Source organism: Moschus berezovskii, chromosome 22, assembly GCF_049115385.1.
Source record: "Moschus berezovskii isolate FMDL1 chromosome 22, NW_MosBer_1.0, whole genome shotgun sequence".
In the NCBI taxonomy this organism is placed as follows: Eukaryota; Metazoa; Chordata; class Mammalia; order Artiodactyla; family Moschidae; genus Moschus; species Moschus berezovskii.
The window spans coordinates 39,816,368-39,950,477 of record NC_142481.1 but is presented as its reverse complement, the minus strand read 5'-3'; the positions used below and the strand labels follow the sequence as shown (position 1 = coordinate 39,950,477).

General features: G+C 43.1%; 3 protein-coding genes and 1 long non-coding RNA gene across 4 annotated transcripts; 3 read left to right on the top strand and 1 right to left on the bottom strand.

Annotated features, from left to right (window-relative positions):
- Positions 1-11,525: 11,525 nt before the first annotated feature.
- LOC129547099 (uncharacterized) lies at positions 11,526-20,983 on the bottom strand. Its single transcript, XR_008684011.1, has 3 exons — positions 20,889-20,983; positions 15,301-15,435; positions 11,526-11,647 (listed from the first exon to the last, which is right to left on the bottom strand). It is a non-coding gene; the product is annotated as an uncharacterized LOC129547099 (long non-coding RNA).
- Positions 20,984-21,818: 835 nt separating this feature from the next.
- Positions 21,819-48,848, top strand: MMP2 (matrix metallopeptidase 2). The gene is made up of 13 exons (XM_055412752.2): positions 21,819-22,288; positions 25,318-25,544; positions 26,518-26,666; positions 27,747-27,875; positions 28,066-28,239; positions 30,807-30,980; positions 31,853-32,026; positions 34,298-34,453; positions 35,695-35,830; positions 39,823-39,959; positions 41,409-41,568; positions 46,059-46,168; positions 47,934-48,848. The coding sequence occupies exons 1-13, from the start codon at positions 22,133-22,135 to the stop codon at positions 48,035-48,037; spliced, it is 1,986 nt and encodes a 661-aa protein (XP_055268727.1). The 5' UTR covers positions 21,819-22,132; the 3' UTR covers positions 48,038-48,848.
- A 6,450-nt stretch (positions 48,849-55,298) lies between these two features.
- On the top strand, positions 55,299-133,309 carry LPCAT2 (lysophosphatidylcholine acyltransferase 2). The gene is made up of 14 exons (XM_055412750.2): positions 55,299-55,585; positions 65,738-65,877; positions 67,620-67,837; positions 69,717-69,829; positions 71,846-71,906; positions 72,767-72,825; positions 74,276-74,310; positions 77,246-77,300; positions 89,929-90,011; positions 93,256-93,381; positions 95,251-95,404; positions 118,722-118,820; positions 125,847-125,982; positions 129,540-133,309. Exons 1-14 carry the CDS (start codon positions 55,415-55,417, stop codon positions 129,722-129,724), a joined length of 1,635 nt encoding a protein of 544 aa, XP_055268725.1. The 5' UTR covers positions 55,299-55,414; the 3' UTR covers positions 129,725-133,309.
- On the top strand, positions 95,268-112,685 carry CAPNS2 (calpain small subunit 2). Its single transcript, XM_088830155.1, has 2 exons — positions 95,268-95,404; positions 106,592-112,685. The coding sequence occupies exon 2, from the start codon at positions 110,627-110,629 to the stop codon at positions 111,365-111,367; it is 741 nt and encodes a 246-aa protein (XP_088686281.1). The 5' UTR covers positions 95,268-95,404; positions 106,592-110,626; the 3' UTR covers positions 111,368-112,685.
- Positions 133,310-134,110: the final 801 nt, after the last annotated feature.

Below are 134,110 nucleotides of genomic sequence, written 5' to 3'. Positions count from 1 at the left end.
CAACCCCTCAGGGTTGGTCACTGATAGGGGAAGGCCAGTGACCACTGAGAAAGTTCCAGACTTGGAGCCTGGTTTGGGCATCACAGCCGGGACCCCAGCCGGCAATGGGAGTTTGCAGGTCTCTGGGCTTTACAGCTGGGAGGCAGCAGTCGAAAGCCAAGCTGTGGATTTTCCTCTTTGAAGGTTTCACCGACCTGAGGGGGAAGGATAAGGTGGTACTTTCAGGAAAGGGGATTGACTGGATTCTTAGAAAAACAATAGCCAAGAGCTTATAGCTGGGGCAAGAGGATTGGGGTCACCAGCTGGCTGTTTGATACAGAGATTGGTTCCTGATGCTTTGGAATTCAAGGGCAGGAGGCATTCTGAGGCCTCAACTAAGCCTCGGGCTCCCCGGCCCCTGCCCGAGCCCCCTCCCTGCATCCTACAATATGTAGGGGGTTCTGATTGTCCATTTCTCCTTCCTCCTCACTTGACTTATTTTTTTTCCACTGGCAAGTGACTGGGATAAAGTCTTCCAGGCGTTCATCTGAGTCATGGAGGGACCTTATGGGAGTGCACAGGAAACAGATCAACTCAAGCTCAAAGCCAGTGACTTTCTGTTCCTTGCCTGGGGGCAGTTGCTTGCTAATTATAGAGATGGGTAGAGGCCTGGCTTAGGTGAGGAAGGGAGATATTCTGGACAAGGGACAGGCAGGTGAAAGGTCATCCTTGCAGGTAAAAAGGCACCTACACAGAATCAAGAGATCTCGGGAGGGCAGTGCCAGAAGAATCCACGGGTTCCCGTTGTCATTAGAACACTATCCAACTCCTTAGCCTGGCCTAACAGCGTGATCTGGCCCCAACTTCATCTTCCTTTATTTCTGCTCTGCATCACTAGGGTTACTGGGTGCAAGCAACAGAAATCAATTTTGGCTAACTTAAAACAAAGTGAAAGTGCTAGTTGCTCAGTCGTGTCTGACTCATTGAGACCCCAAGGAATCTGCCAGGCTCCTCTGTCCATGGAATTCTGCAGGCAAGAATACTGGTATGGGTAGCCATTTCCTTCTCCAGGGGATCTTCCCAATCCAGGGATTGAACCTCGGTCTCTCACACTGTGGACAGATTCTTTAGAGTCTATGAACCACCAGGGAAGCCCAACTTAAATGGGCATTAATTGGAATGACAACACAGGTATGGAGGCAAAAGTTAGACAGCTAGGGCAGGTGCCAGGATGGGAACACCAGGTCCATGGGACCCCAGAACTGGCATGCTTGGGCTCCCAGTGTTCTGTATATACTTATTTTGTTCATGATTTTCTGGAGGTCCCATTGGCTAAACCCAGATCACAAGCCCACCCTGGCAGGATACCCAGAGGAAGATCCTGGCCCGTAAAGGCACCAAGGACCCACATGGCTTCTGAAGAGGGAAGGCAGGATCTTCTGTCTTCTCAGCAAAAGAGAAGTTCCCAGCAGCACCGTCTTTGTGGAAGGAGAGAAGTGCCCCCCAAGGAAGGAGGGCAGATGCTTGGGGACCAAACACACAAATGTCCTGCGTGTCCATCCCTCACTCCACTCCAGTCACAGTGGCCCTTTTGTTCTTCAAATACAATAAGCCTGCTCCCACCACAGGGCCTTTGCACCTGCCATCCTCTCTGCCTGGAACACTCTGCCCCTGGTTCTGCACATGTCTGGTTCCTTTACCTCCTTCAGGACTCAGATCTTACATCAGCATCTCTGAAAAGCCCCTCCCTGACCACCCATTCTCAGGTTTCCCCATCAGATCATCTTGATCCCAGCTTCACATGTCTTCCAAACACCAGACATGACCTTGATTATTAGTTTATTCATGTATCTACTTTCTATTGTCTATGAGCACCATGAGAGCAATGACTGTAGTTAGTTACTGCTGTATATCCAGCGTCCAGCGCAGGGCTTTAATAAATGTTTACCAGGGAAACAAACAAGTAGAGACAAAGGGATCCAAACAGAGAAGGTGGCTTGGCCAAAGATGATCAGAGAGAAGACAGTGATGTCAAGGATGCAGAAGCCAAACCTTACCTGCTCCTGGGCACTGGGTAGCCACTGGTTAAAAACATGGGCCCAGAGCAGATTGCCCAAGGCAATGCTTGCTAACTGTGCTAGGTATCCTCTTTGCACGGGGATCTTCCTTTGAGTAAAGGAATAACCATAGCAATAAATTCCCAGGAGCTTGTTTGTAAGATCAGATGAACTCATACATAGAAAGTGCTTAGGACAGAGACTAAAGATATCATAATCCAGGTTGTTACGACTCTAGACCTTCTATGTCCTTATTATTGATTGACAAATCAGTGTCCAATCCCACCCTTATGGCAACCAGGATGAAGAACAGACAAGCAAGACAGATATAGTAATGATCAGACAGACAAACACACTGCAGCTCACAGGACCAGAGGCCAGGAGATCCTGCCACAGCACTCCAGCTCACCTGTGCAGAGCCTTTCATGCAAAGTGCAGGTAACAAGTCACGTGCTTTCCTCCTGCTCACCCATGGGCCCTAGAGCTGGGAGGGAAGTTGTCTGCTGGCTCACTGGGTAGTCGTGGATAAGTGACTGCTACTTTCTGGACCTCAGTTTTCTCCCCCTTTAAACACAAAAATGAGATTCTCAGATGTGGAGTGGATTGATGATTTTATTCCTGAACAAGGGGGAGCAGGTACAAATACATCAGTAGACGTCGCTTTGCAGTCCTGCTTCTCAAATCCTTGAGTTTAGAATCACCTAGGAATCCTGCCTAAAATGCAGGTTCTTAGCATGCACTCCACCCCCAGAATCTGGCTCATTAGTTCTACAGTGGAGTCCTAGAACGTTTAACGAACCTCCTCAGGTGATTCTGGGGCTTCCTAGGGCTAGTGGTAAAGAATCTGCCTGCCAATGCAGGAGACATAATGAGACCGCGGTTTCGATCCCTGGGTCGGGAAGACCTCCTGGAGAAGGGCATGGCAACCCATTCCAGTGTTCTTGCCGAGAGAATTCCATCGACAGAGGAGCGTGGCGGATTACAATCCATAAGGTCAGATCGTAGAGTCGGACACGACCGAAACACACAGGCGATTCTGAGGATGAAGCTGAGTGTGATTGTACATTAAAGCCACTAGACGGAGCCACAAGCCCAGATAATGGTCTGACTCATCGGGCTCCGAGCCTGCGGCTGCTTCACCAAGAGTAGTCACCAGATGGCGCAGCCTGTCTACAGAAGGAGCAGCTCCTCCGAACCGTGGGGTTGAGTGAAGGGTAACCTGGCCTTTACAACACAGTGGCCTGAGGGGTACAGATATGCTTCCCTGCTGAGGTGGGTTTTAGCCTCAAGAAGAAGGTCTGAGGCCAGCGGAGACCTAGTTCTATTTCAGGGCGATGGGCTTCCAACCCCTTGTTTCATCAGAAAACTCCATCTGCACAAAATCACTGCAGACGTTGATTGCAGCCGTGAAATTAAAAGACGCTTCCTCCTTGGAAGGAAAGTTATGACCAACCTAGATAGCATATTAAAAAGCAGAGACTTTACTTTGCCAACAAAGGTCGTCTAGTCAAGGCTATGATTTTTCCAATGGTCATGTATGGATGTGAGAGTTGGACTATAAAGAAAGCTGAGCGCCGAAGAATTGATGCTTTTGAACTGTGGTGTTGAAGAAGACTCTTGAGAGTCCCTTGGACTGCAAGAAGATCCAACCAATCCATCCTAAAGGAGATCAGTCCTGGGTGTTCATTGGAAGGATTGATGTTGAAGCTGAAAATCCAATACTTTGACTACCTGATGCGGAGAGCTGACTCATTGGAAAAGACCCTAATGCTGGGAAAGATTGAGGGCAGGAGAAGGGGATGACAAAGGATGAGATGGTTGGATGGCATCACCAACTCAATGGACATGGGTTTGGGTAGACTCCAGGAGTTGGTGATGGACAGGGAGGCCTGGCATGCTGCGGTTCATGGGGTTGCAAAGAATCGGACAAAACTGAGCGACTGAACTGAACTGAACTGAAAGGACTTGCTCAGTAGGTGCTCAACAAAGACTTTTAATCACTTGAACAGATACACACACACACACCTACTTGATGAGCCCTGCTGCTAAGTCGCTTCAGTCGTGTCCGACTCTGTGCGACCCCATAGACAGCAGCCCACCAGGCTCCCCCATCCCTGGGATTCTCCAGGCAAGAACACTGGAATGGGTTGCCATTTCCTTCTCCAGTGCATGAAAGTGAAAATTGAAAGTGAAGTCGCTCAGTCATGTCCAACCCTCAGCGACCCCATGGACTGCAGCCTACCAGGCTCCTCCGTCCATGGGAGTTTCCAGGCAAGAGTATTGGAGTGGGGTGCCATTGCCTTCTCCGGATGAGCCCTGCAGGGAACACAATTATTATAGAAAGTGCTCGATTATTAAGTACCTACTGCATGCATGCCACACACTGTGTTAAGTGTTTCATAAACACTAACATACCCTCAACCCAGTCCTGAGAGATGACTGTTATGAATACCGGGCAAATAAAGAGAATGTGCCTCTCTGAGGTGAAGACACCGAGAGTCACACAGTCAGTAAGGCATAGTCAGCACTGGACTGTGGTTACAGGGCAAGGACTCTGAGTCAAGGAGAGCTTCCTGGGGGTGAGCTCTACAAGTACAGTCATGGAGTGAGGGCATTTGGAAGACCCCTGAGCAAGGGTGAAACCAGTGAGCTGAGGGTAGCAGCGGGCAGGGGGAGGTATGGCCAAGAGGTGCTGGGAGGGGTGGAAGACTGTGGGGTTGGTTGGACTGCTGAGCTGACGGAGGAGCAACTGCTGCAGGGGAAAGAATAACGGACTCAGGTTCCAGCCTTACACTTACATGCTGTGTGTCCTTGGCCAAGTTACTTACCTTCTCTGGGCTCACTTATGCCCACATGCCAGCATGCATGCTAAGTTGCTTCAGTCATGTCCAACTGCTTGCAACCTGATAGACTGTAGCCCACCAGGTTTCTCTGTCCATGGCATTCTGCAGGCAAGAATACTGGAATGGGTTACCATGCCCTCCTCCAGGGGATTTTTCAGATTGGAGGGATTGAACCTACGTTTCCTGTAGCTCCCGCATTACAAGTGGAATTCTTTACCGCTGAGCCACCGGAGAAGCCCCTTTCTCCTCATATTCGTAGGCTAGTCTCGAGTTCAATGAGAGGACTAAGCACAGTGACCTCTGAGAAGGTACTTGCCTCAGTCCTTGGATCATATTCAGCCCCTGCAGGTGGCTCATTTCCCTTCCCTGTGTGACCCTGGCAAACCTGCCCATGTGCCTCAGTTTCCCCATCTCTCCAAGGCGTCTGTGTGGCAAGCTGGTTGAGTGCAAGGGCTCTGGTGTCAGGGGCCCCCGATGGGTATCCCAGTGTGGTACTGCGCGCAATGACCTTAGCATCACCCATCTGTCTCTGCTTCACATCCTCAACTATAAATCAGAGATGCTGAGCACATGACTTGCATCAGAGGAGCACCATGAAAATTCAACATTCATAAAAGACCTGGCCCAGTGCCTGAGGCTCCTTTCCAGAGATGACTTCCATTAAACTGAGAGGTGTAATCGGACCCTCTCTAGGATCCATCCAGATCTGACATGCTGGTTCATCTTTAGTTACCAGCCTCTTACTTCTTTTCTCTTTTTTTCCCCTTGACTACACCTGCCTCTCATCTGTGGGGCCCAGCGTGCCCGGGTAAGCCCCATAACCTCAGACTATGTGCTCCAATCTGCCCCTTCCCCAGAGCAGTGTGCCCTTCCACCCTATAAGACTGCCAGCTTGGAAAGGTGGCTCATGACAAACGACTGGACAGCTCAAATGCATAAACATCACTGCGTTCACAGCAGAGGTCTCACTCAAGCGTCCTCTCTGCGACCTCTCTGATGGGGGAATGGGGGGTGGGGGGCAGCCTGTCTGAACACATTCAATGACAGGGAGCTCACTTCCTGGTTTCCATCTACCTTCCCACCATGACCGTGCTTCTCAGAGCCATTCAAGCAGCAGCAGGAATGCAGGCCCTTCCTCACAGATGCCCTGGAGCTCACAGGCAGGATCTGCATTCCCCCATCTCTTCCACAACATGGTGCCTGCACAGGAAGATCTGATCCCCGGGAACTGAGGAAGGCGGATTCTCTGCCTGGCTTAGTGACATGCAAACAGACAAACTGATGCTGTCACAGTCTCACCCACATGCTTACCCTTGTGGCTGCCATCCTGGCGGCAGAAGCACCTCAGTGGTGAGCCTTGTCCAGAAACCAGGTGGATTCACCTGCACACTTTTAGGTATAGTGATGGAACTGCTACCCAAATCGGATGAAGTCTAAAAGTGTTCCTCAAGCAGAAAGACCAGGCAAGATGGTTTCAGGTAAAGCTGGATCCAGGGTCTCAAATACTGTTCCCTCATCCATCTTCTGCCCCTGCCTCCACTGTGAGACCAGTTTTACCCCTTGGGCAGAAACCAGCAAGTGGCTCCTGTATCCTAAGGGCTGGATGCTCCGACTGGCCAGGCCTGGGCCATGTGGGAGAAAGGTGTAGTTTCCCAAGGAGAACCCAGTGTACTGTTAACAAGAATGGAGAAAGGGGGTGGGGCAGGCACAAACAAGGGCTGTGCCAGTACTGCATTCTATCCTGATGATCACGGCCAGTAGCCACATATCTGGACAAAAACAAACGTGGCGGTGCGGGGAGGAGGGAGTGGGCGGGGGCACAACCTCAGGGCAGGCAGTGACCCAGGGGCTCAGAGACCCCATGTGGATGTGATGGAGAGGAAATGGAGGGCTGGTGGGCAAGATGGGGATGGCAAGGAAGGAAGCCAATAGCCCACTTGTCCTTCCCAGCCTAGTCAGGGTCATTTTGCTCTCTGAAGGTTTTTGCATCCACTCAACTAGTCCAGGCGAGGCAAAAGAGGGTTTCACCTGTCCTCTGTCTCCCTGAGGTCCCTTAGAGAAGCCACTGTCTCAGCCTAATCTGTGGACCCTTTAAGGCCTGATTCCTTTGAGGCACTCTCGGGAAGTCCTACCTGAAGTCTACCCTGAGTTTCTCCTGCTGTTTAACAACTCTGCCCTGAGCCTCTCCAAAAGCCATCTGTTCCCACCTGACCTCCACATGGCAGAAAAGGGAAGACCTAGGGTGGTGCCTGTGCCTTTACAGCACAAGAGAAGCCCCAGAGCTTTGAGTCATCCAAAATGACTCCTAGTTAACCCAGCTCAGAGTTCCTGGGTGCTCATTCTGGCCTTTCCTTATACTCCGGGGACCACTGCAGCATTCCCACCTTTGCTTACTTAGCCTACCCTGCCATCTCCCTGCATCTAGAGACAGACATTAATTTATGAATTGAGTACCTCCTATACGCAAAGGCTGTTCCGCTGTTTGAGTACTGGGGCCATAGCTGACATTACAGTGCAGGAGTCAAAAATGAATCAAGAAATGAACATTAACAAGATGGTTTCAAGACAGCTGTAGCTGCCAGGAAGGAAATAACACAGGGAGGTGGATCCTTTCCAGGCATGGTCAGTCAAGGAAGGCATCCTGGGGGAGTCAACATTTGAGCTGAGAGCTAATGGATGAGATTGGTGCAGGCCAAGAGGACAGGCATGTTTCAGCTGGGTCCTCCGGGGAATACGTCCTGGGATGGGGAGTCCAAGGAGTTTGGAAAGATAAGGCCAGAGAAACAAAAAGAGTGGGGAAGCAGGATGGGCCAGAGAGTCTCAGCTTCCACGGCAGCTCCTCCGAAAAGGTCAGCTGGCCCCAGCTGGGAGCTCTGAAGACCAGGTACCCTGTGTGCTCGGGGACCCTCTGAGGCTTGACTGAATGAGCACGGCGTAGGCTCAAAGCTGAGGCTGATTCCAGCTGCTGTAGGCGGTCAGCTCCGTGCACTCTTTGCCACTGAACAGCGTGTTCTCTCTTGAAAGAAGATCTACGGCCGCCACCAGGGGGTTGCCAATCTTTCAGGAACTGAGAGAAAGCCAGCGTGGCTGCAGACGCAGCAGGGGCAGCAGGAGACGGCGGGCGGCCAGCCTCCCGTTTGCGGCTCCAGGTGGCGCTCCATCTCCCGCCTGGGCCGGCTCCCCACCACCCGCGCCTGGGGAGCCCAGCAAAGACGAGGAAGGAGGAGGACAAAGGAGGGTGTTTATTCCAGGATCCCTTCCGGGATTTTTTTCTTTTCTCAGGGGAGGGGGTGGGGGGACTGTCCTTTCGTTGAAGGCACCTGCTCTCCCGCAACTGCACCATTCTGTCAACCCTCTGGGCCCGATTGATCCCAGTCTTGCTTCCGGCCCACTGCCCCCCTCCCCACACTCCACCCACGAGCTCTGTATTTAAAGCCTTCCTCGCTAAGCTCTCCTTGAATTATCCTCCTCCGAGAGTGCCAGCTGCTCCCTCCTGGGCTCCTGACTGTGTGGAGAGGACGTGGCCTGGAATCTCTAGACCTGGCCTGTGGTTGGGGTCCCAGCAGGAAACCTCAAAGGGTTTCCCTGGCCCCAGGGAACGGCCACTATGCTCCTCTAGGACTGACTGTTGGCACACTCCTGTTTTTGCACGTCTGCTTCTCAGATGTCTCCGGGACCAGAGGCGGAGACACAGTGAGGGAGGTCTGTGACCGCAGGTGGAGGATCTGACTTCTCAGCTAAGTCTCACTATCAGTCAGGAATCTCAGATTGCAAGTGACAGAAACCCAGCCCACACAGGCTTCAGCAAAGTAACAAGCCACATGCAAATTTAGGAGCTGGGGGCAGTGGGGTAGGATATATTGATTCACAAGTGCAAAAGCTTGGGATCCTCAGGCTTCAGGCAGGGCAGGGTCCAGGAGTTCTGCGGATGCCCCCAGGCGCTCAGCATCACCGTGTCTGCTCTCGTTGGTGTAGCTTCAGCCTTAGGAAGCCTCCGTCCTTGAGGGCATCTCGCTGTTGCATCACACAAGAAGTGTAGCTGCATCCCAAGTACCTCCAGTGAAAGTCCTGGAAATAATTTTCATGGGCTCCAGTGGACTCATAAGCCTCCCTCTGAATCATCACCTAACCAGTAATACTCAGTTCACTTTTTATCCAGGCCTGGGTCACATGGAGTCAGGAACCAGGAAGCAGGTCACATCCACTGAACCTCATAGACTGAGAACTGGGGAGAGGAAGTTCCCCAAAGGAAAATGAAGGGGAGGGGCAGCTACCAAAAGCAGGAGGACAGGGTCTTGGGAAGGAATAAACAGCACATGGCCACGACCTCCCCCAGGTCCAGTCTTCTTTTGTTAAATATCTCACATCCTTGTTTTCCCTCTTCAGTGATACAAACTTCATCTCAGTGCTGCCATACTCCAGCACCTAAAACAGTGCTCATTAAAGTTTTCCTGAATGAATGAATGGCAGAAATCGATGCCATTGTTACCTAATCATTGTTGTTTAGTCACTAAGTCATGTCCGACTCTTTGCAACTCCATAAACTGTAGCCCACTAGGCTCCTCTGTCCATGAGATTTCCCAGGCAAGAATACTGGAGTGGGTTGTCTTCAGGGGATCTTCCTGACTCAGGGATCAAACCTGCATTTCCTGCATTGGTAGGCAGATTCTTTACAGCTGAGCCACTAGGGAAGCCTGTCACCTAACTGAGACCTGTATAAATTTCCCAATGCTTTTGTAACGAAGTAGCATAAACTGAATGGTTTAAAACACCAGAAATCGGGACTTCTCTGGTGGCCAGTGGCTAAGACTCTGTGCTCCAGTGCAGGGGGCCGGGGTCAAGCCCTGGTCAGGGAACTAGATCCCACCTGCTGCAGCTCAGACCTGGCACAGCCAAATAAATTTAAAAAAAAATTTTTTTAATCAGAAATTTATTCTATCATAATTCTAGATAATAGAAATATCTATTCTATTACAGGCTAGAAGTTCACAATCAGGGTGTTGCCAGAACCATGCCCTCTGCAAAGGCTCTAGAGAAAAATGTTTCCTCCTGTCAGTCTTTGGGATTCTTGGTCTTCCAGCTGTGTCACTTTAAATTGCACCTCCATGGTCACATGTGTGTTTCTGTGTGCAAATTTCTGCTGAGAACACCAGTCATTGGATTACGGCCCACCTTAATCCAGTATGACCCCATCTAAACTTGGTGATTTCTACAAAGACTCTCTTTCCAAGTGAAGGTACATTGTCAGGTACTGGAGATTAGGAGTAGAACACATCTTTTGAGGGGAACATAATTTTTTAAGGGCTTATTTATTTATTTGGCTGTGCCTGTTCTTCGCACACAGGATTTTCAATCTTCATTGCAGCTTGCATTCTCTTAGTTGCAGCATGTAAGATCTAGTTCCCTGACCAGGGATCAAACCCAGGACCCCTGCCCTAGAAGCATGGAGTCTTAGTCACTGGACCACCAGGGAAGTCCCAGGGGGGACACCATTTATACATATTAAGATTGGCTAAAAGATGTTGCAGTAACAACCGTATCCCCAGATCTCAGTGGTTTTTTATGTCAAAGTTTGTTTTTCCACTTACCAAGTCTGCAGTCTAAGTGGGATTGGTTGCTTTCATTTTGTGGTTCTGCCACATCACCATGGGGCTCTCAGGGTTACCACAGCTCCCAGGGTGATCACAGCAAGTCGCCAAGGCAGAGACAGCTAAACGGATGCACAGGGGTCCTGGAATGTATGGCATGTGCTCACCAACAAGTTCATTACCACTAGATATTTCCTATGCACTGCCACGGCTCTGCTAGTCACCATGAACACCTGCTTCTGCAGCTTTCAACGTCTCTAAATGGTGTTAGGGAAATTAAAGTGGAGGAAGTCTTGTTCAGACTTCAGAAGCAGGAGAGCAGTCCTCTGACCTGCCTGGACACTCCCAGGATCCTGTGCCTGCCCACAAGCACAGGAAGTCAGGCAGCACTTTAGATAAGGAAGAGAATGAGTCTTGGAATCCTTGAGCCCCTGAGGGTCTGGCCAAACCTCTGGGGTCTAATGAAATCCTCTGACTCACAAGGTAAAAGAAATAGCATTGTGAAACCGTGGAAGTCAAACCAGAGCTGCATTTGGGGGCACAAACTGATATCAGTTTGTGGCCTGATATTATAAGTGGAAACCTCCAAAACAGCAATCTGAAGTCTCACCTATGGAGTAGACACACTGCTCGGGACCTTTTCCCATTTGGGACTCCAGATTGCTATTATTCAGGACTTCCTAGCATGCTATTTAAGTCTGGATGTTGGTTGGCCCAATTTGTTGATGTATATGCTGTTACTCTTCTCTGTTGTTTCCATTTCTCCTTTCCTTTAATGATTGTATATTGAAATTAAGTTAAAGAATCCTCTATTAAATATTGAAGTTGTGTGTAATAAGTGGTTTCTTTTGTTAACGAATCCTTTGAAACTGAAACAAAAGAAAAACTTTTAGCAAAATATAAATTGGCGACATGAGCAGGATTTGTGAAACAAAATGCCACTCTTTAAGAAAAAAGAGGTTAAGATTAATGAAGATTTTATTCCTGTATAGGAAGATTTACCTTATTGCTCGTTAGCTACTAAATGGGGCATATCCACTGGATTGTGTGAGAATGGAGACCCAAATTTAAGCAGACTGAAGCTTTAGAACTTATTGATTGTTTGTTCCTCATGCCAACTGAGAAAGGACAAGAATGTATGGTGCTGAGTCGGAGATGCTGGATCCTCCTCTCTGCCTACCTGTAAGGTACAGGAAGCCAAATTAAAACTGGTTGAAGAGAAACTAAAATCGGATAAAGAGTTATGCAATTTACAAGGACAACTCTCCATGTTACTTGTCAAAGTTACATTTTAGCTGACCAAGTCTCCACTTTCTAGTTGGTAGCCAGAAAAGCTGCTGTAAAGGTTGCATAAGTTAAATAGTAAAAGCAGCACTTTCAATATTGGCAGATGAACAAAAGGAAAGTTCATCTGGCGATCGCTAAAACAGGAAGAGACTAGGACCCTGGTGCTTGGGATGGGAGATGAATCCCTCCAAAATTCAAGGACCTGCTTAGACTGTAAAGTTTTTAGGAATACGATGGGCTAAAGGACATAGAATTTGCGTGAGTGCTAAGTTGCTTCAGTCGTGTCCAACTCTGCCACCCCACGGTCTGCAGCCCACCAGGCCCTTCTGTCCACGGGGATTCTCCAGGCAAAAATACTGGAATGGGTTGCCATGCCATTCTCCAGGGGATCTTCCCTACCCAGGGACTGAACCCACGTCTCTTACGTCTCCTGCATTGGCAGGTGGGTTCTTTACCACTAGCACCACCTGGGAAGCCCTAGAGAGGTTTTACCTAAAGCTAAACAAAAGATTATGGAATTTTAAAACCCCCCAGGCAAAAAGGAGACTCAAAAAATATATAAAGTTATTTGGTTTCTGGAGACAACATATTCCACATTTGAATCAGATATTGAGTCCACTTTACAAAGTAGTTCAATGTGATGGAAGTTTATTAAATAACTAGGCCATTTCCAAATAAAATAAGATGCTAAAACTTTAATTACTAAACACTGGCTTCCACCTACAGAGAAACTAATGATATTTTGGACTATTAATTGTCAACTAAAAAAAATGCACAAAGTGAGAGTTCTGAGTTAAGTTTCATTGGGGGCAATATGAAGACTGCAGCCAGGGAGACAGAACCCCAGATAGCTCTGAGGAACTGTTTCAAAGAGGTAGGGGGAAAGGACAGTGTATATGTGATTTTGGTAAAGGGGGGAGTACAAGCATTCAGGCACATATTTTTTGTAGAAAGTTTCTGCTGGTCTCATGAAGCTTCTGCTACTCATGAGAAACAATCATTACCATGAACAATTTTAATGCTTTTCTAGATGTGAGGAGATAGAAGAGTTGAGCTCATAAAATTAGCCCCTGAGACTATCTAACTGACTAAAGACCTGTCCTACCAGTTTTCCCAGAGCACAGAGTGCCTCATTTCTGCTCTCCACCTTGAACTCCTTCTGGGAGTGTTGAATGTCAGCAGCTGCAGTGGCACTTGATTTACTCCTTGTAGAGGTAGAAATCCTTGTAGAGGTAGATGGCAAGCCACCATGGCACGTGCCAATTTGTGGTTGACATAATGAATATGTTAGGTACCATCCTGAGATCTTCTCTATAAGCAAGTAAATTTTTTTTTTTTTTAGAAATTAGCACTGGTATTTATGTTCACCAACCTATAGAATGCTAACATAAAGGACAGTTCATGGTTGCTTAAGGAAAGTAGAATGTGTGTTTTTAGTAAAGAAGGTATGAGGAATGGAACTGCATTTTGTTAAGGGACAAGAAAGTAGGTGAGACTTACAGGTGTCTGTTTTTGAATGGGAAAATGCGGTTATGGATACAGAAAGTGGTAAGAAAGTTTTGTGTGTGTAAAGCGGACCCCGAGAAAAGAGTTCTAGGCATGGTACAAGTATTCTTGGGATGTTGAACTGCCTTTGATAACATACTTTATGTTTCTTTTCCTCTTAAGTGATCTGTTCTATATTTACTTTTGAAATCTTTTATTGTTACTTTGGCTGAATGAATAACTATTGTTTCATAGTGACCTATGATTTTATCTAACTGAGTAATCTAAACCCTTTGGAATTTTTGACAGAACTTATTAAAATCTAATTCTAATGAAGCTCTTTTGTCTGTTTGCCTGCTTAGTCACTCAATCGTGTTCAACTCTTGGCGACCCCACGGACTGTAGCCTGCCAGGCTCCTCTATTCATGGATTCTCCAGGCAAGAATACTGGAGTGGGCGGCCATTTCCTTCTCCAGGGGATCTTCTCAGCCCAGGGATCAAATCAGCATCTCCTGCACTGCAGGCAGATTCTTTACTGTCTCAGCCACCAGGGAAGCCCTGAAGCCCTTTTGACCTCTAAGTAATTTTGAGGGTGCTTCAGAGGGCCCTGCTGCTGCTGCTGCTGCTGCTAAGTCGCTTCAGTCGTGTCCGACTCTGTGCGACCCCATAGACAGCAGCCCACCAGGCTCCCCCGTCCCTGGGATTCTCCAGGCAAGAACACTGGAGTGGGTTGCCATTTCCTTCTCCAATGCGTGAAAGTGAAAAGTGAAAGTGAGGTCGCTCAGTTGTGTCCGACTGAGTGACCCCATGGACTGCAGCCTACCGGGCTCCTCCATCCATGGGATTTTCTAGGCAAGAGTACTGGAGTGGCTTGCCATTGCCTTCTCCGTCAGAGAGCCCTGAGGCATCCCAAAGAAAGATATTAAACTAACTAGGTTCATTTGGTGTGTTAAAAGTACACGGAAAAGAAGTCAAGGTGTGGCCAGTTGTGCCTGATCCTCTGCAACCCCATGGATTCTAGCTCCCCAGGTTCCTCTATCCATGCAATTCTCCAGTCAAGAATACTGGTGTGAGTAGCTATTCCCTTCTCCAGGGGCTCTTCCTGACTCATTGGTTGAACCTGGGTTTCCTGCTTGGCAGCAGATTCTTTGCCATCAGAACTAGCAGGGAAGCTCAAAGGTACATAGGAAATACTGTCGAATAAGTAATAAATCTCCGCACGTTATATTGTATGGCAAATATTACTAATACAGCTATTTTAGAAATTAAATAGAACTCATAAGGCTCTGACATGTCCTGACAAAATGTTATCAGTCATAATTCTAGTTACTATCTTAAAGTGTTACATGTATTGACTTAAAAAATGCTCACAACCTAAAAGATGAAAGTTATGTTTTATTGGGTGGGAACTTTTAGGACTTCAAGCCAAGAGACAGGATCTCCAGTAATCCTTAGAGAACTGCTCCCAGGAAGTGAGGGGAAGAGCCAGGATATACAGAAGTTTTCCAACAAAGGGTATGTAGTCTGAGCATCAAAAGATGATTGTTAATTAAAGAAAATCAGATTTGAAAAATTTAGCTCTTTCCTATACATGGGAAGATGCAAGAGTCTGGGCTCACTGAATTTATTCCTTTCATATGTATTTCAGCTATCAGGGCCAGAATCCTGTGTTTTCCCATCCTGAGCTTCTTTTCCTCAGGGATCACCATAGGGAATGGCTGTAGTCTGATAGTTGCTAAAAACTTAAATTGTTAGTCTATCAGTCATGTCCAGCTCTTTGTGACCCCATGAGCTGTAGCCCGTCAGGCTCCTCTGTCTATGAGATTTCCCAGTCAAGAATACTGGAGAGAGTTGCCATTTCCTTCTGCAGGGGATTTTGCCAACCCAGGGATTGAATCTAGGTCTCCTGCACTGCAGGCAGATTATTTACCAGCTGAACCACCAGGGAAGCCCCTGATGGTTTTTAGATAGCAGGTATTCTCCTTCCTGTGCTCCCTTAGGGCTCACAGGCTCACATTCAGTTAAGTTCAGTTCAGTCGCTCAGTCATGTCCGACTCTTACCACATGGACTGCAGCACGCCAGGCCTCCCTGTCCATCGCCAACTCCCGGAGTGTACTCAAACTCATGTCCATTGAGTCAGTGATGCCATGCAACCATCTCATCCTCTGTCGTCCCCTTCTTCTCTCGCCTTCAATCTGTTAGGTAGGTAGAATAGGGAAAAGGAGTCCAAAATGGCGGTGGCCAAAAGACAAGGAAGGGAAAAACCCACAAAAATAGAACAAAGGAAGGTCCGAGGACCGGAGTGAGGACCTCAGGTAAATCAAACAACACTCCTGGCTGGCCCAATTTACATAGGGCAGGCCCAGGAGGAAAAAAAAGCATATAAATAGAGGAGCCAAAGCTAGCTCTCTCTCTCTCTCCCGCGTGCTGGGCTGCTCTTCTCTTTGTGTCTTTGGACCGATGTGCCCTCACACCTCGAAGATGAATTTTCCTGCTATCTTCAAAATAAAATAGAGCTGTAACACTGAGTTGTAACACTGATTTGTCTAAGAGCTATAACACGGTCCATTCGAGACCTGAGAGCTATAATACAGCCTGTCCAAGACCCAAGAGCTGTGACACGCTGACGGGGCTTTAATGTCCGTCACTCCAAATTTTTGTTGTAACGAGACAAAGAACCGAGGAACATACACACGAGTGACAAATCTTTCCCATTGGACGGCTGTAATTGCTGATGCCTATGACATTCTAGTTTACTGATATGGCAGGAAATATTTACTCCATTTCTCAACACAATATTCCATTCACAACAAACTGTGGAACGTTCTTGGAGAGATGGGAATACCAGACCACCTTACCTGTCTCCTGAGAAACCTGTATGCAGGTCAAGAAACAACAGTTACAACCAGACATGGAACAACAGGCTGGTTCAAAATTTGGAAAGAATGACAAGGCTGTACATTGCCACCTTGCTTATTTAATTTCTATGGGAAATTATGGGAAATACAGGGCTGGATGAATCACAAGCTGAATCAAGATTGGCAGGAAAAGTATCAACAAACTCATATACGCAGGTGATACCACTGTAATGGCAGAAGGTGGGAGGTAACTAAAGGGGGTCTTGATGAAGGTGAAAGGAGAGTGAAAAAGCTGGCTTAAAATTCAACATTCAAAAAACTCAGATCACGGCATCCGGTCCCATCACTAATGACAAATAGAAGAGGGAAAAGTGGAAACAGTGACAGATTTTCTTTTCTTGGGCTCCAAAATCACTGCGGACAGTGACCACAGCCATGAAGTTAAAAGACGTTTGCTCCTTGGAAGAAAAGCTATGACAGGTTACACTCCCTTTGAAAAACTGTTGTTGGCTTCTAACTGGGCTTTGATTGATACGAAACAATTGACTATAGATCATACTGTAATATCAAAACCTCAAGTGCCAATCATTCAATGAGTACAAAGTTCACCCCAAACCCACAGGATTGGGCAAGCCCAAGAGTCCAGCATAATAAAATGGAAATGATACATTCAGGACCAAGCGAAACCTAGGCCACATGGGTTCACGGCATTAGATGAAAGAATTTCTGAAAGTCTTACAAAAGGGCTCAACCAACAGGCTCTAAATAAGCCTGAGATAACTGAGTTACTTGTAAAATGGAGAATGCCCTTTGACTCTAACTGTGCAAGAAAAACAGCATGCGTGGTTTAGTGATGGATCAGCTAAATATATAGGATCCACTCGCTATTGGAAAGTGGTGGCATATAATCTGGTCACTACTAAATCACTGACAACTACTGGGGAAGGTAAAAGTAGCCAATTTGCCAAGTTATATGCTGTTTATCAGGTATTAAAGCAAGAAAATCTAACTGGATGCCATATATACACAGATTATCGGTCGGTAGCCAGTGGATGGGCCACCTGGCTTCCTCTGTAGGTAGAGTAACTGACTCCAAAGCTGTGAGGAGAGTTATGGTCTGACATTTGGGAAACTGTTAAAACTACTAACGTTTCATTCAGTCTTTCATGTAGATGCTCACAGAGTTCCAAATTCTACGGGACGATGGTATAACTCTATTAGAGATGAACAAGCCTGAATCCAAGCAGCAGAAGTCTATCCAGATTCCAGTGACTTAAAAGGTTTGACTCTGTGGGCACACCAGAAATGTGGCCATCTGGGAGAAAAAGCAACATACAGACTATTCTTCAACTAAGGCTGTAATGAGGATTGTCATTCACGCCTCAACCTTCAAGGATAGGCTACAATTAAAAGAAAACTATGAAGGAAGCTATTGGGGAATCTTGAGGCTGGATAAACATGAGCCAGACCCGAACTCAGGATAACTTCTCCCACCCTGCCAACAAGGTCTGTCCTTTCTTAACTTTGACTGTCTATGGACAAAATTTACCTGTTTTCTAGATTACACAGCACCACTAAAGATATAGCTCAAGCCTTGAATACAAGTATTATGTGCCAATTTCATGTGCACCCATTTACTGATAGACTGTGAAAAGCTACCTAGGGGCTGCTATGTGGCCCAACTTCTCACATTTGAGGAACCATATTTATTGGAGGACTCCACCAACTATTGTGAATGGACTATCTTCCCTAAATCCTTTAATGTGTTTTTCTTAAATAGCCCCTCAGTTTATATGTATTGTAACCAATGATGTAGAAACTACTTCTATGTATCAGTTAGGAATCCCTTTTTTCAGAAGTCTAACAATACTTTGGCCACCTCATGTGACGAGTTGACTCACTGGAAAAGAGTCTGATGCTAGGAGGGATTAGGGGTGGGAGGAGACGGGGACGACAGAGAATGAGATGGCTGGATGGCATCACCGACTCGATGGCCATGAGTTTGAGTGAACTCTGGGAGTTGGTGATGGACAGGGAGGCCTGGCGTGCTGTGATTCATGGGGTCGCAAAGAGTCGGACACGACTGAGCGACTGAACTGAACTGAACTGAACTGAACACATGTTGATCATTTATATTGAAAAGGGACCACCTATTATTTTCCTCATATGAGAACTTTTTATTAAGGACTCAGGTGTTATTTCCTACTTTGTCTACTCCTAATATTAGATTTTCCATAGAACCTTTATGTAAAATTTTGCAAGGAACCAAAGAGTTACAAAATTTCACAGATAACTGTAACTGTGCCTTGATAGAACATTCTATCGTTACCACTATTGCTGCCAATAAGATAATGGAAGTAACAGTCGATGTATGAAAGCATACTTCTCATTTATGTTGAAACTTTTTCTTTACTGAATCCTCTACTGCTCAAAAATTGTTCTCTGCATTGTTTAACTCATCACTTGTGTCTTTGGTCACTTTATTTCTGTTGACTATCTGCAATTGTTACGTGACTTATAGAATGAAGAAGACTGCTCGTATTATTTTGCCTTATTCCTATGCTCTTCAACCTAAATAATCCCAAGGTCGACTTTTAGGGAAATTAAAATGGAACAAGTCTTGTTCAGGCTTCAGAAGCAGGAGAACAAGCCCCTGACCTTGTTTCTGACCTGCCTGGACACTGCCCAGATTCTGTACCTTCCCTCAAGCACAGGAAGTCAGGCAGCACTTTAAATAAGAAAGAGAGTAGATCTTGGAATCCTTGAGCCCCTGAGAGGATGGCCAAACCTCTGAGGTCTAACGAAATCCTATGACTCACAAGGTGAAACAAACAGCATTGTAAAAAGATGAAAGTCAAACCAGAGCTGCATCTGGGGACACAAACCAATAATATCAGTTTGAGGCCTGGGATTTTTAAGCAGGAACCCCCAAAATAACAATTTGAAGTCTCACCTTTGGAATGGACACACTGCCTGAGACCTTTTCCCATCTTGGACTCCAGATTGCAGTTACTCAGGACTTCCCAGCACACTGTTTAAGTCTGGGTGTTGGTTGGCCCAGTTTGTTGATGTATATGTATTGTTTCTATTTCTCTTTTCTTTTAATGATTACATATTGAAATTAAGTTAAAGAATCCGCTAATAAATATTGAAATAGTTTATTGTGTGTGACAAGTGGTTTCTTTTGTTAATGAATCCTTTAAGCCTGAAACGAAAGGAAAACTTTCTACAAAACAAATGGGTACCAAGCACATACACTGGGCATTTGAAAAGCCAAAACTGCACAGGTTGTGAAGAGGTGTAGTCAAAGCTGCCCTATGCCAGTGAAGGAGGAAACAGACAGAACAGGTTCCATCTTGAAAGCAGGACTTCAGCTTGGGCCGGACTGTGGACTTGGAGCTATATGCCCAGTATCTATGGAAATGACATACCAACTGGAAAACCAGGCCCCCTGGATGGAAGAACCCTAGGGCTCATACCTAGACTCTCCATTGCCTAAAAGAATACCCTAATTATCTGCGTAAACAAACAGAATCATAAATTCTATTATGCTTATTGGGGTATGACCACAGGCCTATTGATAAATGTCCACTGTTAACTACCTAGGCTTAAGGCATATGAATTACGTGTTAACTTTGACTGTATCTTTCTCTTCCTTTGTTCAGACTAGTTTCAGGGAATTTGGGGAGGTGGGTTTGGGCACGTACACTTAGGGCATATAAGGTTTTCACAAAAACTGGTTGGGGTCCTTGGCTAAGAGGAGACTCTGCCTTGGGCCCGCCAGTGTAATAAACTGCACTCCACTATCTGCACTGTCCTTCTGAGTGAGTTTGTTTCCCAGAACGCGTGACTACAACACCAGAAGTACGCAATGTCTTATTAAGGTTTTTGGGGAAAACATTAAACCTCACACGGGGCAAGTGATGTAAATGAGCAAGACTTGGCTGAGTCACATGTGAGGCAACAGAGAATGGTAGGGACTGTGGCAAACCAAAGCCACATCTCATCTAACGAAGGCAGCCGCTGTTTGGCTTCAACTATCATTCCTATGTGGAAACTGGCACCTAGTATTGCCAGGTTTGGGGGAATTTCTGAAAGAAAACCAGAAAGTCAGATTTTTACATGAAGCTTCCCAAGTTTCAAAATTCTGTTCAGGCGGGATTCAGCCCACAGGCCACGAGTTTGTAAGACCTGCTTTAGTGAGACAACTTTTTCCATTTTCACTCCCAACTCTCTGCTCTCCAACTTGGCTCTCTGGTAATCCAGAGGATGTGGACCTGAGCCATATGGGGCTAAGCCAGGAGGCAATCCCCCTCCCCCGCTGACCTCAGACTCACCCTCCCCAAAACAGGCAAGGCTTCTCTCTGGGTCAGGAAGATGGGCCAGGTTCCCTCCCATGGGGTGAAGTCCCTCCCAAGGGGTTCCTTACAGACTGACTTCTGACCAGCCAGCAGGGCATGCCTGTCAGACAAGCCTGTACTTGTCTGAAACCCACTGAGACCCAAGCTGCAGAGGCTTTTCTGGATCTTTCAATAAAGACCAGATTCATCACCCTGACTTCCGACACCCTCACAGGCAGATTGTCACTGACCCTTTCAGCCCACGATGTTGCTCCTCACATTGGTCCCTGCTGCCCCTCAGTCCCATCTCCTCCCCCTCCCCCACTTCACCCCCAATTTTCAGACAGAGGGAACTTGCTGTCCTTCATCTCTGGACCTTTGTAAATGATGTTCCCTAGACCATGAAGATCTCCTGGAGAAGGGCATGGCAACCCACTCCAGTTTTCTTACCTGGAGGATCCCCATGGACAGATGAGCCTGGCAGGTTACAGTCCATGGGGTGGAAAAGAGTCGGACAGGACTGAGCGACTAAGCACAGCACAGACCATCCCCGCACCATCCCTCCCACCCCCAAGCCCCACCTAACACTTCCGTGTCTTCAGATCCCAGCCCAGAAGTCACTTCTTCCAGGAAGCCTCCCCTGACCACCCATACTAGTTTAGGGACTGAGGTCAGTCCCTAACAGGTATTCCCACACCTGCTGGGGATTCCCATCACAGCTTAGCACGTAGTGAATTCTTCCTGAGAGAGGAAGGGAACGTTCCTCAGGGACAGGGACCAGGACTGCTGGGTTTCCGAGTGGATAACTAGCGCCTAGCATTATGCCTGAGGCCAAGTAAATGCTTAAACATTCACAGAAGGAAGGAAAGGAGGGGAAGAGAGAAGGAAGGGGGGGGAGGCGAGAAGGAAGGAAAGGAGGGAAGGAGGGCAGGAGGAGGGACCCTTCACTTTGTTTCCGTCTCTGTGCCTTTCCATCTCTCTCATCTCTCCCCTTCCATCTCTAATGATCTAAATGCTCTTTCTCTGATGATCTGTAGGTAAGCTGATCATCTCTTTTTGACCGTTCTTCCCCATCTCTGACCCACGCCCCTGGAGTGCAGGCCGTCCTGCTCCCCAGGACGTCGAGAGTCTAGAGTGGTCGCGCCGGATGTTTCTCCGCGGGGGTTCTTAGGTTTTGCGCCCCCATGGGGAGTATAGAGGTTGGGAGGTCGCGCACTGATGGTGCTCACAGAGGCCCAAAGCAGCTAGCTGAGGGGGAGGAGGCAGAGGAAGGGAAAGAAAGGAGAGAAGAGGAGGGCAACAGGGGGAATGGGGCGGAGAGGGGCGGGCCCGAGCGCCCCCCCACCCCACCCGCCGCAGCCCTGCCAGCGCCCTCCCAGCCCAGCCGGCCACATCTGGCGGCTGCCCTCCCTTGTTTCCGCTGCATCCAGACTTCCTCCGGCGGTGGCTGGAGGCTACGCATCTGGAGCTTTAAACATAAAAAGGCTTTGCCAGGACCGGGCGAGAGCAGGCGGCGGCGGAGCGGGCTGGGGGCCGGGCCATGCGCTGCTGAGCCGGGCAAAGCCGAGGAGACCGAGTCGAATAGCCCCTCGGAGCGCCGCGCCGCGCGGGGGAGCAGGCGCCAGCCAGGCGGCGACGCGGCCACACGCACCGAGCCAGCCACCCCCGGGCGACGCGCGGAGCCCGGGAGCGCAATGACCGAGGCGCGAGTGTCCCGGGGCGCGCTGGCCGCCCCTCTGCGGGCGCTCTGCGTCCTGGGCTGCCTGCTGGGCCGCGCCGCCGCCGCGCCGTCGCCCATCATCAAATTTCCTGGCGATGTGGCCCCCAAAACGGACAAAGAGTTGGCTGTGGTGAGTTGCGACGCTAGCCTCATCCAACCAAGTTTAGAGAAACTTTGGAGCGGGAGGAAGGGCCACCCCTCCCCCCAGCCCACGGTGGGCTTACGGCGTGGGGGAGGGGCTTCAGTAAACCGCGCGGGGTGGTCTCTGGACCGCCGAAGGAGGGGGCGGTGGGGCTGCGGTAAGAGGAGAAGGCCTTTGATAAACAGCTTGGCAACTTTCAGGACCCAGAGCGGGGGCGCGCCACCAGCAGGGTCGGGAACCGAGGTCCTATGGCAAACCTCTGGAATGGGCGCCTTTTGCAAATAACAAGGACATTGTCCAGGATCTGGGATTTGGCAACAGGGGGGCGGCTTTGTAAACAGCTCTTGGACACATCTTGGAGGTTGGCTGACAAAGCCAGTTGGCCAGCGTCCTGGGAGGACTTTGGCAAAAAGCCTGAAGGGGTCTCTTTTGCAAACAGTGGAGGATCCTTGAAACCCCTGGTTAGGGGTCCCCTCTTAGGAAAGAGGGCGTCTTTGATACACAATCTGGATAAAACTTTGCACACGTGAGGGTGGGAGCTCTGGGCAAAGCAGAACTTTGGCCAATGACTGGGAACATTCTGCACACATCTGGAGAGGGTCCCTTGGACCAACCTCTCGGGGGTCCTTTTGGCAAGTATTTGGGGCCGATGGGAAACGACCAGCGCATCTTTTCTCAGTGGCTCAATGAACAAGTTGGTCAACGAGGGTCAAGGGTTGGACCTCAGAAAGTTTCCTCGAACTTCTCCAAAGGAGTCCGACGACGGAGGGAGAGAACTGGCCAGCAGGGCGGAGGGAGGGGCAGCACGAGGGCCCCGGCGCGTGGGGCGGGGGCGGACTGAGCCCGGCTCAGGGTGGGAGAGCAGCCAGGGAGCCCTCCCTCCTGGCGGGGTTCCGAGCTACGGCTCAGATGTTTTGAGAGCAAGCGAGCGCGCGGACCTGGCGCTAGGGGCATCCCCGCCAAGAGGTTGCACAAGCAGGGGTGGGGGCAGCGGCAGGGCACTCCCCCTCCCCCTGCAAGCACCCCGGGCTGGGTCTGCACCCCTCAACACGTTCCTTCCAGCGCACATCTGCCCTGTTAATTGCTTCAACCACCCTTTGCTGTTGTCGTTTAGTCGCTAAGTCAACCGCCTTAGAAGGCCCTCATTCTCCCCAAACTGTCCAGGACAGGATCGTCACGCCCTTGGTCACCGGATCACCCGGGGAACTCCTTCTCAAGCTATGACACCACCCCTGTCCCTTTTCCAGCATCCAGGTCTCTGCCTTTTTTGGACAAATGGAGCTGGTCTGCATAATGATGGGGCTGTGGTTGAGGGTGAAGGTGGAGCTTTGGAGCATCAGTCACAAAGCTACCTGGGTCCCCACACCTTCTACAACGTATGGAGGTCCATGTTGCCCAGAGATGCACAGTGGGGGACTTGAAAAACTGAACTTTGAACTTAGACCTCCTGAGTTCAAATCAGGGGGGTGCAGTAACCAACTGGCCTAGTAAATCTTGGGCAAGTGACTTCTCTCTGAGCTTCTCCTGCAAACTGAGGGTAATAAGGGTACCTCTCTTGGGGTTAAAGGAGAGATAATCTTAGGAAATTCCCTAGTGGTTCAGTGATTAGGACTTTATACTTACACTGCAGAGGGCACCGTTGGATCCCAGGTGGAAGAACTAAGATCCTGTGTGCCTCGTGGCATGACCACAAAAAATAAATAAAGGAAAATAAAGGAGAGGTAATCTTAGACACTTTGAAGGGTACCTGGGACATAGAAAGCACTCAATAAGTGTTAGTCATTGTATGTTATTATTATCATTTATTATTAATATTATTATTATACCCTTTCTTTCCTCTTTCTTAACTACCTTCCTAAACAAGGTTCAGTTCAGTCGCTCAGCCGTGTCCGACTCTTTGCGACCCCATGAATCACAGCACGCCAGGCCTCCCTGTCCATCACCAACTCCCAGAGTTCACTCAAACCCACCTCCATCGAGTCGAGGGCCCCATTAATAAGGTCTCCTGGCTCTCCCCACCATTCCTATCACATATTTAATTTTTCACTTATTTGTGATCCGTCAGCCTCCCTATACTGGGCTTAGAACCCTAGAGACTGAGATTAGAAACATCTGTCATGCTCACCACTTGACCTTCAGCCCTAACACTGGGCTTGGCACCTGGTAGGTATCAAAAAGTATTTGTGAAATAAATGGATGAACTGATTGGTCTCTGACCCCCTGCAAGGGACTGTTTGGTTTTGGCCTCCATTTGGGCTGAGCCAGCTGCACAGTCCCTGAGGGACAGGGCTGTTTTCTTTGGGAAAATGGCAGATTCAGGATTTGAACCCAGGTCTGTCTCTTGATGGAGCCCATGGTACCCAGCCCTTATAAGAAAAGTGAGGGAAATAATCCCTATGTCATCAGCGTTTTGGTGGATTAAAAGAGATAATGGAGGTAAAGAGAGGTGGTAGAGAGGTAACAGTTCTAAGCCTGGGCTCTGGAGCCAGTTACTTGGGTCCCAATTCAGTTCTGCCATTTAAGAGCTGGTGATCTTAGGCAAGTTTCTTAACCTCTCTGTGCTTTCGTTTCTTCTTCTGTATGATGGAGATACTCATAATGTCTACATGATAGAGGCTATGAGCAGTTTTGTTTTGTTTTGCCACACTGCGCAGCATTGGGGGGATCTTAGTTCCTGGACCAGGGATCAAGCCCATGCCCCCTGTAGTGGAAGCAAAGAGTCTTATCCATTGGGCCACCAGGGAAGTCCCTGCAGTGAGCATCAAATGAGTTGACATGCTGACATCAGTACCTGGGCATATAGTGGGCACCCAACATGTACTCCCAAACCACATTATCTACAGTTTGTATATCACTCAGCTAATGGGAGTGTGGGGCCATCTGGGAGTGTGTATGTCACTTAGCTAGTGGTTTGGGAACCTGGGACGCTACCCAGTGCCCTGGGGTTGCTGATTCCTTTGGCTAGTACTATACCATCCTAACATGGCTGTTTGTGCCGGGGTCCTTATTTCTTCCAGCAATACCTAAACACCTTCTACGGCTGCCCCAAGGAGAGCTGTAACTTGTTTGTGCTGAAGGACACCCTGAAGAAGATGCAGAAGTTCTTCGGGTTACCCCAGACAGGTGAACTGGACCAGAGCACCATTGAGACCATGCGGAAGCCACGCTGCGGCAACCCTGACGTGGCCAACTACAACTTCTTCCCCCGAAAGCCCAAGTGGGACAAGAATCAGATCACATACAGGTGCCAAGGCTGGGCTGTGGGAGGCAGGGCGGGCCCTGGTCCAAGGGACACTGTGTCTCATTGGGCGTTGTCTTCTCCCCTCTCCGGGGACCCAGGAGGGATCTTGAGAGGACTTGGCATCCTAAGGAGTTTGCGTTCAAAGTTCTTAGGAATGGAGTCAAACGGACCAAGATTTGAATCTCACCCTTCCTGGCTGTGGGGCATTGAACTACATCCTTTTCAGTGCCGACCCTTGGCTTTCCACTCTACAAAACAGAATTAAAACTGAACCTTACTTATGGGTTGGTTGGGAAGTCAATCGTGTATATAAAGGGGTTTCACAGCATCCAGCACATAGTGAGAGGGGGTAACCATTCCCTTCTCTAGAGGATCTTCCCACACTAGGGCTCAAACTCGGGTCTCTTGCATTACAGGCAGATTCTTTACCATCTGAGCCACCACAGAAGCCCATAATCAATGCTAGTCATTGTCATTATTAAATGAGGTTATTGAGTGGGTAATGAGGACTTGATGATTGGTTGCTATTGATAATTGGGTTTTATGGTATAGAGTTGTTGTAATTGGTTGTTAATTGGGCTGAGAGCTCTGTTCTGTAGGGCTCATGCTGCACTCCAGGGATGACATCTCTGCTGGGTTCTGGAATGCACTGTTTACATTCCTATCCATATGGGTTGATCTAAGGCTCCGCAGGACTTCAAGGAGCTCTGGTGGGCTCTTCTCCTAGGAAGCTCTACTTAACATGTACACACATGCCTGCGTGTGCATCCAAACTCATGCACACACTCATGCAGACACATATCTGTCACATGTATGCACACATTCACACACCTGTGCACACGCACCCACCGTTGCACACTCACACACAATCACATATACACACCCTTGCACACATACATGCACACTTGTACGCCTAGGCATACTCACATGCCTTTGCACACCTGCACACACTCACATGCACTTTTGTTACCTCCAGGATCATTGGCTACACGCCTGATCTGGACCCGCAGACAGTGGATGATGCCTTCGCTCGTGCCTTCCGAGTCTGGAGCGATGTGACCCCGCTACGGTTTTCTCGGATCCATGATGGAGAGGCTGACATCATGATCAACTTCGGCCGCTGGGGTAGGCAGAAGAGCTGCGGAGGGGGGGTCAGTGTAGAGACAAAGGGCATATCTGGATATTAGAGAGGCACAGGGGTGGGGGGGGTCTCCTTTCCAGCTTAGCTAGGAGGGCAGAAGATGCAGACACTAGAGTGGTATGGACTGGAGCAGACATTGGAAAGGCACGTTGATAAGAAGTGGATGATCTGACTCCCTGGAGGTGGTGTGAAACCAAAAGCAGATGGTCTCCCCACACTGTCCAGTATGAAAGCCCCTGGATCGTCAAGGCTACTTACTCTTAAATTAGTTACAACTAATAAAATTTAAAATTCAGTTTCTTGGTCATACTAGTCAAATTCCAAGTGCCCTGTAGTCACATAAGGCTAATAAGTTGGACAAAGAACATTCCATCACAGCAAGGAGTTCTGTTGGATGACACTCGTAGACGCTGAGGAACTCTTAATATGAAAGTGGGTCAGATACAATGGACCAGGGTAGACCTGAGAGTGAGCAGAATGGACGCTGGGGTCTAGGGCACCATGTGGGTTGGGGATGGGAACGCGGTAGACATGAAGGTAAGCAGTGTAGACACTGTGAGTGGAATGTGATGAGGGGAAGTAGCACAGGAGACAGTGCAGGTATGTGGGAAGATGGTATGGCCCTGGGTGGCAAAGTGGTTATGAGTGTTAGCGTTGTGGCCGTTGGGAACAATATGACTTGAAGGGAGGTGATACGGCTAAGAGAGGATGTGAAGGTAGTTGGTATAGACCCTGGGGACAACGAGGGTGGTGGCTAGGAGACTGGTGTGGCAGTGTAGGTGTGTGGGTAGGTATAGTGTCATCAGCAGTAGTGTAGACAATGAAGGTTGGTGGTAGAGATTCTGAGGGCTGTGTAGACTTGAGGGAGTAGTGTAGATCATAGGATGCTGACAGTCAAGTCAGCAACAGTCTACTGGCTCACTGTGTCCTCAGTCCTGGGTAACCCAACAGGGCGAGGGAAGGGGTCAGAGGGTAGATGGGCTGAAGGGCCCCGACCATGGATGAGATATGGCTGGTTCAGCCCCCAGTGGGGTAGCTAGAAGCTGAGATCCAGTGTGTTTCAGAGCATGGAGATGGGTACCCTTTTGATGGCAAAGATGGGCTCCTGGCTCATGCCTTCGCCCCGGGCCCTGGAGTTGGGGGAGATTCCCACTTCGACGACGATGAGCTGTGGACCCTGGGAGAAGGACAAGGTAAGAATATGACCATCTACATGCCTGAGCCTCCTCGCCGATTTTCTGCATGCCTCCCTGTCACCTAGCAACAAAGATTGTGGCTTCCCTGGCAACTGTAGACCCCTCCATATGCTCAGATGGGAGGGTGCGGGAGGTCACATACCCCAATGAGTCACAATCCTGGTCTCCACCCTGTGTGGCTCCTCAGTGGTCCGTGTGAAGTATGGGAATGCTGATGGGGAATATTGCAAGTTCCCCTTCCTGTTCAACGGCAAGGAGTATACCAGCTGCACAGACACAGGCCGCAGCGATGGCTTCCTCTGGTGTTCCACCACGTACAACTTTGACAAGGACGGCAAGTATGGCTTCTGCCCCCACGAAGGTGAGTGTCCTCCTGGCTTCGGGCCTTGACCTTCCCGACCTCCACACTCCCCAGGCCTGGCACTGCCAATCAGCCAGTGTCCCCTCCACTTCCTTCAGCCCCCACATCCCTGTTTGAGCCATCACTGTGCTCTTCTCATCTGTTCCATTATTCACTTAATACTTTCATTAAATTGATTCCTCTTTTAAGCTTCACCATTAGCAATATTTTTGAACTCATTCGTTTGATGTGCTAATTATTTTTTTCAACATACATTAAAATGAACTTAGAATGATTAAAATGCCCAATGGGTCTCTTGAGAACTACTTTCTACCCTCTAGCAGAATTGGAGGTTCAAAGGTTGAGGAGAACCTTGGGATGAATCAGAAGCCTAATAGGATTGGTACTGAGGCCAATACCCAACCTGGCTTGGGGACACCGACCTGGGGGATTTCAGACATTGCTTCTGGTTCTGATGCTGACTCTGTGTGACTGTCTGGGGGCTGTTTCATCTGCCTTTATTGGTCTCCATCTGTCTTTGCTTGTGGCTGCATCTCTGAGTCTTGGCAAAGGCATCAAGTTTGACCTAGTATTTATGTGTGTGTTTTTGTCAGTGCTTGAGACATAAGCTCTAGATATTTTGAAACAGTGTAGAGGGAAATTTTTTTTAAAAGGGTAAGGGTATTGACATATACACTCAATTCTTTTTAATTTATCCTTGACATACTTCATAATCAGAAATCATGAAAGGACAGCATATATAACCTTATAATCTTATCAAGTCATCATGTTTAATTATTCAGGAGGTTGAAAACTGAGGAGATGTGGAGAAAATGTGAAAAAGTCCAAAACCTTTTAAAATACTTTTTTCTTTACTAGTCCATAAAGACTCCTTGATCTATAGATACCTCTGTCTTCTTAGCTGTAATTTTACACGTTTGTGAATCTTTCTGACTTTATTGCAACTGAACCCTAAGTACCAGCCCTGTTGACAGAAGGAAAGAAACAAAGAGCTAGTTAATGCTTTTAGTACCCAAAACTCATGCAATACTTTTTATTAAGTAAAGTTCAAGGCATCGGCCATTAATAAGTCAGAAATATTTAGAACCAAAAATATTTAACGTATCTTGCATTTCCCAGTAGGGATTTGGATGGTGTTAACCTTCCATGTGTCAACCCCTGTGTTTAGAACAGAATGTCTTGATAATAGAAGGGAAACAGCTGTAATTCATAAGTTGAGGAAGGGCTTTTCCCTGTTCTGGACATTAACCACTGACTCGGTCCTTAGCCAGATGTAAGCACGCACGACATGCACGTGTTTGGGTCTTGGGGCAGAGGTTCTGGTTACTCAGCCCCTCCTGACTGCTGAGTCAGTGTCTGCTTCTCTCCATCCCTTTGGGGGCAGGATCTGGGAGGAGATGGGGGCTTCCTGGGTGGTAGAAAAGCTGCTGATGGGAGGCCAAAGGTGGAGACTGGTCTCCATCGAGGTTAACACTTCGCCTTTCCCATTTCAAGGCCACCAAGGCAACTTGTCTTCTCCATCAGCCCCTTTGTTTCTGGCGTTCCAGGAGAAGGTCACCGGGTTGGGGAGAGGGGAGCAGTGAGGGGAAGGGGCCCTGAGACTTGTCGGGGTGGCCAGGGACTGGCCTTGATTCTGGCCATGGTGGAGTTAACGGGGGCTGGTGAGGTCACCTCTGGCGCCGTCGTTCACAGATGGTCCTTGTTACGCACTTGTGGTTTTGCTAGTTGGCAAATCCAAAGGCACACCATTCTGTAGCTTCGGGTGATGAGGGTGCGGGGCAGCAGGGGGAGAACCCAAGACAGACAAGCCCAGACTCTTAATCCCACTGTCTCCCCTGAACCCTCCAGTCATGGCCCATGTCTTGGGGCGGTCAGAGTGGGAGCCTGGAGTGTGTATTAAAGGTTCGGAAAGATACCACCTCCCCCTCCCGCGCTCCCTCTCCTCTCCCTCCTGCAGGGACCACAGCATCTGGGAAAACGCCTGGGGTTGAAAGGAGGTGCAGTTTTCTCTGTGTGCGCAAGCGTGAATGACAGAGAGGAAGGGAGAGATGGAGATCAGTGTGTTTCATAGTTCTCAGTTACAACCCTCATCCATCTAGGTGACCATGAGTAGTTCTGCAGCCAGCTTTCTTCAAACCTCAGTTTCCCTCTCTGTCAAACGGAGAGATATTGCCATCCTGCCCACCTTGGATGATATATTTAGCAATCTGCAGGGATGCGGGCATCAATCAGGCAGAGTAGACGGTGACCCTGGGGCTGGGGTAGGGCTCTGGAGGCCCCCACTGTGTGCAGGGGTTAACTGTTTTATTGCTGGGGCAAAGGGGTGCGATCCATAAGGTCCAAGGAAAAGGATGGGGCTGGCAAGGGAGGAAGGAGTATTTACCCCCAGAAGTTCAGAGAAGCAACAGTTTACCAACCAGTATAGTTTTGTTTAGTTTTTTTTTAATATTTTACCAATGCTATGACTTCCCTGGTGTGAGTGGGCAGGTGGGCAGCCCGCTCTGAACCCACACAGGTGCCCAGTGGATGCTCATATTCGCACCCTCCCCCTCTCTCCTGCACTCCAGCCCTGTTCACCATGGGTGGCAACGCCGACGGACAACCCTGCAAGTTCCCGTTCCGCTTCCAGGGCACGTCTTACGACAGCTGCACCACGGAGGGCCGAACGGACGGCTACCGCTGGTGTGGCACCACGGAGGACTACGACCGCGACAAGAAGTACGGCTTCTGCCCGGAGACTGGTGGGTGTCGTGCCTCTCCCCACCCTCCGATGGCAGACCCACGGGAGCGCCCTCCCCACCCCGTTTCCCCAGGACAAGGGCTGCTAATCAGGACACTCAGCGGCTGGCCCAGCACGGACACCACAGTCAGGACAGACGTTGGGCACCCAGGGCCAGTTCAGCTGAATTGGCTGGTGATGCCTAAGTTCAGGCCCGCCCAGGACTCCCTCAGAGTGATCTGCACTCTCCCAGCCTCCCTGGTCTTTGTTTCTTCCTCCCCCTCATCCCAGAGTCTCTCTTCCCTGCCTCTGTTTGTCTTAGCCTGTATCTCCTTTGATCTTTGTTTTTCAATAAGAACTCCTTCCCTCCTTCCTTCCCTTCCTTCCTCCCACCCTTCCTTCCTTCCTTCAACAGATATTTGCCAAGTCCCTGCTCTCTGCAGAGGACACAAGTAAGCCTCCCACTGGCCCATGTGTGATGGAGCTCCCGGTCTTGGAAGGGGTGTAGGCACTCTCAGCTCTGCCCAGCTCCCTCTGCCCGCCCCCCATACGGCCCCACCCATGGAAAGCTAATTTAAAAAGCTCTGGAGTCTGGCTGCCTGGGTCTGCATCCCAGCCCTGCCACTTCTTAGCAGCACTGCCTAGGCAAGTTTCTTAATCTCTCTGAGCTCCAGTCTTCCCATCTATGCAACAGGAGGTAATCCAGGGTTCCTACCACACAGGGTTGTTTAAGGGGGGCCAGGATGTGAGATGTGTATAAAGCCCCTGACCCAGTGGCCCGGACTGAGCGAGCACTGAGTAAGTCTGGCTTGTTAACGTCCACGTCCTGTCGTTGCTCCTGGTGGTGGCCTCAGAGCCCCTGCTTCCCGCTGACCCGTGTCCCTGATCCCACAGCCATGTCCACTGTGGGCGGGAACTCGGAAGGTGCGCCATGTGTCTTTCCCTTCACCTTCCTGGGCAACAAGCACGAGAGCTGCACCAGCGCTGGCCGCAGTGATGGGAAGCTGTGGTGTGCGACCACCTCCAACTACGATGATGACCGCAAGTGGGGCTTCTGCCCGGACCAAGGTATGAGGAGCCCTGGCTTGAGGTCAGAGAAGCCGCACATCCGGCCCCGCCCTCGAAACCGTCCAGAGTCCCCACCCACCTCAGCCATAGGCACCGCCTCCTAGACACCCGCCTACCGTGATATAAGTAGGTGCCTATGCCACCTACTGGCATCTCGGCATCTCTACTGCGGACTCTCCCACTCAGCAGTAACGCTGCCCCTTCCTGGTGCGGACCGCTTGCCTGCTTAGCCCCGCTTTTCTGGGCAAAGAGGTGGCCTCCAAAATAAGACCCGATCCATCCCAGTTCCTGGGTGGGAGTCAGTTTTCCCCAGAAGATGCTGCTTTCCCCTCCCACCTCTTTACACCTCCATGTGGGTCTGTCACACCCCCAAACATCTCAGGGCTGCGTGCAGGGAACCCTGCTCCAGAGAGATGATTCTCCTGCGAGACATTCCCACTCCAGCAGAGAGCTGCCTTCAGGGGGTTGGGTGGGCAGAAGAGAGGAATACAGTAGGCGCCTCATCCTTGCTCTCCCCACCCTCCATGCAGAATGGGGAAGCCCTCACGGCCCTCCCTGCCCCCATGGGCACCATCCTTTGCCAGGTTGTGAATGGAGGGGTCCTTGTCAGTATTGGGTGCTGAAAACACAGCTGCCAGGGACAGCTTTGCCCTCCAGGGCTCACAGGCTTGAGGGAGGGAGTGACTAGGAGACAGACTGTGACCTTACTGTGTGGTCACTGCAGTGAACAGGATCCTTGGGGACACCGGGGAGTCACTCTAGGCTGCAGGGCCCAGTGTCACTGGGTTCAAGGCCCCAGGTGACCAGGTAAGAATACTGGGCTTGGGCCAGCCAGTATTAGGGCAGCCTCTTTTTAAGCTTCTTTTCTTTTTTACTCTTACTGAGATGAAACTTGGAGAATGCCAGCTGACAGAGGCTGGCCAAGGGAGTTTTTTTATCCTCCCCCAAGTGCCATGCTAAGACGTACCCTGATTTTACCTGCTCTGCTCCAGCCTCTATCTAAAAGTGGGGTTTTCCACCTGCCGGAGTGGTTTAAGGATCCAGAGCACGTATAGTGTACTTGGTTGGGGGAGGGGGCAGTGTATTAGTGTCCTATTGCTGTTGTGCAGTCGCTAAGTTGTGTCCGACTCTTTTGTGACCCCATGAACTGTAGCCCGCCAGGCTCCTCTGTCCATGGGATTTCCCAGGCATTCCCTTCTCCAGGGGATCTTCCCCACCCAGGGATCAAACCTGCATCTCCCGAATTGACAGATGGATTCTTTACCACTGAGCCACCAGGGAAGCCTGTATTAGTGTCCTTGGGCCGCCATAACCAGATGGCTTAAAACAACAGACATTTATTCCTGTGTACTTCTGGAGTCATCTGGAAGTCTAAAATCAAGGTGTGGGTTAGGCCACATTTTCATTAGAGACTGTATCACTCCAATATCTGCCTCTGTTGTTATTTGGCCATGTACGTCTGGATGTATCTTCTAAGGACATGGGTCACACTAGATTAAGGGGCCACCCTCCTGCAGTATGGCTTCATTTTAACTTATAGCTTAATTTATCTGCAAAGACAATATTTCCAAATAAAGTCACAGCCACAGGTATGTGAGGTTAGGACCTGAACGTGTCTTTGCAGGGACACAGTTCAACACACAATCGAGTGCAGCGATCGGGTTTGCCCACTGTCTGCCTTGAGCCTGGGCAACCACTCCAAGTGAGCATCTTTTTACTGCTTCCCCTGGGGAAGAAATGGTGGACCCAGGGGTTTCCTCTTTGGAGACTCTGCAGAGCAGGTTTTGCCCTTGTTCTTTATAGAGAAAACGAAGAGCCAGGAAATGGGATTTTTAAGCAAATGGGCCTTTAAGTAAAGGATTTGCAATGCTGCGTGCTCCTTTCTATAGCACATGTGCAGTCCACTTGGAAAGGGCTGAGAGGACCTGGGTTGACTCTAATTGAAAGTAAAAGGTATGGTCTGCTAACCCCAGAATTCTCGGAAGAAGAAAACATCAATATGTGCCACTTCTATGCTCTGAACCCTACCATGGAGACGTCCTCAAATGTCACCATTGTCGGAACCAGGCCTGACTACTACTACTTTTTTTTTTTGGCTACACCGAGTCACATGTAGTATTTTAGTTCCCCAATCAGGGATCAAACCCCTGCCCCCCATGTTGGAAGCCCAGAGTCTTAACCACTGGACCACCAGGGAAATCCCCTGGTCTGACTTTCTCTCTTATCTCTCTCCCTGTCCTTCTGCCCCACTCCCCTCCCTATGGCCCTCAGGGTACAGCCTGTTCCTGGTGGCAGCCCATGAGTTTGGCCATGCAATGGGGCTGGAGCACTCGCAGGACCCTGGGGCCCTGATGGCACCCATTTATACCTATACTAAGAACTTCCGCCTGTCCCATGATGACATCCAGGGCATCCAAGAACTCTACGGTAAGCCTCAGTTTGAGGTCCCTGGGGCAGGGGCTTGGGGAGGTCATGTCACTGAGGGTAGGGTACCAGGGGGTGGAACCAACCAGATCTGGGACTGCAGGAGACAAGGGCAGGAGTGTTGACCTGGTCTGGGGATATTGGAGCATCACTCCAAGTGGGCCCTCGAACAGCCCTTTCCTTTCCAAATAACACCAGTGTCTGAGCCTCGCTTGGCTCCCTAGAGCCACGCCGCGAGGCGGGTGGGGCAGAAATGGGCTCTCCGTTTTCTAGGTAAGTCAGCTGAGGGAGGTCTGAGAAAGGTAACCTTCTGGCCCCAAGGTCAATGAGGTTTACACATCCAAGTGAAGTTTAGAATCCAGGAGAAGTATTAATAGCTAAATACAGGGTAGAAATTCCCCACCTGGAGTGACCTTAATGATATAGGAGTACAAATCTTCTAGTTCTCCAAACAATTATTTTATTCTAACTTGTAATAGGATCAGTACAGCTAGTACCTGGAACCACTGACTTATGTATATTAATGCTTACAATGAGGACAGAGTTTACAAAGAGACTCCATTTTTTAAAATAAATCAACATATAATAGTACTGGTGGTACTTAGACAAGGCTGAAATCGTGAAAATGGTTCTGGAGTGACAAAGTGTGGGGAGCACAGGACTTGGGAAAGAACTGCAGTAGAGTGAGTGGCTCTGGGTTCGAGCGTCGCCTCTGCCACCCACCAGCTTCAAGGGATGGAGCCGTCTTTATCTCTCTGGACTCAGTTTCCTCACCTCTAAACTGCAGCTGGTTAGCCTTAGGAGTGAAGGAGGTGCCTGCCACACCCCCAGTGCTGGCCACACGGGCTCCCCTCTGACACTCTGACTCTCTTGTGGGCTCAGAAACCTGGGCTTTGGGTTTAAATTCTTGGGCAGGTCATTTACAAAACTTGTCTGGGTCTCAATTTCCTCATCTGTAAAATGGGAGTAAAGACGATGCCTATCTCTTAGGGATAGAAGGGACTGATTCAGAGGATGTCAGGGAAGAACGTTTATACAAGGTGAAGGACCACAAGCTTCTGGTTTCTGTTCAGTCTCCTTTCCAAGTCCAGGCCTCATCCCCCTGTCTTCCCTGGGCTGACACCTGAGGCCAGAATACTATTCTTCTGACCATTAGCAGGTTGGGTGGGCCGATCTCGGGGCTCAGCCTGTCGGGGAGATCCCCTGGGGCTGGGGAGAGTCTGAGGTTGGGTGTCTTCCCCCAGGGGCCTCCCCTGACATTGATACTGGCACCGGCCCCACCCCAACCCTGGGCCCCGTCACTCCTGAGCTCTGCAAACAGGATATCGTCTTCGACGGCATCTCTCAGATCCGTGGGGAGATCTTCTTCTTCAAGGACCGGTGAGTGTCGGAACTGGCTTCCTTGCCCTCCGCCCTGTCTCCCTTATTCTCGTGCTGCCATCTCTTGCTCAGGGACCCCATTGGGGGCTTCACAGAATGGCCGGTATGAAACCTATTTTTGCTGCATGTCCGACAGATTTTGGTGCTACCACAACAGGCACTTCCTGTGCTGTCTGCTAGCCTGTGGGTCTCCTCGGTGTCTTGGCTTCGGGCTGCAGTATGCAGGGATGGTCTGCGTGTCACTCCTTCTCCTGGGGTTAGCGGCTACTCGTTAAAGATGGCAGGAGCACAAGAGGCCAGATCAGACCACACAAATACATTTAAGGCCTCCACTCTGAGCATATTTGAGAATACTTCAGTGAAGTATTCTCAGTGACGAGAATCACGTGGCCAAGCCCAGTACACACTCTAGGGGATGGTACTGCATAATCATGTGACATCATGCATGGATGTAGATTTCTAAAACAGGGATGGAGGGAAGAATTAGGAGCAGTGATTCCATCTACTATAGACCTTCTCCTGGAATGGCCTTGACCTCAAATGTTCTATGTACGGGGAACAAGTCACCACAGGCAGAGAGGTTGTGCCCTTCAGGCTATAAATAAAGGCCCCCACTCAATCCACCAGGGCTGTGATTCACCTAGCAGTCCTAGAGGCAGGCAACAAATCTACAACTACATTAAAGCCATCATCCATCCATCCTTCCATTCTTCTACCTCTCCATCACGCATCTATCATCCAGTATCCACCCATCCATCCATTGTCTGTCCATCCATCATCGTTATGTATTCATGTGCGTCATCAAGTCATTCATCATCTGTCCATCCATAGAGCATAATAGTTGAGAGAATGGTTCTGGAGCCAGATTGCTTAGGTTAGAATCCTGGACCTGCTACTAACCTGGTGCATGATTATAGGCAAGTTAATTGTGTATGTTTTTACCTCAAATTACTCATCTCTAAAATGGGATTAATATTCCCACCTATCTCATAGGGCTGTTTAAGGATTAGATGAGCTTAGTGCTTAGAACAATGCCTGACACAGACTAAGTGTGTTCAATCATACTAGCTGTTCTTATTGATAAATAATTACTTGGCTTCTACTTTGCCAAATCCTTTGCTAAGCTTTGGGATCTGGGGGTGAGGTGTTTTCTGCTGTGGGCAGCGGGGCTGCTTAATGCCTGGATTGTTGTTTAGTCACTAAGTCATGTCTGATTCTTTTGCTACCCCATGGACCATAACTCACCAGGTTCCTCTGTCCATGGCATGTCCAAGGCAAGAATACTACAGTGGGTTGCCATTTCCTTCTCCAGGGGATCTGCCCCACCCAGGGATTGAACCCATGTCCCCTGCATTGGCAGGTGGGTTCTTTACTGCTGAGCCACCAGGAAAGCCCAATACCTAGATTAGTGTTCTCAAAAAAAGGTCAATGAATCTCCCCAACAAAAATCACTTAGAGTGTGAGGGTTAAAAGTTTCTGCCCCTACCCTCAGGCTCTCTGACTGAAATCTCTGGGAATGGGTCCCAGGCATGTGCATTTAAAAAAATTTCCCCATGAGAATTCCCTGGTTATCCAATGGTTAGAACTCTGTGCTTTCACTGCCAACGGTGAAGTTCACCCCCTTGTCAGGGAACTAAGATCCCACAAGCTGCAAGGCACAGCCAAAAAGAGGGAAAAAAAAATTTCCCCAATGATTCTGATGCACATTAAAGTTTGAGCGCCTCTCGTCTGGTTTAGGGAACAGAGGCAGAGAGGACCATCATGGCAGGATGAAAGAGATGTGACTGCAGAGATATTAGCACAACACTGTGTGGACACATCTGAGTCCAGGAAGGCTCCACGGTGAAGTGGTACCCAAGCGGGAACATTAGAGGAGAAGCAGATGCAGGTGGACATGATGGGGCTGGCAGGGCGAGAGCGTGGTTGAGACAAGGGAATTGCGAGAGCAAGGCTGGAGAGATGCGAAAGTTACTGGCTTATCCCAGGAGAGCCTGGTGAGGCTGAAGATGTTCCAAAAACTCTTGTGAAGAGGGCCTCTGCTCCAGGCACTGGGCTAGGTACTGGATGGGGGATGGGAGGAGTGGGGCAGATGCCAGAGAGGGATGAGACCCATAATGCAAAGAGAAGTCAGGTCCATCAGTCCACGAATGCCCAAACCAGGACATGTAACAACAGATCTCAGTATGTCCTGCAGCGCTCATTTCAGGGTTGAGGAAGAGGTGAGCCCAGGGAACCCACGCTCCAGCACCACCCTTGATCTGCTGCACTTCTCCCTAAGGAGACCTTGACCGCACTGGTGGGCCTGAGTACAGAGCTGGGAAAGGGTGTGGTGCCTAGACCCAGGTCGGAGCCATCCCTGGTCTGACACATCCCACTTCCTTTCAAAAGGAAGTTGATGAGTGTTTAATGGGCTCCTTGAATTGATCAGTAAGTATTTAAACACTGACCATATGCAGAAATTGGTGCTGGACATTGTGGGGGACTAGAAAGGCAGTATTGAAGGATAATTCAACTCCAACTTTGGAGTCAGATCAAGATTTGAATCCTGGCAATTCGACCATCTCTCTGAGCGTCATTTGCCAAGTAAGGATCGTGGTGTTTTCCTGTATCAGGATGTTTTGGTCGCAAGTAACAAAGAATCCCAACTCAAACCAACTTGAACAATGGAAAGAAATTATTCCCACGTGGTACAAAGTCCAGGGGTAGGGCTGCCTCCGGGGGCAGAAAGAGGGTCACGGATTTAGTGATTTCTTTGTCCACTACCATCCTTGGCAGTGACTTCGTCCTAAGGCTGAGTCCCTTGGGGTCACACGATGACTACCAATGGCAACTGGGGCTATAAACGTCCTTGCCCACATGCAGCAGAAGAGAGACTGAGAGAGAGAGAGATCTCCAGATGTGAAATACAAGTGTATGTCTTCAGTCTTATTGTGCCAACATAGGACATACGGCCACTGCTGAATCTATAATAGTTGCCGAGGAATGCTAAACTCTGATAGGGTTAGATCAGTGGTCCTCAAACTTTGGCACACATTAGAATCAGCTGGAAGGATTCTTAAGTCACAGATTACCGGGCCCCAAGCCCAGAGGGTATGATTCATGGGTCCTAAGTGGAGCCCAATAATTTGCATTTCAAATGAGTCCCACGTGTTGGTCTGGCGATCTCGCTTTGAGAATGGGTAGCTTAAACTCATCAGAATGGGGACTGGATCCATCTATAGGAAAGGAGGGACCATAAGTATGGGGATTTTGTGAGGAAAGATTATAGGGAAATAAATAATAGGTGTTGGGTAGACCACCAAGACTGCATATTATTTTATAATATTGTAAGGTTGACATTTTACAAGCCACATGAAGTGCTTGGCACTTAATAGGCCCTTAATAAATGATGGCTCTTTATTACTCCTGGAGGAGGAAATGGCAACCTGCTCCAGTATTCTTGCCTGGAAAATTCCATGGACAGAAGTGCCTGGCAGGCTACAGTCCATGGGCTTGCAAAGAGTCAGATATGACTGAGCAACTGAGCATGCACACACACTTTTATTACTCCTGCCAAAGTGCGTGAATCCATCATTTCAATTCGGGAAATGCTTTTGAGTGCCATCAGCTCCTGCCTCAATTGACTTCTGATCTGGCAGGAAAGATAAAACACTTAAAAAAAACCCAAACAATCAAACTACTGTAACAGGCACTTGGTGTTGCCAGTTTTGAGAGACTCAGAGGTGGGAGAGCATAGTATGGAGAGAGAGGTAGTTAGGGAAGGCTTCCTGGAGGAGGGAGCAGGAGGGGGAGCAAAGTGGTTGCTTCTCTGCTCTGGCGTCTTGCTGAAGGGATTCTGCTCATTCTCCAGTCATTCTCTACCCTTCCTTTGATCTTGCCTCCCCACTACCCAGCCAAGGAATTATCCTGGGATGTTTGAGTGGGCTGGGGGAGGCATGTGTGGTTACAGCTACAGAGGGACTGAAGGTGTGGTTTCCCCTTCCCCCACCCAGGTTCATCTGGCGAACAGTGACACCACGTGACAAGCCCACAGGGCCCCTGCTGGTAGCCACATTCTGGCCTGAGCTACCAGAAAAGATAGATGCTGTGTACGAAGACCCACAGGAGGAGAAGGCTGTGTTCTTTGCAGGTCTGTGGGAGGGGACTTTCTTGGCCCTCGGCTCCAGGGGGCACTGTACCACGATTCCGGTACACTGGTGGGTGCTCCCTCTTAGTTACAGATCCACTCTTTCAACCATCGTCTGGGAGATTGGTTCAGACATCCAGCATCAACCAGCATTGGCTCACAGAATGAATATTTCAGTAACCTTTTACATATTTTTCAATCTTTCTGATTCCTTTTCCAGAGGAAAATGACACTTCAGTGCTGCTGTCTTTAATATCTTCGTAATGCTAGTGCCTTCGGCAGATGACAGTTTTAGTTAGAATTTTTTAAACACTGATTTGTTTTTATTTTTAATGTTCACACTTATTTCTATAGACTTCAAAATGAATTCCTTGAAAGCAGAATGTTGAGTTAAGTAATAGTACTGGGAGACTCTTGTTTAGTTGGTAAGTTCTATCTGACCCTTTCCAACCCCATGGACTGTAGCCTGCCAGGCTTCTCTGTCTATGGGATTTCCCAAGCAAGAGTGAATTGCCATTTCCTTCTCCAGGGGATCTTGCCAACCCAGGGATCAAATCTGCGTCTCCTGCATTGCATTGGCAGACATATTCTTTACTACTGAGCTACCAGGGAGGCCCATGAAGAGTCTCTATAAGTGGTAAAAATCATCAAGGTAGAGTCATATGGGCTTCCCAGGTGGCTCAGTGGTAAAGAATCCACCTGCAGATTCTGGGTCGAGAAGATATCCTGGAGAAAGAAATGGCAACCCACTCCAGTATTCTTGCTGGGAAATCCTATGGACAGATCAGCCTGGCGGGCTACAGTCCATGAGGTCGCAAAAGATTGGATGTGACTTAGCAGCTGAACAACAGCAGGGCCATATGGGTAACATTTGGGAAACCTTGCTCCTTTACTCTTTATTCGAGCACCTCCCATGTGCCAGGGCTGCAATCCCTGCTCTCAGGGAGCTCACAAGCCAGGAGGGGAGACAGAAAAACAGGCTGTTAGGAGGGGATGCAGGAAGAGCTGTGGTGGTTAGGGGGGTGAAGGCTGAGATGGGGACATAGGGACAGCTTCCTTGACGCTGAAGGCTCAGACAACACTGTGAGTGCGTGCTCACCAGTGGACTCCCGAGCTCCTCCATCCCAGAGTGACCAGGGCAGCTGCTGGCTCACAGGGGACCTTTGTGCAGATTAGAAAAAGGTGCCTCTTCATGGCAATCACGGCACTTAGAATCTCTGACTTGATGAGTGAAGCCAGGGTGGGACTCACTCCCGCTCACCTTGGCCAGGGACCTTCCATAACCAATTTGCGAAGCCTTACATAGAGGCCCCGATTCTGGGCACTGAATCCAGAAGTGAGCAGAACTCGTGTACCCGTTGAGAAAGGCCACAGTGGGGTCGCTGGCAGATTGGTGTTGGGAGGAACAGCCTTGAGCACTTGCCGCGAACGCACCCTCTTCTTCTACCCCAGGGAACGAATACTGGGTCTATTCAGCCAGTACCCTGGAGCGAGGGTACCCCAAGCCACTGACCAGTCTGGGGCTCCCCCCTGATGTCCAGAAAGTGGATGCTGCCTTTAACTGGAGCAAGAACAAGAAAACGTACATCTTCGCTGGAGACAAGTTCTGGAGGTAAGGGAGGGTGGTGCGAAGGAGAGCTGAGCTGCCAGCCGTGTCAACAGAGAGAAGACACTGGCCTTGAGCCTCTTGGGTTGAGTTCAGAGGCTGGTGCGCTGTGGACGCTCCCTCTCTGGTCTCTAATCCGCCAGGGCTATGGGCCCTCTGAGCAGTCACCAAAGGGCAAACCATTCTTGGGCACATTACTGGTACAGTTCAGGTTAGGGCCTCCTTTCCCTGCTCAGTAGTCTTTGGATTGGGCTCATGACTGTCTGGTCTGGAGCCTTGTATTTTAAGGTGACTCACTGAAGAAGGGGGTAATAAAAATAATAGCTGCTACTCTGATCCTATGTGTGAGGTGGGTATTATTATTCTTCCCATTTTACAGGTGAGGATATGGGTTCAGAGAGTTTAAGTGTCTGGCTTAATGTCACACAGCCAAGTAGTGGCAGACTGAGATTTGAACCCTGGAATTCTGGCTCCCAGAGAACATGCTATTCTCCACTTTTCTACACTGTACCTGAGGTAGTGGGGTCCCAAGAGATGGGAGTGGTGAAGGCAGGGATGGCAGAGGGCAAACAGAGGATGAAAACTGAGATGGGTACCCACAGGAGCTAGCATCCAAATCTGGCCTCATTGGAAGCAGCGGCACCCTCTGGCCCAGCTTCCACAGGTCCCCTGGCTGTGGGTGCAGGCTGGCAGGAGGCCAGTTTGGAAGTGTGTAGCTCTCTGCCCCAGCTCATCTAAGGGAACGGTCTAGGGACTTCCCTGGTGAGTCCAGTGGCTAAGACCCTGTGCTTCCAATGCAGGGGCCCCAGGTTCAATCCCTGGTCAGGGAACTAGATCCCACAGCCACGACTAAGAGTTCAAATGTTGCAACTAAAGATCTAGCCTGCTGAGACTGAAAAAGATCCTGCATGCTGTGACTAAGACCCAATGCAGCCAAATAAATAAATATTTTAAAAAATAATTTTAAAAGTAAAGGGAAGGGTCTGATTCTAAGAGACCACGGTCAGGGCTGAGGGCCAGGGAGTCAAATATCCAGGAAGGGTTAGTGAGAGGCAGCCTGGATCTCAGGAGTTTCATTATAAATCTTCCCATTTCCTAGATGAAGAAACTGAGGTCCAAAGAGGTGAACTAACTTGTATAAGTTATTTATAGGCAAGTGTGTTGGCCACTGATTATGCAGATTATAGAATTTTAACTGCTTCTTTTGCCATCTAACCCTGGGCTGCCGGCACTGTACCCTCAGGGTTATTGGGTCGGTGGAGAAGGAGTGGTCTTCCTCTTTGCCTCCTAGCATTCTCACGCTCCTCCTGTGTCTGCATCTGAACCTTTGCCACTCCTGGAACAGTTCTGCTTCCCTCTGGAGTCCACCATCCTTCCCCCTCCGCCCCCAGTTGCCCTGCATTCAGAAGCTGTTTATGTCCCCGGCTGCCGTGTCAGGGTGGAATTCCAGACATATTGCTAAGATACTTAGCAACTTAAGCTGATTGATATCTCAAGCCTCAGGAAAGGAAACAGCCAGGAAACCACAGCGCTCTGCCCACAGGCTCCAGAACACTCCCAGGCACATGCGCATACTGTGTGGAAAGGCATCTTGGCACAGCAGTCACTCTGCATCTCCAGATCTTAGAATCAGAGAGGCCTAGTGTCTTTGAATCATGGTGTTGAAAGGACATTTATAATCATCCTGCAGCACACACTGTGAATGTAAACAAATGGGAACAGACGTGTCCGTACACACACACACACACTGATGCTCAGGCTGTGCTGGCACCTTGCTGGGTTTTGGGCAGAGATATCTGCTTTCTAGGTGGGCTGCAGTCCATGGGGTTGCTAAGAGTCGGACACGACTGAGCAACTTCTCTTTCACTTTTCACTTTCATGCATTGGAGAAGGAAATGGCAGCCCACTCCAGTACTCTTGCCTGGAGAATCCCAGGGATGGGGGAACCTGGTGGGCTACCATCTATGGGGTTGCACAGAGTCAGACGTGACTGAAGCAACGCAGCAGCAGCAGCAGCAGCAGTCCTTTTCAATAGCAAGCCTACCTGCCAAAGCCTAGATCTGGGATGGACAGCCTGTTCCACAGGGAAAGCTCTGTACATCTTCCTTAAAAGCAGCAGAACTGAAACATCCATTGGAAGTTCTGGGTGGGGTTTCTAAAGGAGACAGATCTTTTTCCCAGGAGAGGTAGTTAATGAGCCCGAGACTGGTCCTGGTGGAGTACAGAGGCCCAGGCCTCCTTGCTGGAAAAGGAGAAATCGCTCCAGAATGATACAGGACAAGGAGCTGCTTCCAGCTTGGGCAACCTCAGGGAGTGGTCAGCCCTTGCTTCTAGAAGCTTTCACTAAGCCCAGAAAAATGCATTCAGTATCTCCTATGTGCCGGGCATTTACTTTGGTGCTGGAAGATAGTGGTCAAGCAATAGGCTCTCTCTCAGACTTCCCTGGTGGTCCACTGGTTAAGACTGTGCTCCCAATGCAGGGGGCATGGGTTCAATCCCTGGTCGGGAAACTAAGATCCCACATGGCAAAGAAATGAATATATTACAGAACTTTTTTAAAAAAGGAGGAAAAAAGAAATAGTTGTTCTCTGCCTGGTGGAACTTACAAGATCATGAAGGGAAAAGATATAAACATGTACAAATAAAATAGTGATGGTTCCCATGATGGGCCCTGTACCACATCCCGGGGCTATGCATTTCACCTGTATTTCTCACTTAAGGTAGCCACTATTATTAGCTGTGTTTTCCAGGTGGCCTCAAGGATATACCTTTGAAAAATCTCAGACACAAATGTCTGTGTTCGGAACACCTCCTCTATACTACAGTTCTACAACCAGAGAGGAGAAGCTCAGAGGGTCACAGAGAAACCTTTCAAAAAGTGTCCCAGTGAGCAGGAAACTCTGTAGGAGGAAGGTCTGGGGACAGAGAGTGAAGACACATGGTCCTGTTCTGAGCCAGCATCTTCCGATGCCTCCATGCTGTATTCTTCATGGAGGAAAAGAATTTAGAAACAAATTGGTTCACTTCTCTGAGCCTCAGTTAATTCTTGCCCTCCCTGCCTTCTGCGGGTAGAGTGAGAAAGAAATGAGGGCAAGTTCAAGGGCACACAGCTCCGAGCCATTGTCACTCCAGAGAATGTAGTTAGGGGGGATGTGGATGGGATGCTGGAATTTTCCCAAGCTGGGAAACTTGGTTTTGGTACCTCAGGTCACAAGGAAGCATGTTAGGTTTTGCAAGAAGTCTCATGACAGATGGGATTAAGGAAGGCATTTCTGGCAGTTCTGAGGGTGATGGGCAGAGGGGGAAGACTCCTGTAGAAGGGGGCTCATCGGGAAAGCTGCTTTTGGCATCTGGGATTGGAGGTGGTCAAGCTGGCTGTGGGGAAGAAAAGAATCAGCTATGAGGCTGGTACTGGGCTGTCACCAGAATGAAATTCAAAGACAGATCTATCTAGAAAATTAGCACCATGAGGGCAAGACTTTATTTTGTTTATTATAATATCCACAGCGACATAGCAGGAGGTTATTAAATATTTGCAGAATAATAAATAGATGGAGTGTAAGTGGAGAAGCAGTGGAATCAAAATGACCCCAGCCTTTTAAAAGTTCTCCCAAAATTAAAATGAAAAAGACAGATGTTGCTAGCCAGGAAAAGAATATGCCAACTAATACTCCAGGTATTTACACAAATTAAAGGCAGAGCCTGGGATAACGACTTGCCCTGGGAGCTGCCGCTGGGCCTGAGATGACAGGAAGTTGCTCTGTGACTCACAGGGCTTGGGCTCATGCACCACCTTGTACTGTAACCTCATGTCTTAGCCAAGATCATTGCCCAAGATGTGGGCTGCCAACTCACTTGACAGATGAAGCAGCAGCATTTTTTTCAAGCCAAGCAGTGATGGGCCTTGTCTCTGGGCTCCCAGTCCAGTGCCCTTTGTACTTCAGCAGAGATCAGAGTTTCTAAGGGAACTAACATTTCTCAGATACTATGATAGGCATTTTGCATGTGTTATTCCATTTCATGTATATGATAATTAAATATAGCCCATCTAACAGATGGTAAAACTGAGGCTCAGAGAGCAGTTTGCCACCCTGGAGCCAGACAGGCCTGAGTTGGACTCCCACTTAGAAACTGGGTCCCCTTTTTAAGCCTCTGGTATATAAAATGAGTATTATGGTAGTAACTGTCATAGGATTGCCATAAGGATTGACTGAGAAGGTATATGGAAGGTGGGTAACACACTGTTTAAACGTTAGCAGTAATTATAAGATTGTTTTTACGGGACTGTCCCAAGTCACCTAATGAGTGAGTCGTGGAATCAGGATTTAACCAGGTCTGACTCCCTGCCCCTCAGCTCCAGTCAGGGGCCTTCCTGAAGGGTTAAAGCTGGCCTCCCAGGCTCACCCAGGAGCCATCAGCCAGACCCTCCAGTCACGCTGGGGATGGGCTGGCCTTGAGGGAAGCCCATTGGTTCACCACGGCCATTTTCCTTGCAGATACAATGAGGTGAAGAAGAAAATGGATCCTGGCTTCCCCAAGTTCATCGCCGATGCCTGGAACGCCATCCCTGATAACCTGGATGCTGTGGTGGACCTGCAGGGCGGGGGTGAGCTGCCCAGGCCTCTGGCCGCTTTCTAGGACTCCCTGCCCCCAGCCAGGGCCCCGCTCCTTGCAAGCACACACTCCCTCATTGTGTGGGGAGGCAGGCGGCGCCCCGGGAAAACAAACCGGCCCCTTCAGCCCAGCGCTGGGAAGGCATCCAGACCCCTGACCTCTGCTCACTCAGCCGGCTCCAGGCAGTAAGACCCAGAAAGGCCCCTCACAGCTGCAGAGCTTGGAGCCAGAGAGCGGGGAGGAGGGGAGGCCTGCCGGGGGCGAGAAACCTGGGCTTGGTGCCCTGGATTCATTCTGGGGTTTGATCCAGGCCCTTTTGGGTTCCACAGGAGGCCTTGTGACCACCTCCCGTTAGCAGAAGGATGGCTCCATTTGAGACAGGACCAACTTTGTCAGGCCCTGATGCTGAGGTGGCAGAGAGAGCCCATTTGTCTCTGTTCCTTTGCTGCATAAAACAACCAAACCACTGAGGGCTAGAATTTGGAGTTTGGAAACCAGATTCCTGAGGAGGCTTCTGGGAGGTCTCTAGGGCCCTGGAAATGAGTCCAGTTTGGCTTTTTAGAGGAGATTTCAATGAAATTTCACAAGGATGCTTTTTGAGCTCCTGTCACATGCTAAGCACATGGCCCTGACTAAACCTCTCACATGTCTAAGAAAAAGCAGGGTACAGCCAGGTGTCAGGTTAAGGATTATCTTCAGAAAGAAACATCTGTTGAGCACCTCCTGTACGCCAGGGGTTTGAAAGGAAGTAAATGAGGTCATATGTGTCAGGAGTAAGAAATTCCAAAATCCTGAAGGGCCAAGCTGGTGCATTAATGAGTGAAGCAGGCAAGGCAGACAGCGGGGAGTGATGTGGTCTGTGGAGCATCAGAGAGTACATGGCTTGTTTTCTGGGGACAACTGCTTCTCTGCTTCTGATGATCTCTGCCCTGCAAGCAAAGGGGAGCAGGGATGGCAACCCAGTAGTTAAGAATTCATGCTTCCACTGCAGGGGGATGCATGTTCGATTCCTGGGTGGGGAACTAAGATCCCACATGCCACGTGGTGCAGCCTCCGAAAAAGAGAAAAGGGGAGTAGTGTTATTAGATATTCTAGCTCTTTTGAAAAGAAGTGAGAAATCCGTATTTTCATATGAAATTTCCAGATTATTCAAAGCAAAACAGAAAACTTGTGTGGATTAAATAAAACCCATATGTGGACCACCTGATAGGGAAAGCAGTCTCTTGGTTTGCCACCTCTAGGAATGCAAAGTGCCCAGCTTGCTGCTTGTGCTCAGCACAGTACTATTATTTCTATTAATAATAGCATATGTCATCTCATTTTATCATCACCATAACCCCTAAGAGGTGGTATCTTTATCCATATCTCAAAGATGAAGAAACAGGGACTCAGAAAGTTTAATTCCTTCCTCCAGCCTCAGAGGGGTCTTCTGTGATTTAAAAGTTTCTTCCTGGGGACCTCCCTGCAGTCCAGTGGTTAAAACTTCACCTTTCAATGCAGCGGGTACAAGTTCAATCCCTGGTCGGGGAGCTAAGATCCTACATGCCTCCTGACCAAAAAACCAAAACATAAAACAGAAGCAGTTTTGTAACAAGTACAAGAAAGACTTTTAGCAATGGTCCACATAAAAAAAAAAAAAACTTAAAAATTAAAAATATCTTCCCTATGACAGGCAGACTTGTAAAGTTCTCAGGAACCTTCTCTGTGCTATAATGTCTGAGGATGGGTTGGTCACAGACTTCTCTTTCTCATTCCAGGTCACAGCTACTTCTTCAAGGGCGCCTATTACCTGAAGTTGGAGAACCAAAGTCTGAAGAGCGTGAAGTTCGGAAGCATCAAATCCGATTGGCTGGGCTGCTGAGCTGGCTCCGCCTCCCCCAGGGCCTGCCCCTCCATCACCTGCTGCACACCGGGCCCTGAGCACCAGGGAAGGACCCGGGTGGGCGTGGCAGCCCTCAGTTCTGTAATTAATCAGCATTCTCACCCCCACCTGGTAATTTAAGAAACCCTAGAGTGGCTCTGCCCTGTGCTCAAGTAAAGGTGCTGATTGTACCCCTCCTGGGTGTCCCTACCCCTCCATATCTCACCGGCTCTCCAGAGCCACCCCCAAAGAGATGCCTTGAGATTCTCAACGCAGCCATGCCTTGGGCTGCCTTGGTGCTGCCACACTTTAGGCTCTCCTCCTTCCACAACCTTCTGTGGCTTTACAGCACCCTTGGAGCCAACAGAGACTATGTCGAGAGGGCACTGGTGGCCCGACAGCCTGACCTGGCATGGGGCAGTGGGAGTGGGGCACGGTCGGGTGACCACCCCAGACATTTGGCCTTCTCCCTGCTGGCTGCCTTAGAACCGTCCCTTCATTAGCAGTTTGCTTTGTATGCACTTTGTTCTTTTCTTTGGATCTTTTTTTTTTTTTTTTACTTTTCCACTTTGATATTGCATTTCCCGACGGAAGGACTCAGGTTGTCTGAAGTCACTGCACAATGCATCTCAGTCCATGTAGTGATGGTCCCCTTGGTCACTCTCTTTAGTTATGTCCCTCCTCTGTCACTTCCTTCACTGGATGGAGGAAAACCAAGCCATGGCTCCCCCCGCCCAGCCCTCCCCTCCTGTCCCTTCAACAGTTTCCCCGTGGGAAAAATCAGTGAGTACGAATAAAGACACTAATTGAGTGGCTGTGTTTGCCGGCTGTTTTAGCAGAGCCTAGAGAGGGCCCTAGCCCCAGCGCCAGCCTCAGCTCAAAGAGGAAACATAGAAAGTCTAAATCTCTGCTCCCTGCAGGGCATAGGTGACATCTGCTGGAAAGGTCTGCTGCCAGAGTAGTCAGCAAGAGACTCTCTGGGTGGGTGAGCTGGAGTCCCTCAGTCCCATGGAAAGAGCCACAGCAGTGTTTCTGTTATTTAATTGCAGGGTCTTGTTCAAGGTTTCCTTTCTTCTTGAGTCTCGGTTTCTGCCTTGACAATAACATAAATTCTAATACTAATAGTAGTGAATTTAACAGTAACACCCCTTCCATTAATACAATGCTTACTATGTGCCAGACCCTTCGCATGCATCACTTCATTTAGATTACAGCAACCTAAAAAAGGGAGGCTATTATCAGTCAACTTTGATTGATAAGGAAACTAAAGTTTGGAGATAAATGATTTTCCGAGGGTACCATAGATGTTGGATAACATCCTACTGCTGCTGCTGCTGCTAAGTCACTTCAGTCGTGTCCGACTCTGTGTGACTCCATAGACGGAAGCCCACCAGGCTCCCCCATTCCTGGGATTCTCCAGGCAAGAACACTGGAGTGGGTTGCCATTTCCTTCTCCAATGTGTGAAAGTGAAAAGTGAAAGTGAAGTCACTCAGTCGTGTCCGACCCTTAGCGACCCCACGGACTGCAGCCTACCAGGCTCCTCCATCCATGGGATTTTCTAGGCAATAGTACTGGAGTGGCTTACCATTGCCTTCTCCAGGATAACATCCTGAGTCAAGGCCAAAGATGACCTAGAGAAGAAGCTTTAGTCGGAAACCGAGTATCTCCATCAGCAGCATTACCCTCCATCTCCCATCCCCCAAACTCTAATAAACACAGCTAGGGGAGAAATGCGGAGAAGGCAATGGCAAGCTACTCTAGTACTCTTGCCTAGAAAATCCCATGGATGGAGGAGCCTGGTAGGCTGCAGTCCATAGGGTTGCTACGAGTCGGACACGACTGAGCAACTTCACTTTCACTTTTCACTTTCACTTTTCACTTTTACACATTGGAGAAGGAAATGGCAGCCCACTCCAGTGTTCTTGCCTGGAGAATCCCAGGGACGGGGGAGCCTGGTGGGCTTCTGTCTATGGGGTCGCACAGAGTCGGACACGACCGTAGTGACTTAGCAGTAGCAGGGGAGAAATGTGTGTGCATTCTAAACACAGCTTCTATTGATGGGTAAGCTCCTTACCCTTCTTTCCCAGCAGACTGCCCATTCTTAATCCCCTGCTATATGGAAATTCTAGAGCTGCTGAGCTGTGCTGTGCTTAGTTATTCGGTCATGTCCAGCTCTTCACGATCCTATGGACTGTAGCCTGCCAGGCTCCTCTGTTCATGAGATTCTCCAGGCAAGAATACTGGAGTAGATTGCCATGCCCTCCTCCAGGGGACCTTCCCAACCCAGGGATCGAACCCAGGTCTCCTGCTTTGCAGGCAGATTACCGTCTGAGCCACCAGGGAAGCCCAAGAATACTGGAGTGGGTAACCCATCCCTTCTCCAAGAGAATTTCCCCACCCAGCAATAGAACCGGGGTCTCCTGCATTGCAGGCAAATTCTTCACCAGTTGAGCTACCAGGGAGGCCTCCCCTAGAGCTGCTAACAGAACATAAGGCCTGGGGTTATTTCAGAGACCTTCCCTGGTTCCAACAGTCTTACTTCCTCTCATGGTGGGGCTGGTTGAGAGGGGATGAGGAATGGACAGGTTTCTGGAGGTGACCTCAGTGGAGTCCTCTTTTCTCCTGTGGCCTGTCCAATCACTCAGGTCCTTAAGGACTCTGGAGAGACTTCCTTCTGTGCTGAAGGGCCATACAGGTCTGCCAGCCTCTACCTGAAGACCCCAAGACTGGGACAGCTTATAGTGTTGGTTGCTCTTTGCAACCCCATGGACTATAGCCTGGCAGGCTCCTCTGACCATGGGATTTTCCAGGCAAGAATACTGGAGTGGGTTGCCATTCTCTTCTCCAGGGGATCTTCCTGACCCAGGGATTGAACCTGGGTCTCTTACATTGCAAGCAGATTCTCTACCACAGAGCCACCAGAGAAGCCCTAGGGACAGTTTATATCATGGCTGTAATACATTGTTATTAAGGTTCTTTTTTATACTGAGAAAATCCAGCTGCTCCATGTGTAATACCTGAAAGGTGCCATTTCTTGCATGCACTTCTATGAACACTACACAGGCATTATTTTCCTTATTACCACAATCCATTCGGGGTAGGAATGAATCTTCCCATTCTGAGATGAGTATGCAGGCTCAGAGAGATCACATGAGTAGCTAGAGGCTACATCTCTCTGGTAGGGTAGGAAAATTCTGAGATTTCTACAGTGAATACCTTGGAAGGAGCAGCCATCCCAGGGCCCAGAGTCAGAGTCTCATCATGCCTTCTGCCTACTCTGAGCAGTTGATTGATAAACATGTCATTCACCAACTCCATCTACCTCTCAGCCACTGAGGGCTTGAGGAAATGGTCTCAGGTCCTGGGAATATCCTTCCCCTAACCCCTACCAGCGAAAGGTCCAGCTAGGCCCTTGAACTTCTTCAAGGTAGTGCAAAAGTGAAAGTCGCTCAATTGTGTCTGACTCTTTGTGACCCCATGGACTATACAGTCCATAGGAATTCTCCAGGCCAGAATACTGGAGTGGGTAGCCTTTCCTTTCTCCAGGGGATCTTGCCAACCCAGGGATTGAACCCAGGTCTCCCACATTGCAGGCGGATTCTTTACCAGTTGAGCCGCAAAGGCAGCCCAGGATTCAAGGAGGCCTCCCTCACTTTCTTTCTTTCTTTTTAAAATAATTTTATTTTATTTTTGGCTGTTCTGGGTCTTGGTTGCTGCATGGGCTTTTCTCTAGTTGTGAGGGGGCCTACTCTCTAGTTGCAGTGCCCAGGCGCTAGGGCATGCGGGCATGCGGATACAGTACATAGGCTCCATAATTGTGATTTGCAGGCTCAGTATTTGTGCTTCCCAGGCTCTAGGTCCGGAGAAGGCAATGGCAAGCCACTCCAGTACTATTGCCTGGAGAATCCCATGGATGGAGGAGCCTGGTAGGCTGCAGTCCGTGGGGTCGCTAAGGGTTGGACACGACTGAGCAACTTCACTTTTCACTTTCACACATTGGAGAAGGAAATGGCAACCCACTCCAGTGTTCTTGCCTGGAGAATCCCAGGGACGGGGGAGCCTGGTGGGCTTCCGTCTATGGGGTCACACAGAGTCGGACACGACTGAAGTGACTTAGCAGCAGCAGCAGGCTCTAGGTCACAGGCTCATTCGTTGTGGCTCATTAGTTGTAGCACATGGGCTCCGTTGCTCCATAGCATGTGTGATCCTCTGGGACCAGGGATTGAAGCTGTGTCTCCTGCATGAGCAGGTGGATTCTTTATCACGGAGCCACCGGGGAAGCTCCTCTCTCACTTTCTTGGTGTTGGCTGCTCACTGGGCCTCTCCCTCTCTGTGAGCTCTTGTCATTCAGCAGGTTGGCCTGAGCTTCCTTAGGTAGTGTCAAGAGTTTGAGAGCAGAAATTATAAGGCCCCTTGTGGCCCAGGCTCTAAAACTCACATGGTACCACTTCTGTCACATTTTATTGGTCAGAACAAGTTGTGAGGTCAGCCCAGATTCTAGGGATGGGGAAAGGCTCTACCTCTTGATGGGAAAACTGAAATGTTTTGCTGTGTTTTTCGATTCTTCATAATAATATATTAAAGAAATGCAGCTACAGATACCAAGATAATGCATGTTCTTGCCCTATGATAGTTCTTTCTTTTCTTGTTTTATTCATCACTTGTTTTTTTTCTGTTTGTTTGTTTATTCTGTTGGCTGTGCTGCGTGGCCTGTGGGACCCTAGTTCCCCAACCAGGGACTGAACCTGGGCCTTCAACATTGAGAGCTCGGAGTCCCAGCCACTGGACCACCAGGGAATAATTCCCTGTTTTAATCACCACTTGGTTTATTATCCTAAAATCCTTTTGTGAGATCTAAAAAGATTCCTATGCAGACTTACAGATATTGAACACAAACTTACAGTTACCAAAGGGGAAATGTGGGGAGAGAAAAATCAGGAGCTTGGGATTAGCATATACATACTTCTATATATAAGATAGATAACCAACAAGGACCTACTATACAGCACAGGGAAGTCTGCTCAATATTCTTCTGTGATAACCTGTATGAGAAAAGAACCTGAAAAAGAATAAATATATGTACACGTATAACTGAATCATTTTGCTGTATACCTGAAACAAACACAACATTGTAAATCAGTTCAGTTCAGTCACTCAGTCTGACTCTATACGATCCCATGGACTGCAGCATGCAAGGCTTCCCTGTCCATTACCAACTCCTGGAGCTTGCTCAAACTCATGTCCATTGAGTCGGTGATACGATTGAACCACCTCGTCCTCGGTCGTCCCGACCGAGGTATACTTTATTCCCCCTTCATTTCATTTTTAATTTCAGTTCAGTTCAGTCGCTCAGTCATGTCTGACTCTTTTCGATCCCATGGACTGCAGCACTCCCGGCTTCCCTGTCCATCACCAACTCCTGGAGCCTACTCAAACTCGTCCATTGAGTCGGCAGTCCAAGGGACTCTCAAGAGTCTTCTCCAACACCACAGTTCAAAAGCATCAATTCTTCAGCGCTCAGCTTTCTTTATAGTACAACTCTCACATCGATACATGACTACTGGAAAAACCAAATAGCTTTGTCTAGACAGAGCTTTGTTGGTAAAGTCTCTGCTTTTTAATTTGCTATCTAGGTTGGTCACAGCTTTTCTTCCAAGGAGCAAGTGTCTTTTAATTTCAGGGCTGCAGTCACCATCTGCAGTGATTTTTGGAACCCAAGAAATAGTCTTTCACCGTTTCCACTATTTCCCCGTCTATTTGCCATGAAGTGATGGGACCAGACGCCATGATCTTAGTTTTCTGAATGTTGAATTTTAAGTCAACTTTTTCACTCTCATCAAGAGGCTTTTTAGTTCTTTGCTTTCTGCCATAATGGTGGTGTCATCTGCGTATCTGAGGTTATTGATATTTCCCCCGACAATCTTGATTCCAGGTTGTGCTTCATTCAGCCTGGCATTTCGCATGATGTACTCTGCATATAAGTTAAATAAGCAGGGTGACAATATACAGCCTTGACGTACTCCTTTCCTGGTTTGGAACCAATCTGTTGTTCCTTGTCCAGTTCTAACTGTTGCTCCTTGACCTGTATACAGAATTCTCAGGAGGCAGAATTTAGGGACTCCTGAACTCTGTTCTCTCCCTTATATAGATGAAAACAAAGGCTCAATAAGGGGAGTGATTTTTGTCACGGGTCTGTGGTGAGTTAACCCTGGACCTCAACCTTACTTTTGGGTTTTGGGATTTCTAAGTCTGTCCTCTTTTTTCACCAGACCACATCATCTCTCTGGTTCTGGCAGTGAAGTACTACAGGCAGGATGTTTGTTTCTCAGGTACTACATATTTCAACTGATTCCTTGAAACTTGCCATAAGCCACTTCCAATTCTCAAGAGTCACTTTTCACACCTTGATCATGCCACCTGATTTCATTTTTGCCTGATAAGCGTTTGCTTAGGGACATCAAAACGCTTCCCTTCTTCTATGGATTTGCTGTCCCTATGTCCTACCTTCTCCTGAAGCCAGACTAGCGGGAGCTCCATTGGTGGACCTTCTGATCATGCTTCTTATTTCTTTTCAGACTCTGATGTGACTACAGACTGGTAAAGTGGAGACAGTCTCCAAGTCACTTCTCGTTTTTTTGAGACCAGGTTCCTCATCTAGTTCAGAGGGCAATGGTGGTTTTGTATTTTTCTAGTAATTGCAGCTCAATTTTCCTTGGGAAAACTATCTTCACGTTGTCAGTCCATATTTTGACTGGAAGACAGTCCACTCCTGGCACCGGTTTCTATATTAGTCAGGACTCTTTCAGCTGTAACTGATAAACATGACACTCAAACTGGTTTAAGAAAAAGCAAAACATGCACTAGAAATCAGATCCACCCTGGATAATGAACCCTCTTAATGCAACAGCCCAAGAGTTGTTCCTCCAATCGCTGGATTCAGGTTCTGTTTATCTCGGTATTACGAATGGGGCAACGGAGGTTCATGGAGACAATGATTTGGCCAAAGAGCCAGTAAAAGCGAAAGTTAAGCCAGGTCGGCCTGATGCTGGAGCAGAGAACAGTCTAAACTGTCTCTCTTGCGGGTGCGTCGCTTTGAAGGAAAAAACATTCACCTCCAAGGGGGCGGAGCTATTAATCCCCAAAGGAAGCGCCAGACACCTAAAAGGGTGGGGCTGTGCTTGAGGTTGGGGGCGGGGCCAGAACCTGGGCGTGTTCGGAGCCGGAGGGGCGGGGCGGGAGCGAAGGGCGGCTAGGTAACTTTGGCGCCTGCGCAGAAGCCCCGGACTCCAAAGCGGCTCCCACCGAGTCTTGGCGGCGGTGCCCACTCGCGCGCTTCGCGTGGGTCGCTTCGCTCTAGTCAGACCCCAGGGTCGGCCATGAACCGGTGCGCTGACGCGCGGGCAGTGGCGGCCACTGTGCCGGGAGCAGGCATCGGGAACGCGGGGCTGCGGCCGCCCATGGTGCCCCGCCAGGCGTCCTTCTTCCCGCCACCTGTGCCCAATCCCTTCGTGCAGCAGACGCAGCTGGGCGTGGCGAGGCGCATCCAGGTGCGGTGCGAGGGTCTGACTGGAGAGGTAGATTCAAGTGAGGGGCATGGGTTAGAGGGAGGAGGGCAGATCCGGGTGAGGCACGTCTGACGGAGGCAGACCCAGGTGAGGGATGTGAGTCTGAGGAAAATTCAGGGGAGTGACTAGAGACTCAAAGGCAAAGCAGATTCAGGTGAGCGACAGGAGTTTGACAGCGGAGGCAGGTCCGAGTGAAGGGAGTGGGTCTGAGGGAGGAGGCAGTCCAGGTGAGGGTCGTCTGACAGGGGAGACAGATGCAGAGCAGGGGTGTGGATCTGAGGGAGGAGGCAGTCCAGGTGAGGGTCGTCTGACAGGGGAGACAGATGCAGGGCAGGGGTGTGGATCTGAGGGAGGAGGCAGTCCAGGTGAGGGTCGTCTGACAGGGGAGACAGATACAGGGCAGGGGTGTGGATCTGAGGGAGGAGGCAGTCCAGGTGAGGGACGTCTGACAGGGGAGACAGTCCAGGTGAGGGACGCCTGACAGGGGAGACAGATGCAGGGCAGGGGTGTGGATCTGAGGGAGGAGGCAGTCCAGGTGAGGGACGCCTGACAGGGGAGACAGATGCAGGGCAGGGGTGTGGATCTGAGGGAGGAGGCAGTCCAGGTGAGGGTCGTCTGACAGGGGAGACAGATGCAGGGCAGGGGTGTGGATCTGAGGGAGGAGGCAGTCCAGGTGAGGGTCGTCTGACAGGGGAGACAGATGCAGGGCAGGGGTGTGGATCTGAGGGAGGAGGCAGTCCAGGTGAGGGTCGTCTGACAGGGGAGACAGATACAGGGCAGGGGTGTGGATCTGAGGGAGGAGGCAGTCCAGGTGAGGGACGTCTGACAGGGGAGACAGTCCAGGTGAGGGACGCCTGACAGGGGAGACAGATGCAGGGCAGGGGTGTGGATCTGAGGGAGGAGGCAGTCCAGGTGAGGGACGCCTGACAGGGGAGACAGATGCAGGGCAGGGGTGTGGATCTGAGGGAGGAGGCAGTCCAGGTGAGGGTCGTCTGACAGGGGAGACAGTCCAGGTGAGGGACGTCTGACAGGGGAGACAGATGCAGGTCAGGGGTGTGGATCTGAGGGAGGAGGCAGTCCAGGTGAGGGACGTCTGACAGGGAAGACAGTCCAGGTGAGGGACGCTTGACAGGGGAGACAGATGCAGGGCAGGGGTATGGATCTGAGGGAGGCAGTTTGAGGGGTGCCATGGTTCCGTCAGGGGAAGCTGTTTTTAGAGGGCAGAGTGTGTGTAAAGGGGAAGTGACTGAGGGGAGTGAGTCTGGGAAGCCGGGCTGGAGGAAGAAAGGGATGTAGATCTGAGAGGGGAGGGCTTCTGAAGGGGCCAGGAGTCTGCAGGGGACAGAAATGCTGCGCTGAGAATTTAGGACCCTTGGAGGATGCCTGGAGGTCTGGGTGTGTGTGTGAGAAGAGAAGATGCAAGGAGCATGTGGGTCTTGGGAGAAGGTGCTAAACAGGAGGAGGCTGAGCAGGCCTGTGGCAGAGGAAACTCTCCGTACTGAGAAGAGGGAAGGGCTCTGGGAGAAGAACTTCATTCTGAGTGTGTGGAAGTGTAGTGGGAGCTCATCGTTCTGCAGGAGAGTGGGTTTGGGGAGCTTTTTGTTGTTTTGCCTGAGGGAAGGAGAGGAGTCCTTTTGGGATGAGAAGAGTGAGGGAGAAGGCAGAGAACCCAGGACTGGAATTAGAACCAGAAGAAAGGTGGGATGTTTTGACTGAGCAGTTGCATCAAGGGTGGGAAATCACAACCTAAGAAAAGGAATAATATGGGTCCACTTAAGTCTGATGCTGGGAGTGATTGGGGGCGGGAAGAAACGGGGATGACAGAGAATGAGATGGCTGGATGGCATCACCAACTCGATGGACATGAGTTTGAGTGAACTCCGGGAGTTGGTGATGGACAGGGAGGCCTGGCATGCTGTGATTCATGGGGTCGCAAAGAGTCGGACAGGACTGAGCAACTGAACTGAACTGAACTGAACTGAATCGGTTTTCACCCAAACATTTCTCCTAGATTCAAGGACGAGAGACTTTCTCTCGTTGTTAAAAACGGCTCTATACTAAAGGGAAGTTCCTGTCCTTTCCTTTTTCTTGTAAAGCACTGCTTTTACCATTAGCAGTTACACTCACTCTTTGGACTTCCTCTTTGGTGAAGTTAGTGATCAGAGAACAAGATAGACTATGCAAGCTACATTTGTCCTGGGTGTTCTGCATGGGAAAGAAATAGTTTTAATGTTTCCTGTCCATCTTACATATTTATTTACTTTGGATTTGAAATAGTGTAATTTTTGCACAGCATGCTTATCTGCACTGAGACCATTGTCCTCTACGGCAGAGATAGGTTTAGTGCTGGGCTAAGCAGTGTGGGCTGGTATTACAGTAATGGTTGATGGGTGTCTGAAGGTATGAGAAAGGAAGAGGAAGATAATGAATGTAGCAATACCTCTTTGTAAAGAAACTAAATGTTTAAAAACCTGATCTTAAATGTGTCTTAAAATGGGTTGATATTCCCATGATATCTTAAAATTTCTGAAAGTGAAAGTCACTCAGAAACACTTAATAAATTCATTGACTCATTCAGAATTCCTTTTGGCCTGAGTTCATCAAATCAGTTATACTTAAATGAAAGTATGTCCATCTCTTTGGCTTCATGTATTGGAGAGAGGCTCAAAGTGGCATGTTTGTAAGTATGTACATTGTACCTGGATTACTAAGTTTTTGAGTTTTTGTTTTTTTAAATTGCATGCCTGCAACCATTTAGAGAGCACTTCCAAGTAACTATAAGAATTGTGATATAATGGAATGATCACTAGTCTTAGAAAACCTGCTCAGGCCCTGTCATTTATAAGTTGTATGACTGGCCAAGTCAGTTGACCTCTCTGACTTCACTTTCCTCATCTATTAAATTGGAATAATAATACATCAAAGGAAGGTTAAAATTAAGTGAGATAATATGTGAAAGAACCTGGTATTGTTTGCTGATCTTGATAGTTATCAATGCCATTTGTTATCTACAAATTGTATACTGTACTTAAAACTTATCACTTGGATTGGATAGAAATGAATTTAATCGCAATATTTTTTAAAAAGTTAAAGTGCATGTAGACAGAGATTCCAAAGTAGTTTCAACGGCTTGAACAGTCTGGGTAAAGGAAAATTTAAATAGACACGATTGAAAAACAATGTTGTCTGTATCATCCAGTTTAAAAGATTGATATACTTGCATTTAAGGATGACTCAATATGATGAATTTAGGCTAAATTTAATCTTAAATGATGATCAATATATTGTTTAAGGACTGTTGTCACTTTTGCATCTCATAGGGCTTAGCTTTACTGCTCCTCCTTTCTTTTTGACTGTTTAAGGGTCTGTTCCATAGTGGCATGGAAAAAATTAGCCTAACTTTTTTTCCCTAAATAGAATATGGAATTAAAACGAGTGTTTGATTGTAACTGTGGGTCATTTACCATACCAAAAATATTTGTTGGATGCCTACCATATGCAAGGCACAATGTTACTCTCTGGAGATAGAGATATAATGAGCAAGAGAAATAAAGACTCTGCCTATCTGAAGCCTGTATTTAACTGAAAAAGTTAAACTAGCAAGTAGAGAAATATATATAATTCCATGTCTTAGTAAGTGCTATGAAGAAAGAGGAAAATAATCACAATAGTGTCAAAAGAAGGCCTTCCTACGGAGATAACTTATTACCAAAAGAAAATATGATGCATAATCCTCTTGATCCGACAGTTACTCAGAATTGGTTTTGTCATCTTGATAATGTTTAAAGATTAAAATTTTAAATCAACTTTGTCTGTATACCAGCAGCAACTGCAAAATGAAATTAAATAATATCATGATAGTAATAAATGAAAGTCATTCAGTCATGTCCAACTCTTTGCGTCCCCATGGACTGTATACAATTCATGGAATTCTCCAGGCCAGGATACTGGAGTGGGTAGCTTTTCCCTTCTCCAGGGGATCTTCCCAACCCAGGGATCAAACCCAGGACTTCCACATTGCAGGCAGATTCTTTACCAGCTAAGCCATCAGGGAAGCTCAAGAATACTGAAGTGTGTAGCCTATTTCTTCTCCAGCAGATCTTCCCAACCTAGGAATTGAACCAGGGTCTCCTACATTGCAGGCAGATTCAAGACCACTACAATGAAAACAACAGAACACTACTGTAAGAAATTAATGAAGATTTACATAAAATAAAGAGCTGTACCATGTTTGTACTGGAGAAGGCAATGGCAAGCCACTCCAGTGCTGTTGCCTGGAAAATCCCATGGATGGAGGAGCCTGGTAGGCTGCAGTCCGTGGGGTCGCTGAGGGTCGGACACGACTGAGCGACTTCACTTTCACTTTTCACTTTCCACTTTCACACATTGGAGAAGGAAATGGCAACCCACTCCAGTGTTCTTGCCTGGAGAATCCCAGGGACGGGGGAGACTGCTGGGCTTCCGTCTATGGGGTCGCACAGAGTCGGACACGACTGAAGTGACTTAGCAGCAACCATGTTTGTAAGTTGGAAAAATCAACATTATTAAGATGGTAATTCCTCCCAAATTGATCTATAGGTTCATCGAAAGCTCAACAAAAATTCCAAGAGAGTTTTTGTGTGGAAAGTGACGGATGAATTCTGAAATTTATGTGGAAATACTAAGGATCTAGATTATCCCAAAAAAAGTTTGAAAAAGAAAAAGTTGGAGGACATACACTACCAGATTTCAAGACTTACTACAAGACTACAGCAATTAAGAGAGTAGGGAATTGACAGACATACAGACGAATAGATCAACAAAACAGAATAGAGAGCCTACATGTATGTTCAGTTGACTTTGTGACAAAGTGGCCAACAAAATTTATTGGGGAATGTGGAGTCTTTTCAAAATTGGTTCTAGGGATGGAACTTCACTGGCCATCCAATGGTTAAGACTCTGCACTTTCCCACAAGGGGCGCAGCTTTGATCCCTGGTTTAGGAACTAAGATCCCACAGGCCTCACAGCTAAAAAAAAAAAAAAGCAGGGGTGGGGGGAGCTGGTTCTGGAACAACTAGATAAATCTGTAGATAAAAATGAAACTTGATCCCTACTGTACACCACACAGAAAGTAATTTACGATGGATCATAGACTTGAACATAAAAGCAAAATCCATATATCATCTAGAAGAAGAAGATATAAAATATCTTCATGATCTTGAGATAGGTAAAGATTTCTTAGAAAGGATGCAGAAGAGAACTAAATTGATAAATTAGTCTTCTTCAGAATTAAAACGCTTCTCATTGAAAGATACCAATAAGAAAATGAAAAAGCAAACCATGGAATGGGAGAAAATATTTTCAATACATATATTGAAAAAGGGCTTGTAAACAATATATGAAGACCTTCTAAAAATTGATCAGAAAAGGACTAACACCCAATGAAAATGGACTAAAGACTTGAACAGATAGGTTAAAGGGATGACCAATAAACACATGAAAAAATTTGCTCAGCATCATTGTTCATTAAAGAAACCACAATGGGATATCATTTTACACCCACCAGGATGGCTACAAAGACTGACAACACTGAAAATTGATGAGGATGTGAAGCAACAGGAACTTTCATACTTCATTGGTGGAGGTATAAAATGACACAACCACTTTGGAAAATAATTTGTCATGTTCTTTAAGCACATCCTGGCCTGACAATTTCACCACCACCTGCCATGAATGAAAATGTATGAGACTCAAAAATTGATGTTTACTCATATAGCTAAGAACTTGTAATAGGCTAAGTGTCCCTGAACAGATTAATGGGTAAATTAATTGCAGTATATTCATACAATGGAATATTACTCTGCAATGAAAAAGACTGTATTACTGATACATATGACAGCATGGTTGAATCTCAAAAACATGAAGTGAAAGAAGCTAGACGTAAAAGAGTACATACCATGTGGTTTCATTTATATGAAAATATGGAGCAGGCAAAAGCTATAGTGAAAGACTGTCAGTGAGGATATATTGACTGCAAAGAGACACACGGGAACTTTTTTGAGTGATGGAAATGATCTATATCTTGATTGTGGTGGTATCTGCATAGGGCTATACATTTGAAAAGCTCATATTTAAAATAGGTGCATTGTATTTTATGTAAATTACACCTTCATAAAATTGATTTTTTAAAGTGATTTTAAACACCAAATGTCAGCAAGGATATACAGTGACTGGAATTCTCATACACTACCAGTGACATTTTATTTTATTTTATTTTTTTTAATTTCATGGGTGCAATCACCATCTGCAGTGATTTTGGAGCCCCCCAAAATAAAGTCTGACACTGTTTCCACTGTTTCCCCATCTATTTCCCATGAAGTGATGGGACCAGATGCCATGATCTTAGTTTTCTAAATGTTGAGCTTTAAGCCAGCTTTTTCGTGCTCCTCTTTCACTTTCATCAAGAGGCTCTTTAGTTCTTCTTTTTTTTTTTTTTAATATCTAAAAAAGAATTTTATTAAAAAAGCACAAATGCAAAGAAATGAACAGAGGAAAATTTATGCGTCGAACCTGGACTGGTCACTTATGATAATATACATGCTACAATTCCATTCTCTCCAATCATTCCACCTTCACCCTCTCCCACAGAGTCCCAAAGACTGTTCTAAATGCCTATGTCTCTTTTGCAGTCTCTTATACAGGGTTCAGGTTACCATTTTTCTAAATTCCATATATATGCGTTAATATACGGTATTGATGTTCTTCTTTCTGGGTTACTTCACTCTGTATAATTGGCTCCAATTTCATCCACCTCATTAAAACTGATTCAAATGCATTCTTTTTGATGGCTGAGAAATACTCCATTGTGTATATGTACCAAAGCTTTCTTATCCATTCATCTGCAGATGGACATCTAGGTTGCTTCCATGTCCTGGCTATTATAAACAGTGCTGCAATGAACATTGGAGTACATGTGTCTCTTTCAATTCTGGTTTCCTCGGTGTGTATGCCCAGGAGTGCGATCGCTGGATCATATGGCAGTTCTATTTCCAGTTTTCTGAGGAATCTCCACACTGTTCTCCATAGTGGCTGTACTAGTTTGCATTCCCACCAACAGTGTAAGAGGGTTCCCTTCTCTCCACACCCTCTCCAGCACTTATTGCATGTAGACTTTTGGATAGCAGCCATTCTGACTGGTGTGAAATGGTATCTCATTGTGGTTTTGATTTGCATTTCTCTGATGATGAGGGATGTTGAGCATTTTTTCATGTGTTTATTAGCCATCTTTATGTCTTCTTTGGAGAAATGTCTGTTTAGTTCTTTGGCCCATTTTTTGATTGGGTCACTTAGTTTTCTGGAATTAAGCTGCAGGAGCTGCTTGTATAATTTGGAGATTAATCCTTTATCAGTTGCTTCATTTGCTATTATTGTCTCCCATTCTGAAGGTTGTCTTCTCACCTTGCTTAGAGTTTCCTTTGCTGTGCAGAAGCTTTTGATTTTAATTAGGTCCCATTTGTTTATTTTTGCTTTTATTTCCAATATTCTGGGAGGTGGGTCTTGGAGGATCCTGCTGTGATTTATGTCGGAGAGTGTTTTGCCTACGTTCTCCTCTAGGAGTTTTATAGTTTCTGGTCTTACATTTAGATCTTTAATCCATTTTGAGTTTATTTTGGTGTATGGTGTTAGGAAGTGTTCTAGTTTCATTCTTTTACAAGTGGCTGACCAGTTTTCCCAGCACCACTTGTTAAAGAGACTGTCTTTTCTCCATTTTATATTCTTGCCTCCTTTGTCGAAGATAAGGTGTCCATAGGAGCGTGGGTTTATCTCTGGGCTTTCTATTTTGTTCCATTGATCTATATTTCTGTCTTTATGCCAGTACCATACTGTCTTGATGACTGTGGCTTTGTAATAGAGCCTGAAGTCCGGCAGGTTAATTCCCCCAGTTCCATTCTTCTTCCTCAAGATTGCTTTGGCTATTCGAGGTTTTTTGTATTTCCATACAAATTGTGAGATTATTTGTTCTAGTTCTGTGAAAAATATTGTTGGTAGCTTGATAGGGATTGCATTGAATGTATAAATTACTTTGGGTAGTATACTCATTTTTACAATATTTATTCTTCCAATCCACGAACACGGTATATTTCTCCATCTATTCATGTCCTCTTTGATTACTTTCACTAGTGTTTTATAGTTTTCTATGTACAAGTCTTTTGTTTCCTTAGGTAGATATATTCCTAAGTATTTAATTGTTTTCATTGCAACAGTGAATGGAATAGTTTCCTTAATTTCTCTTTCTATTTTCTCATTATTAGTGTATAGGAATGCAAGGGATTTCTGTGTGTTGATTTTATATCCTGCAACTTTGCTGTAATCATTGATTAGCTCTAGTAGTTTTCTGGTAGAGTCTTTAGGGTTTTCTGTGTAGAGGATCATGTCATCAGCGAACAGTGAAAGCTTTACTTCTTCTTTTCCAATTTGTATTCCTTTTATGTCTTTTTCTGCTCTGATTGCTGTGGCCAAAACTTCCAGAACTATGTTGAATAGTAGTGGTGAGAGTGGGCACCCTTGTCTTGTTCCTGACTTTAGGGGAAATGCTTTCAGTTTTTCACCATTGAGGATAATGTTTGCTGTGGGTTTGTCATATATAGCTTTTATTATGTTGAGGTATGTCCCTTCAATTCCCACTTTCTGGAGAGTTTTTATCAAAAATGGATGTTGAATTTTGTCGAAGGCTTTCTCTGCATCTATTGAGATAATCATATGATTTTTATTTTAGAATGAGTTTGGAAGTTTCCCTTCCTCAGCTATTTTCTGGAAGAGTTTGAGTAGAATAGGTGTTAGCTCTTCTCTAAATTTTTGGTAGAATTCAGCTGTGAAGCCGTCTGGACCTGGGCTTTTGTTTGCTGGGAGATTTTTGATTACAGTTTCAATTTCCGTGCTTGTGATAGGTTTGTTCAGATTTTCTATTTCTTCCTGGTTCAGTTTTGGAAAGTTGTACTTTTCTAGGAATTTGTCCATTTCTTCCAGGTTATTCATTTTATTGCCATATAATTGCTGATAGTATTCTCTAATAATCCTTTGTATTTCTGTGTTGTCAGTTGTGATCTCTCCATTTTCATTTCTAATTTTATTGATTTGGTTCTTCTCCCTTTGTTTCTTGATGAGTCTGGCTAGTGGTTTGTCAATTTTATTCACCTTCTCAAAGAACCAGCTTTTGGCTTTGTTGATTTTTGCTATGGTCTCTTTTGTTTCTTTTGCATTTATCTCTGCCCTAATTTTTATGATTTCTTTCCTTCTACTGACCCTGGGGTTCTTCATTTCTTCCTTTTCTAGTTGCTTTAGATGTAGAGTTAGGTTATTTAGTTGACTTTTTTCTTGTTTCTTGAGGTATGCCTGTATTGTTATGAACTTCCCCCTTAGCACTGCTTTTACAGTGTCCCAGAGGTTTTGGGTTGTTGTGTTTTCATTTTCATTCATTTCTATGCATATTTTGATGTCTCTTTTGATTTCTTCTATGATTAGTTCATTATTCAGCAGCGTGTTGTTCAGTCTCCATATGTTGGCACTTTTAACAGTTATTCTCCTGTAATTGAGATCTAATCTTACTGCATTGTGGTCAGAAAAGATGCTTGGAATGATTTCAATTTTTTTGAATTTACCAAGGCTAGATTTATGTCCCAGGATGTGATCTATCCTGGAAAAGGTTCCGTGTTACCAGTGACATTTTAAAATGACACAACTGGACTTCCAGTGGTTAAGAATCCACCTTGCAATGCCAGTGACACGGCATTCAATTCCTGGTCTGGGAAGATTCCACGTGCCGCAGGGTGACTAAGCCTGTGTGCCACAACTACTAATCCCGCACTACCACTAAGCCCAACACACCTTTTCTTTGTTTCCCCAGCAACCCCTATTCACATTCACTGGTTTTCTCCCCTATTTCTTTTGCTACCCTAGTAGACTTTGTGAGGTCAGATATAATGTCTTATTTCTTTTGTGCTGAGATCATTGCCTGGTGCAGGGTAGTGCTCAATTCATCTTTGAGTGAAAGCTTGGATAGCATAAGATCTTTCTTTTATATATGTCTGTTTGATAACTACAGCATTAAAATATTGTCATCTATTTTTATTTTTTAAATCAACTTTGACTTTCAGATTTTCTTCCTTGGAATTATCCTGCTTCCAATTCGTGCCCTATTGGTTGCATTAATTTTATTACTGGCGTGGTCACTGGCTGCAATTTCAACAGCATGCTGTCCTGAAAAACTGACCCACCCGATAACTGGTTGGAAGAGGTAAGAATTCTATGTCTAAATATTAGGTGAATCAAGATTAGAAGAATTTATCGAAGTTTAGGCAGTGATCAACAGTTGTGGCTCTGAATATAGGATATTTTGGAATGTAGTCATTAGAGGCTGTGCTGTGTGCTGTGCTTAGTCGCTCAGTCGTGTCAGACTTTTTGCAACCCCGTGGACTGTAGCCCTCCAGGCTCCTCTGTCTATGGGGATTCTCCAGGCAAGAATACTGGAAGGGGTTGCCATGCCCTCCTCCAGGGGATCTTCCCAACCCAGGGATTGGACCTTGTTAGAGGCTGCTGCTGCTGCTGCTAAATCTCTTCAGTCGTGTCTGACTCTGTGCAACCCCATAGATGGCGGCTCACCAGGCTCCCCTGTCCCTGGGAGTCTCCAGGCAAGAACACTGGAGTGGGTTGCCATTTCCTTCTCCAATGTGTGAAAGTGAAAAGTGAAAGTGAAGTCGCTCAGTCATGTCCGACTCTTAGCGACCCCATGGACTGCAGCCTACCAGGTTCCTCTGTCCATGGGATTTTCCAGGGAAGAGTACTGGAGTGGCTTGCCATTGCCTTCTCCGTGTTAGAGGCTACATCACTATAAATCCAAAACAGGAGGTCTGGAAGTTCTGTGATGGGGTGAGCCCTTTATCTTTAAATAAATGAAAATCTTAATTAACTCTTAAACTACAGAGCAAGGAAAGAGCAATCATTTCCCTGTGCCCTCCTGAAAAGTACTTGGGCTTTCTGTGTCTCACTTCTCTTCACCATGAAATAAAAGTTAGGGAAACTTCCTTGGGAGTTAGTTGCTTAATAGCTCTTCACAGTATTATTATGTGAATATTGAGAGAATTCAATAGGAAGCTCATTTTTTAAAACTCCTGTTAGATGTCTTATGGGAGACACATATTTTTCATTAAAAGCTATATGCTTATTCACATACTGAGATGTCCATCATGTGTTTGCACTTCTAGGACTGTGTTTTTGTTTTTCTACTCAATTGAGTTTATCAAAGACAGAAACTGGATCTTACTTGTCTTATGTATTCAACAGGATTCCTGGCACAGTTTGATTTAACTAATTTTTAATGACAGATTCTTTTAAAATAGTAAACAAATCAATAACCAGATTTAAGTGCATCTTTGTTCTAGGGAAGTGAGATAATAAATTTACTCTTTAAGATTCTTCATGATTTTTAAGGGCTATAATGATATAAGTAATAAGGCTTACTTTTAAAATTTTATTTTTGAAATAACTCTGAGGATTGTTTCAGCATGCTAGTTCTAAAAGTGTTTTGGGGATAACAACATCTTTGTTATACAAATATAGATATCTAAGGTGACTCATATGAAGGACAAGACTGATTTGAATTTCTCAATGAAGGATGCATGTTGAAAATTCATTTTTATTACTTTATAGTCACAGAATAATGGAGCCACTTAGCCACGTGGCCTTGGAAAAATTACTTCTCTGGACCTCAGTTTTCTCATCTGTAAAATGGGAATAATGATAAATGCTCTCTATTTTGTAAAATTGGGCTACGGATTAAAGAAATTAACATGCATAAAGTACTTAGAACAGTGCCTGGCAGAAAGAGCTCCACTGAAGTGTTAGCCGTTCTTCCTAGCTGATATTTTAAAATGAAGTGCTGACATGTTTTGGTTTTTGCTTTGTACTTTAGAGTAAAACCCTGCTATTAAGTGCAGTTGGTAAAGCTAATTATGTCCATTTTAATATTTATTTCCAAAGGAAAATTACTCATCCAGTCTTGAAGTTTCTAGGCCGTGCCATGTTCTTCTCAATGGGGTTTGTAGTCACTGTGAAAGGAAAGATTGCAACTCCACTGGAAGCACCACTTTTTGTCGTTGCCCCTCACTCAACATTCTTTGATGGAATTGCCTGTGTTGCAGCTGGATTACCTTCTATAGTATCTCGAAATGAGAATGTGCAGGTGCCTCTGATTGGCAGTAAGTACTCTGTAAGACAAGAGAGAGAAACTATTTTCATGTGCATGCTTTAAATTTAGAAAATTCTGTATGGTTTACTGATTAATTTTTTAAACACTTAAAAATAATAAAACACTTCAAGCATATTTCATTGCTTTTAATGAGGTACTATATCAAAAGAATGAATTTATGAAAAAAGATTAAAGACCTCCCTACCTATATCTCATCATTTTTTTTTATCTTTTTAAAAAATTTTTAAACCTTTCAGATATAACTCTTTTAAATATTTATTTATTTAATTCATTTATCTTTTTGGCCGTGCCGTGCAGCATGTGGGATCTTAGTTCCCCTCAGTTCAGTTCAGTTCAGTCGCTCAATCATGTCCAACTCTTTGCGACCCCATGAATCACAGCACGCCAGGCCTCCCCGTCCATCACCAACTCCTGGAGTTCACTCAGACTCACCTCCATCGAGTCAGTGCTGCCATCCAACCGTCTCATTCTCTTTGTCCCCTTCTCCTCCTGCCCCCAATCCCTCCCAGCATCAGAGTCTTTTCCAGCGAGTCAACTCTTCGCATGAGGTGGCCAAAGTATTGGAGTTTCAGCTTTAGCATCAGTCCTTCCAATGAACACCCAGGACTGATCTCCTTTAGAATGGACTGGTTGGATCTCCTTGCAGTCCAAGGGACTCTTCAAGAGTCTTCTCCAACACCACAGTTCAAAAGCATCAAATCGGCACCCGCTGCAGGGAATGCACAGAGTCTTAACCACCAGATCACCAAGGAAATCCCCTATCATTCTTTGTAAACCTTACCTCTGCTGCTGCACCATCACTTCTTCCTGCTCCTAAATATAAACCAAAAAGAACGTTTTTCAATACAAAATATGGTAAATTTTTTTGACAGAGAATTTAATCAAAGAATTTGTGAAAGCACCAGTTACCTAGTATTTCAGTGAGTTTATCTTCAGGATATTAGGCTGATGAATGCAATAAGTCTTTTCTTCTAACTCTGTTTTCTTCATTATTGCCCCCAAATCTCCATGAAGGAAAAAATGTGTAACTCTTTGAAAATTATGATCTAGAACAATAAATGCTTCCTGCCATAAAAATAATGAAACAAGTGAAATGTTTTTTCCCACCAGATGCCTTGCTCTCTCCCCTGGGGATTAGTCTCTAAGTAACTGCTTCCAGTTGTCCCAAGGCTATTGCCAAGCATCTGGTGGTAAGAGGGTAGGCTTGAAAATTGCCTGATGCTGTCTTGGTGCTCTAGAGAAAATGATAGTAGTTCTTACAGCTTTGTCATTCAGCTGAGAAAGACACACTCTCTCTCTCTCTCTTTTTTTTTAAAGATAACCACCTTGCTTTGTGTAACATGACATTTTCCCCCAAAGTTGTTTAGCAATAGATTTTTGGTAAAATGAGGTTTATTGTGCTAGGAAGCTACCTACTTAAAAGACTATTGCACTGAAAATTTTATTAAGATAAAGAGCAATTGCCCCCTACCCACATGTACTATGGCTTCACATAATCAGTTTACAATATTATTGTAGGAATATTCCCAAAATAAAACAAGACAATCTTATGGCGTATTGCGAATGTTTAATGTAAATTGAGGAAGAAGTCTTTTAGGGAAAAAATTGCATTTTTTTTTTTTTTGTATTCCTGTTGCTAACTTCTGTCAGATCAATGAAATATTTTAAGGTATAAATAGCCACCTGTCCTTTTGAATCCAGAATCTATTGATAAGTTCTAACAAACTTTGAGTTAGAGGGTTTTTTAAGTTGTTCTCTTTGATTTGCTATCTTTTTAATTTTCCATGCAATTTGTTTTATGATTTGGTATCATTTCTATAGTAGCTGTAGCCCAAAAAATGACTTATGACTTTTAATTTGTTTTAAAGGAATATTGCGGGCCTTGCAGCCAGTGTTGGTGTCCCGTGTAGATCCGGATTCTAGAAAAAACACAATAAATGAAATAATAAGGCGGGCCACATCAGGAGGGGAATGGCCCCAGGTAAAACACAGTAGATGTTTATTTAAACATATTGAGAATTTATTTTTTGTACACTTGTATATATTCGTTTGGATCCACAGATAACAATATCAGGGTATACCTTATGCTAGTTGTCTTTAGCATAATAAAAGCAGAATAAATGAGTAAGGATTAAGAAGTCCTCTTCTGCATGAGATACTACTAGAATTGAGTGTATCATTCTTTTTTATTCTCCAAACTCTTTGAACTGGTTTTTACTTTGTGTCATAAAAAGTAATTCTCTACCTCTGAATTTATTTATCATTTTAAAGATGAGATACTAAAGCTCAGTTATACTCAAAAATGTAGTGGGTGGGTATATTTTGAAAGTGATTAATATCTTAAGATTATCTGAAGTATATTTAGATAGTGCTTTTCAGTTCAGGGGGCATATCAGAATCACCTGTAGAACTTTTCACATTTTACCATCCCATTTCCTCCTTCCCCTGGAATGCTTTTTTTTTTTATTTTTGGCTGTGTCTGGTCTTAGTTACCCTGCAGCATGTGGGATCTTAGTTCCCTGCCCAGGGATTGAACCCACCTCCCCCACATTGGAAGACAGATTATTAACTACCGGGCCACCAAGGAAGTCCCTGGAATGCTTTTGAAGGTGTGGAAGGAGCAACATTTATTGCATAAATAGAGCCTCATGGGTGATTCTGATAAGTATACCCCTGCCTTTGCCCAGGTGAAAACAAATGATCTCTAGCAGAATTCAGGGTCCTGAGGTGATCTGGCTACTCGTGGTAATGTTTAGATATTAAAGTACCAAGAGGCGTATGATCAACCAGGAGGTTTTAGAAACCAAGGCATGTGAGGAATGATTTAAAGAGTGATTGGGAAGAAATGACATTTGGAACAAGGGTTTGATTTTGCTCTTTGGCTCCAAGGAATTTATCTAGGACTGGTGGGTGAAAATAAACAAGATTTCAGTTCACTTTGCTCATTTCAAGGAACTTCCTGTCCAGAATTAGAATGGTCTGATTTGGAACCTCTTTCTGGAATGTTCAGGCATTGGCTTGGCAACCACTTGAGGGGGATATTATAAAAAGAATTCAAGTATTAGAGAAGCTATATGATGTTTAATGCCCCTTCTAGTTCTTGAGAGTTTATGATTTACTCTATATTAATTTATTCTTCATGGTATAGCTATAGAATATCCACTGCATGAATTATATTTGCTATTGTATCTAATTGGAATAGGAAACCTGTTTGTTTTTTTAAGTTGGAGAATAGAATCACACCTATTCACAATTTTTATTTTACAAATAACTTGTAATTATAATTACTTTAATTATTATTAAAATACCCATTACTAAATGCTGTAAGTGCAGGGATTTTGTTTCTGTGCTTAGCAATTTACTCATTGCTTATTTCCAAAAGCTTCAGAAAAATCAACCTGCTGTTTTTATTCAGTTAATGGGGAACTGTAGTGCATAGTTTTTGTGTGGAAATCATAATATATTAAAAACTAAAAACACCTCCTCAGAAAAGAGTATTAAATTGTATTCTGTATGTCAACAAATTCAAGTAAGCATAAAGCATGTTGTTGGTATTTCCTCCTTTTTTCTCAGTACAACCTGAAACTGTATGTTGTAAGAGGGAATATCATTTAATGGGAAAATTGAAACAGAAGTAGCAAGTGATTTAGTTAAAGGTGTACACCAGTAGAAGAAAGAATTTAATATTGCATAAAATGAATGCAACTTTGACCATGATTCAGAAGCCTTTTCAGATCATTAGCATCATCATTAAGAAACATTTACTGTGTATATTCTCTCTTCAAAACTTTAATTCATTTTCAGGTTATCTTAATGGTCAGACTATACTTCTTTTAGGGCAAAACTGAACAATCTGAGTCTAGGTTTCACTGGAATCAAGTGCTAGCCTTTTATTTTTGCTTTATAAAAATTGGCAACTGTGAAGTCGTAAGAAAGCAAGTAAAGAGGTAATCTGTTAATTAGACTGAAATATTAAATCTGTTCCTTTTCTCCCAAGATACTAGTTTTCCCAGAAGGTACTTGTACTAATCGGTCCTGTTTGATTACTTTTAAACCAGGTGAGATCTATTAAATTATGTATCATGACAAAATGGATGATTTCTCAAATGATCTAATAATAAATATACAAAATAACTCATCAGTTTGCTTGGAGCATTTCTTATTTTCTGATAAAATGTTTTTAATAATGTGAATCCTCAATTCAGTCTTTTACTTTCTCTTTTGGTATCATAATGCCTTCTTCTTTGGAATGTCGTGTGTGTGTGTGTGTGTGTGTGTGTGTTTGAGCAGAAACCAATAGCAGATTTTTCTTTTCCCCCAAGAACAACCCCCACAGACACTTGGGGTCTGTGTCATCAAGTTAGAAAACCTATTTCAATTATCATTATAATACTTTCAATTCCTTCTGAGGGCCATGCCTTTTTAAAATATTATGAAGTTGTGAATTTTATATCAATTTATAATTTCATATGTCATTTCACAGTAATTACTAATATTTTTTAATGTTTTTGTACTGGCTGCTAGAATGCTCAGAACCAGTCAGAACTCACTCTAGCAAGTGTGGTAGTTAGTGGTTCAGCATTTAGTTTCATCTAGATTTTCTTCTCTTTATTTTCTCTTTTCCTGTTAAAAAACGTCTTGTTGAATAATAGGTATTTGGAAAATGAAAACAAATGGAGATAAAAATAATATTTTAAGTGACTTAGGCATAACATTTAATATTTTGCTTACATATTTCTAAATTTAAAAAACTCTCATTTTGGCTAACATTAGGATTTTACCAACATTCAGCCAATAGTTTATGTGTACTCTTAAAACATTTAGTATATTTACATCATTTATTATTAATTTTTTAATTCACTGTAAAACTTGTATTCATATAAAGAGCATGTTATAAAATTTCACTCTGTGGTTATAGGAGCCTTCATTCCAGGAGTTCCAGTGCAGCCAATTCTCCTCAGATACCCAAACAAGCTGGTAAGCATCATATTTTACTATGAGAATAATCTCACATTTCAAACAGCACGAATTCTCTAGGACCCTTTTGTTTGAATAAATTGATGAATAGATAAATGGTGGGAACAGGTGGGCAGTCTCATTCTCCTTGCCACATTTAGTTTTTAAAAATTTGCGAGACTGGAGAGTTCCCTGGTGGTCCGGGGTTAGGGCTTCACCTTCCGGTGTTGGAGGTGAAGGTTGGATCCCTGGCTGAGGAGCTAAGATCCCACATGCATCATGGCCAAAAAACTAGAACATAAACAGCAGAAGTAATATTGTAACAAATTCAATAACGTTTTCTTTTTAAAAGTGTGAAGCCTGGTTTACAGCCTTAAAAAAAAGATACTTTCTTAAAAAAACTTTCGAGGTAGGCACAAATTGGTTGATACCAATTTTTGATACTCCTTTTGCTATTACTAAGCTACAGGAAGCTATCTCCTTAGCTTCTGCCCTATTGTCCCTGTGATGGTATGAGTTAGCCTCAGCTCCAGGGTCTCTTAGATTGGATTTGAAAAAGCTCTCACAAAGTTGTGATTTTTCATTAAGCTTGAAAACGTCTCCTGATTCAATGATCATTACTGGTGGAGAAGGATTGAAGTAACAGGATCAATTTGGAAGAGACTTGGTGTTCAATGACACTCAGTAGCTGTGCCACTTGGCAAGTAGCTTAAATAAGAAAATAGATGCAAAGAACTTCACATTCTACAGAAAGTCCATGTGGGCTCAGGAAATAGTCTTTGCTCCAGCAAAATGCATTGTTGTCTTCTGGATATTGGTTGTGTCATCATTTCCCTAAAGAAAGTCATTTTTTGGCAGAGAGACGGATGTTTTATTTCTGAGAGGAACTTTCTTTACTACAGAATGTACATAAAAAGGCAGGATGTAATTATTCGTGATCTATGTTATTTAAGATTCAGTTTTTGATCAACTTCCTATCGGTGGTTGATTTCTCAGCTTTGCACACTTTTAGTTAAAAAATTTTACTCAATATACTTCTGCCTATGGATTTGCATTTGTCATTTATCCAAATTCTTTCACTCTGTACTTTCATTACTATAGTCTCTTCTCCCATATAAACTTCTTTTTGAGAACTGATGTATTACAGTTTTTGTAAGCCAATTAATTATCCAGATATGTTTTGTGATTTCTCAATAGAGGAAAATAGTTAAGCATACACAGTCATTTTTTTTAATTCAGATCAACTTAATTCCATAAAAAGATATATGGTTACATATGGATGACAGACAGATCTTTGCCATGTAGATATATAATCCAAGAATTGATAGATCACAATTGTTTAGTGCTTGTTTTGCTTTTCAACATATTGCTTTTAATCAAAAAGGAAGTATATGAATACCAATGTCAAAATAAAATTTTTGGTTTTATTTGATTTTTTTCTGTAATAGTTTAAATACTATTGTTATTCTAGGATACTGTGACTTGGACGTGGCAAGGATATACATTGTAAGTTGCTTACATTATTATTCATTTATACAAATTTTATTTAAGTGAAGAAAGAGAAAGAATTTGTTCTTTTTTTTTTAAGCCTTGTTTTTACAGAAGTAAAGATTTCTCATCAGAGCCTTAAATAACTGATAAGTTTCTGTTGATAGCATAACTATCTTGCCCAGTAAACCCCAGTGTCTCCCATGTGCAGAATTCTAGTTGTTTGTCAGTTCTAATGCGTCTCAAGTGTTTACCAATTCTTAAGAAACGTTCAGTGATCTCATTTGCATCCTCCGGGGGGCAGGAGGAGAAGGGGACAACAGAGAATGAGATGGCTGGATGGCATCACCAACTCGATGGACATGAGTTTGAGTGAACTCCGGGAGTTGGTGATGGACAGGGAAGCCTGGCGTGCTGTGATTCCTGGGGTTGCAAAGAGTCGGACACGACTGAGCGACTGAACTGAACTGAACTGAACTAGCTTAAATTTTGTAGTTTCATTCTCACTGCAAATTTAACGTTATCTGGTGTCTCCATCTTTTTTTCATTTCATTGGTTTAAATAGTCCAGAGCAGTTTAGTCATATGGCCTGAAATAGTTGCGATGTGTCTGATTTGAGTTGAGGAAATAGCTAAGCAAGTTTTCACTTCCACTCTTGGGTTTTGAGAGGCTAGAAAATCAGCAGTTTCTGAAAGCAGTTAAGAGAAGAGAGGAATACAGTTTCACTGTTAAGCAAGCTGAAGTGAAATAGACCTTTTAAAAAGAGCAGAACACATGGAATCTTACTTTCTCTCAAGAAGTTCTTTTGTTTAGTTCCCCTCCGTTTTCAGGTTCCTCCTTTGGCCCTTTTACCTGTGCGGACAACATTGGCTGGCTTTGGGCTGCAGAAGAGAAAAATAAAATGATAAACCTTCCCCAAAATAAAAATAAAGAAAGACAACCTGTTTACATTTTGGGTTTGAGAGCTTTCCCAGAGCTTATGCAGTAATGCCTTTTGATACTGTTACACACAGAGCTCAAATTTTTGATGGATAGGTGACCATCACTTGGAAATATTTAAAAGAATTCATACTTTGCCTTCAAATACATTGTAGATAATCCAAACAACTTAAGAAAATTAGATTTTTTTCACTACAAACTTATTTTCTCCATTTTTTTGTGTATGTAAATTGCTTCAAAATAATACATTTAAATCAGAATAGATGGGCTGATTACATGTGTTAATAAATACTGATACTTGTGAGACATTTATATTCCTGTTATGCTTCAGTCCTTGGTCATCAGAGTTAAGTAAATAACACTAAAAATAGGGCACATAAAACTGTAAAGGATATCTATTTATTCTCTTGGCTAGAATAACTTTCCTGTCATTACTAATTTTGAATTCCTGGTTTTCAGAAACAAATAGTATGAGAACATTTTGGGAAAAAAATACCTGAAAATTGAGGGATAACATATTTATATTTCCTGGGGTATGTCATCCTCAGGGCCTTTACAAGTTAAGTCCGCTTAGAGATAGTGACTTTGGGTTCATTGTGGTTTTTTTTGGTTTTGCAGCTGGACTAGTGGAAATGAAGGTAATAGGAGACTGGGGGTAAATAGAGTTAAGTATTTAATTTAGGCTTCTAACCTGAGATGTATGTGACAGGAGGAAAAATAGGAGAGAGAATACAGCAAAGAAAGGAGAAAAATATTTTCAGAGTTAAAGATATCTTAGGATTTGTAAACAAACACAAGATCTTCTAAAGAAATAACTTTTTTATCTTGGGTCACATTGCACTCACGTGTGGTAACCTCCCATTTTTACATTATCTTCTCATCTCCATCATGTTATATTTAGCACTGTGTCTGTTATGTCTAAATCAGTTTCCCCAATTGTCCCTGAGAATTCCATAAGAAATGCTGTTTGGTTTATCTGTAGTAAGGACAAGTCGAGTTTAAAGAGATGTTGTGTGTGGTTTCATTTTTTTAAATAGTGTTCAGAATTTTCAAATCAATAGTAAATCATTGAATTCCAAAGCTCTCTGTTGATCATTAAAGAGCAATTTATTTAATAAGAGATACTGTGGATTGGCTTTTATTTTTATGGGCCCACATTTTTTTTTTTTTCACTATTAAGAAGAATTTAGTAACATAAATGGCAACCCACTCCAGTGTTCTTGCCTGGAGAATCCCAGGAACGGCAGAGCCTGGTCGGCTGCCGTCTATGGGGTCGCACAGTCGGACACGACTGAGGCGACTTAGCAGCAGCAGCAGTAACATAATATTCTACTCAGGAGTTTTTCTATAGACAAATCACTATATCTTAAAATGTGACTGTGAGTAGTTTTCTCTAGGCCTAGGAGTTTTAGCTGTCAAGGAGACTTCAAATTTGGGGTTCATTCTGCTGAGCTGTGGCTCTGATCCACAAATACATATTTGGTATTGTGTTTGGCAATTTAACTTTTGAATATAAAGAATAGTTCTCTATCTCCCAATTAAAAAAATATCTTATGATAAACCATGGGGGCTTCCCAGGTGGTACAGTGATAAAGAATTTGTCTGCCAATGTAGAAGATGCAAGACACAGGTTCAATCCCTGGGTCAGAAATATCCCCTGGAGAAGGAAATGGCAATCCACTCCAGTATTTTTGGGAAATCCCAAGACAGAGGAACCTGTTGGGCTACAATCCATGGGGTTGCAAAGAGTCAGACATGACAGAGCAACTGAGCACATGATAAACCATAAAGGAAAAGAATATTAAAAAGAATGTATAATAAAAAATTTAAAATATTTTAAAAAGAATAGTTCTCTAAGCCTAAAAAGAGGTAAAGCATCAGAGTGGCATTTATAAACGCAGAATACACACAAAGAGTGACAAAGTTTGCTTATTTGTCAAGAAATGATTGTTGAGCAATATTAGATAGTACTTGTGTTACCACATAAAAATGGTCTTCTCTCTTTTCTCCTTAGCATTCAACTTTGTGTGCTTACTTGGTGCCAGCCCTTCACAAGGGTGGAAGTTGAGGTAAGTGGTTCAAAATGTAGCCTTGAAACTTGTGGTTTGGCCTTTCTTATCATAGTGAATTTTCAGTCTGGAGAGATCAGATGTAGAAAGATTGGAAGTTAAGTTTGCCACCTTGAAAATAAGCCCTGTTCTTTTGCAAATTGTGTATCTAAACCCAAGCTGTCAGAGCTAGCCCTTAAACTTGTGTTAGGAAGCACAACTTCCTAGCTTCTGAGAATTTCTAACATGTCACCACCCTGGTTGGCCATATTTTCATCACTCACTCCTATCTTTTTATTCCTTTTAATGCTGACAAATAGATTTAAGGGACTAGATCTGATAGAGTGCCTGATGAACTGTGGACAGAGGTTCATGACATTGTACAGGAGACAGGGATCAAGACCATCCACAAGAAAAATGCAAAAAAGTAAAATGGCTATCTGAGGAGGCCTTACAAATAGCTGTGAAAAGAAGAGAAGTGAAAAGGAAAGATATTCCCATTTGAATGCAGAGTTCCAAAGAATAGAAAGGAGAGATAAGAAAGCCTTCCTCAGTGATCAGTGCAAAGAAATAGAGGAAAATAATAGAATAGAAAGACTAGAGATTTCTTCAAGAAAATTAGAGATACCAAGGAAACATTTCATGCAACGATGGGCTCAATAAAGGACAGAAATGGTATGGACCTAACAGAAGCACAAGATATTAAGAAGAGGTGGCAAGAATACACAGAAGAACTTTACAAAAAAGGTCTTCATGACCCAGATAATCCCGATGGTGTGATCACTCATCTAGAGCCAGATATCCTGGAATGTGAAGTCAAGTGGGCCTTAGGAAGCATCACTACTAAGAAAGCTAGTGGAGGTGATGGAATTCCAGTGGAGCTATTTCAAATCCTGAACAGTGATGCTGTGAAAGTGCTGCACTCAATATGCAAGCAAATTTGGAAAACTCAGCAGTGGCCACAGGACTGGAAAAGGTCTGCTTTCATTCCAATCCCAAAAAAAGGCAATGCCAAAGAATGCTCAAACTACCGCACAGTTGTACTCATCTCACACAATAGTAAAGTCATACTCAAAATTCTCCAAGCCAGGCTTCAGCAATATGTGAACCATGAACTTCCAGATGTTCAAGCTGATTTTAGAAAAGGCGGAGGAACCAGAGATCAAATTGCTAACATCCGCTGGATCATCGAAAAAGCAAGAGAATTCCAGAAAAACATCTATTTCTGGTTTACTGACTATGTCAAAGCCTTTGACTGTGTGGACCACAATAAACTGGAAAATTCTGAAAGAAATGGGAATACCAGACCACCTAACCTGCCTCTTAAGAAACCTGTATGCAGGTCAGGAAGCAACGGTTAGAACTGGACATGGAACAACAGACTGGTTCCAAATAGGAAAAGGAGTACGTCAAGGCTGTATATTGTCACCCTGCTTATTTAACTTATATGCAGAGTACATCATGAGGAATGCTGGGCTGAATGAAGCACAAGCTGGAATCAAGATTGCCGGGAGAAATATCAATAACCTCAGATATGCAGATGACACCACCTTTATGGCAGAAAGTGAAGAAGAACTAAAGAGCCTCCTGATGAAGGTGAAAGAGGAGAGTGAAAAAGTTGGCTTAAAGCTCAACATTCAGAAAACTAAGATCATGGCATCAGTCCCATCACTTCATGACAAATAGATGGGGAAGCAGTGGAAACAGTGGCAGACTTTTATTTTTGGGGGCTCCAAAATCACTGCAGATGCTGACTGCAGCTATGACGCTTACTCCTTGGAAGGAAAGTTATGACCAACCTGGATAGCATATTGAAAAGCAGAGACATCACTTTGTCAACAAAGGTCTGTCTAGTCAAGGCTATGGTTTTTGCAGTAGTCATGTGTGGATGTGAGAGTTGGACTATAAAGAAAGCTGAGCACTGAAGAATTGATGCATTTGAACTGTGGTGTTGGAGAAGACTCTTGAGAGTCCCTTGTACTGCAAGGAGATCCAACCAGTCCATCCTAAAGGAGATCATTCCTGAGTGTTCATTGGAAGGAGTGATATTGAAGCTGAAACTCCAATACTTTGGCCACCTGATGCTTAGAGCTGACTCATTTTAAAAGACCCTGATGCTGGGAAAGATTGAGGGCAGGAGGAGAAGGGGATGACAGAGGATGAGATGGCTGGATGGCATCACTGACTCAATGGACATGAGTTTGGGTAAACTCCGGGAGTTGGTGATGGACAGGGAGGCCTGGTGTTCTTGGTCCACGGGGTCACAAAGAGTCAGACACAACTGAGTGACTGAACTGAACTGAATGCTGACCTCTGCCAGGTTTCATGATAAACCTTCACATCCTGACCGAAGGAGCTATAGCAGCTGGTGGAACCCCCCAGCTTCTTGAAGATTTATGTTCTGTGAAATCTGAGAGATTGCGAGAAAGGCACAGAGTCAGAAACTCTCACTTTTAGAGTCAGTCTGTACGTGGAAAACCTGAAGAAATCGTGTATGTGAGTCATTAAGGCAGAAGAGCCATGAAGGCAGCTCATATCGTCATTCACAGGACACTTCTTCACGTTCAGTTACAGTGGCAGGTGGGGAGTGGAAGAGTAATTAGAATGTTCTGAAAATTCTGACCAGATTTTTAAGACTTTGAAGATTGATTCCAAGAACTCTGCTTAGTTTCTAGGGATGACGTGGAATAATGGGCCTTTGAGTTCAGAATCTTGTTGGCTTTGGTGATACCCTTAGGTAGCCTCTGAAGAGAGGATCAGAATAGTGGTTCTCTAGATTTTTTGCTTGGATTTTCCAATTGCATCCACAGCTTTTGTAATGAAAACCTTAAGTTTGTTTATGTAATTCAGAGTCCTGAGTGGGGGCCAGTGCTCTAAGTGACAGGACTGTGGAATTTAAATTATAAGAATCTTATTTTACCTTGTTGGATAGCTTGGTTATTCATCCATTTAGATGTTAATAATGCCAAATGTTGTAGGAGCTGAAATTGTGTCAGAGTGAGTTTGACTACAATGAAATTTTTCTTGAGACTTGCAGGTTGCTTGCCTGCCATGAAAATACTCGTTTATTAATTATGTGTCACACTTCCCCACTTTTATAACCAGCTCAGTATCTCTCTGTGTGACCAGAAAACACTAGATCTTAGATGTTTCTAGAGAAACAGGTTCAATTCCTGAGTCTATGAAATAAACTGACAACAGACAGATTAACAGCAGAAATGACGTATACAAATTTATTAATCTGTATCCTAATAAGTTTAGAAAGTATGAGGAGAAGCAAAATGAATCAGATTTCTTTTTCTGAGACTTCTCAGTGCCTTTGAAATGTTTGACCACTGAACCCCTTTTCTCTCTGGAAACCTCCTAGAACCAGTGTTCCATAGAATAACATTTTGGGAAACCTTGTTGGAAAGAAATATTACTTCTAAGTATTCTAAGTGCTGCTTTTCTTTCTTGAATAGCTGCTCAGATAGCTAGCCCTGTTTTCTTTACCTAAAAAGAAAAGGAAAACTCAAACATAAAACTGCCATACTATCTTCCCTGCAAATTCAGAGATACTGTTTTTATATGTGTGTGAGAAGTCACTCATTCATGTCTGGCTCTTTGTGATCCCATGGATTGTAGCCTGCCAGACTCCTCTGTCCATGAGATTTTCCAGGCAAGAATACTGGAGTGGGTTGCCTTTTCCTTTTCCAGGGAATCTTCCTAACCCAGGGATCAAACCCAAGTCTCCTGCATTACAGGCAGATTCTTTACCACTGTGCCACCAGGGAAGCTCTGTTATATATATATAAATAGTTCCTTCCTCTTAAGTTACCCATCTTTAGCTAAGATCTGGCAGTAGATGTGGAAACGCACACAGAACTGTTCATTTTTTTCATCTAGCACACATGTCAGTGGTCAGATTCTGTTACAACAGAGGTATGCAAATTCCTCATGCTTTTGCCCTGACCATTGTTACCACATTTCCTTTCTGGGTCGTGGCTTTCTTTCTTTCTTTTCAATTACAGTATTTGCATCCTCCTGCCAGTTCTTAGACCATTCAGATAATATTTTCTGCAAAGCAAAGAATATATCCTTTGTTCGATAACTTCACACTCAAAATAGCTTTCAACCAGTTGAAAACAGCTGAATAGGTAGGGATTTGAGGTGTAAGAATTGAAGATGGAAATTTGTGGAGTTCAAATTGGGTATTCTTGTTTTTGTTGTTGTTTAGTCGCTCAGTCGTGTGCAACTCTTCTGTGACCCGTGGACTGTAGCCCACCAGGCTCCACTGTCCATGGGATTTCCCAGGCAAGAATACTGGAGTGAGTTGACATTTCCTTTTCCAGGGAGTCTTCCAATTCAGGGATCAAACCTGCATCTCCTTCACTAGCAGATGGATTCTTTACCACTGCGCACCCGGGGAAGCCCAAATTCTTATTTTAATTGTAATTTGAAGTTTATGCGTCTACCTTTCACCCAGGGAACTCCTAGCTACTTTATGACTTTTGAATATGTTAATTCCTCACTGGTGGGATGTAATTGGAAAATGTATCCCAGAGGCCTGACAGGCACTAAGTATACGTGCACCATGGCTCAAGACTGTCACAAGGGACTTCCCTGGTGGTCCAATGGTTATGACTCTATTTCTGCTTTGCAAACTTTGCAAATAAGTTCATCTGTACCATTTTTCTAGATCCCAAATGTAAGTGATATTAAATGATGTTTGTTTTTCTCTTTCTGATTTACTTCACTCTGTATGACAAGCTCTAGGTCTATCTACATCTCTGCAAATGGCACTATTTCAAAGAACTGTACTTTTCTTAAGATTCACCTGTTAAAATCCTTTTCTGTTACTTAGAGGAGAAAAAGATTGATCGTAGTATCATTACTAATCAATCTTCCTCTTGTCATCATTTATTTAATAGAAAGGAATGTGCTCATGTGGTCAGTAAGCAACCAATAAACCAGTTTTACTGGTTCAGAGTATTCATGCAAAAGACTGGCTCTGGGTAACAGAGAGCCTTAAACAATGCTTGGGGGAATTGGGGCTTAATCTTGTGTGGAGTCTAAGACCCTTGAGGAGGTACTTTTGGGACCAAAAGTACAAACAAAGGATGCTAGTGTGGGAAGCAGTCCAGTCAGACTCTGACCTCCTCCTCACCTGGGTCAGAATGGTGGAGTAAATAGGGTGAGGGAGGAGAGAAGATTGCAGTGAAGAGGAGAATGGAACTGGGGAGCCTATCTCAGGTGCAGTGGGAAAGTGAATTGAAGTTCACATGGGATGCTGTAGGGGAGGAGCGATTTCCCTCTACCCATCCAGGTTCGATTCCTGGGTCTATGAAATAAACTAACAACAGGATAATTAACAGCAGAAAAGATATATACAGATTTATTAACTTTCATATGGTATGAACAAGGGCATCACAGGAAATAAAAAGTGAATGCCCCAAAAAAGTGAGATTTGAGAGCTCGTATACCTTATTATTTCTGTCCTTTATCGAGCCCATCTTTGCATGAAATGTTCCCTTGGAATCTCTAATTTTCTTGAAGAGATCTCTTGTTTTTACTATTCTGTTGTTTTCCTCTATTTCTTTGCATTGATCGCTGAGGAAGGCTTTCTTATCTCCTTGCTATTCTTTGGAACTCTGCATTCAGATGCTTATATCTTTCCTTTTCTCCTTTGCTTTTCGCTTCTCTTCTTTTCACAGCTATTTGTAAGGCCTCCTCAGACAGCCATTTTGCTTTTTTGCATTTCTTTTCCATGGGGATGGTCTTGGTCCCTGTCTCCTGTACAATGTCACGAACCTCTGTCCAGAGTTCATCAGGCACTCTATCAGATCTAGTCCCTTAAATCTATTTCTCACTTCCACTGTATAATCATAAGGGATTTGATTTAGGTCATATCTGAATGGTCGAGTGGTTTTCCCTACTTTTTTCAATTTAAGCTTGAATTTGGCAATAAGGAGTTCACGATCTGAGCCACAGTCAGCTCCTGGTCTTGTTTTTGCTAACTGTATAGAGCTTCTCCATCTTTGGCTGCAAAGAATATAATCAATCTGATTTCGGTGTTGACCATCTGGTGATGTCCATGTGTGGAGTCTTCTCTTGTGTTGTTGGAAGAGGGTGTATGGACCTAACAGAAGTAGAAGATATTAAGAAGAGGTGGCAAGAATACACAGAAGAACTGTACAAAAAAGATCTTCATGACCAAGATAGTCACGATAACGTGATCACTGACCTAGAGCCAGACATCTTGGAATGTGAAGTCAAGTGGGCCTTAGAAAGCATCACTACGAACAAAGCTAGTGGAGGTGATGGAATTCCAGTTGAGCTATTTCAAATCTTGAAAGATGATGCTGTGAAAGTGCTGCACTCAATATGCTAGCAAATTTGGAAAACCCAGCAGTGGCCACAGGACTGGAAAAGGTCAGTTTTCATTCCAATCCCAAAGAAAGGCAATGCCAAAGAATGCTCAAACTACCACACAATTGCACTCATCTCACACGCTAGTAAAGTCATGCTCAAAATTCTCCAAGCCAGGCTTCAGCAATATGTGAACCGTGAACTCCCAGATGTTCAAGCAAGTTTTAGAAAAGGTAGAGGCACCAGAGATCAAATTGCCAACATCCGCTGGATCATGGAGAAAGCAAGAGAGTTCCAGAAAAACATCGATTTCTGCTTCATTGACTATGCCAAAGCCTTTGACTGTGTGGATCACAATAAACTGTGGAACATTCTGAAAGAGATGGGAATCCCAGACCACCTGACCTGCCTCTTGAGAAACCTGTATGCAGGTCAGGAAGCAGCAGTCAGAACTGTACATGGAACAGCAGACTGGTTCCAAATAGGAAAAGGAGTACGTCAAGGCTGTATATTGTCACCTTGCTTATTTAACTTATATGCAGAGTACATCATGAGGAACGCTGGGCTGGAAGAAGCACAAGCTGGAATCAAGATTGCTGGGAGAAAGATCAATAACCTCAGATATGCAGATGACACTACCCTTATGGCAGAAAGTGAAGAGGAACTCAAAAGCCTCTTGATGAAAGTGAAAGAGGAGAGTGAAAAGGTTGGCTTGAAGCTCAACATTCAGAAAACAAAGATCATGGCATCTGGTCCCATCACTTCATGGGAAATAGATGGAAAAACAGTGGAAACAGTGTCAGACTTTATTTTGGGGGGCTCCAAAATCAGTGCAGATGCTGATTGCAGCCATGAAATTAAAAGACACTTACTCCTTGGAAGGAAAGTTATGACCAACCTTGATAGTATATTAAAAAGCAGAGACATTGCTTTGCCAACAAAGGTCCATCTAGTCAAGGCTATGGTTTTTCCCGTGGTCATGTATGGATGTGAGAGTTGGACTGTGAAGAAAGCTGATCGCCGAAGAATTGATGCTTTTGAACTGTGGTGCTGGAGAAGACTCTTGAGAGTCCCTTGGACTGCAAGGAGATCCAACCAGTCCATTCTAAAGGAGATCAATCCTGGGTGTTCATTGGAAGGACTGATGCTAAAACTGAAACTGCAATACTTTGGCCACCTCATGCGACGAGTTGACTCACTGGAAAAGAGTCTGATGCTGGGAAAGGTTGGGGGCGAGAGGAGAAGGGGACGACAGAGAATGAGATGGCTGGATGGCATCACCGACTCTGTGGACATGAGTTTGAGTGAACTCCGGGAGTTGGTGATGGACAGGGAGGCCTGGCGTGCTGTGATTCATGGGGTTGCGGAGAGTCGGACACGACTGAGCGACTGAACTGAACTGAACTGATACCTTATTATTTCCCATGGGCGGAGGAGCCTGGTAGGCTGCAGTCCATGGGGTCACGAAGAGTCGGACACACTGAGCAACTTCACTTTCACTTTTCCCTTTCATGCATTGGAGAAGGAAATGGCAACCCACTCCAGTGTTCTCACCTGGAGAATCCCAGGGACAGAAGAGCCTGGTGGGCTGCTGTCTATGGGGTCGCACAGAGTCGGACACAACTGAATCGACTTAGCAGCAGCAGCAGCATACCTTATTATTAATAATAAAAGCAGGGGAGGGAGGACATAGGCCACTTACAGGAGAATAAATGATCTTTAAGAAAGAACAGTAGGCTCTTAGAAGAGATGGGAGATGTGATGGTGTGTGATAAAGTTTGTCTGGGTGTGATGTTGCCTTCTGGTCTCCTCCCCTCTGATGCGAGTCAGTGTTGCCTGTATGATGAAACTCCTAGGAGGAGATTTAGGACAATTGAGTTCTTTTTGGAAGATCTGTCATAGGCAGATAAATGGAGTTCAGAGAAAGCCTTTCCTTCCATTGCTGTTTTTAAGTGTCTTCAGCTTAAAATAATCAATATATCTAAGAGGCATATTTGGTGTGGTATGTCCTGAACTCCTTCACTGTCTTGTTTCTAAAGCTGAAAATGAAGTATCATTGAAATGAAAGTGGAATTGCAACTTGAGACACAAGGACCATGTTTGAAACAGGAAAATAGGATGGCGGCAGGTCAAAGAGGGATATAAGAGGACTTCCAAGCAGCAGTGAGGTTCGATTTAAGTAACTTGATCCTCGTCCATCACATTGACAGTAAAAAAAAAATAGACTTGGTGTTAAGATTACATATTTTGGCCCACCTGCACAAACTAGAAGGATAAAAGATCTTCAATAGAAGAAACAAAAAAAATTTTTCTGTCTCATTGCAGCATGTGGGATCTTAGTTCCCTGACCCTGGATCAAACCCATGTCCCCTGCAGTGGAAGTGTGGCATCCTAACCACTGAACTGCCAGGGAATTCCCAAAAAAGTACTTTAATATTTGGAGCCAGCATGGTCACCTTGGGAAATTACATAATTTTTCAAGCAGCTCCAAGAACTTGAACATGAATTTGTAGTAGCCTCAGCCAATGAGGTTTTGTACCTTTGCTGAGCATCTCTCAGTTAGCATCACTCTCTAACAGGAGTAGAAAGGCAAGATCAGGAGAGGTGACTGAGCATGTAATTAGCACCCTGCATGTGGCCGAGGTGGCAGATTTAGGTGACAGAAAGGTCATGTAGAAGTGTCTGACTCCCAAAGTCCAGTGTAAACAGGCAGACAGATGTTGCCAGGAGGGGGTGGACAGAGAGGGATGAATAGTGCTGAGAGAGACCATCAGGTTCTTAGAGTTTCTGCATGACTAGATTAAGGGAGAAACAAACCCTGATAGATAATGAGAAAGTCTCATGGAAAACCTTGTCAGAGGAGGAGATCAGAATGGCCAAGGAGGAGTTGAGAAGAGTATCTATGGCCAGGTGAAGGGGCTGTGAAATCAAGATAGGCCATCAGTGTGGATACTGAGGATAGCAAGAGAAGATAAAGGGAGAAACTTTGTGGTAGAAAACTTGTGGTCCTGGGGTCACTGGGATATTTAGGTGTGTATTAGGGTTCAGTGATAGATAATGGCAATCATGTTACCCTCTCTCTGGCTGATCTTCCTTCCAAATAAATGATATGTTAATGCAACGAACCTTGAATGACTTTGTACAAATTGGAAATGTGATATAGAGGACAAAGTCTTCTCCAAGGAGAAGTGACTTATTAGAATTTTCACTGAATGGCTTCTCAGAAGGGTTGAGGGCCTCCAAGACCTATGAGTATCAAATCCAGACTGTTAATTATTTTAAACTCTCAGTGGAATTTGTTTTTGTGGAAAACAGTCCCTGCACTAAAAGCAACCAAATTCATAGTTCATCATACTGTCTTCGGTTAGCAGTGTAACAGTAATTTATTTTTTTAGGGTTTTCAATATGTGCTTTTATGACCCACCAATCAAGTGTATTATAAATAATCCTTTGGCTTTTTAAAAATGAATAGTTATTTGACAATTTAAAACTTTAATTGATCATATTATTTTGTTAGTTTTTCTGTGAACATCTCTTTTAACATAGTTTTCTCCCTTAGATTTCATCCTAAGCAACTGTAAGATATTTTAACTTGAATAGGATGGAGGGAACTTTTGGAAATATTTATTTGCAGATTGTTTGTTGCTCTGGATATATAAGTGATGTGGGGACCTCTGGTGGCTTAGTTTATTTTTCTAGCTTAAAGAACAACTGGGTACTAAGTGAAAAGCTAGACTTAGAAGTCCAGTTGAAAAGGACGGAATCTAGTCAAATTTTTTCCTTTGACAGTAGAGGTAATTGAGGCCTATAAAGGCTAAATGACTTTTCCAGGATCTCGCACAGCAGAGCCAAGGCGTCAGCCCAGGCCCATGCTCTCTCTACACTGTGACATTGTCTTCTTGGAGAGGATGTTAAAAAAATATGAGAAGTGAAATGACATTATCCTATGATTTCTGTCCATTTTATCCTAAAAACGTCCCTTGGGTCCATTCCGGCTTCTACATCCTCCCTCCCTCTGCTCGTGCTATTACCACCACTCACAGGTTGATTGCCATTGTCTCCAGGGCTCCTCCCTGCTCGGAGCCTCTTCCCCTTTGGTTATCCACCCCCTGCCACCAAAGTTACTGCTCAAAAACTTGGACCTGGTCATTTGACTCCCTTGTTTAAACTTCATCTCTGACTCACCACTGCCCACAGGCTTCTTAAATATGATTAACAGGCTTGAAAACAGATCTGTGTGAGTCCGAAAGTGGTGTTATTTATACAAATCTTTACTTTTCTTTCAAGCTGTGACCTGGTCATTTGTGTGTGGCCTTAGCTATATTGTTTAACCTCTCAGAGCCACATTCTTTACCTATCAAAGGGAAATGGGTAGAATTTGCCTCATGAAATTGTTGAAAGAGTTCATCACATAAAACCCTTTATATAGGAATGGATAAAGAAGATGTGGTACATATATACAATGAAATATTACTCAGCCATATAAAGGAACGAAATTGAGTCATTTGTAGAGATGTGGATGGACCTAGAGACTGTCATACAGAGTGAAATAAGTTGGAAAGAGAAAAACAAGTATCATATATTATTGCATATACGTGGAATCTAGAAAAATGGTATAGATGATCTTATTTGCAAAACAGAAATAGAGACACAGACACAGAGAACGAACGTATGGGTTGGGGGGAACGGAAATAGGGTGGGATGAATTAGGAGACTGGGATTGAGATATAGACACTGTTGACACTATGTTTAAAATAGGTGAGAGCCTGCTGCATAGCACAGGGAACTCTACTCAGTGCTCTGTGGTAAGCTCAGTGGGAAGGAAATCCAAAAAAGAGGGGATATTTGTATACCTATAACTCATTTGCTTTGCTGTGCAGTAGAAACTAACCCAATTATAAAGCAACTACACTCCAATAGAAGTTAATTTAAAAAAAAAGTATATAAACTACCCAGCACACAGTAGGTACTTGAAGGATGGTAACTCTTATTGGTGGACTTAGCTCACTGTATCATACATTTCTCTTCCACTACATGAAGACCTCCTTGAGTGCAGAACTGTCGTATCATGTTCTCAAGGCTTAGTGCGGTACCTGAAAGATACCAGGTGCCTAAGCAGTATTTTTTAAATGGAAATGAGCCATGAAATCTTGAGAAATTCATTTAATCTTTGTGAACCCCAATTCCTTATGACTAGAATTGAAAGGATTAGTGAAATAAAATGATACATATTAAACACCTAGCATGGTGCCTGGTTCATAATTGATAAACAGTAGCTATTGACAAGATCATGCTTATCCTCAAAAAGTCAAGACCAAGTGTTAGCTTTTCTGTAAAACCTCTTTGATTGCTTTTCCCAGCCCCTTGACCAAATTAATCATTTCCTGTCACTCATGCTCATACTCCAGGAGAGTTGTAAAATATGACAGACAGGCCTTGGGCTGAATCCTGGTCATGTGACCTATGTAACTTTAAGTAAGTTAATTAAGCTTTTAAGCCCTGTCATTAAGGGTAATGATAGTGTGTGCTGTGTCAGTCTACCCTATTAAAATATGTATCTTCTTTAGAGCAGGAGCTAGGGTCCTATTCTTCTTACCTGATACACAGTAGGTGCTCAAAAAGTGTAAAATGACTTAAATACGGTACCAAAACCTTGTTAATGTTAGAAAACTATAATCAAAAACAAGGACCGTATGAATGAGGTATCACAGAATATCACATGGAGGAAAAAAGTAAAATTTGAAATGATAAAGGAAAACATGATGTTAGACAAAAGATAGAAAGCCCACATAGGGTTAAAAAAACAAGCAGAAGAAATGATAAAACATAAAGTTTGATCAAGTGATAAAGTATGATTGATATAAGAATGGATAGAGAAGGTAAACTGCAAAAACCAAAGTGCTACTCCTAATAACATTTTCAAACACAAAGGCTGGGTGGGAGAAAAGGCAGCTTTGAGAATAAGGTCTGAGCAGTTTCAGCTTTACGACTTCCAGAATTCCAGACATTGACTTATTTCATCCTCACCACAGCCAGGGATGTGGGTGATCATAGCCCTCTTTTTAGAGTTGAGAGACAGTTCAGAAAACTTAAAGGTCATAATAGTTAACATACAGAAAGACCCAGAGCTTGAGTGCACATCTCCTGAGTCAAAGCACAGTGTGTTCTTTACATTCTATCTTGTAACCTATGTGCTAGAAAGGCACGGGATTTCATATAATGACAGCTTATAAATTAATTTGTTTAGCATTTAAAGTCTTAGGCCTCACAATTGTAATGGAAAGGTTTGTTTGCCTTTCAGTTTATGCCTGTTCAAGTACCAAGTGATGAAGAAAGAAGTGATCCTGTCCTTTTTGCCAGTAGAATCCGGAATTTAATGGCAGAGTAAGTATCTATATGTGATTGTAATCAGTAAATAGTTTTTTAAATTATTGGTAAATGACATTTACTATTGTTTGAAGTTTTTGTTTTTTTCTTTCTGAGGGCCTCATTCCCCAACTCATTTTGGTAAGGAAAAAGAATGTGCCCAGGAATGTAGTCAGTAAGACAATCTATAAATATTTTCCCAGATGTAACCCCAAACTATTGGAAACGTGCCTCTGCCAGAACAGGAGCAGGAAGGGTACATGACCCAGAAGAAACCAGCCAGTGACTTCCAAAGGATGGATTCCCCCAACCTGGCCTGTCACCATCAGACAAAGGATGGTCTGAGCAGTTCGTGCCGTGACCCTCATTCTATCCTCTCAGCCTCCATCTAGCTGCTGAGGCCGGGTGTTTCAAAGGCATAAAAAGGAAAAAGTCTGCAAAGGAATGCACTAGATGCCTAAAAAGTGGGGAAAGTCACCCTCACTAAGGGGATGGCTTTAAATTTAGGATTTAGAAACTGCAGAACATAAGCCAAGTGTTTTCCTGCACGTAGAGGAGTTTAACTGATTGCTCTTCTGATTATATAAATTACCTCTCCTCCTATAATGAAAGAGTGTGTTATATTGAGTTGGTTTTTTCTCAAAAATCCTAATGAACTTTTTGGCCAACCCAATACTGTCCCCACCACCCAGGCAGTCTCAGAGCCCTCCAGGTGTGTACACTCTCCCCCAGCACCACCTCCCTCAGTCATGTCCAGCAGTGGGTTTGGAGCTAATAAACCAGCTGTATTTATTCTCTTAGTGAAAATGCAATGAGAACTCTGAATTTAGCTTCATAGCTGAATTTGGCATTATAAACAAGACTATGTATATTATATGAGTATGTTTATATATATTATATAAATACTTCACAGGAAACTATCTTTATTTTCAAAAAAATAAATGTCTAAGTCTTTGGCTGAAAAAGTTTGGCTACTCTATGTCCCAACATGTAGTTGATTTACCTAGTTTCTTGAGCAGCTACAAAATTTGCTTTGATTTTGTTTTCTTCCCTCTTCCCTTGTGTTTTCTTACTAGCTTATGTCCAAAAGTTAGGAAGGAAGATAAGTATAAGGAAATGACATAATTTATATGAGATATTTTGGCTTCCTGAAATGTCTAAAAACATTTTTTGTCTGTGCCTAAAAACAGAGGAAGGATTTGTTTAAGCATCCTTTTCCTGGATTTGGAGGCGTGGAGGTAGAAGGGCCTTGGATAAAGAATAAGGAAGCAGATTTTCCTGGTGGTCCAGTAGTTAGGACACCATGCTTCCAGCACAGGTAGTGCAGGTTCGATTCCTGTTTGGGGAACTAAGGTCCCATATGCTGCATGGGGCGACCAAAAAAAATGAGTACAAAAGACCTCAGTTAGTTGCACAAGCTTGGACAAGTTCCCTCCAAGGCTCTTTCCTCAATGTGTAAAAGTGGGAGTTCTGATCCTTGCTTGGCCTTTCTCATGGTTTTGGTTATTATGAGAGTCAAGTAGGAAAGTATTTGTTGAATGCATTTGAAATGGTAAAGAGCCAAGTCAAAGTAAGTCATGGTGGTCAACCACCAATAAATGTTTACCAAGCGCTGTGCTAGACCATTTACTTGTGTTATCTAACATAATCTTCACAGCAGCTCTGAGACAGGTGAGGAACAGAGGCTCTGAGGGCGAAGTGTTTTGTCCAAGACCATGGCGGGTAGTGAGAGTCTTTGGCATGCATGCTCCGTCACTAAGGCATGTTCAGCTCTTCTGTGACCCCATGGACTGCAGCCTGCCAGGCTCCTCTGTCCATGGGATTTTCCAGGCAAGAATACTGGAGTGGGTTGCCATTTCCTTTTCCAGGGGAACTTCCTCAACCGGGGATTGGACCTGGGTCTCCTGCATTGGCAGACAGGTTCTTTACCACTGAGCCACGAGGGAAGTGAGAGTCTCTTGACTGGGATTCAGAGCCATACTTCATGTTACCAAAGCCCAAGTTCTTGACTGTTTTGTTCTGTTCACTGTTATAATTCCTGAAGGGTTTTTTAGTTCTTCATATTTTTTACACCAAATAGTTATTAATCAAAGCAGCTTAGTTGCAAGTAAGAAAAAAATGTTTATTCATATTGCATTCATTGAAAATTTAATGTTCTTAGCCATGATTCAGCAAAATCAAATAACAACTGATGACATAATTTTATGATTGTCACTGAATAGGTGTGAATAAAACTTTAGCCAAGAGGGATCTGCAGGAAATTTATGTACTGCACAGGTATCCTTCTTGTCACTCAAGTGTCTTTTCAAGTTCTCGTTAATATGTATTTTTGTCAAGTCTGGTTCCCTATTAGTAGATCTCTGAGCAGGAGGGAGGTAGTTGGAGTTGTTCTGCTCTTTGAGGATGGAGGGTGTTTAGGTTTGTAAGTAATACAATCTTATTATAAGTTCTGTCTAGTATTTTTTTTAAGATTGCTCGGTAGCAAGAAGAAAATCTTCAAACTTAAAAGATGAAAAAATGCAATGACTAGTGATCTGTATAAACTATTCACTTATAATATCTAGGGGTCATTTATCTGTTTAAATAGCATGTCCATAGGCATTCTTAGTTGGTCCTTAAAATAACCCTGTGGTTGCTTTGTGTTGTTTAGTTGCTAAGTCATGTCCAACTTTTTTGTGACTCCATAGACTATAGCCTGTCAGGCTCCTCTGTCCGTGGAATTCTCCAGGCAAGAATACTGGAGCAGGTTGTCATTTCCTTCTCCAGGGGATCTTCTTGACCCAGTGATCAAACCCGTGGCTCCAGCCATCTCCTGCATTATAGGCGGACTCTTTACCACTGAGCCACTAGGGAAGCCCACAGTAACCCTGTGGAGGAAGTGACTATTCCTATGCGAAGATGAGAACAGTGAGGCTTAGGTTAAGTGCCAAAAGTTCCACAGCTGGTAAAAGACTCCATAGAGTCTTGAACTTAAGTCTTCTCATTACTTTCCATGGACTGAAGTTAACTACTATTATCACTGTAGTCAAAACACAAAAATGGCTAGCTGGCAGAAGCACACAGACATGAGGAAATTGACTTGGGCCACAGTAAACCTGTGAAGTAAAGAAATATGTGTCTTTGGCAATAACAATCCAAAGCCACTGGTTCAAAAGGTAGTAAATTGTTTTCCATTTACTGTTTGTTGACCAATTCAAGCTTACTGAAACATCATCACCTTTTAAAAAAAGTTGAATTTGTTTGTTTTTTTAATACTTTATAGAGCTCTGAAAATTCCAGTAACAGATCACACCTATGAAGACTGCAGATTGATGATTTCAGCCGGCCAGTTGACACTGCCTATGGAAGCTGGGTTGGTGGAATTTACCAAAATCAGCCGGAAATTGAAGTAAGCGTATTTTAAAATCACCACACTTTCCTAAAGGTGTCCAAAAGAGATCTGAAATCCTGTATGTTTATTTTCTCTGGTTTCATTAATTCCCAGCTCTAGAACCTATGTGGTGTTTATTAGGAAAGCCATTTAGTTTATATAGTTTTGTTTTTTAAAGAAATGCTACTTCAGAAATAGATAGTAAACATGGGTCAGCACAAATCTGCCTTTCTACTCAGAAACAGCTCAGAGTAGTTAGTCAGTCCTGCCACCTTTTTATGAGAAGTATGGCATAGGTACTTCCCTGGCTGTCCATTGGTGAAGACTTTGCCTTCCAGTGCAGGGGTTGGAGTACACCCCTGGTTGGGGTGTAAAGATCCCACATGCCTCACAGCCAAAAAATCAAAACATAAAACAGAAGCAGTATTCTAAAAATTCAATGAAAACTTTAAAAATGGTCCATATAAAAAAAGAGAAGGATGGCACAGTTATATGGTACTGGCATGAGGTGGTCTGAACTTCTCATGTGAAATAGGAATTGACTTGTAGAGTAGCAACTCTGACCATCATTAAATTTTAAATACTTCCCTAGATCAACCTTCTCCTTCTGGGCACATAATTTTTTTTTTAAGTCAAAATGCTCCTTTGTGATTTTATGATCTAGTTTAAAACTGTTTAGAACATTCCCTTTGTAGTTCATGGTATGAAGGTATAGCTTCCACATCCCTCTCTGATTACAGTTCATTGTTTTCAGCCACATCAGGGATCTGCAGAATTTATTACTTTAGTAGACCTTGGCATCCTCCCTTGAAGGGAGCTGCAGAACCAGTTACTGTATTAAAGTTCAAAAAATTAAAAAAAAAAAATTGGGGGAGCTTCTCTGGTGTTCTAGTGATTAAGAATCTGCCTGCCAGTGCAGGGGACACAGGTTCGATCCCTGGTCCAGGAAGATCCCACATGCCAAGGAGCACCTTAGCCCATGGGCAATAACTACTGAGCCTGTGCTCTGGAGCCCATGAGCCACAACTACTGAAGCCCATGTGCCTTAGAGCCCATGTTCTGCAACAAGAGAAGCCCCCACAATGAGAAGCCCAGGCACTGCAATGAGGAATAGCATCCGCCCTCACCACAACTAGAGGAAGCCTGAGTGTAGCAACCAAGACCCAGTGCAGTCAAAAATAAATAAATAAATAAAAATTTTAAAAAAATATTTTTTGATAATTGACGTAGGAAATACTATTTATATCTTCTACATAACAATGTTTTGATATTATATTTTTACAATATTCCTATAGATTTGAAAAATTTAGATAGTCAATGAACTTAGATGTGGAAGTATGTGTTAAGTCACCTGTTTAATTCTACAGGATGTGATATAAGCCACAGTATATATTCCAGTGTTTTAAAGATTTTTATAACTAACATTGGAGGAAGTGTGCATAGTCTAATGAATCCCCCATCACAACATTTTGTGAAATGTGAGTCCATTATCAGCTGGAAAACACCTTGAAAGCAAGAATTATATCTTTTTTTTTTAAAGCAACTCATTAAGTATTGTTGACTTACTAAGTAATATTTAGATTAAAATGTGAGTCCTTGTTTTCTTGTCCTGAATCATTTATTATCCTACCATATTGCTCATCCTCCCAGTTACTTTTCTTTCTCTCAGATACTTGGGATAATTACAGTTATGCTAATACTCTTAAAAAAGTGTTAGAAGTCTGTAATCATGTTCAATATGTGCTTTAAAATATTCATTTTATTCTCCTTTTCAGATATTAACACTTCAAATATTTTCCCATCAAACAGATGAATATAATAGCGCTCACAAAATGTCCATGTGGATTGTGAAGAGCTAATGACATGTCTTCATAACTCTTTGTTTAGATTGGACTGGGATGGAATTCGAAAGCATTTGGATGAGTATGCCGCTATTGCAAGTTCCTCAAAAGGAGGAAGAATTGGAATTGAAGAATTTGCAGAGTATTTGAAGTTGCCTGTTTCAGATGTCTTGAGACAACTTTTTGCACTCTTTGACAGGGTAGGTTAAAGTTTAATCTTTAACATTTTTATTTCACGAGTCCCCATAGAATATAAATCAGTATGGCAGGCATTAGAAAAACTTGCTGGGTCACTGTTAAAGAACAAGACTGAGTCCATAGTTGAATTGCGTAATTTTGTTTTTTTCCCCTTAATAGTAGTAGCACTAGTAGTAATATTAATAGTAATAGAATAATAATTGTGAATATGTGTATGGCAACAGTTATGAGTGTCTATTTTTTATTTTTATTTTATCATTGAACTATAGTTGCTTTACAAATGTGTTAGTTTGTGGTGAATCAGCTATGTGTATACATATATCCCCTCCTTCTTGAGCCTCCTTCTCATCCCACCCCCCAAACAACTATAGTTTCTGTTTCTTTTAAACACCAGGTCAGAAATAAATATTGTCACCATATAACCATATTTGTGTATAGAATTGGAAAGGTTTATATAATTAGCAAGAATTTTAAAATTTATGTCAAAATCATACATTGATGACATTGGTGGCACTATTCTATTCTGAAGGTTTCTGGACTTTCCCCAAAACATCTAAAGACCAAAAAGATTTTAGTTTATTTATAATAAAGTTTTTAATTAAAGCTTGACTGTTTGTCCTTATAGTGGGGACTCACTTTTCTGTTTATGAATATGTATGTACATGGAGTTAGATAACTGAATTGTCAAGACTTCAAGTTCTCTTTCAATTTGTTTTTTTAATATGTAAAACTTACAGTAAAACTCAATTTATGATTATAGTTTTGTGAGTTCTAACAAATGCATAGAAGCGTGTAACTACCACCGCATTCAAGATCCATAATAATTGGGGAAGAAGTTCCCTGTAGGTATGCTTTTGTCATCAGGCCCCTCCCTCACTTTTAACTGCTGGCAGTCACTCCATCCCTTTATATTTACCTTTTCCAGATGCCGTACAAATAGAATCATTTAGTATATCCTTTGGGGTCTGGCTTCTCTCATTCGGCATAATGCATCTGAGATTCAGCCTATTGTTGCCTCTATCAGTAATTTGTCTCCTTCTATTGCTGAGTGGTATTCCTATTGTGTGGATGTACCACATTTGGTGTATCCATTCCCCAGTTGAGGAGCATTTGGTTTCCAGCTTGGGGCTATTATGAATATAACTGTTCCAAGTGTTCACATAGGTTTTTGGGTGAATGTAGATTTTTCTTTCACTTGGGTAAACACTTCAGTTGCTCAACCATGCCCGACTCCTTGCAACCCCATGAATCACAGCACGCCAGCCCTCCCTGTCCATCACCAACTCCCGGAGTTCACTCAAACTCATGTCCACAGAGTCGGTGATGCCATCCAGCCATCTCATTCTCTGTCGTCCCCTTCTCCTCCTGCCCCCAGTCCCTCCCAGCATCAGAGTCTTTTCCAGTGAGTCAACCCTTCGCATGAGGTGGCCAAAGTATTGGAGTTTCAGCTTTAGCATCAGTCCTTCCAATGAACACCCAGGACTGATCTCCGTTAGAAAGGACTGGTTGGATCTCCTTGCAGTCCAAGGGACTCTCAAGAGTCTTCTCCAACACCATAGTTCAAAAGCATCAATTCTTCAGCGATTGGGTAAATACTTGGGGTTGTGATCTTTTTATTTTGCATTCATTCCTGAAGGATATTTTGGTTGTACATATATAGAATTCTGTATAGAGTTCTTCCCTTTCAACAATTTAATAATTTCATCTTTTGCCTTCAGGCCTCCATGATTGCACTGCCTAACTAGTTGTTTTTCAACTGCCTCCCACTGCCCTATTTTATCCAGAGATAGTACTTGCTTTTTTCCCCCCTCCTTCTTCTGTAGGGGAAAGGGAAGTCTTTTAAAAAAAAATTTTTTTTACATTATTATTATTATTTTGATTGCAAGGCATGTGGGATCTTTAGATTCCCCGACCAAGGATTGAACCCATGCCCCCTGCATTGGAGGTGTGCAGTCGTAATCACTGGACGGCCAGGGAAATCCCAAAAGTAGTGATATTTGAATTTCAATGAGAGTCTGTGATTGTAGTGAGGAGAGATAGGCTGCCCTGGGATCATTCTATCCTGGCTGGCACCAGAAGTCCCAGTTCTCTGTCTACCACTGGGAAAAGATACTTTGCAAAGAAATTATAGCTTGATGACAGAAACCAGGACAGAGCTTTTTTTTCTTCTTACCCAGAGCTCATTAATGTTCCTAATGACTTACTCTGTGATCTCTTAGATGAACTACTCTTTAACATGAGGCAGATAAGCAACCTTCTTCTGTATGGATTGTGCAAACCTCCCTTCCGGGCTTGCTGCAGCATACAAATAATCTTTTCTTGTCCAAGAAAAGGTCATGTATCACTGCAATGGTGCTGCTAAAAAGTGTAATGAACATCTAAGGAAAGGAGAGATAAATTACTAGATGTAACTGTGCAAACTGGGAAAAGAAAGGCTCTTTTCACTTGTACCATTACTTGTGTTTCTATGAGATTTATGTAGCATCTTTCAGTATGGCTATGGGAACAATAAAAGCAATCTTAAAGTTTTTAGAAATGTGAACTTGGTGACAGAAAGGAATATGGCAGGGACATACAAATAAGGACAGAAAGTGTGGAAATGGGAAGTGACATGAAACAGGGACCAAGGAAGTTCAGAGCACAGCAGACGTTATGCTTGTTAAGATTTTTAATCAAGATTAAAAATAATCTCTATAAGAGAGGTTGACCCGCCTTTCAGGTGTCGAAGTGTCATAACAGCAGTAACAGGATTGTGTTGACACCAGTTCTGTCTTTTGATGACTAATGATACCTGCCGGTGGCCTCATTGTTTCTATAGCACTGAGATGTACAGGAAGATTTGGGAGTAGGGAAGGGAGTGTAAACCAAGATTACAATAAACCCTAGTAAGCCAGAGTGACTCACTCTGAGCTAGAGAATTGACAATTGACTCCAAGCAGTTTGGAGACTGGTGAGCCTTTGTGGCCAGTGTGATCAATCACAATTTTGCATGCACTCCTTCAGTTGGCTCACATACCAATTATTTCTGTGAGTTTTCTTCACTTCTTTGTGTAGTGTGTAGACTTGGCTTTAGATATAGGCCATGAGTTGGTCTTTAAAACACATTTGATCTCCAGCACCCTGGAAGGTAGAGAAAATAATCTGGAGAACTAGCAAGGAATGCATTTGACCTTTCTTTCCTTCTTCCTTTCCTTCTTTGCTTTCTTTGCTGTCTGTCTCTTCTTCCTCTCTTTCCTTTTTTGCTTGTAACATACCTGCATGTCTGAGCCTGTGAAGATTTGCTTTGTTTTGAAAAGCTCAGCTATGCAGTCATCGCCACACCCTGTGCACATCCCCGCTTCCAGGCTCTCTTTGAGAGATTTAGCTGGGGAATGTGTGTGTATGTGTGTGTGTTCCACAGGAAAGACAAAGAAGTTCAGTAATGTCAGTTTGTTTCTGTCTGAGTAGCTTATCTTGCTAAACTCAGTGTTTATGAGGGGTGGGGGAGGAAGAAGGGTGGGAAAGAGAGAGGGTGGGGTGTTCCTCTTGTTCTTTCAGTAGCTATAAATTTTTGCAGGGCAGAGGGCTCCTCCCATGTTCCTTTTCCCAATTTATCCTCCTTTTCCCCTTTTTTCTTTACTTCTCTCAATCTCTCCCCAAGTCTCGTGCAGTTGTGGTTGGTATTTGGGGGAAGTAGAGAGACCCAAGTATCTCTCCATGTTCACTTACTCTTTTTTCCCACATACATTCCTGGCTAGTCTGCAAAAAACAGTTTTCATCTCAGTCTGGTTCCTGAAAAAAAAAAATTCTGTCTGTTCAGTTCCTTCTGATAGTCTCACACATTCTTTTAGATTGTCAGATATGTGATGGCAGATAATTTAAAGGTTCAACAGAAATGTGGCATTCATGATCCAAAGCATGGCATGGTTCAGTAGTTTGGGATAATTTCCTTAGGAGAAGTTTCATCTCTTTGACAAAAAAAGGAAAAAAACCCTTTTGCTCTTTAGGTTTCATTCACCTTCTTTATTTTCCTGAATGTACACTGAACTCTCTAGATCAGAAGGTGATTTGGATTACAGATGAGTTAGAGTTGAGAGCTGAGACAATAGTTTAAAATAGTGGCTTCTCAACATTTTTTATATTCATAATTCAGTTTTCAAGACAAGATTTTTTGCCAGCACTCTCGAAGGGATTTAAATGCACTGAATGGGACTAAGAAACAATACTGGCTAAGTCAGAAATGATTATAACACAGTCATTTTTATGGTTATAATAGTATCCATACATGAAGTATCACTTTATTTCATTCATTCTTCAGTGCTGTTTCCTTGAGCTGAACCTGTGCTGCCCTGCCAGCAGTATTATATGTACCCATGAGACAAAGTCCTCAACTGTTTTAGGAGACATGTTGTCTCTTTGTTGCTAGTTTGACAATATACCGTGGTATCGACCTCTTACTAAGGACAAGTCACATCTCGTCTAGGCTACATCTCATGATACGTTCAGTGTGATGCTCCACCTGGCACACATCACCATGCATATGAGTATGTGTGCTCTGCTGCTGCTGCTGCTGCTGCGTCACTTCAGTCGTGTCCGACTCTGTGTGACCCCATAGATGGCAGCCCACCAGGCTCCCCCGTCCCTGGGATTCTCCAGGCAAGAACACTGGAGTGGGTTGCCATTTCCTTCTCCAATGTGTGAAAGTGAAAAGTGAAAGTGAAGTCACTCAGTCATGTCTGACTCGTAGCGACCCCATGGACCGCAGCCTACCAGGCTCCTCCATCCATGGGATTTTCTAGGCAAGAGTACTGGAGTGGCTTGCCATTGCAGTCATGTCCAATTCTTTGCAACCGCATGGACTGTAGCCCTCCAGGCTCCACTGTCCTTGGAATTTTTCCAGGCAAGAATTCTGGAGCAGGTTGTCATTTTCTACTCCAGGGGATCTTCCCAACCTAGGGATCGAACCCACATCTCTTGTGTTCACTGGTGGCAAACCTGTGTTTCAACGGTTAGCAGACTTTTTCAGCAAAGAGCCAGATAGTAAATGTTTTTGACTCTGTGGGACATTTGGTCCTAAACTTTCAGCACAACTTACACAACTGAATAAAATAGTTAATCCACCCCACTTAGAAAGATTTTTCTGTTTATTTCCAGTCACTTAAGTCTCTTAAGCACCCTTTCCTAACTCTCAGCATGGAAATCTATATAATACAGCACCCTACCTTCTCTAACAGGGAAGGGCAAGCAAGGATGCTTGTTATTGTTGGCTCATGATTTAACATTTGAACTAATGTCAAGAACAGGGCATACAGGAAGAACTTGGGATAAAGAAACACATTCATTCCACACAATGAGAAATAGTCCTAAAAGATCTCCAGAAAGTTTATAATAGTCAAAAGTGCTGGATTGTCAAAGTGCTAAAGTACACACACATCTTTCCTGTCTAATATTTAAACAAAGTACATAGTAAAACCAGAAGAATTAAGTACTGGTTAGAAGGCAGAAATGGGAAAAATCATGATACTTTTCACATTTTTTTACAAAATGGAAATATCTATATTTTCTTAGCCTGTGGTCTCTTATGTGCATAATGGTTTTGGTAAAAAGACTGAACTTGTGCCAGACTATAGCTGAGTGATTAGTTTCTGTCATCTTTGTACATGAATGATATACTACTAATTAGAAATGGGGAGGATGTCAATAAGAAGTAGACAGATACGGCGAGAATAAAGATTCAGAGTGACCTCCTTTAAATCAGGTGTGGAACAGTGGTTACCATGAGCCCTGGCTGCAGTCCTTCAATCCAGTCCTTAAAATTTACCAACATATTTTATTTTCATCTGTTTAGGAAATATAGAAAGTATCAGTCAGTAAACTACACTTGATGGATGAGATCCAGTCTGATGCTTGTTTTATAAATAAAGCTTTATTGGGACACAACCATGCTCATTTATTTACGTACTGTCCTTGTCTGCTTTCTTACGCAATGCCAGAGATGAATAGTTGCAACAAAGAGTGAAGTCTTCTATCCTTTAATTTTTAATTGAAGTATTAGTTGATTTATAATGTTGTGTTAGGTTTTGGTGTACAGCAAAATGATTCAGCTATATTTACATATTCTTTTTCAGATTTTTTTCCATTATAAGTTATTATAAGATACTAAATATAGTTCTCTGTGCTATATAGTAGTACTTTTTTGTTTATCTGTTTTACATACAATAGTATGTCTCTGTTAATCCCAAGCTCCTAATTTACCCCTCCCCTAGCTCCTCTTTCTTCTACCCTTTAAATTTCCAGTTCAGGTTTGATATGTACTTTAGTATTTCATAACTCATGTGAAAAGAACTCATCTTGATTCCAATATCAATTAATAGAATTTGTTATATGAAATATACTCTAAAGCTCATATGATATAATTAACAGAAGGATATAACTTTCTGAGTGGACTAGATGAACATTTCTATCCAGTTGTACAAGTCATCCTGAAAGTTGGACAGTCCTAGATGACCAACCATTTCCCTCTTCAGTTCTCAGGTTAACTCAATCCCCCCGTGTAGTCCATCATAATATTGGGTGGGCCAAAACATTCATTTGAGTTTCCTTTAACATTTGACTAACCCAATATTTTCCCTCCCTGAATGTTCTAAATATCCTTTTTTTTTTTTTGTACTGAGAATTTTTATTGGATTATTGTTGCTTGGAGGGGAGGAAATGGCAACCCACTCCAGTATTCTTGCCTAGAAAATCCCTCGGATAGAGGAACCTGGTGGGCTACAGTCCATGGGGTCATGAAGAGTTGAATACAACTGAACATACACACACACACACAGTTGCTTTACAATGTTGTGTTAGTTTCTGCTGTACAGCAAAGTGAATCAGTGTTCATATAGCCCCTCTTTTATGGATTTCCTTCCCACTTAAGTCACCACAGAGCACCCAGTAGAGTTCCCTGTGCTATACAGTAGGTTCTCATTACTTATCTGTTTTATTTAGAAATATCCTTTCAAGCATGAGAATTATATGCTTTCTTTTTGGCTTTGCAGTGTGATCTACCAAGGAGACACTTAGAGGAAACAGGAAGGAAAGGGCATTGATTAAAGCTTAACTTTTTTATTGGAGCAAGTGAGCAGTTGCTGTCCTCCTCAAAGAGTGTAAGGAGGTAAAGAATAGGGCTTTGTAAAGAGCAAATTGGGTCAGACCAATTTAATTTCCTCCTATGACAGAATGACAGTCCAAGATGATAAAGAAGAAATATATATTATCTATATGGACTCTAGAAAGGCTTTTGATTTCATGCAACATGACATTCTCATCAATAAATTAGGAAGGTCTGGTTCAGATCACGTTGCAGTGAGGTGAAAGCCCCACTTGACAGAGAGGCTTCACTGAAAGTGGGAACCATGTGTCCTTCTGTGTTCTACCCACTGCAGTCCCTCCACCTTGGAATTCTGTCTGGAGGAGCAACATACTTGATAGGTTGTCAAAATACTTTTGAAAGCCAGACAGTCCGTCAAAGTAAAAATAAGAGTAAGTAAGGATGTCTTTAAAAGTTGTAGAATCAGATCCAAGAAAAAGATGAAGTTAAATTCATATGTTGCATAAAAACACTCTTCATTCTTGTATTCTGTTTCCTTCTCACTCAGGCATGAGAAGGAAACAGAATACAAGAATGAAGCTGCTACTTCACAGCACATGAAGATCTAGACTTAGAATTCTAGAGCTGAAAGGATGGTTAGTGTGAAATTGCCCATCTTCCTCATTTTGCAGAAAGCTTCCAGCTCAAGAGAGGAAGTTGCATGCTCAAGACTGCACAGCTAGTTAGTCACAGGACTGGGACCAGAAGTCCTAGTTCAGTATTCTTTTTACTACAGACTGTCTTTGGACTTTTTAAAAATAACTTTCTTGAGGCATATTTTGCATTCAGCTATTTTAAACATACAGTTCTATGATTTTTTTATTGTTTTATTTTTTTACTTTTTTTTTTATTTTTACCATAAATCAGTTTTAGAGTTTTTCTATCACCCCATTATTATTCCTTGTGTCTTTAACTGTTCATTCCTGTCACCTACTTATCTCCCATCCCTAGGCAACCACTGTAGAGTTGTAAGTTCCCATGTATTATTCTAGACTTGGTCTAGAATCAAGACTAGAGATTTTCTATCTGTATAGATTTGCCTCTTGTGGACATTTCAATGAATGGAATCCTACGATATACAGTCTTGTGTCTGGCAGTTTTTGAGGTCCATCTGTGTCATTGCATGTATCAGTAATTTCATCCCTTTTTATTGCCAAATAGTTCTCTATTATATAAATATATCATATTTTTGTTTATTCATTCACCTGTTAATGGATATTTAGGTTGTTGCTACTTTGGAACTATCATGAATAGTGTTGCTAATAGCATCTGAGTATCATTATTGACTTTTTAAGTTCAATAACTCTTCCCCCCTCAAACTGAGGTTAAATTTTCCATTGAATGTGGCCTCTTCCCCTACTCTTTCTCTCCAGATCTAGACAGTAGAGTTCGCCCAGACAGCAACCAAAGTTCCTATTAATGGTCTAATAAATAGCCTTGGGGGATTAAATAGTCCAGAGAAGAAAAAGCTTGTTAATTTAATAACAGTCTTTTATTCCATGATGGCTTATGAGAAACTGTTAGCCAAACGCTCTCCATCTTCACAGAAAATAAATGAGAAGAATTGGATTTCAACTTCAGCAAAAAACACTTCAGATGGGCATAAGGAGGCACATTTTATATGGCAATGGATGCTGTCAAGTTAATTTTGCAATATTATAAAAACAAAGCCCATGTAATTTCCTCAGAGAGAAGCTTATGTGAATGGATTTAAATCTGTCTGAGGCCAGATGGCCCCTTGTCATCCTCTAAAGGGAAGAAGTCCTTTTGTGGTGCTTCCTCAATGTGGCAAAGGAAGACATTTCGCTTTTGGTATTTACAGAGACCATTTCATGGTGCCCCTGAGACCAGTTATTGGAGTCCTAGTGCCATAAAACTAGTTGGCAGAGAATTTTATAGAAAACACTAGGTGTGGCAGAAGGAGACCTTGCTCCCATGTCCTACACAGAGCAGGGTCTCCCAGCTACTATTCTCTCCCTAGTCATAGAATAATCATTGTTTAATTCAAGAATTATACAGTTTATGAAGTAATTTTTCATTTAATCTCCTATCTGCACTTAAAAAGTTATTAAGTTATTGAACTTAGAAAGTTAACAGTGACACATGATTGCTGTTAGCAACACTATGAATAATAGTTTCAAAGTAGAAAACCTAAATATCCACCAACAGGTGAATGAGTAACCAAAAATGTGATATATTCATATAATGGAGTACTATTTGACTTCATACTCAAAGCTTAGGAGTTTACACAGTAGCCTGTGAGATAGACTCTGTCAAATGGCTGTTCAAAGTCTTCTCCAATTTCATTCTATCCTATTGAGCCTTTATCTCTCATCATTTCCAGCAATAAACTCTCATCATGTTGAACTATTCACCATCTATTGAATTCCACACATCCTTTAGTTCCTCTGTCTTTTCACAATATCGCCCCTTCATGTATATCCCTGTCTATCTGGAGAACTCTGACTTAGCTTATAGTTAGGCCTACACATTATCTTTTCTATAGGTAAATGTTCTCCTATCCTTTGCCTCAACAGAACTTATTGCTCCTCCTTTAGGGTCTCATAGTGGTTGATAATCCACTGTTTAGATAATATATTAGCTGTATGACCTTTTCAAAGTAGCTTAACATCTCTTGAGTTTTTCTTTCCTTATCTTGAATGTTTTGTGTCTTTCAGAGAAATTATATGAGACCTAGATACCAAAGAATATTATATGCAAATATTATATACAAATGTAATAGTTTAGTATTAATGGTATAGATGTGAAATAGACTTCAGATTGTAAATACAACACCTAGTTTTCTGTAGGTCTTATTACCTTTGAGCACAGTGACCCTAATGCATTCGTCTTTCTCTCTTAAATATTGAGTCTAAGTCCTGAAGCATGATAAGTGAAATTGAATCATTATAGACAGGGAGATACTATTATTATCATTTTGCAGATTGAAATTAAGGTCCAAAATGCTGAGAGATATAATGATTTAGTTACGTCCTGGCTACTTTTCCCTGAGTTTACCAATAGAATTTCCAGAGACTTCTGGAGGACTTGTACCCTGACTCTACCTAGAATCAAGGCTGAGGTTTCTCAAGGTATTGTCTGGGACTACCTGTCACAGACTGACTTTTCAAGATACGTATTAAAAACATGAAATCAAATCTCACAAATGTAATTTTGGGCAAAAAAGCCAGACACACAAAATCAGAAAAGAGAGGACAATACTACCAACTTCACAGAAACAAAAGGTATTAGGAAAGAGTACTATGAGCAACTCTATGCCAACAAATTAGATAACTTAGATACAGTGAACAAATTCCTAGAAATGTATAACCTACCAAGTCTGAGTCATAAAGAAATAAAAAATCTGAACAGACCTATAACTAGTAAGAAGGTTCAATGAATAATTTTTAAGAAACCTCCCAACAAAGAAAATCCCAGGACCAGATGGCTTCACTTTTGAATTCCACCAAATGTTTAAAGAAGAATTAAGTATCAGTCCTCCTCAAACTCTTTCCAAAAATTGAGGAGGAAGGAATACTTCCTAACTCATTCTGTGAGGCCAACATTATCCTGATACCAAGGTCAGAAAAAGATATTAGTGTTGACCCTTGAACAATGCAGGGGTTAGGGGAACCAACCCCTTGTGCAGTCAAAAATCTGCATATTAAAATCAGCCCTACATAATCCATGGTTCTGCATCCACAGTTTCAAACAACCTCAGATGGTGTAGTATTGTAGTATATACATATTGAAAAAAATCCTAGTAGAAATGAACCCACATAGTTAAACCCATTTTGTTCAAGAGTCCACAGTACATGAAAAGAAGGCTAAAGACCAATGTCCATATGAATACTGATTCAAAAATCCTGAACAAAGTATTAGCAAACAGAATTCAACAGCACATTAGGAGGATTTTACATCATGACTAAGTGGGATTTATTCCTTGAATGCAAGGGTGGCTCATCATGGAAAAATCAGTCAGTGTAATAAACTACATTAACAGAATGAAGGGGGAAAACATGGTTATCTCAATTGAGACAGAAAAAGCATTTGACAAAATTCTGTACTCTTTCAGATAAAAACACTTGGCAAACTAGGAGTAAAAGTAAAGTTGCTGCTGCTGCTGCTAAGTCACTTCAGTCGTGTCCGACTCTGTGTGACCCCATAGACAGAAGCCCACCAGGCTCCCCCGTCCCTGGGATTCTCCAGGCAAGAACACTGGAGTGGGTTGCCATTTCCTTCTCCAATGTGTGAAAGTAAAAAAGTGAAAGTGAAGTCGCTCAGTCGTGTCCAACCCTTAGCGACCCCATGGACTACAGCCTACCAGGCTCCTCCATCCATGGGATTTTCTAGGCAATAGTACTGGAGTGGCTACCTCAGCATAATAAAAATCATGTATGAAAAGCCCACAGCCAACATCAGATTCAATGGTAAGAGCCTAAAAACTTTTTCTCTGAGATTAGGAGCATGAAAATGTGCCTGCTTTTTGTTGCATCTATACAAAATAGTACTGGAAGTCATAGCCAAAACAGTTGGGCAAGAAAAGAAATGAAAAGAATGTGAGTTGGAAAGGAAGAAGTAGAATTATCTCTGCTCACAACATACATGATCTTATATGTAAAAAACCCTGCAGACAACGCACAGACACATAACTCTTAGATCTAATAAACTAATTCAGCAAAGTTGCAGGATACAAATCAACTCACAAAACTTACTTGTGTTTCTGTAAACTAACAATAAACAATCTGAAAAGAAAAGTAAGAAAGCATTAAAAGGAATAAATGTGACCAAGAAGGTGGAAGCCTTCTACACTGAAAACTACAAACTGTTGTTGAAAGAAATTAAAGAAGACATGAATAAGTGATAAGACATCAGTGTTCATCTATTAGAAGACAATATTAAGATGTCAGTACCACACAAAGTGGTCCAGAGACCAGTGCAATCCCTATCAAAGTCTCAACAACATTTTTTAATGGAAGTAGGGAAATCCATCCTAAAATTCATGTGGAATCTCAAGGGAGACTGAATTGCCAACATAGTCTTGCAAAAGAGCAATGTTGAAAGTCTTACACTTCCTGATTTCAGAACTTACTACAAAGCTATACTAAATCCAAATAGGGTGGTACTGGCATAAACACAGATATATAAGCCAATGGAATAACATAGAAAGCCCAGAAATAAACTCATGCGTGTGCATACAAATGATTTTCAACAAGGGTGCCAAGCCCATTCAATGGAGAAAGAATAATCTTTTTCAACAAATGGTACTGAGATAACCACAAGCAAAGGAATGAAGTGGACTCTTACCCTATGTCATATATAAAAATTAACTCAAAATGGGTCAAAGACCTAAACATAAGAGCTAAAACTATTATGTTTTGCCTTAGACAAAAACATAGAGGAAAAGCTTTGTGACATTGGATTCCTTGTTGGTTTTTTGGATATAACACCAAAAACATGAGCAATAAAAGAAAAATTAGATTAAATTGGACTACATAAAAGTTTAAAACTTCTATGCATTGAAAGACACTATCAACAGAGCAGAAAGACAACTCATGGAATGGAAGAAGATATTTGCAAATCATATAACTGATAAGGAGTTAATATCCAGAATGTAGAAGGAAATATAAAATAGCAACAGGAAAGCAAATAACCCTATCAAAGAACAGGCAAAAGACTAGAATAGACATTTTCTCCAAAGAAGGCATATAGGTGACCAACAGGTATATGAAAAGATGCTCAACATCACTAATCATTAGGGAAATGAAAATTAAAGCTACAGTAAGATATCATCTCATATCCATCAGGATGGCTATGATAAAAAAAAGTCTGAGGAAAAATTGGAACCCTTGTACACTGTTGGTGGGAATGTAAAATAGTGTAGCCACTGTGGAAAATAGTATGGTGGTCCTTCAAAAAATTAAAAACAGATTTACCATTTGATCCAGCAGTTCTGCTTCTGGGTATATATCCAAAAGATTTGGAAGTAAGGACTTGAAGAAATATTTGTATACCTATGTTCATAGCAGCATTACTCACGAAAGCCCAAAGGTGGAAGCAGCCCAAGCATCCATCAGTGGAAGAATGGATAAACAAAGTGTTATATCCATACAATAGAATATTATTTAGCTTAAAAAGGAAATAAATTCTGACACATGCTACAACATGGATGAACCTTGAAGACATTATGCTAAGTGGAATTAGCCAGACATAAAAGGACAGATACTGTATTGTTCCACTTATATGAGATACCTAAAACAGTCAAATTCATACAAACATGAAGTAGAATGGTACTTGCCAGGGCCTAGGAGGAGAAGGAAATATTTAATGGGGACAGAGTTTATTTTGCAAGGTGAAAAAAATTTCTGGAGTTGGATGGTGATGATGGTTGCACAACAATGTGAATGTACTTAATGCCTCTGAACTGTGTACTTAAAAATTGTTAAGATCGTAAATTTTATATGTATTTTACCACAATTTTTAAAAATTTATAAACAAGATACCAAAAAATGTATATATACTGTATGATTCCATTTATTTAAAGTGCAAAATTGAATCTGTGGTGTTAGAGGTCAGAATAATGGTTACCCTTGGAAGAGGAGAGTACCTAGAAAGAGACATGAAGAAGCTTCAGGGGTCCTGCTTATGTTCTACTTTTTGATCTGGGTATTATAACAAGGGCTATTTTCAGTCTGTGAAATTCTTTGAGCTATACATTTGTGATTTTTACAGTTTTCTATGTGAATGTTACACTTCCAAAAGATTCCAGAAATGTAGATCATGAATGCGACACCAAATTGCGCAGAATCAGAATCTCAGAGCATGGGATCTAGGGACCCTGCATTTTAAAAATCTCCCTTCCAAGTTTTTCTTAAGAACGTTAGATATTGCAAATCTGCTGAAGGAAGAGAATTAGATAAATATTTTTCTATTGCCCAAGAATTCTTCAGTTGTGCCCTAGCAATAAATATTCTTTAGAGAAGAAATTCTTGATATCCTTAGGTCATTTACCTTCTTCTGCTAGGAAAATCCATGTCATCTGATGAGTAAGAGAACTAAGAATAATTAACAGCATATAAAAATCTGTAATTTAATATATTATACTTAAAATATGATTTATTCTAATTTGTCAGATATACTGTAACTTAGGAATATTTTATTTTATTTTTATTTTTTTTTGTTATATGTTTTATTTTTTTTTAATTTAATAAATGGTACAAAGCACAATGCCATAAACATTAACAGTTAAAATATCACCAAATGAAAAAAATACTATAGAATACACAGTTGCAAAAAGCTACATTAAGTTATTTTACAACTGCCTAAAGCTGCAAAAAGAAAAAAAACCCAATGCCTTACCTAAGTTATCCCTCTCTCAAAATAATGCCATTTATATTATAAACCACGAACTCCCCATCAAAAGACGGGAACTGCTTTTGTTAATTCGTATATATATATATATATGACTGTATCACTTTGCTATACACCTAAAACAAACACAACACTATAAATAAAATATAGTACAATATAAAATAAAAATAAGTAACAGATCTTTGGGGCTTTACACTGAGTTAGAGTTCCTATCAGAGGGATAACAGCACCACAGCCGCACTGAATCCTCATGAAGGAGGCACACAAATGAATGGGTTACAAGAGTTACAGGAATGAGAGCTGCTCATTTCCCAGAAACTACAGCTCACAGAAAACCAACAAAGGCACGAGATACAGACCATTCACTTATGAATGTGTAAAACTCAAGAAAGTCCACATCACTCCTACAACATGTTGAAAGTGCCTCAGAATTCACACAATACCAACTTTCTCATGGTTCTGGTTAAATTACATATACCAGTTTATAACAAATGGCAAAATCTGTAACTCTGTTGGAATATTTTATTGAGGCCCTCTGAAAAATGGCAGGTGCTAGGACCTAGTGGAATTCAGGCAACTTCAGTAGGAGGTGAAGCATCACACCCCCAGGGTGTGGTACAGTGCAGGCAGGTACAGAAAAGCCAGTTCTTCCACATGTAAGCTACTTAGACTCCATTTCATCTCTCATACCACCTCCAAGATTTCAGCAGCTTTTACTCTTGCTGGATAAACCAAAAGCATGTTTCTTGCAAAGGCTTTATTGGAAGGAGCAAATCAAGGTCTTGGACAAGCCCTTGGAGGCCTTCTTGGAGGAGGTGGTCAGAGAAGAGAAGGAGGGAATATTGGAGGGATAGTTGGAGGAATTGTGAATTTTATCAGTGAAGCTGCGGCTGCTCAGTATACCCCAGAACCACCACCTACTCAGCAACATTTCACCAACGTGGAGGCCAATGAAAGTGAGGAAGTTAGGCGTTTTCGGCAACAGTTTGCTCAGCTGGCTGGACCAGACATGGAGGTGGGTGCCACTGACTTAATGAATATTCTCAACAAAGTCCTTTCTAAGCACAAGGATCTGAAGTCTGACGGCTTTAGTCTGGACACCTGCCGGAGCATTGTATCTGTCATGGACAGTGACACGACTGGGAGGCTGGGCTTTGAAGAATTTAAGTATCTCTGGAACAACATCAAGAAATGGCAGTGTGTTTACAAGCAGTATGACAGGGATCAATCTGGGTTTCTGGGAAGTTCTCAGCTTCAGGGGGCTCTGCAGGCAGCAGGCTTCCAGATAAATGAGCAACTTTACCAAATGATTGTCCGCCGATACGCCGAGGAGGATGGAAGTATGGACTTTAACAACTTCATCAGCTGCCTGGTTCGCCTGGATGCCATGTTCCGTGCCTTCAAATCCCTGGATAGAGATGCAGATGGCCTGATTCAGGTTTCTATCCAAGAGTGGCTGCAGCTGACCATGTATTCCTGAAGTGGGCATTAAGTCAGGACCCTCCCTGGAGGATAGGACTGCTAGAAGCCTAGCCATTCTCTCTGCATGGTTGCAGATACCCCATCTGGAGCTGTCATTGCCTGCCGAGTTCTTTCACAACTGGACCTATTCTGAACTTGCGTTGCCCTTCATTGCTTAATTAAAACAGATTTTTCATGAAAAATATTCTGAGTGGTTTGTTTGTTGACTTTTTGAGATTTGGAATTTATATGGACCTATATATATGATGGGGAGGCATGCAGGGCAGGCTCTCATGGAGTACATTTTAAGAGGTCATTGCTTGTTTGGTGAATTAATTCCAAAGAACAGGGAATTTGTTGTTGTTACTATTAAGAATGAGATTTGGAAAAAAATCCTGGGATAAATCAAGAAAGCTCTCAAGAGATGTATATTTTTCCTTCAAAAAGGTGAGGAGGTGGGAAATTCAAAATCTCTTTTTCTCTTAATTCATGTCTGGTCTTCCCATTACATTAAAAATATGCTTTCCTGGAAACATATTTCAGAAACAGGCTCAGAAATGTGAAATTAAGCAGTTTTATATAAGGTAGTATTTTTTTTAATGGTGGAGCAGCTATCTAAAGTCTAGAATTCTTTGGTCTTATTTTTTTTTCAGTAAAATAAATGTGTAAAAGTTTTGATATATTTATAGAGGACGAGAGTGTTGGGGAATGAAAGGTGTATCGTAGTTGAAATGTCACTGATTGCCTTAATGAATCGAAATGATCCCTCTTACATGTACTTCACACACAAAATCAGGCATGCCCAGCTGATGTTAGCCAGCTCTTGTCATGTCTTGCCCTGCCTCCTAGCAAGGAATATTCTTTCATTTGTTTGAAAACCGCAGACAGGAAAAAAGTGAACAAAGAGAAGAAAAAGAACATGTACACAAATCATATGTTACATAAATATACACATATATAAATCATTATATGTATGTAAATGTTGCTGAGTCTTTATTGCAGTGTTTCTCAGCCCTGACTGCAACTTAGAATCACTGGGAGAGCTCTTCAGGAATAGTGAAAGCTGAGTTCCACTCCACACGAGTTAAAGAAAAATCTTTAGAGGTGGGGCTCAAAGATGAGTATTTTTAAACCTCCCCAGCTTTAAATGATTCTGATTAGCAACCAAGGTTGTCTGACAGTGCTTTAAGGTTAGGCTGTTTTACTGTATTTTTCATATCAGCCTCAGCTGAAAACTGAGGCCCCACAGGAGTCAGTGTTGCCAGTGTCCAAAAGAATGAAGATAGGAGTATGGAGAAACTGCCACACCCCCCCCCCCAAAACACCGAGGTAGTCGTGCCTTCCTTGTGAATGCCCATTGGTTTGGCTTTTTCTTTTTCCAGTGTTTATTTGGCGACACCGGGTCTCAGTTGTGGCACACGGGATCTTCATTGCAGCATGCGGGATCTTTAGCTGCAGCGTGTGTCTGTTTCTCTGAGCAGGGATCAAACCCAAGCACCCTGCGTTGGGAGCATGGAGCCTTAACATCTGGACCACCAGGGAAGTCCCTGGCTTTCTTCATTTTGATTCAGGTGTTGATAGCAGCGTAAACCAGAATCTGGAATCCCCTGGCCCATGGACTCAGCTAGACAGGGCTCATTTGCAAGTGCTCTGTTCATCTGCCTGCTATATAATTGGTTTATGGCCCTCCTGTTTTGCTGGTTTTTAATTCATTCGCTGTTTCCTACTCTACTTTGGAAGATCATCCTAAATTCGAAGATAAATCCTTCCTTTCTGACTCATTTAGAGGAAAGTTGTAACTCTTAAAATGATGTAATTGGCCTATTAACAGACTCAGCTGCCTGTTAGAAATCCCCATTGAAATTGAGAGAGGTTGGCATTTGGCCTCTGTGTACACCATCATCACCATCATATAATATTTATTAAATACCACACATGTGTGATTCTCAGTTGAGCCAAGCACAGAGATCACATCCAGTTTCCTCAAGAGAGTTGTAATTTAAGCTTGGTCTGGGGAGCTACTTAAACCAGGTATGGTTATATAAGAGTGAGGCTGCTGCCAGCAACCACACATTAATATCAGGATCCCTATTTTAGAATAAAGCCACTAATATGTTAGGCATGAATGTAGTAATGTAGCCAAGAAAGGGGAGAGCTGCCAAGATGCCTTTTAAGGTCTAAGAGTATTAAGTTTATAATTTAACCTTTCCACGTGATGGTTGGGGAAAAGAAAATATAGGCCCACTTTTCTCCCCTCACTTCATTCTAAATGTTTTATGAAAGTTAAGACAATTATCTCACACTAGGAGTGGTACTGAGTATTTCTCTTCCTCTTCACGTTAAAGGATTACTACTATTATGATTCTCTTCTTGCATGCCAGGGCAAAACATTCTGAAATTACTTAAGTTTCTCTTTTATTCTCTTATGAATTTGTATAAAACTTGTATAGATGACCCACGGCACAAGAGCTGACCCCAGAAAATTTAGTCCAAAGTCTGGATTTTTCCAAGTAACCCAACCTTTGGCATTGTGTCAAACCAATAGCTTAAGAAGTGATTGGATTTCTTAGTTTCCATTCAATGTTTTTTTTTTTTCAGTTGAAGTTTCAAAGGCAGGTTTTCAATATAAAAGGGAGTTTGCCTAATACTTTTTTAAAATTTTGCCTTTCCTACATGGAAGACTACTGATAGCCTAAGAAGAAGGACTTCGATTCATGTAACTCTATCATTTTTAAATTTTTAAGAGCAATGCAATCAATGTAGTAAGTAGAAAATAATAATGATTTTGTTTAAATGTGACATTATATGTTTACGCTTTTAAATTGCAAAGTATCCCATATGATTTTGGAATACACCTTAGTCTTGATACAATCCACTGAATTTGATAACCTGTAACAATAGCAGGAAAAAGAACTGTATGTTCTGTACCTAAAAACAGCAAATGTCCAAAAACATTCAAAATTTGTATATCATCTCAAAGTTCACTTTAAAAATATTTTTTGAGTAATAGTGCATGTGTTTTTAAAAGTTGATTTATATATCAACTTCAGTCAGAAATTTCATCAGTAACACTACACAACTCACCCACAGTAGGGCCTCAAAAAAAATTTGCTCAAGCACCTGCAGGGCACTGATATTAAATATACCTATTGATCCTGCAGTGCTTTCAGAATTACTTTTTTTAAATGTCTATTTTTAGTGCTAAATGGATTAAAACAATTCCTAGCAATTGATAATATAATTATGCAGGTGGGTAGAAATATGCTCTTAATAAGAATACTGAGGGAAACAGTACCTCTTCCTGGACTCTCCTGTATAACTTAGAGATTATTGATTTTGAATAATAGTACTTTTCCTGAGAAATTAAATCAATTTTTACAGGAATAAACCCACAGATTTGAGGAATCATTTTTTTTTTTACCATGGGACTAATTTGAGCTTGAAAATTTAAAGGAGTGTATTTTACTTACACATTTTTATTATCTGTTTTTGAATATATTTTATCATTTACCTGCTTTAATTTGAATGAGAGTCAGATTACCTAAATGTTAATTGTCGTTATGGCAATAGTGAGTGTTGTGACCACAAGTAAAACTTATGTCTTAATTGTTTATTAGTAAAAATGAAGAAGTTGACTAGATGATTTCTGTAATACCCCCCAGTTCAAAATTTTGTTATTCTGAATTTGTATTGTATAAAAATAATGTATTGTTTTATTAGTCCAGCAATAAAATATCTCAGAATAATTTCCATAATACTTTTTTTCCTTCACATTATTAGGATAAAAACTCACATATAATTTCTCATGTGATTGATTATCAAGAGTCTGCTTTAATATTATTTTTTTGGTCAAAGCCACTCATATGAAACTGTTAATGAAAATCAGGCGTCCAGAATATTACCTTTATTTGTGAATAGCAGTAATATTACTATTACTAATTAGTGATATTACTATTACTAATTAATATTAATATCAGTAATATTAAGAGTTCTTTACATTTCTGGTGCTCCATTGAAAAATAAGTTATAATGCTTTACCTGTATTATAACATTGGATTTAGTAGTGTAAATAAAAATTGGATGCCTCACAATAAATTCAAAGGAGTATTTCCATAGGTAGTAGCCGTACTGCCTATGGCTGTATCTTCAGTGTCCATAGATATTCTCTTTTTAAAAATTTATTTAATCAAAGTATTAAGTTGACTTACAATGTTGTGTTAATTTCTGCTGTACAGCAAAGTGATTCAGTTATACATATATATATATATATACATTCTTTTTCATATCTTTATTGTGGTTTATCACAGGATATTGAATATAGTCATAGATCATTCTTATATCTATTCTTCAGAAATTGTATTTAACACTTCTTTGTTTCTTAGTGGAAAAAAAACCAATTGCACAAGAAATTTACCTTATTAGGCATATATCCACAGTTCAATAAGCTGTTCAACCTCTAAGGCCTAATGAACAACAGCCATCCATAGTACATAAGAAAATTAAATAGAGTCACAACAAGGAAACTTTATGTGCCTTAAAAGTCTACCATCTCTGAAACTCCTGGAGTGATGAAAATGTCACTGTCAGTTGTGGCAGTGGTTACCCTGGTGTCTACATTTTTTCAAAGAGCCTCAAACTGTACCCTGAAAACTGATGCTATTTATTGACTGTAAATGATACCTCAATGAAGTTGATTAAAGGAAAAACAGCTCTTTCAGAGGGTGGTAATCAGACAAAAGGGCTTCCTATGTCTATCAGTGGTAAAAAACCCACCTGCCAATACAGGAGTCATGGGTTCAGTCCCTGGGTCGGAAAGATCCCCAGAGAAGGAAATACTGGAGATCCCACTCCAGTATTCTTGCCTGGGAAATCCCATGGGCAGAGGAGCCTGGCAGGCTACAGTTCATGGGGTCATAAAAGAATAAGACATGACTTAGCAACTAAACAACAACAATAAATCAGACAAAAATAGAAGTCAGATGTGAGTTTTTGGTCTCAGGAAGAAACCCTATTACTTTAGGGAACTCTTGAAACCTCTGTTTCTACCTTATCCAATGGGCTGGTTAGTGAAGATAAATTACTTTTTTTCGTTCCTACCCTGCAGCAAAATAAAGGTAACATGGTGACAGACTTGGTTGCTTTGAGAAGCTGACAGGGGACTTCCCTGGTGGTCCAGTGGGTAAGACACCACGCTTCCACTGCAGGGGGCACGAGTTCAATTCCTGGTCAGGGATCTGGGTCCCACATGCCACCATGACACAGCCAAAACCAAAACTCATAGAAGCTACAAAAATTTTTCCCTAAAATAATGTACGTATAGAAAAGGCACACCCTTTCGGGGGCTTCAAGGCTTTCCCTTTCAAGCTCATCTGTGAAACCCTAGTGAAGAACACTGCCTGAATGTGTTAAGGTGAACCCAAAGTAGTAGGCAAGGGTAGATGAGGAAAAGGTAGCATGGTTTTTATCACCTACCTGTGTTGAAGCTCAACATTCAGAAAACAAAGATCATGGCATCTGGTCCTATCACTTCATGGGAAATAGATGGAAAAACAGTGGAAACAGTGTCAGACTTTATTTTTTGGGGCTCCAAAATCACTGCAGATGCTGATTGCAGCCAGGAAATTAAAAGACGCTTACTCCTTGGAAGGAAAGTTATGACCAACCTTGATAGTATATTAAAAAGCAGAGACATTACTTTGCCAACAAAGGTCCGTCTAGTCAAGGCTATGGTTTTTCCCGTGGTCATGTATGGATGTGAGAGTTGGACTGTGAAGAAAGCTGATCGCCGAAGAATTGATGCTTTTGAACTGTGGTGCTGGAGAAGACTCTTGAGAGTGAGTCCCTTGGACTGCAAGGAGATCCAACCAGTCCATTCTAAAGGAGATCAATCCTGGGTGTTCATTGGAAGGACTGATGCTAAAGCTGAAACTGCAATACTTTGGCCACCTCATGCGACGAGTTGACTCACTGGAAAAGAGTCTGATGCTGGGAAAGGTTGGGGGCGGGAGGAGAAGGGGACGACGGAGAATGAGATGGCTGGATGGCATCACCGACTCTGTGGACATGAGTTTGAGTGTACTCCGGGAGTTGGTGATGGACAGGGAGGCCTGGCGTGCTATGATTCATGGGGTCGCGGAGAGTCGGACACGACTGAGCAACTGAACTGAACTGTGTGTGCTAGGCAGTGAGAACACACTGCACAAAGGAAGGCAACCCTTGCCCTGGGGGAACTCCTAATAGTTGGAATGTAGACACTTAGTCACAGTTAAAGATTATGGTCTTATCAGTACCAAACCTCTGCTTACTTACCAAGTAGCTCAGTAACTTTGTTGTTACTAGTTCATAGCTTATCTGGAAACTCATCCCTTGAAGACTTTGCTGCCAAAATGATCTCACACCTGGGGTTATAATTCCTGTGCTTGTTATTCTGTTTCTTTCTCCCTCCTACTCCTCTCTCTCCTCCTCCATCTTTCTCTTCCACTCTCCCTCTCACTTTTCCTTTCTCCTCTTCCCCTTTCCTTCTTGTTAGTTCTGCCTCTTGTATCGCTTGCTTCTGTCTTCCCTCCCTCTCTTCCTTGCCTCTCTCTTCTTTTGTCCCTCTCTTCCTTAAGCTCTCTCCTTTCTCAACATTTCATCCCTTCAGTGTTCCTGTCTAGGTGAGTAGTTCATGTGCAGGAAAAACTCTGCATTCAGTCAGCATGGATTAGAATTATCAACCCATCCTTTTGTATTGCCATCATGAAATACCTGCTGAAGTGTATAGATATTAACATCATATGAATTAATTTTAGTTTCCAGAGGCTTAGACGTGCAGGATCTTCCAGGGTCTGATATCACTAAGGGACCCTTGCCGTTGCTCATGTTTGCTTACTTGCTCCTCTTTTATTGCAGATTAAGCCTGGAAAGAAGAAAGAATGTAGCTGTGATTATTGCCTCAACTTGCCCTTTTCCTTTCCCTTCTGTTTCCTACCTGTAGAGGGTCTCTTGGTGACCCACTGAGCGTTGGCCATCATGGCATGCCCACCATCAATGGTGGAATGAAGGCTTTGGTCTCACCTAGGAATGAATCCTCCATCCTGCTTCGCAGAGAGACTCCCATCAAGGCTGAGCTCAAAACCCCGTGGTGATATCCATAGAATCACTCTTCATGAGCCTCAATGATGAAATGTTTATATTTATCACTGAACACAAATCTATTTTTCTTCCCTCTGAATTGGGCTGCTCACTAGCTGTTCTATCTCAGTGAGAGCTTTTTTCCAAATAGACTCAGTGCATGATGATGCTGAGTTGCATGGCCTGCCTGAATTTCGCCTTGTGATTAATAGTCATTCAACCAATGGCCCTGCTAATTGATTTCACCCATCCTTTCACAGAACCACGATGGCAGTATCGACTTCCGAGAGTATGTAATTGGCCTGGCTGTCTTGTGCAACCCCGCCAACACAGAGGAGATCATCCAGGTGGCATTTAAGGTACTGTCAGCCCCACTGAAAGCATCTAGATCTGTCTCGTAAACAAGTGTTGACTCTAAGTGTATTATTTGAAAATCAGTACATCCATTACAAGTGTTTATAGATTTGCTGTGACATGAACACGAGAATAATATGATTAAGACAATCGCTACTGAGAATAAAGAAAACACAAGCATCCATTTAAGCAAAAAAAAGTCTTTGGAAGCAGCCCAGTTAACAGCATCAAGATTGAAGAGCAAATGATTTAATAAATTAGCTTAAAGATTATTTCTTTTCAGCCTCCCTGTTTGGAGCCCCAAAGTGAGGTTTATAAATAAACACAACCTGTCTCTTGTCATCCTAATTTGCCCTGCAGAAAGTTTTGATCCATCCTTATTTTCTCACTCTATGTGTCAGAGATGTTTTCGGCAATCTTTTCCTAATGAAGTTTATTTTGTTGTAATAGCATCAAGTGGTAAGAGTCCACTTACATGACTCAGAAGACACATAGTGAGATCAAGTTTCAATTTTACTTGAGAACAGAGCACGTGTGATTAGAATTCGGAAAGGAACATCCCATTCAAATACAAATTAGATGAAGCACCTCACCCTGTATGTTTTCCTGTTGTATCATATATATTGTCATGGCAGGATGGGGGATTAGGGGGCAATGAATAAAATCCATGTCCCCCATCCCTAGCAGAACTTAATGGAAGTTTAAATGATGAGAACTCAGATTTCATATATCACTTGTATGTGCAAAAAGAGGGGAAGAATACATTCTCAAAGTGTGTTTCAGTTCTTTAGAGATGAAAGGTGCTTCATCTAATTTGTATTTGAATGGGATATTCCCTTCCAAATTCTAATCATACATGCTCTGTTCTCAAGTAAAATAAAAGCTTGATTTCACTATGTGTCTTTTAAGTCATGTATGTGGACTCTTTCATCATTCAGTCCCTTGAGTCTCTGCTTCATCCACCATATGCCTGAGGACCTTCCCCATGTCTGTTTCCTATTCTTATTTCTTCCTGATTTTCTCAGAGAAGAGTATCCCACTGTGTCCTTAACAAGTGTCTTCCCCTCTATCATCCAGAAAGACTCTCTTCCTCCCAGAGTCCTTTCTCATGTCTTAGAGACCATCCTGGATAGCCTCAGAAATTTCTATGTGTTTTGTCATTGACAGAGAGCCCCCAAGTTGACTTTTTATTTCATGTTGTTTTCAACTGAGTTAACTGCTGGGTCTATAAAGAACCTAAGAGGCTGATGCTTAGCAGATGGTCATAAGAAAAGGGCCAGAACACTTTCCAAGTTGAAAACTTTTGGCTTTTACAGACTTATTCATCGTAAAACCTAAAATTATGCACATAGCTAACTTATTCCGATCCAGTTATTTCTGTTCCTGTTCTGGGATTGTCTGTGTGATTATAAGTTCAGCTGGGCAAGTGGTCACTTTGGGCTTACCAATGAAAGACCTGGTAGAAAATTTGGCAGTTAATCATAGTAATTATTGTTTTTAAAGAAGTCCTGAGATTTTTCTCTACCCTAGACCTTGGTTTTTGGGGGTAGAGGTAGGGAAAGGAAAGGAGAACCTAAAACTATAATTAGCTCTTTTTTTTTCAGTAAGGCAAGTGTCTCGCTTTATTTTGGTTATTTTTTTTAACCTTCTCAAGGGTGTTTGACATTTTTGAAAATGATTTTGGCATGCTTCTATGTTTGTCATTTAGTAGTATCATTTTATATATACAGGATCCATTCTCATCCTTTTATTTGAGTAACGCTTCGCAGTTAACTGCCCATCTTTGATGGTATTTCATCACCATGGTGACCTTTAGAGGTAGAATATTAGTCAGCATTCTTCAGTCGTTAGCAGTAGACTGGCTGAGGAATCAGTTGTGAGGACAACAAACAGGCTCCTGGGAAGACCCGGAAGCAGGCAGCTCCAGAGGTCCCAGATGCGGGAACTGCTCTACATCTCCCTTGGGCACTGCTGTCAGAGAGACAAACTCCAAACTCTGTTCATCATTCAGATTCCAGGCAGGGTCCTGGTGGCCTTAAACCACGGACTTGCTAGGGAAGACAGGATATTTTGATTCAGAGCCAAGTTTACTCTACCCAGCCAGAATCTCATTTAAAAATTGATGGATGACTCAGAGGGATAGGATGGGGAGGGAGGTGGGAGAGGGATTCAGGATGGGGAACACATGTACACCCGTGGCGGATTCATGTCAATGTATGGCAAAACCAATACAATATTGTAAAGTAAAAAAATAAATAAGAGATAAAAAAAATAATAATCAGAAAAGAAAAAAAAAATTGATGGAGAGGTCAAAAACTTTACAGGCAAGCAAAAGTTAAGAGAATTCAGCACCACCAAATTAGCTTTACAAACAAGTGCTATAGGGACTTCTATAGGAAGGAAACACAAGAGAAGGAAAAGACCAACAAAAACAAAACCAAAACAATTATGAACATATGTATCAATAATTACTTTAAATGGATTAAATGCTGCAACCTTGCAGCCATGAAATTAAAAGACGCTTACTCCTTGGAAGGAAAGTTATGACCAACCTAGATAGCATATTAAAAAGCAGAGACATTACTTTGCCAACAAAGGGCCATCTAATCAAGGCTATGGTTTTTCCCGTGGTCATGTATGGATGTGAGAGTTGGACTGTGAAGAAAGCTGATTGCGGAAGAATTGATGCTTTTGAACTGTGGTGTTGGAAAAGACTCTTGAGAGTCCCTTGTACTGCAAGGAAATCCAACCAGTCCATTCTAAAGGAGATCAATCCTGGGTGTTCATTGGAAGGCCTGATGCTAAAGCTGAAACTGCAATACTTTGGCCACCTCATGCGACGAGTTGACTCACTGGAAAAGAGTCTGATGCTAGGAAGGTTGGGGGCGGGAGGAGAAGGGGACGACGGAGAATGAGATGGCTGGATGGCATCACCAACTCGATGGACATGGGAGTTGGTGATGGACAGGTAGGCCTGGCGTGCTGTGGTTCACGGGGTTGCGGAGAGTCGGACACGACTGAGCGACTGAACTGAACTGAACTGAAAAGACCCGGACTGGCTGAGTGGACAGAGTCCTGCAGCGTTCTGTGCACTGGGGAGATAGCACTCCCCCATTCTCCAAGGAAACTGGGGTGTTAAACCTTCTACCAGAGCCCAGAGGATGGGATTTACCTGAGATATGGGAACTGTGTAGCAAAGAGACTGTTGGGAACGTGAGGAATTGAGAGAAATGGAGGGGGTTATGGGGTTGTTGTGGCAAAATGTCCTTTGTCACAACAACTGTGACAGGAAGTAAAAGTCCCAGGATGGACGTGTGAAGGGAGCTTACACAGAAGAGAGAGCCATCAAGGCACCAAATGTGGCAGGAATTTAGACGATTTGATGAGTTGGTGAGAATTGTTTAGGAATGGAAGACTTTTATAGAAAACTCAGAATTTATGGGAGTGGGGTGTGTGACAACCTGGTTGTTCATGTCTGAAGTCCAAGGCCCATAAAAAGCCCTGGGGCTACCATTTGTGAAAACAAATACTAATCCACTTTGTACTTTCCAACTGTCTTATCCTCCATTCAGGGGCTGAGTGTAGAAAATGGACTAGGATTTTGTGCCTTCTCATCAAGCGGCAGGAAATCACAACTTCAAATTCTGTTTCTCTCCTCCCACCCTAGTGGGCAATTTAAGCACTATTCAATATTTACTTGTTCATTTTGCGATTATCATACCTTACCCTATGCCTGTTTTTGATTGTGTGTTCGGTCAGAAGTGGATACCTTAATAGCAGGAGCTCTAGATATTATCTGCCTGCCTTTGGGTGCAGCTTGACCACTGACAAGCTCTGTGACCTTGGGAAAGTTGCCTGACTTCCCTGTTTCTCAGCTTTCTCATCTGTGAGATATGACTAATAACAACCCCTCCCTTACAGAAGACTCGTTAGGGTAGACCGTCATCAAGGTTAAATGAGTATGTAAAGGGATTTGAACATGTTGGATCAGTGCCTGCAAAGAGTTAGTGTTGATATCATTTTAAAAATGTGAATACCCTGGAGAAGATTTTGAATATGACATATCAACTATCCCTGATTTGCAACTTTACGTTCAGTGTATCCCACCCTTTCCCCTCTGCCTATAAACATATTCAGTCTTTCCCTTCCTGTAGGCAGCCTCCTTTTGTGCATGGTTGTTACCCCATTTCTCTCCTGCCCTTTATTCCATAATTTCTTTTTAAATTAATTATTTATTTTTGACTGTGCTGGGTCTTTGTCACTGAGCAGGCTTTTCTCTAGCTGCAGAGAACAGGAGCTACTCTCCAGTTGCAGCGTGCGGGCTTCTCATTGTGGTGGCTTCTCTCGTTGTGGAGCACGACTCAAGTGTGAGCGGGCTTCAGTAGTTGTGGCATGTGGGATCTTCCCAGACCAGGGATCCAACAGGAAAAACAAGAGTCTGGGGTGGAGAAGCAGGAAGGGCAGGAAATGAGAATTTATAAGGAAGCAAAAACAGAACTTGCATATCAGTTAGAGGTCTGTAGTGCTGGAAGAGGAGCCAGTGGTGGCCGAGGTGTTCTGGCTTGAGCAAATGGGTAAAAGTGAGTTACGTTACCCACTGGTATCCCAGGCATTGCAAGGTAGATCCTTAACCACTGGACCACGAGGGAAGCCCTCCATAATTTCTTAAAAGAAGAGCCTGTGCCTTTGCCTCCATACCTCACATCTATTCATTCCTTGATTCCCATTACCATCTGTCATCAGGATCTCCTAATTGCCAGATCCAGCAAACCTCTGCTCCTTGCTTGGCCATCCTGTGGCATTTTACTGTGTTGGCCATTACCACAGTCAGAGTTTCTTCCTCTTTCCTAAAAACCTCCCCTAGCTGCCAAGATGCATGCTCTTTCTTTCTGCTTCTCTGTCTCTCTGACTGCTTTTGTTATCGTTACTGTTTTTGCTGGTTCCTCGTCCCTGCACACACATCAACTCTTACAGTTTCCAGGACTCTGCCATACTTTGTGCATTTTCCACAGAGAATTTCAAACACACCTATAGTTTCAGTTCTTACCTGAATTCATATCTCAGGGCTCATCATTCTCCTGTGCTGATATGCTAGATTTTTCTTCTAACTGACACTTCTGATTCAGATTTACCTCTCCAGGTCTAACCCTTGATCTCATTGGGTACCTGTTCTCCCACTCTGGATAACATAATGTTTTCACCCCTTGCTCAAGTCAGAACACCTCGGCCATCACTGCTGCTGCTGCTGCTAAGTCACTTCAGTCGTGTCCGACTCTGTACGACCCCATAGACGGCAGCCCACCAGGCTCCCCTGTCTCTGGGATTCTCCAGGCAAGAACGCTGGAGTGGGTTGCCATTTCCTTCTCCAACACATGAAAGTGAAAAGTGAAAGTGAGGTCGCTCAGTCGTGTCCGATTGAGTGACCCCATGGACTGCAGCCTACCAGGCTCCTCCATCCATGGGATTTTCCAGGCAAGAGTACTGGAGTGGCTTGCCATTGCCTAGCTCCTTATTTTCTATCACCGCAGACCTCTAACTGAAATGCAAGTCCCACCTTTGTTTCCCTATAAATTCTCTCTTCCTGCCCTTCATGATTCTCCACCCCAGACTCTTAATTGTTTTTCTTGTCTCATAGACTCAATGGATATTAGTTTGAGCAAATGCCAGGAAATACTGAAGGACAGGCAAGCCTGGCGTGCTGCAGTCCATGGGGTTGCAAAGAGTTGGACATGACTTAGCGATTGAACAACAGAAGTCTTTTCAACCTTCTGCCTCCAATCTATCCTCCACCCTCTTTGTTAGAGAGCTCCCTCAGTTCACAGTCAATCACGCCACAGTCCTTCCTGTCATCATCCTGCAGGGTTAGATGATACACTATGATCTGATTCTTGGTTGTCTTTCTCTCTCCTGACTTGAGCCCCAAGCAATCACCTACCAATACCTATATATTCCTTGCATATTCCTTGTATAGTCCTTGTATATTTTCTTCATGTTTTAAGATCCAACTCAAATGTCGTAAAGCATTCCCTGACCTCTCCAGGTAGGATTCATCTTGTTCTACAGAGGACCCCCATGTGCTTCTGTGCTTACTGTGGTTGTAGCCCCTATTTTAATTTTATCTCTTTTGATGAAAGTGAAAGAGGAGAGTGAAAAGGTTGGCTTGAAGCTCAACATTCAGAAAACAAAGATCATGGGCATCTGGTCTCATCACTTCATGGGAAATAGATGGGGAAACATGGAAACAGTGTCAGACTTTATTTTTGGGGGCTCCAAAATCACTGCAGATGCTGATTGCAGCCAGGAAATTAAAAGACGCTTATTCCTTGGAAGGAAAGCTATGACCAACCTTGATAGTATATTAAAAAGCAGAGACATTACTTTGCCAACAAAGGTCCGTCTAGTCAAGGCTTTGGTTTTTCCCATGGTCATGTATGGATGTGAGAGTTGGACTGTGAAGAAAGCTGATCGCCGAAGAATTGATGCTTTTGAACTGTGTTGCCGGAGAAGACTCTTGAGAGTCCCTTGGACTGCAAGGAGATCCAATCAGTCCATTCTAAAGGAGATCAATCCTGGGTGTTCATCGGAAGGACTGATAATAAAGCTGAAACTGCAATACTTTGGCCACCTCATGCGATGAGCTGACTCACTGGAAAAGAGTCTGATGCTGGGAAAGGTTGGGGGCGGGAGGAGAAGGAGACGACGGAGAATGAGATGGCTGGATGGCATCACCGACTCTGTGGACATGAGTTTGAGTGAACTCCGGGAGTTGGTGATGGACAGGGAGGCCTGGCGTGCTGTGATTCATGGGGTTGCGGAGAGTTGGACACGACTGAGCGACTGAACTGAACTGAACTGAACCACTAAACTATAAGTATTGTGAAGGCAGCAGAGATCATACATATGGACATATATCCCAAGCCCCTGGCACAGTGAATGTCTGAAATACTAAAGAATTTATTTTCCAAGATTATTCCATACTGCCATTGCTCTGGAGGAGCTTGTTCTTAGGCTTTATTTTCTTTTTCCTTCAGCTCTTTGATGTTGATGAGGATGGGTTCATAACAGAGGAAGAGTTCTCTACCATCCTGCAGGCTTCCCTTGGAGTGCCTGACCTTGATGTTTCTGGTCTCTTCAAGGAAATAGCCCAGGGGGATTCTGTTTCCTATGGTAAGTAGGCAGTTTGGCTCCTGATTCGGTGTATGAGGAGGGCATCCAGACTAAGACTGACCCTCATACAAGTGTTGTTTCCCTCCTCTAATATGTTAATGATAGAAATAATACTAACATTGATGATGATAGCAATAATAGTAGTAGTGGTGTAATGGTAGAAGCTAATTATTGGGAAATTACCATATGCTAAGCACTCTTCAAACATTTTATATATATTAATTCATTTATTCTTTACAGCAGGCCTATTCCATCAGTACTCGTCATTATTATGTTATCAAAATGCAAAGAATCTAAGTGACTTACCTAATATCATTGACCAGAAAATGTCAGAGTTGCAACCACAGTAGAGGGATACAGGCTGAGGGATCCACAGTAATAACAGTAACTAAACCATCTATTAATGTTTCCTGTTAGCTTAGGTGAGCTTTCACGTTCATTATATCATGTCATGTTGATGGCACCCCTGTGAGGAAGGGACTATCATGGAGGAAGACCTTGAGGCCAGATGGCAGGTCTGTCCACCAGCCTTTCTCCTGATGGCTCATGTCCATGCATTAAAATAAGTGCCCTTGGGACTTCCCTGGCAGACCAGTAGTTAAGACTCTGCACTTCCAAGGCAGAGGGTACAGGTTTGATCCCTGACTGGGGAACTGAGATCCCTCATGCCTCATGATGTGTCTGGCTCGTCAATTTCCATGTATTTCATAATGTTCTTATGAAACACAACTTGGTGGAGCTTTGATGTGGTCATAGACATGACTTATCTTCCCCAGTCTTCTCTGGTGGGCTGGAGGAGGATTCCTCTTGAATGCCTTTTTCCTTCTGGTGCTCAAAGAGTTTCAGCCTGATAACTTTCATTAGATGGGGGCTTTAGATCACATACTGCACTTGCTGTCTGTTTTTAATTACTGTCATTTGACTATCTTTTCTTCTATTTTAGATAATTAAGTGCCTAAGACACTTACTCTATTAAGTTCATTAAAAAAAAAAGAGAAAAGATAAAATGGGAAGTACATACTGAAGTAAAACTTAAGAGTCATAAACCTCATGTGTACTAATTCTCTGGCCCTTTTCATTGCATAATTAAACTGTATTACTCCAAGCTACCATTTTTTTTTTTTTTAGTATTCTTTTTAAGATTTTTTTTATGTTGACCATTTTCAAAGTCTTTATTTAATTTGTTACAATATTATTTGTTTTATGCTTTGACTTTTTTGGCCTCAAGGCATGGGGGATCTTAGCTCCTCTATCAGGGATCAAACCCACACTCCCTGCATTGGAAGACTAAGTCTTAACCACTGGACCACAAAGAAGTCTCAAAGCTACCACATTTTGAAAAAACTATTTTGAATTATTATTTCAATGGAAGCTAGTACTGAGAATTACTTGTAGGTAGTCATACGTTTACCTGTTGATTTAAAAAATTTTTTATAGAAATCTACTTTGTTTTTTTGGAGTTCAATACTTTTCTTTTTAGAATACAAAGAATATCTCCTCTTCCCCAATATTTAGGCAAGCCCACTTTTTTTTTTGCAGGAACATTTGAGATATTTAAATATGATTTTATGAAAGAATAGGTATAAAAATTTATCATGAATGTAGCCATTTACATTATTTAAATACGATCATTTAAGTTTTCATTCTTGATTTTCCTTTAGCAAAATTAATGCCCAAATTTTACTTATCACCAGTTCATAGCACTTCTAGAAATGAGTTACTCTTTAATGCCACTGGCATTCCCAAAGAAGACAGAGACCTTCATCTTTTGACCAGAGCACAAGTCTTAAAATTAAAGCTCATGGTTTCCGTAGATCAACTCTCCTGCCTATGTATCTTAGAAATCACTTAACGTCAACTTTACCTCCATCACTGAAATAGACTCATGCAGATAAATCTTTATTTTGGGTGTTAAGAAAGAATAATTAATAGCTTACCTGATTTGGAAATATAAAGTCTATTAATACAAAATAATGTTGTAATTAGCGAGAATGATCTGGGCTCAATCTGGTGACTTCCTCATCACTAAGACATATCGTCAAGAATTGCTAGGTACTCTAATGTGCCATGAAGTAGACACTTAGTTATCAGAGGATTTTTTTAAATGGATAGAAATAGGATATTGGGTTAAAAGCCTCTTATTAGAGAGTTAAATAGCAAGCTTATTCAAAGACCAGGCTTCCTTTGCTATATAAGTTCAATAAAGCTTTCTCTATCCTAACAGAAAAGGAGAGAGAAATTTCAAAGTTGAAGGTATTTCATCATATTTCAGTAACTATTAGGAGCTTAAGGTTCAAATTCTGATGGTTAATTTAGTAAGTTAATTTCTATACTCTACCTATGTCACAAATCAAAACATCTGAGATAAAAGGAGGCCCACAGCTCAGGGGTCCTGTGATACGATTATTATATATTGTACACTCCACTTGTTCTTACTGATCATAAGTCAGGCAGGGCTCTGCTTTTCAACATGATTCATTTCTTTACCAGTTTTAAAGCTTAAAATAATTTTAAAAGTCAGTAGTAGAAGGTCCTGGGCTTCCTTGGTGGCTCAACTGGTAAAAAACCTATCTGCAATGCAGGAGACCGGAGTTCCATCCCTGGGTTGGGAAGATCCCCTGGAGGAGGGCATGGCAACCCACTCCAGTGTTCTTGCCTGGAGAATTCCCATGGACAGAGAAGCCTGGTGGCCTACAGTTCATGGGGTAGCAAAGATTTGGACACGACTGAGTGACTAAACACAGCACAGCACAATAGAAAGTCCTAGAGAATAAATTTTTAAACATTTTTTATTACAGAGAAATAATAAAATTATATATAACAATAAAACATAAACATGGAGCATAATGAAGGTTTATAAATGAACACTTGTGTACTACTACTCAGATCAAGAAATAGAATTTTTCAGTAACTCTAGAAGCCTCCATGTGCCCCTTCCAAAAATACAACCCCTTCCTCTGTCTTAAAGGAGGGAACTGCTGATCTGACTTAAAAAGGAATCTCTGCCTGCTTTGCTTTAGCATTTCACCACAAAAGTACAAATTTTAAATATATTTTAGTTTTGCCTAAGTTTTTGAACTTTGCATAGTAGCCTCATACCACATGTGTTCTTGTGTATTTGGCTTTTTTCATTCGACATTATGGTTTTAAGATTTATCCACATTGTTACAACATTCATTCATCTTCATTGCTGTACAGCATTGTGTTCGCTGAATATGCCAGGATTTATTTCTCCATTTCAACTGTTAACAAACATTTGAATTGTTTCCATTTTTCACCTGTTATGAATAATGTTGCTGTGAACATTCTCATGCATGTCTCCCAGAATACAATGTGCACAAATCCTCTAGCTTATCTATCTGAGAATCAAGTATGCATATCTTCAACTTGACTAGATAATGGAAAAAAACTATCTGCCAAAGTGGTTGTATAATTTATAAGGGTTGAGTAATAGACTTTTGCAATCATTATATTATTAAGATCATGTGTTAATCTGCATCATGCCAAAAGAAGATTCATCTCAATTTATTGAATTTTGTTTTTTTCTACTCTTTTAGAGGAATTTAAAAGTTTTGCCCTAAAGCATCCAGAATATGCTAAGATATTTACAACCTACTTAGATCTCCAGACATGCCATGTGTTTTCATTACCAAAAGAAGTCCAAGCAACTCCCTCAGTTGTAAGTAATAAAGTCAGCCCTGAAAGTCATGAAGAAAGTACCTCAGATAAAAAGGACGACTGAAAACAAATATTCCTAATAAGGAAACCGCGGTGGCTTTTATTTGAAATTTCAAAGGGATGTATTGATAGTATTTTACTTGTGATTGAGTAAGGATGATGTTTAAAATAGATAGCTTTTTTATAAAAATGATAGATTTTTCTTTATTGAAAGGCTTCTATTCACATGTATTTATCAATATTGCTTTTCTTTTATATAATATTTTGCTATACCGATTGGCTTACTGGTGAGAAAGGTGTTTTTATGGATTTTCCAGGTTAGTTTGCATATCCAAATAAATGAAATGACCTCCCTTGTTTACTGAGGAGCATTAATCAACACTGTAAAAAATTTTAAAGTATAAACACTTTTTCATCTACCTTCCTCTAAAGAAATAAGGTTGTATCCTGTTAACTCTAACTTCTTCCCATTCTGGAAATAAGAATAAAGAGCCTGAAGAATGTTGCATAATTTTATACCTTTAACTTCACAGATTCATCTTTTCCATTTGTATTTCAGTTTCTTGGATCACTAAACGTGGGGGGATTGGAAGGGAGAGCTCTGTTAATTATATCAGTTCAGTTCAGTCGCTCAGTTGTGTCTGACTCTTTGCAACCCCTTGAACTGCAGCACGCCAGGGCTCCCTGTCCATCACCAACTCCCAGAGTCCACCCAAACCCATGTCCATTGAATCAGTGATGCCATCCAACCATCTCATCCTCTGTCGTTCCCTTCTCCTCCTGCCCTCAATCTTTCCGAGCATCAGGGTCTTTTCAAATGAGTCAGCTCTTCACATCAGGTGGCCAAAGGATTGGAGTTTCAGCTTCAACATCAGTCCTTCCAATGAACACCCAGGACTGATCTCCTTTAGGTTGGATCTCCTTGCAGTCCAAGGGACTCTCTAGAGTCTTCTCCAACACCACAGTTCAAAAGCATCAATTCTTCGGTGCTCAGCTTTCGTTATAGTCCAACTCTCACATCCATACATCACCACTAGAAAAACCATAGCCTTGACGAGATGAACCTTTGTTGGCAAAGACTCCTTAAAAACTCATATTCTCTTGAGCATGCATCCCTATTGTTGATTTCCTTAACCATCTGCTAAGGAAATCATACCCTTTTTTGAGATCTACAGATTTAGAACTTTGTTTTAAAGACAACAACTGTGGCCAAAGGCTATGTGGGAATTGCCTTATTGAAGGTAACATTAATTGCATAATGAGAAAATAAATTGTTTGCCACAGAATTTAGTTTCATTTGAGTTGGGTAGTTTAGAATGTACTGCTTGCCCAGTAAATGAATCAGATTTACTTTATTTACATAATATTAGAATTAATATATTTTACCATCTAAGTGGGAATTTTATTAAGTGTCCTCTCAAATTTGAGCAAATGAAAGTGAAAAGTGTTAGTCACTCAGTTGTGTCCAACCCTTGTGACCCCATGGAGTGTAGCCCACCAGGCTCCTCTGTCCATGGAATTCTCCAGGCAAGAATACTGGAGTGGATTGCCATTCCCTTCTCCAGGGGATATTCCTGACCCAAGGATTGAATAACATCTGAGAGTTTGCCTGAAATATCAACAGGAAAAATAGGAAGGTTCCAAAGTATCACCAAAAGCTAGGGAATCCAAAAACCTACTTTATTAATGCAAGACCACAATTTAAGCCCCATGCAGGAATTTAGCAATTTTTTTCCTTTAGTTTAAGCAATAATTTCCCTCAAATGCCATTTTATTAGATGTCATGCATGCTTACTAAAAAGTTTCATCCTTAAGTATATATGTATGATTGTTTGCTTTTTACATATCTTAAGCTATTTAGACAAAGCATGGAATGAGCTGAAAGCAATTGCTTAAGTAATTAGGAAAGTACATCTTTATAATATCGTTTATCACATGGAATTGAATATATAATACTCAGGTCCATGGGGTCGCTAAGGGTCGGACACGACTGAGTGACTTCACTTTTACTTTTCACTTTCACACATTGGAGAAGGAAATGGCAACCCACTCCGGTGTTTTTGCCTGGAGAATCCCAGGGACGGGGGAGCCTGGTAGGCTTCCGTCTATGGGGTCACACAGAGTCGGACATGACTGAAGTGACTTAGCAGCAGCAGCAACCCTGATTTTTATAATAGAAAAGTCACATGTTAATCCCATTAATCATGAAAAAGTATCAAACTTTCTATGAGGCTCTTGAAAATGATCCCATTGTTTTACTGTTTTAGAGTAATATTTATGTTCTTTAATTCCACTTCTGCCAATGTAATATTCCTCTTTTATTATGTTACTGAACAAATTTGCTACATAAAATTCTTGGCAATTAAAAATTCTGGTTTTGCCATTTTTGTCTCAAATATAATGGTTTGAATGTAAGTTTGTATATTTGTGAATGTGATCAATCAATTTTGTTTGCATTTAAGCCTTCTGAAATATCACACATAATTTTACTCTAATGAAAGGCTCAAATTTTAGCCAAAGCAGCAGTAGTTAGTATTCCTAAAGTTGACTTTTGACTGATGGAGTGTATGTAATAATGCAAGTCATTACTGTTAGTGTTACTACCAACTAGACCTTTGCTTTTATGCCATCTAAACAAAGATTTTCTTCAAAGAGGCTCTTCTCTTAGAATTTAAAGTTAAACAATTAAATTTCATTAAATCAGTTAAATGCACTCTGCTTTTATTTTTTTAATTGGAGGTTAATTACTTTTGCACTGTGCTTTTAAATAATAGTTTGAAAGACCCAAGTTACTCTTTGAAATGAGAAATACTAGATCCTAAGACTTATACACCATAAAACTTTCAATCAGAACAGTTCTATTGAAGGATAACGACACACCGAATGTTTACAGAACAAGTTGCTCGCTTTATGTATATTTAATTCTCTTCTGCCACTCTTTTTAGAGTCTTGGAAGGCTGAATATGATCGCTAGTAGTACTGCCTCTAATGGAGATTTAAAAGAGCCCCTTTTAGAAGACGTATGGTGTGCTGTCTGTATGAAGCATGGAAGTATGGATATCTGATTCTCAGACTCAGGAACTCTCCCTTTCAGACTGTTACAAATGCAAGGTGTTTAGTTGATGGCAGTTAATTGATACACCACTGACTCTATTACAATACATGGGCTCCTCACCACAAAGGTCCTTGTGGAATCCTTATAAAGGGCATCACTACAGAGGATAAAAAGATACTAGTGAAAAACCCTTTCCTAGGAATGCAGACGAATTTATAATTCTTTTTTTCTTTTCTGTTCACTTGGATTGACTTTGCCATTTTTTTGCTCAGTTGTTAGACCAGAGTATTCTGTCAATGCCATGCTGTGAGTTGATAGAGGGGAAAGGCCCTCACGAAGTTCTTAACATATATCCAATATAAATATCTTGTATACATATCATTAACAATGGATATGCTACTTATATCCTACTATTCCACTTGCAATGTAACATTTTCCAGTATCATTAAAATTCTCTGGAAATGTAAAATTTAAAATGTATGCCTAAGGTTCCTTCAGATAACTGTAACATAATCATGTGATCATACTTCAGATTTTGAAACTGTGAGTTTCATTTTCATCTTGGGACTATTAAAAATAACAAATTCTACATTCCATGATAAGTTTTGAATTATGAATAGTTTGCTAAGGGGCTTATTTATACTTTCTGAATTCTAAAATGAAAAATTTCCTAAAGATTTTATAATTATTAACTTTATTTTAAACTAATTTTATTACAGGAAAAAATTGAATTATTATCCTAGATACTGTAGAGTAATTCTAACTTCATGTAGTAGTTTACAGGTTCATATCTTTTAAAGGTAAGTAGACTTCATCTTTTTAGAAGTATTTTTCCCTTTGTGAAAGTAATAGACTTACTAATTATTACAATCAGTAATAGTAATACCAATTTGGAGTCCTTACTATGTATCAGGCATTATGCTAATTGATTTACAGGCAAATACACATTTAAACACTCAATGAAGCAAAGGTATTGTCCCTAGTTTTATTAAGCAAAATTTAGAACTATCCCTAAGTCATTCATTAAATGATAGAGCTGGCAATTAAACCCAATTTTGTCTTGATTCCAAAGGTCATGCTTCTAATAATTTATGTAAAGTAGTAAAGCTGCCTGATTCATAAAATTTGTAGGTTGAGCATCTGCCATTTATTTTCCTCCTTGTGGGAAATTTTGACTTAGTTCTTAAAGAGAAACAGAGGTGGTTCCTTCCAAGAAGTGGTTGAGATAGGGAGAAAGATTGGCAAACCACAGCCTAGCCAAGGAAACCCTCCCGACCCCTTCTTGTGGCCCAGGGTAGGTCAGCTGAAAACGCTGAAACCTTCCTGTAGGAACAGTCCAATTGCTGTAAACCAAAGATGAGGTGAATGTCCAGATACTACAGTAAACTTTTTCCT

Excerpts from the sequence above, each read along its gene's own strand:
- MMP2 (XM_055412752.2), top strand. The coding sequence starts at position 22,133 with ATGACCGAGGCGCGAGTGTCCCGGGGCGCGCTGGCCGCCCCTCTGCGG. Across the intron at positions 28,240-30,806 it reads TGGCTTCTGCCCCCACGAAG|CCCTGTTCACCATGGGTGGC; the intron begins GTGAGTGTCCTC and ends CCTGCACTCCAG. Across the intron at positions 46,169-47,933 it reads GGTGGACCTGCAGGGCGGGG|GTCACAGCTACTTCTTCAAG; the intron begins GTGAGCTGCCCA and ends TTCTCATTCCAG.
- LPCAT2 (XM_055412750.2), top strand. The coding sequence starts at position 55,415 with ATGAACCGGTGCGCTGACGCGCGGGCAGTGGCGGCCACTGTGCCGGGA. Across the intron at positions 67,838-69,716 it reads GCAGGTGCCTCTGATTGGCA|GAATATTGCGGGCCTTGCAG; the intron begins GTAAGTACTCTG and ends TTTGTTTTAAAG. Across the intron at positions 74,311-77,245 it reads ACGTGGCAAGGATATACATT|CATTCAACTTTGTGTGCTTA; the intron begins GTAAGTTGCTTA and ends TTTTCTCCTTAG.
- CAPNS2 (XM_088830155.1), top strand. The coding sequence starts at position 110,627 with ATGTTTCTTGCAAAGGCTTTATTGGAAGGAGCAAATCAAGGTCTTGGA.